At 37.1% G+C, this 144,179-nt stretch overlaps 5 protein-coding genes across 42 annotated transcripts; 1 reads left to right on the forward strand and 4 right to left on the reverse strand.

Moving 5' to 3' along the window:
* Positions 1-3,766: 3,766 nt before the first annotated feature.
* LOC110605316 (protein farnesyltransferase subunit beta-like) lies at positions 3,767-37,733 on the reverse strand. 12 transcript variants are annotated; one of them, XM_043952685.1, is made up of 18 exons: positions 33,566-37,733; positions 31,993-32,077; positions 31,835-31,874; positions 31,507-31,563; positions 29,065-29,110; positions 28,872-28,956; positions 28,179-28,272; positions 21,899-21,944; positions 21,706-21,790; positions 20,895-20,988; positions 9,724-9,788; positions 5,742-5,798; positions 5,513-5,555; positions 5,359-5,445; positions 5,125-5,284; positions 4,885-4,955; positions 4,341-4,500; positions 4,035-4,194 (listed from the first exon to the last, which is right to left on the reverse strand). In XM_043952685.1, the coding sequence occupies exons 10-18, from the start codon at positions 20,940-20,942 to the stop codon at positions 4,169-4,171; spliced, it is 717 nt and encodes a 238-aa protein (XP_043808620.1). In that variant the 5' UTR covers positions 20,943-20,988; positions 21,706-21,790; positions 21,899-21,944; positions 28,179-28,272; positions 28,872-28,956; positions 29,065-29,110; positions 31,507-31,563; positions 31,835-31,874; positions 31,993-32,077; positions 33,566-37,733; the 3' UTR covers positions 4,035-4,168. The 12 variants fall into 12 exon arrangements, with proteins under 12 accessions (XP_043808619.1, XP_043808624.1, XP_043808625.1 ...); XM_043952684.1 differs by lacking the exons at positions 4,341-4,500; positions 5,513-5,555 and adding an exon at positions 5,556-5,586 and having other exon boundaries at positions 3,767-4,194; positions 33,566-35,504; XM_043952689.1 differs by lacking the exons at positions 4,341-4,500; positions 5,513-5,555; positions 9,724-9,788 and adding an exon at positions 5,556-5,586 and having other exon boundaries at positions 3,767-4,194; positions 20,917-20,988; positions 33,566-33,903.
* A 4,844-nt stretch (positions 37,734-42,577) lies between these two features.
* On the reverse strand, positions 42,578-45,382 carry LOC110602876. 2 transcript variants are annotated; one of them, XM_043952705.1, is made up of 3 exons: positions 43,034-45,382; positions 42,822-42,949; positions 42,578-42,727 (listed from the first exon to the last, which is right to left on the reverse strand). In XM_043952705.1, exons 1-3 carry the CDS (start codon positions 43,176-43,178, stop codon positions 42,716-42,718), a joined length of 285 nt encoding a protein of 94 aa, XP_043808640.1. In that variant the 5' UTR covers positions 43,179-45,382; the 3' UTR covers positions 42,578-42,715. The 2 variants fall into 2 exon arrangements, with proteins under 2 accessions (XP_043808640.1, XP_021596149.1); XM_021740457.2 differs by having other exon boundaries at positions 42,615-42,949; positions 43,034-43,497; positions 43,567-45,382.
* A 649-nt stretch (positions 45,383-46,031) lies between these two features.
* LOC110603855 (protein farnesyltransferase subunit beta) lies at positions 46,032-75,340 on the reverse strand. 23 transcript variants are annotated; one of them, XM_021741818.2, is made up of 12 exons: positions 69,268-72,861; positions 69,110-69,149; positions 68,769-68,825; positions 66,176-66,260; positions 65,366-65,459; positions 53,567-53,631; positions 48,032-48,084; positions 47,769-47,872; positions 47,518-47,604; positions 47,284-47,443; positions 47,044-47,111; positions 46,032-46,370 (listed from the first exon to the last, which is right to left on the reverse strand). In XM_021741818.2, the coding sequence occupies exons 5-12, from the start codon at positions 65,411-65,413 to the stop codon at positions 46,245-46,247; spliced, it is 711 nt and encodes a 236-aa protein (XP_021597510.1). In that variant the 5' UTR covers positions 65,414-65,459; positions 66,176-66,260; positions 68,769-68,825; positions 69,110-69,149; positions 69,268-72,861; the 3' UTR covers positions 46,032-46,244. The 23 variants fall into 23 exon arrangements, with proteins under 23 accessions (XP_021597510.1, XP_021597508.1, XP_021597503.1 ...); XM_021741816.2 differs by having other exon boundaries at positions 47,044-47,114; positions 69,268-72,857; XM_021741811.2 differs by lacking the exon at positions 46,032-46,370 and adding an exon at positions 46,384-46,676 and having other exon boundaries at positions 69,268-72,864.
* A 5,378-nt stretch (positions 75,341-80,718) lies between these two features.
* LOC110605314 (protein farnesyltransferase subunit beta) lies at positions 80,719-90,746 on the reverse strand. Of its 4 annotated transcripts, none has more exons than XM_021743802.2 (14): positions 90,492-90,745; positions 90,333-90,419; positions 89,110-89,215; positions 88,349-88,384; positions 87,703-87,785; positions 87,561-87,614; positions 87,180-87,231; positions 86,651-86,715; positions 82,804-82,860; positions 82,547-82,619; positions 82,298-82,384; positions 82,064-82,223; positions 81,824-81,891; positions 80,719-81,145 (listed from the first exon to the last, which is right to left on the reverse strand). In XM_021743802.2, the coding sequence occupies exons 1-14, from the start codon at positions 90,620-90,622 to the stop codon at positions 80,900-80,902; spliced, it is 1,305 nt and encodes a 434-aa protein (XP_021599494.1). In that variant the 5' UTR covers positions 90,623-90,745; the 3' UTR covers positions 80,719-80,899. The 4 variants fall into 4 exon arrangements, with proteins under 4 accessions (XP_021599494.1, XP_021599484.1, XP_021599492.1 ...); XM_021743792.2 differs by having other exon boundaries at positions 81,824-81,894; positions 82,547-82,650; positions 82,808-82,860; positions 90,492-90,744; XM_021743800.2 differs by having other exon boundaries at positions 81,824-81,894; positions 90,492-90,742.
* Positions 90,747-139,858: 49,112 nt separating this feature from the next.
* On the forward strand, positions 139,859-143,380 carry LOC110605475 (formate dehydrogenase, mitochondrial). The gene is made up of 6 exons (XM_021744072.2): positions 139,859-140,054; positions 141,293-141,464; positions 141,711-142,251; positions 142,500-142,624; positions 142,879-142,991; positions 143,101-143,380. Exons 1-6 carry the CDS (start codon positions 139,962-139,964, stop codon positions 143,212-143,214), a joined length of 1,158 nt encoding a protein of 385 aa, XP_021599764.1. The 5' UTR covers positions 139,859-139,961; the 3' UTR covers positions 143,215-143,380.
* The last annotated feature ends 799 nt before the right edge of the window (positions 143,381-144,179 follow it).

Below are 144,179 nucleotides of genomic sequence, written 5' to 3' on the forward strand. Positions count from 1 at the left end.
ATAATAACTAGAGAATAAAGTGTTCAATAAGAATGTAATTTTAATTAATATTTTAAATTAAAAAATAGAAAATAAAAAAATTTTAATTCATATAATAATAGCTAAAAAATAAAATAATTAATTTTTCAACAAATTGAAAATACAAGAGATTATATATTTAATTTTAAAAATATAAAGGCAAATTTTTTTAAAGGTAAAGTTTATATTAAATTAACAGAAATTTTAGGTCCGATAAAAAAATATCAAATAATCATGGTCTATACAAGTGACGCAAATTACAATTAATAGATTTAAATCCCTAATCTAATTTAAGTATTAGTAGAGGGAGAGTGATACCACAACCAGCTACCACCACCAACGTTCAAGACCTCCATTAGCCAAGATTGATGTACAGGAGACGCAGAAAAGCACAACAACTCAAGATAGATGGAGGAGGCACAGAATTATGGAGATGCAATTCAGACTCTATAGCATCGGTGAAGAGAATGCTAAAGTGATTTCTTGGCATCTCAATTGCTCTTTTAGAACTCTTTGAGTCTCACAATCTCATTGTCAATCGATATTTATCGAAGATAATGAGAAGAACGAATCTCTTATTGCATAGAACTTGCAAACATAATAAAAAGTAAACAATACAAACTAATAAGAAATAGAAAAAGTGATGTTTAAAATTGCAAACCAAAGAGAGAAAGATTTGTCTCTAGACTTCAACAGTTCAAGAAGAGTCTCCTTAACAAGTATTCAATTTCACATGCAAACTATTTAGAGATGTTTCCTCTTCAAAACAAGCTCAAGGAGTAAGAATTAATAGATCTATAATAATCTCCCACCATTTATATACGGAATCCGAAGCAAAATAAAACAAAAAATATGTACAACCCTTCGATGGAGAGAGAAAAAAATCTAAATCAGGAGGGAGGGAAAGGCCCTCTTCGGCGATTTTAACTTGAGTTTTTATAGTTGGATATAAGCTAAAACAAGCCTCCTCTATGATGTACTATCCTGGGCCCACAAACCTTGATCATCATTCACAAGCTTCCAAGCCATTTTAAGCATAAAGGCTTTGTTAATGGTACATGAATCACGAAAGCCTAAACCACCGCTGTCTTTGGGTTGGATAATGGTCGTCCAAGGGATAAGATGTAATTTATTTCTTTTTTCCAAACTTCCCCATATAATGTGCATAGCTTGCATAATATAATTTGGTATCGTAAAGAGGACCGATTGGGCTAAGATAATTTTGCCTGCCAACGAGAGTTTACTAGCTTCCGACTTGAAAGTTTTTTCTTCATCTTCTCAAGGACATACTGTAAGTTCCTTTTTGTCACTCTGGAATGCAGGAGAGCGACATCCAGATATTTGCCTAGGTCATCAGTCATTTGCACTCCATGGGTGCCACTAATATCCTTTCTGAGTTTATGATTTACATTGTTGGAGAAAAAAATTCTAATTTTTGACCGATTCATTTTCTTACCAAAACTCTTACAGAAACACTCCAAGACATTATTGAGCACAACTGCTTGATCCATTGAAGCTTACCAAAGCTCTGACAGAAACTCTCCAAGACATTATTGAGCACAACTGCTTGATCCATTGAAGCTTCCGCAAAGATGATGAGGTCATCTGCAAAAAAATAAATAAGAAATGTTAGGAGCGACTCTACTCAAACACATGGGCTTCCATTTACTTTCTTTCACAGCTTTCTCTATGCCATCTGCCAATCTCTCCATACAGAGCACAAATAAATAGGAAGATAGGGGATCTCCTTGTCTTACACCTCTATAAGGCTAGAAGACTTCAATAAGATCTCCATTGGAAGAAGTCACACAGTTCATAATGATTTGGATAAAGTTAGTTAAAAAAACATGCATTTGATAAAGTGTCTTGTAAGAAGTTCCATCTCATTAGATTATAAGCTTTTTCAAGATCCACTTTGAGAGCTAAGTACTCTGTCTTTCCTTTTTTAGTATGCATGGAGTGTAAAACCTCTTGAGTAATGACAATACTATGGACAATCTTTTGGCCCGGAATAAAGCTCGTTTGATTTGGACCAATAATATTGGGTAGAACTGGCTTAATCCTATTACTAATAATTTTAGTAATGAGCTTATATGTCACTTAGCACAGCGTAATCTGCCTAAAATTAGTAATAAAAAGGGGATTCAGCTTCTTGGGGATCAACGAAATGAGAGTGTTGTTTAAATTCTCATCCAACTGGTTACCTCTAACGCCCGTTCAACTTCCGTTATCACCTTATCTTTTACAAGGTCCCAACTTTTCTGAATACAAAAAAACCCTGCTTGGAATCCATCTTTTCCTGGAGCTTAGGTTTCATCTCAAAAGGAGCTGCATGAATCTCTTTAGCAGAGACAGGAGACAACATATCTTGAAAAAGGGCCAAATGCACTTGGGAACTTATCTCGGATCGGATAGGGTGGGATATGCCACGAGTCACTTTGATATAAGCGCTACAAGAAATTATAGGCCATTTGTCTAAGAGTGTCCTGGTCATCAACCCATTCCCCATTACCATCCTTGAGGATTTCAATGCGATTTTTCTTTCTTCTGTTGATAGTCTTGGCATGTAAAAAGGAAGTATTTCTATTACCCCACTGAATCCAGTCCACTCTAACCTTTTGGTACCAGACTAATTCTTCCCTATAAAGAATCACATCCAGTTGCTTACTAAGCTTTCTTTCAAGCCTAGCAAGAGAGCTTGAGAATTGAACCTGTAGAGATTTCTAAATCCCTTCAAGTCTCGCCAAAAGCTGTCGTTTCTCCTTAAACACATTCATAAAGATTTCTTTATTCCAGTCTCTAAGCTTCTTCCCCAGATCATCGATTTTATTAGCCAGACTCGCAGGGGCCTGTCCCCAACCAGTCTGAGTAACCTCTTGAAAATTGTTATGAGCGACCCAGGCCGCATAGAACCTAAAAGGCCTCTCCTTGCTAGGAGGAGGGCTGAACCTCTCAAGCCTGATAAGAATAGGTCTGTGATTGGAGTTCAACCTAGGAAGATTAGTAACAGCTCCTTCAGGAAAACAGACTCTCCAAGCTCCATTACAGACGGCTCTGTCAAGTCTCTCAAATAAATTTCCTCTCACCCAAGTGAACTTCGGCCCATTAAAGCCTAGGTCAATCAACTACTCTGTGGTAAAGCAGTTCAAAAAGTCTTTAGATACAGCAATTCTACGTTCAGATCCCCCTCTTTTCTCATCATTGCTAATAATGGCGTTGAAGTCCCCTGCAATACACCACGCTTCGATTTTACACACGCTGAAAGAAGAGAGCTTGTGCAATAGATTCACGCACATGCTAGTCTTTGGACTACCATAAACAACTGTAAACAAACAAAGGAGGGGAAGAACTGCCACCAAAACTAAAAAGGATAAATTGGTTATCATTATGAAGGATATTAACAATCAAATTATCATTCCACATTAACCAAATGCCTCCAGAAAAGCCTTGGGCTTCCACTATGTGGGAGCGGTGCTAGCCCAATTTTTTGATCTTAATTTTAAGATCTACTTAATGTTGAGAGTAAATTTTATGGATATATTAATAGTCCAAAAACCAAGAAGTTAAATTCCTTTTTTTTATTATTGAACTAAATTGCCGTTAAAATACACAAGCAAAATTGAGCTGTAAGCCAAATTTAAAATGCCTTCACAAATAACTATTCAGACAGTAGATATGCCACCAACCAACCCTCGTTGGCAAATGGCATGCCCTGCTTTTCCTGCAAATTTTAGGGAGAAAAAACACATGAATGGAAATATTAATTATCGATCAGAAGTGGAATTATAGAATGCACCTCATGCTGCAACCCAGAAAATGCCATAATTATGGTATACAAAGCTAAGCTTTTTCCTACAATTTATGCAATGGGTTAAACTTTCAGAGTGCTACAATCAATTTGCATCAACACCTCAACTCTAGATTACCTTACTAAGATGTGCTTTGGGAGGAAAAGAATTCATGAGCCTCGTGGTACTGCTTTAGCACCACATTGTATAGAGGATGGACGGGTTCCAAAAGATTGGAGTAGGGACCCAACACCGCCCTTGGCAGCGGTGGAGAATGCTCATCCTTCGACTGGCTATATTGACACACTGAGAGGCCACTTAAACAATAGCACGTGTGATAATAGTCCCTGGCCTTCCCAGGTTTATCTCTGAATCCGCCCTTCTGTTCCTGCAATGACAAGATTACACAAGAATCTATTATGTATACCAATTACTTAAATTACATGGATAATCAAATATCAGCAACGCAAGTAGTGACAATGGCCTTCAAGAGGAGCTGGTGCTGGTTTATGATGTCAGCAATATTTTATTCACCGTATACAGTAGCGTGGTAATGATTAGCTAATTGCAGTGCAGCCATCCTGATGATGCGACTGTCACCAGGAGTAATCATAATGTTGGCAGGAGTGGAAGTGGCAGTAGAGATCCAACAATGAATGTGCGATGGTTGAAATAGATAGTGGAACACCAGCAGCTAACATTTTCAGACCAAGAAGGCAGCATGTTACATACAAGGGGAAGTATAGAAAGAAGAACACTGAGTTGCAGGTGGGGCAGAGTTAGGGATAAGTTGACTCTCTCAACTCTCAGGTTAACTGGATGAATGAGAATTGAAGGAATATGGGAGGCTTACAGTATTAATTTATAATTGTTCCTGTTACAAGAATCCTAATTTCTTATGCCGAAAACCTATTTTAGGATATTCAAGTATCGTAACACTTCAGGCTTTTCAGAGCATTACATATAGGATTACGTTTCCCACCAGTTCCCCCAGTTCTCCCCACACCCCACACCCCACTCCCAACCCCTTTTTTTTCCTCCTTGATATCATGGAAAGTACTAATTTTTCAATCCATACCTGTGGGCACAAAATTATGTACTGCTGCAAGGCCACGCTGTGAAAAAGGGGCGCCATTTCTCCATCTCCTACTGAAAAGGCACCACAGGCACACAAACAAATAACAAAATCACTCAATCAGAAAGAAATCCCATGATTAACTATGTAAATCTAGAGAGAGCACAATATGATCAAGAGCAGAATCCCATTATAGAAGAAAACGGGAACAAGGATGCCTTTACCATTTCTAAATGAACTCACCTCCCCGTTTAATATGGCAAGTCTCATCAGTCCCCAAGGAATTTCCATCTTCTCCTTCAGAAGTGCCATCTGTAGCACTATCTCCTTCTTCAGCATCCGAAAAAGCCACATGTTCACCATTAACTGAATGTAATCCTTTTAATAATGCAAATACACCTCCCTGATTAATTCTCATTGTTAATGAACCATATATATGAAGAAACACTAATAACTGACAACAGGATATAACATCACCTGCCAGAAGGAGTAGCAACCATCAACCAACTTGTTTGTTCTCCCCTGAAATCCACACTCCACTCCTTGTCGAAAAACCACCCGGTCCTAATACAAAATCCAACAATCAAAATATATGAGCTAATGAAACTTACATGAAGTCGAAACGATTGACCTCATTGATCAAAATCATTGCTGCCAATCCACAAAATGTGTACCTGATAATCAAATCCATAGATCTCTGAGAAGCTTTTGCACGGGATGAAAGGATACAGAGGCCATACATTTAAAGTACATATTAACACAAGGCCAAGGAAACTAGCATATTTATTATCTTTTAAAGAAATACAGTCAAGGGATAGTGCGAGAGAAAGGGATTAGGGAGAAAGTAATAAAGAACATACCCACCATGAGCTTCAGAGCCAGGTTCTCCTGCAATACCACCTTCATAATTCTGACAGCTGTAGCAGCATACAAGAGAGATACTTTTAGCTGCACACAAATCAGGAAATAGATATAGAGACAAAATTCAACATCATGAATTAATTTACATGCAAAGAACGGATTCTGCTAAGGCTTCATTTGGTAGATGTAATTTGCTTTAAAAAACAAAGCAACTTCAGAAAGCTAACCAAATGGAGAATAAACCTCATAAGAACACTTACAAACACAGTTAAAGTTCACAATACAGACGAGAGCTTTAGAAAACAAATCCTATTCCACACACAGCCAACTAATTGCATGAATCCTTATCTGCATATATTATGGCCACTTGCTGATGCAGCAAAGCATCAGGCTGGCCTTCTTTTCTCTACATAGTTGCAGCCTCACAAGATTTGATTCCTATTTGCAGGTGAACTCCTATCTGCGATAACATCCTGCATGGAACATCATATGTTCCTTATGCAATCCTATCTATGATCACACCTTTTGAAATCAGAAGGTTTTGTTTATGTATAATTTCATAAGCCTATGATATCCCCTTGTATACATGGAGCCTTCACTGTAAGTTTACCATTCTACTCTATTAGCAAAAGCCCAGAAAAGAGAACAATGGGCCGTGGATCCAATTCACTGAAAGCTTATTATAGAAAGAGGTTGAGGAAGAAGGAGGAAGGTTCTTCCAGGGATTATTCTAGAGTGGACAGCTGGAGTTAGCTAGAAAGAATCTGCTACCAAATGATCCGGCAATGATTGCAAACGTTATGGATAAATATGAGAGGACATGTTTGTTTTTATCTTTTCTTCTACCTTTCGATTTGTAATACAGCTTCCTTACTGTGGGCCGGTAACGGTTGTTATTACCAATCATTCTATATTCATCATTTCTGAGGAATGGCTATGAATCAACTCCAAGTTTTTCTCATGTTTTTCCTTTTTCTTCTAATCTATATTTCAGATTCTTCACTCTATCAATATTGGTCCGACCTGCCATGCTTCTCTCCCTCATGAACAAAACAAGGATGGAAGGGCGATCAGATAGAGACGAACATGTCCACCTTGGAGGAGTTGTTAACTGCCATGAACATGTCCATCTATGTCCATCGTGTAGATCACATTCCTAAATTAATTAAGGAATTCCATTCCTCGCCAATTGGTGGCCACTCAGGAGCTTTCAAAACCTACAAAAGAATTTCTTCTAATCTATATCGGCTAGAAACAATGAGACACATCCAAAACTTTGTGGCAGAATGCTGGATTTGTCAACAACAGAAGTATGAGGCTTCATCTCCAGCCGGATTACTTCAACCATTGCCAACTCCAAATCAGGTTTGGGAAGACATTTCCCTTGATTTTATTATTGGATTACCTCGGTCCAATGGATTTGATACCATATTTGTAGTGGTGGATCGTTATACAAAGTATGCACATTCTCTATGTCTCCAAAATTGTCGTTGAGTTATTTGCTAAAGAGATCATCAGGCTACATGGCATGCGAAGTCTGTAGTCGGTGATCGAGATCCCATTTTTCTAAGTCATTTCTTATCGGAGTTATTTCGCCTTTAGGGGACGCGTTTGAAAATGAGTACAGCATATCATCTAGAAACGGATGGTCAAACAAAGATTCTTAATAGAAGCTTGTAGACCTATCTTCAATATTTCACATCCGAGCAGCCTCATCACTGAAGTAAATGGATCTCTTAGGTTGAATACTCGTGCAACTCTAGCTTTCAATCAAGCAGTGTATGGCAGATCCCTCCAACACTACAGTTTTTACCTGGCAAGACTAAAACAGAAGCAGTAGCCCAAGAATTGGTCATCCGAGATGAATTATTGAGACAATTGACTTACAATCTGAAATGGGCTCAACGACGAATGGTAAGGTTTGCTGATAAGCATGGAATAGATGTTCAATACGAGGTGGGAGATTCTATTTTTCTGAAATTTAGGCCTCACTGCCAGCCCACTCTAAAGAAAGTAATCAAAAGCTCTCTCCTCGCTATTTCGGTCCTTTCCATATGCTGCAAAAAGTTGGAAGTGTAGTGTATAAGCTACAGCTTCCTGCTTCTACAAAAATACTCCCAACATTCCATGTTTTCCAATTCAAAAAAGTAGTGGGCAAGCATCAGGTTCTATCTGAATTAGCACAAGAAATGGCCACATATCACAAGCTCTAATCAAGTAGAAGGGACAAACAGTAGATGAAGCCACCTTGATGAATTATTATGACCTTGTCAATCAATTTCCAAACTTCAGCCTTGAGGGCAAGGCTGGTCTCTTAGGAGACAGTATTGTTAGCAAAAGCGCAGAAAAGGGAACAGTGGGCCGTTGATCCAATTCACTAAAAGTTTATTATAGAAAGAGGCTGAAGAAGGAGGAAGGTTCTTCCAAGGATTATTCTAGAATGGACAGCTGGAGTTAATTATAAGGAATTTGCTGCCAAATGATCGGGCGATGATTGCAAATGCCATGGATAAATAGAGGAGAGGACATGTTTGTTTGTATCTTTTCTTCTACCTTTCGATTTGTAATACAACTTCCTTGCTGTGGACGGGTAACGGTTGTTATTGGCAATCATTCTATACTCATGACTTCTGAGGATTGGCTATAAATCACCTCTGAGTTTTTCTCCTTTCTCTTCCTTTTCCTTCTCATCTATATTTCAGATTCTTCACTCTATCAGTTTTGCTTATGCATAGTTTCATAAGCCTATAATATCCCCTTATATACATTAAGCCTTAAGCAAGCCATCCAAAATCATTTAAGTTAGATATTACTAATCCACAATGTAAATGAGCAGATTAGGAAAGATCAGTTACAAATGTTAAGTAAGCATAGCCATAAGAGCTGCCGTTGGTTTTTGTTTTCTGAAGGAACTTGTTAAATTTGGGGGCAGATGTATAAAACCTTTCAACGAGATAATGCTTTTTTAACTCTCTCAAAATGGAATCTATTCCAAACATAGTAAATTTGGTTAATTCTTTTTATGTTGTATCCATGAAAATATCATTTTTTTTTCAATGAGCCTAACTCACCCCAAAGGGTAACTCAAGCGGGAGGATTACCTATGGTACATACAAGAGGCACGTTACCCCTTTTCACAACCGATGTGGGATTCAATAGAACTCATGAATCCAACTCTATATAAATGACAAAGAAGTAATTCCATATTAAGTCGAGACCTTCCTGAATTCCCTTGTTGATATTCTAGCTCATACATATGGTCCAGTAACAAGCCAAGTGAACATTGCACCCTGGCACTCTAGCAAAACCTAGTCAATCCATGGTCATTCACATAACCTAAATTATGCCAAGCAAAAGAAACCGATAATGACACTTTCATATAATCCTCTACAGCAGGACCAAGCAATCAATTCTTGAATAACTCCTTAATCACACTCACACGTGAAAGCTAACAATTTTTGTAGGGAAGAGGATAGCAGAAACAGTAACCAATTCCAAAAATATAGAGGCTGAGTATGTTTACACAAAATAACAGCAGAGAAATTCATGAACAAATGGACAGTAACTTCAGATAGGATAAAACAGGAGAATGCGCATTACAAGGAAAGATAAACGGTAATAGAAACATACTGCCCATCAAGCAGTATAAAGTAAACCTGGTGGTAATGCACACAGACTCCAGAGAAGGACACCTAAATTCACTTCAAAATTCAAATGAAAATTTTTTTAGCACTAGGCTTGAGAGTTAATCTTATTCAGGAGCATGCTTCCTTACTAAGCAATAATTCTTATTGTAAAACAAGCCTGAAAGCTTATAGTACAATAATATGATCCTTTTATGGGTTGTAAGCACAGTTCTCCACATGCATTGACAGAGTTACTCCAGTAAGTAAACCAACAAAGCCTAAAAATCACTACACAAATGAAAGAGAATAAACAGGTATGATTCCACAACTATGACCAAGGCCAACAAAAACCAACCTCAAGATGCAATTACCAACACCCTTAATAAGCTCGTCATCCAAAATGTTGAGAATACTTGGTACCTGGTTAGAACAGATATTCCAAAGTAAAGCAACATTGAAGAATCACACAACACACTTAACACTTAAACACCCTTGCACCAGTGCACACTTCACACTTCACAACACTTCACACTTCTTAACGCTTCACACTTCATCACACTACTACACACTTCACACTTCACCAAACAATTCACCAAATAACAAGCATTGAACAAAAAATTTCAAAAACACTTTCAAGGACTTAACAAATACTAACACTTAAAAAAAACACTTAAAAATCACACTTCACACTTAACACCTAAACAAACAAACACTTAAAAAAAACACTTAAAAATCACACTTCACACTTAACACCTAAACTTCACAAACACTAACATTTAAGTATCACACTTCACATTTTCACACTACTTCACACTTCACAACACTTCACACTTCTTCACACTACTTCACACTTCATACTACTACACCCTTCACACAACACACATAACACTTAAACACCCTTGCACCACTGCAGACTTCACACTTCACACTTCTTCACATTACTTCACGCTTCACGCTTCAACACCCTTCACACTTCATGCTTCACACTACTTCACGCTTCACACTACTTCACTTCTTCACACTTCACTTCTTCACTCTTCTTCACACTACTTCACGCTTCTCCCTTCACGCTTCACGCTTCACGCTTCAACGCACTACTACACACTTCACGGCTCACCTTTCTTCACCCTTCTTCACACTTCTTCACACTTCACCCTCTACACTCCAATACTTCACCAAACATTTAATAAGCACCGAACAAATTATTTCAAAAACACTTTACAGGGACTTAACAAATATTAACACTTAAAAAAACACTTAAAAATCACACTTCACACTTAACACCTAAACACCCAAACACACAAACACTTAACCACTTCACACCACTTTACGCTTCATACTACATGCTTGACACTTAAAAACAAATACTTTAACACTTCATACTTAAATAAGCAGTTTAACAATTAACACCTAAACACAAACACACAAACACTTCACACTTCAAACTTCACAAACACTAACATTTAACAAGCACTACAACTTAAACCGCACACTTCACACTTAAAAACTTAACACAAATACCTTAACACCTAAATACACAAACACTTTAAATGTCAATAAACACCTCACAACCAACTACACTTAACAAGCACTTAACTAACACTTACAAAACACTTCACAAATATTTAACAAACACTAACACTTAAATATTACACTTCACACTTGAAAAAACACTTTAACACTTAATATCTAAACACACACTTTAATAGTTAACAATTAAGTACCCACTTTAACAAATGTTTCACGAACACTAACACTTAAATATCACACTTCACACTTTCACACTTCCAAACTTAAATACTAAACACCTTAACGCACAAACACACTTGCACACTTCACACTTAAGAAACACTAACACTTAAACATTACACTTCACACTATACACTTTCACACATAAACACTTAAATACCGAAACACTTATCACCTAAACACACTTGCACACTTCCACACTTAATTAGTTAACACCTTAACACACAAACACACTTACACACTTCACAGTTAAGAACACTAACACTTAAATATCACACTTCACACTAAACACTTTCACACATAAACACTTAAACACTTAAAAACTTAATACTAAACACTTAAACACCCTTGCATTCTACACACTTCGCACTTCGCACTTCACAACACTTCACAGTTCACACTTCATACTACTTCACATTTCACACTTCACGCTTTTTCACACTACTTCACGCTTCATGCTTCATCACACTACATCACACATCACACTTCACACTTCACACTTCATACTTCACCAAACACTTCAACACTTCGCACTCCAACCCTTCACCAAACACTTAACAAGTACCAAACAAAACATTTCAAAAACACTTTACAAGGACTTAACAAATACTAACACTTAATAAAACACTTAAAAATCACACATTACACTTAACACCTAAACACCCAAACACACAAACACTTAACCACTTCACATCACTTTACGCTTCATACTACATACTTCACACTTAAAAACAAATACTTTCACACTTCATACTTAAATAAACACTTTAACATTTAAGACTTAAACACAAACACACAAACAATTAACAAGCACTACAACTTAAACCGCACACTTCACACTTAAACACTTAACACAAACACCTTAACACCTAAATTCACAAACACTTCACACGTCAATATATACTTCACAAACAATTACACTTAACAAGCACTTAACTAACACTTACAAAACACTTCACAAATATTTAACAAATACTAACACTTGAACATCACACTTCACACTTGAAAAAACACTTTAACACTTAACTCTTAAACACACACTTTAATACTTAACACTCAACCACTTCAAATCACTTCACATCACTTTATGCTTCATACTACATACTTCACACTTAAAAACAAATACTTTAACACTTCATATTTAAATAAACACTTTAACATTTAATACTTTAGCACTTCATATTTAAATAAACACTTTAACATTTAACACCTGAACACAAACACACAAACACTTCACACTTCAAACTTCACAAACACTAACATTTAACAAGCAATACAATTTAAACTGCACACTTCACACTTAAACACTTAACACAAACATCTTAACACCTAAATACACAAACACTTCACACGTCAATAAACACTTTACACATCAATTACACTTAACAAGAACTTAACTAACACTTACAAAACACTTCATTGAACATCACACTTCACACTTGGAAAAGCACTTTAACACTTAACTCTTAAACACACACTTTAATACTTAACACTTAAGCACCCATTTTAACAAATGTTTCACAAACACTAACACTTAAGCATCACTTCACACTTTCACACTTCCAAACTTAAATACTTAACACGTTAACACACAAACACACTTGCACACTTCACACTTAAAAAATACTAATACTTAAATATCACAGTTCACACAACACACTTTCACACATAAACACTTAATTAGATAAACACTTAACACCTAAACACACTTCCACACTTAAATACTTAACATCTTAACACACAAGCACATTTACACACTTAAGAATACTAAAACTTAAACATCACACTTCACACGACACACTTTCACACAAAAACCCTTAAGAAACACTATCACTTAACACTTAACATTACACACTTTCACACATAAACACTTAATACTTAAACACCCTTGCACCCTTGCCACTGCACCCTGCACACACTTCAAACTTCAAACTTCTTCACATTACTTCACACTACACACTTCACACATAAACACCCTTGCACCACTGCATACTTCGCACTTCACAACACTTCACACTTCATACTACTTCTCGCTTCACGCTTCACACAACACACAATACGCATAACACTTAAACACCCTTGCATCACTGCACACTTCACAACACTTCACACATCTTCGCACTACATCACGCCTCACGCTTCATCACACTACTATACACTTCACATTTCACACTTCACACTTCACACTTCATTCTTCACACTAATTTACACTACTTCACACTCCAACACTTCACCAAACACTTAACAAGCACCAAACAAAACATTTCAAAAACACTTTACAAGGACTTAAAAAATACTAACACTTAAAAAACACCTAAACACCCAAACACACAAACACTTAACTATTTCAAATCACTTCAAATTACTTTATACTTCATACTACATACTTCACACTTCAAAACAAATACTATAATACTTCATACTTAAATAAACACTTTAACATTTAACACCTGAACACAAACACTTCACACTTCAAACTTCACAAACACTAAAATTTAATAAACACTACAACTTAATCCGCACACTTCACACCACTTTATACTTCATACTATATATTTCTCACTTAAAAACAAATACTTTAACACTTCATACTTAAATAAACACATTAACATTTAACACTTGAACACAAAGATACAGACACTTCACACTTCAAATTTCACAAATACTAACATTTAACAAGCACTACAATTTAAACCGCACACTTCATACTTAACACAAACACCTTAACACTTAAATACACAAACACTTCACCCATCAATAAATACTTCACAAACAATTACACTTAACAAGCACTTAACTGATACTTACAAAACAGTTCACAAATATTTAATAAATACTAACACTTGAACATTACACTTCACACTTGAAAAAACATTTTAACACTTAACTCTTAAACACACACTTTAATACTTAACACTTAAAACACACACTTTAATACTTAACACTTAAGCACCCATTTTAACAAATGTTTCACAAACACTAACACTTAATAAAACACTTAAAAATCACACATTACACTTAACACCTAAACACCCAAACACACAAACACTTAACCACTTCACATCACTTTACGCTTCATACTACATACTTCACATTTAAAACAAATACTTTCACACTTCATACTTAAATAAATACTTTAACATTTAACACTTAAACACAAACACACAAACAATTAACAAGCACTACAACTAACATTTACCACTTAACATTACAGACTTTCACATAAATACTTAAACACCTAAACACTTAACACTTAAACACCCTTGCACCCTTACCACTGCACCCTGCACACACTTCACACTTCACACTTAAACACCCTTGTACCACTAAATCACTTCACAACACTTCACACTCCACACTCCTTCACGCTTTACACAACACACAACACACTTAACACTTAAACACCCTTGCAACACTACTTCACACTTCACGCTTCACACAACACACATAATACTTAAACACCCTTGCACCACTGCACACTTCACACTTATTTACACTTCACTTCTTCACACTTCCTCAAACTGCTTCACGGTTCACGCTTCACCCTTCACACTTCATCACAGTGTTACACACTTCGCACTTCTTCACACTTCACACTACTTCACACTTCACACTACTTCACACTTCACACTTCACACTTCACTCTTTACTCTTCACACTTCACACTTTATACTTCACACTTCACACTCCAATACTTCACCAAAACTTAACAAGCACCGAATAAAACATTTCAAAAACACTTTACAGACACTTAACAAATATTAACACTTAAAAATCACACTTTACACTTAACACCTAAACACCTAAACACACAAACACTTAACCACTTCACACCACTTTATACTTCATACTACATATTTCACACTTAAAAACAAATACTTTAACACTTCATACTTAAATAAACACATTAACATTTAACACCTGAACACAAAGACACAGACACTTCACACTTCAAACTTCACAAATACTAACATTTAACAAGCACTACAATTTAAACCGCACACTTCATACTTAACACAAACACCTTAACACTTAAATACACAAACACTTCACCCATCAATAAATACTTCACAAACATTTACACTTAACAAGCACTTAACTAACACTTACAAAACACTTCACAAATATTTAATAAATACTAACACTTGAACATCACACTTCACACTTGAAAAAGCACTTTAACACTTAACTCTTAAACACACACTTTAATACTTAACACTTAAAACACACACTTTAATACTTAACACTTAAGCACCCATTTTAACAAATGTTTCACAAACACTAACGCTTAAGCATCACACTTCACACTTTCACACTTCCAAACTTAAATACTTAACACACAAACACACTTGCACACTTCACACTTAAGAAACACTAACAATTAAACATCACACTTCACACTACAGACTTTCACATATAAACACTTAAATACCTAAACACTTAAAACCTAAACACACTTGCACACTTCCACACTTAGATGCCTAAACACTTTAACAGCTAAACACACTTCCACACGTAAATACTTAACACCTTAACACACAAACACACTAACACACTTAAAAATACTAACACTTAAACATCACATTCACACTACACACTTTCACACGAACTCTTAAGAAACACTAACATTTAACACTAGACACTTTCACACATAAACACTTAAACACCTAAACACCCTTGCCACTGCACCCTGCACACTCTTCACACTTCACACTTCGCACTTCTTCATACTTTACACTTCACGCTTCACACTTCACACTTCACACTACTTCACACGACACTGCATACTTCACACTTCGCACTACTTCACACTTCGCACTTCACAACACTTCACACTTCACAACACTTCACCTCACACTTTTTCACACTACTTCACGCTTCATCACAGTACTACACACTTCAGCCTTCACACTACTTCACACTTCAAACTTCACCAAACACTTCAACACTTCACACTGCAACACTTAACCAAACACTTAACAAGCACCGAACAAAACATTTCAAAAACACTTTACAATGACTTAACAAATTTTAACACTTAAAAAAACACTTAAAAATCATATTTCACACTTAACACCTAAACACCCAAACACACAAACACTTAACCACTTCACATCACTTTACGCTTCATACTAACACTTAAAAAAACACTTAAAAATCACACTTAACACCAAAACGCACAAACACTTAACTACTTCAAACCGGTGCACATTACCTTATGCTTCATACTATATACTTCACACTTAAAAACAAATACTTTAACACTTCATACTTAAATAAACACTTTAACATTTAACACTTGAACACCTGAACACAAACACACAAACACTTCACACTTTAAACTTCACAAACACTAACATTTAACAAACACTACAACTTACACCGCACACTTCACACTTAAACACATAACACCTAAATAAACAAACACCTCACACATCAATAAACACTTCACACGTCAATTACATTTAAAAGCATTTAACAGTTACAAAACGCTTCACAAATATTTAACAATCACTAACACTTGAACATCATATTTCACACTTAGAAAAACACTTTAACACTTAACTCTAAAACACACACTTTAATACATAACACTTAAGCACCCATTTTAACAAATGTTTCACAAACACTAACACTTAAGCATCACACCTCACACTTTCACACTTCCAAACTTAAATACTTAACACACAAACACACTTGCACACTTCACACTTAAAAAACACTAACACTTACACATTACACTTAACACTTTCACAATTAAACATTTAAATACCTAAACACTTAATACTTCCACACTTAAATACCTAAATACTTAACACCTAAACACACATGCACACTTCCACACTTAAATACTTAACACCTTAACTCACAAGCACATTTACACATTTAAGAACACTAACACTTAAATGTCACACTTCACACTACACACTTTCACACATAAACCCTTAAGAAAACTAACACTTAACACTACACACTGCACACTTTCACACATAAACACTTAACACTTAAACACCCTTGCAGCCTTGCCACTGCACTCTGCACACACTTCACACTTATTCACACTACTTCACACTTTACACTTCACACTTCACACTACTTTACACTTAAACACTCTGCACACTGCATAGTTCACACTTTACATTACTTCACACTTCACATTACTTCACACTTCACAACACTTCACACTTCACATTACTTCACACTTCACAACACTTCACGCTACTTCACGCTTCACACAACACATAACACACATAACACTTAAACACCCTTGCATTGCTGTACACTTCACACTACTCCACACTTCACACATTTTCACACTACTTCACGCTTCACACTTCATCACACAACTACACACTTCACACTTCATTCTTCACATTACTTTACACTACTTCACACTTCACATTTCACACTCGTACACTTCACCAAACACCGAAAAAACATTTCAAAAACACTTTACAAGTACTTAAAAATATTAACACTTAAAAAAAGACTTAAAAATCACACTTCACACTTAATATCTAAACATCCAAGCACCCAAACACTTAACTACTTCAAACCACTTCACATTACTTTATACTTCATACTACATACTTCAGACTTAAAAACAAATACTTTAACACTTCATACTTAAATAATCAGTTTAACATTTAACACCTAAACACAAACACACTTCACACTTTAAACTTCCCGAACACTAATATTTAACAAGCACTACAACTTAAATCGCATACTTCACACTTAAACACTTAACACAAACACCTTAACACCTAAATACACAAACACTTCACACGTCAATTACAATTAACAAGCACTTAAATAACACTTATAAACCACTTCACAAATATTTAACAAACACTAACACTTAAACATCACACTTCGCACTTGAAATAACACTTTTGCACTTAACTCTTAAACACAAACTTTAATACCTAACACTTAACTACCTACTTTAACAAATGTTTCACAAACAATAACACTTAAGCATCACACTTCACACTTTCATACTTAAATACTTAACACCTTAACACAAACAAACACACTTGCACACTTCACACTTAAGAAACACTAACACTTAAACATCACACTTCACACTACACGCTTTTACACATAAACACTTAAATACCTAAACACACTTGCACATTTCCACTGTTAAATACCTAAACATTTAAAACTTAAATACACTTCCACACTTAAATACTTAGCACCTTAACACACAAACACACTTAAAAATACTAACACTTAAACATCACACTTCAAAGTATACACTTTCACGCATAACCCTTAAAAAATACTAACAATTAACACTAGACACTTTTACACATAAACACTTAAACACCTAAATACTTAACACTTAAACACCCTTGCCACTGCACCCTGTGCACACGTCACGCTTCACACTTTTTCACACTACTTCACACTTTACACTGCTTCACACTTCACACTACACACTTCTTCACACTTCACGCTTCTTCACACTCCACACTCCACACTCCACACTCTAATACTTCACCAAACACTTAACAAGCACCGAACAAACATTTCAAAAACACTTTACAAAAACTTAAAAATCACAATTCACACTTAACACCTAAACGCCCAAATACACATACACTTAACCACTTCAAACCACTTCAAATAACTTTATGCTTCGTACTACATACTTCACACTTAAAAACAAATACTTTAACACTTCATACTTAAATAAACACTTTAACATTTAACACATGAATACAAATACACAAACACTTTACATTTCAAACTTCACAAACACTAACATTTAACAAGCACTACAACTTAAACCGCACACTTCACACTTAAACACTTAACACAAACACCTTAACACCTAAATACACAAACACTTCACACGTCAATTACAGTTAAGAAGCACTTAATTAACACTTACAAAACACTTCACAAATATTTAACAAACACTAAAACTTAAACAATACTCTTCACACTTGAAAAAGCACTTTAACACTCAACTCATAAACACACTTTAATACTTAACACTTGAGCACCTACTTAACAAATATTTCACAAACACTAACGCATCACACTTCACACTTTCACACTTCCAAACTTAAATACCTAACACCTTAACACACAAACACACTTGCACACTTCACACTTAAGAAACACTAACACTTAAACATCACACTTCACACTACATACTTTAACACATAAACACTTAAACACCTAAACACCTAAACACCTAAACACACTTGCACACTTCCACACTTAAATACTTAACACCCCAACACATAAACACACTTACACACTTCACAGTTAAGAACACTAACACTTAAACATCACACTACACACTTTCACACATAAACCCTTAAAAAACACTAACACTTAACACTTAACACTACACACTTTCACATAAATACTTAAACACCTAAACTCTTAATACTTAAACACCCTTGCACCCTTGCCAATGCAGCCTGCACAGAATTCACACTACTTCACACTTTACACTTCACACACTTCACACTACTTCACACTATTTCACACTTAACACTACTTCACACTTCACATTTTACACTACTTCACATTTCACACTATTTCACACTTCACACTACACACTTAAACACCCTTATAACACTGCATCATTTCACACTACTTCACGCCTCACACAACACACAACACACTTTAACACCATTGCAACACTACTTCACACTTCACACTTCTTCATACTTCACACTTCACACTTCACACTACTTCACGCTTCACCCTTCACGCTTCATCACAGTACTACACACTTCACAGTTCACACTTCTTCACACTTCTTCACACTTCACACTTTACACTTCACACACTTCACATTACTTCACACCATTTCACACTTAACACTACTTCACACTTCACATTTTACACTACTTCACACTTCACACTATTTTACACTATTTCACACTTGACACTACACACTTAAACACCCTTATAGCACTCCATCATTTCACACTACTTCACGCTTCACACAACACACAACACACAACACACTTTTACACCCTTGCAACACTACTTCACACTTCACACTTCACACTACTTCACGCTTCACGCTGCACACTTAAACACCCTTGTACCACTGCACACTTCACACTTCACACTTCACACTACTTCACTTCTTCAAACTACTTCACGCTTCACCCTTCACGCTTCATTACAGTACTACACACTTCACAGTTCACACTTTACACTTCACACTTCACAAGAAGTTAGCTAGCTGATGATTCTTTCTGGACAGTTTTAAACATCACACTTCACACAAGAACACTTAACACCGTAACACCTAAATACACAAACACACAAACAGCTCACACTTCACACTTCAATAAACACTTCACAAACAATTATACTTAACAAGCACTTAGCTATTACTTGCAAAACACTTCACAAGCAAACAGTTAATAAACACTAACATTTAAACAAACACTTAAATATCACACTTCACGGCACTTCACAATTCACACTTCACACTTAAAAAAACACTTTAACACTTAACACTTAAACACACACTTTAATTCTTAACACTTCAACACATTAACACCTAAACACCCCAACATACCAACACTAATTGATTTTAGATGTATTATTCCTAGAGAACTCACACTTATATTATAATATAGAAAAGAGGCTTATGCAAGTCTATAATTCGTATGAATAAAACTACATATCAAAAACATGTTTAAACGCAAAACAAAATTTAAATATTTAAATATTAAAAAAATCATCTCCATGCCCCACTTAAATAATATATAGAAGAAAAAACTCTATTACTGCAATAAGAATTAGAAGGCACCCGTCAAGTTTTGGCTTCCTCTTCATCTACTGCCAATACATTGTTGCGCAGTGCCAATTGTGCTTCTTCCACCTGCATGAAGGCATAGGAATCGTGAAAAAACTACATAATAAGACGCAAAAAGAAAATGATCTTTCAATGCAACTTCTAAAAGAGTACTTGTACTCCAACCACATCTAAAACAGGTACAAGGCAGACATAAGTCGAGCAAAAGTTAGTAGGTCCTCAAACAAAAGAGTGATTTATGAGAAGACAGAGATCAACTGCAAAAATAAACTAGAGCACTCAAATTGCATCATCATATGAATTTATAAATTCATATGCTCGTACCAACTCAATATGAGAACTGTCCTAAAACCTCAATAAATGGCATGGACTCAAAATCTCCAGCAAGCATGAAAGTTTGTTGTAACAAAAAGAAAACTTTGAAAATAAATGTTCATGTCATTTATTATAAGTGTACCTATAATGCCATCTAATTCAATGACACACACATTAGTAGGTCTGGACATGCCTTCCACTGGCATCATTGCTACACGTTCAATCCATTTTTACTAGCATCTATAACATGAGGAACAACCTACAGGTTGCAAGAATACACAACGGGCATAAAGCTATTGCAAGCCACAGTGGCTGATGGGTTCAGCAGTGGATAAATACCTAGACAGTTTATTAACATGCAAAAAAGAAAAAGAAATTATTAACAAGAAGCCAGCTAGCTAACAATTCTTTCTGGTTTCTCCTAGCATCAGACACAAAAATAATCAAAAGAGTGAAAGTTAAGCTTACCTGATAAATTTCTTCAGTACTGATATCATTGTCTCTTCTCAACTTGATATCCAGAAAATTCATAATTTTCAATGTCCAAGTTCACCTTTCAAACAATAAAAAAATGTCACTTTCTTCTCAACTTTGTAAGCTGTGACGCATTCAAACCAATAATCAATAGAGATGGTTAAAAAAGATGGTAGTTGAAAATTACTCGGGTTTTAGGAATTATAAATAAAGGAAATCAGAAAGTCCTGCACCTACAGAATAAAATAAAAAAAGCACATGAAAAAAAATGAACTACAAACATGAAAAAATAATTATGATCACAAATTGCAAAATCAACCATTTATATATGGATTTCTCTATAATATCAACACAAAAAAGAATATTTACTTTTTTTTTCTTTTTCTTAAAAGAGGAAATAGGAAGGAAAAGAAAGAGACCTATTTGGTTGAAAGTAACACGAAGATCACAGGCCTTAAAAATCAACTACTAACTACTAACCACTAACCCCTAATCCTAACCGTAACCCCACACTAACCCTAACACTTCATAGACACTTAACAAACACTTAACAAACACTAACACTTGAACAAACATTTAAACATCACACGCAAACTTCACACTTAAGTGTTTGTACAAACACTTCACAAACACTTAACAAACACACAAAAAACAGTTAATAAATACTTTAACAAACACTTCACAAACACTAACACTTAAATATCACACTACAAACAGAAAATCAAAAAATCCTGCATCTATAGAATAAAATCAAAAAAGCACATGAAAAAAAAATAAATTGCAAACAGGAAAAAATAATTATGATCATAAATTGCAAAATCTACCTTTTGTATATAAATTTCTCTATAATATCAACATAAAAAATAGTGTTTACTTTTTTTTCCTTTTTCTTAAAAGAGGAAGAAGGAAGGAAGTGAAAAAGACATATCTAGATGAAAGTAACACGAAGACCAGACCTTAAAAATCAACTACTAACCACTAACCCCTAACCCTAACCGTAACACAACACTAACACTAATACTTCATAAACATTTAACAAACACTAACACTTAAACAAATATTTAAACATCACACGTAAATTTCACACTTCACTGTATGTACAAACACTTAATAAACACTCAAGAAGCACTTAATAAACACGCAAAAAACAGTTAACAAATACTTGAGCAAACACTTTACAAACACTAACAGTTAAACATCACACTTTCACATTTAAACACCTTTCACATTTGAACACCTGGAAACCTTAATACACAAACACACTCACACTTCACACTTAACAAACACTAACACTTAAACATCACACTTTCACACTTAAACACTTAACACCTTAACACATAAACGCATAATCGCACAAACACACTCACACTTCACACTTCAACATACACTTCAAAAAAAACTTACACATAACAAGCACTTAACAAAACACTTACACACTTCACAAGAACTTAACAAATACTAACACTTAACAAACACTAATTCTTAAATAAACAATTAAACATGACTGTTCACACTTAACACCTATACACCCAAACATCCAAACACTTCAACACTTCACACCACTTTACACTTCAAACTACACACTTCACACTTAACACTTAAAAACAAACACTTAACACTTTAACATTTAACACCTTAACACAAACACATCAAAGTTCATAAGCACTAACACTTAACAAACACTACGACTTAAACATCACACTTCACACATAAACACTTAACACCTTAACACTAACACCTTAAGACCTAAACACACATAACACTTCACATTTCCATAAATAGTTCACAAACAATTGCACTTAACTAACACTTACAAAACACTTCACAAACAGTTAACAAACACTAACACTTAAACATCACACTTCACACTTGAAAAAACGCTTTAACACTTAACACTTAAACACACACTTTAACAATAACACTTAAGCACCCACTTTAACACTTCACACGTAACACATAAACGCACACTTTAACACTTAACGCTTCAACTCCTTAACATCTAAACACTTAAACATCCAAACACTCCAACACACCAACACTAATTGATTTTAGATGAACTATTCCTAGATAACTCATATTTATATTATAGTATAGAAAAGAAGCTTATCCAAGTATATAATTTGTATGAATAAAATTAGATTTCAAAAACATGTTTAAATGAAAAACAAAATTTAAAAGAAAAACATCATCGTGTCCCACTCTACTAATATATAACAATAAGAAACTCTATTACTTCAATAAAAATTAGAAAGAATCAATCAAGTTTTGGCTTCCTTTTCATCTACTGCCAGTATATTATTGTGTAGTGCCAACTGTGCTTTTTTTACCTGCATGAAGGCATAGGAATCATGAAAAAGCTACATAATAAGATGGACAAAAAAAAAATAATCTTCCAATGCAACTTCTAAAAGAGTACATATACCCCAACCACATTTAAAATAGGTACGAGGCACACATGAGTCCAACAAAAGTTAGTAGATCCTCAAACAAAAAAGTCATTTATGAGAAGACAAAGATCAACGACAAAAATAAGCTAGAACACTCAAATTGCATCATCATATGAATTTATAAATGCATATGCTCTTACCAACTGAATATGAGAACTGCCCTAGAATCTCGATAAATGGCATGGACTCAAAATCTCCTGCAAATACTAACACTTAATAAAACACTTAAAAATCACACATTACACTTAACACCTAAACACCCAAACACACAAACACTTAACCACTTCACATCACTTTACGCTTCATACTACATACTTCACACTTAAAAACAAATACTTTCACACTTCATACTTAAATAAACACTTTAACATTTAACATTTAAACACAAACACACAAACAATTAACAAGCACTACAACTTAAACCGCACACTTCACACTTAAATACTTAACACAAACACCTTAACACCTAAATACACAAACACTTCACACGTCAATATATACTTCACAAACAATTACACTTAACAAGCACTTAACTAACACTTAAAAAACACTTCACAAATATTTAACAAATACTAACACTTGAACATCACACTTCACACTTGAAAAAACACTTTAACACTTAACTTTTAAACACACACTTTAGTACTTAACACTTAACCACTTCAAATCACTTCACATCACTTCACATCACTTTATGCTTCATACTACATACTTCACACTTAAAAACAAATACTTAAAAACAAATACTTTAACACTTCATATTTAAATAAACACTTTAACATTTAACACCTGAACACAAACACACAAACACTTCACACTTCAAATTTCACAAACACTAACATTTAACAAGCAATACAACTTAAACCGCACACTTCACACTTAAACACTTAACACAAACACCTTAACACCTAAATACACAAACACTTCACACGTCAATAAACACTTTACACATCAATTACACTTAACAAGCACTTAACTAACACTTACAAAACATTTCACGAATATTTAAAAAATACTAACACTTGAACATCACACTTCACACTTGGAAAAGCACTTTAACACTTAACTCTTAAACACACACTTTAATACTTAACACTTAAGCATCCATTTTAACAAATGTTTTACAAACACTAACACTTAAGCATTACACTTCACACTTTCACACTTTCACACTTCCAAACTTAAATACTTAACACGTTAACACACAAACACACTTGCACATTTCACACTTAAAAAATACTAATACTTAAACATCACACTTCACACAACACACTTTCACACATAAACAGTTAATTAGCTAAACGCTTAACAGCTAAACACACTTCCACACTTAAATACTTAACATCTTAACACAAGCACATTTACACACTTAAGAATACTAAAACTTAAACATCACACTTCACACGATACGCTTTCACACATAAACCCTTAAGAAACACTAACACTTAACACTACGCACTTTCACACATAAACACTTAATACTTAAACACCCTTGCCACTGCACCCTACACACACTTCAAACTTCAAACTTCTTCACATTACTTCACACACTACACACTTCACACATAAACATCCTTGCACCACTGCATACTTCACACTTCACAACACTTCACACTTCACACTACTTCTCGCTTCACGCTTCACACAATACACATAACACTTAAACACCTTTGCATCACTGCACACTTCACAACACTTCACACTTCACACAACTTCACACTTCACAATTCACACATCTTCGCACTACATCACGCCTCACACTTCATCACACTACTATACACTTCACATTTCACACTTCACACTTCATTCTTCACACTAATTTACACTACTTCACACTCTAACACTTCACCAAACACTTAACAAGCACCAAACAAAACATTTCAAAAACACTTCACAAGGACTTAAAAAATACTAACACTTAAAAAACACCTAAACACCCAAACACACAAACACTTAACTATTTCAAATCACTTCAAATTACTTTATACTTCATTCTACATACTTCACACTTGAAAACAAATACTATAATACTTCATACTTAAATAAACACTTCAACATTTAACACCTGAACACAAACACTTCGCACTTCACAAACACTAAAATTTAACAAACACTACAACTTAATCCGCACACTTCACAATTAAACACTTAACACAAACACATTAACACTTAAATACACAAACACTTCACACGTCAATTACACTTAACAAGTACTTAAATAACACTTACAAAACACTTCACAAATATTTAACAAACACTAACACTTAAACATTACATTTTACACTTGAAAAAACACTTTTAACACACACTTTAATATCTAACACTAAACCACCCACTTTAATAAATGTTTCACAAACAATAACACTTAAGCATCACACTTCAAACTTTCACACTTAAATACTTAACACCTTAACACACAAACACACTTCACACTTAAGAAACACTAACACTTAAGCGTCACAGTTCACACTAGACACTTTCACACATAAACACCTGAACACTTAACACCTTAACATCTAAACACCCAAACACTCCAACAACCCAACACTAATTTATTTTAGATGTACTATTCCTAAAGAACTCACATTTATATTATAATAGAGGAAAGAGACTTATTCAAGTATATAATTTGTATGAATAAAATTACATTTTAAAAATATGTTTAAATGCAAAAAAAAAAATTTAATTTAAGAATTACAAAAAATCATCATCTTGCCCACTCGGTAAGAAACTCTATTACTTCAATAAGAATTAGAAAGCACCCATCAAGTTTTGGCTTTCTCTTCATCCACTCAATATATTGTTATGTAGTGCCAACTGTGCTTCTTCTACCTACATGAAGGCAAAGAAATCATGAAAAAGCTACATAATTAGATGCACAAAAAAAAATAATCTTCCGATGCAACTTCTAAAAGAGTACTTTTATCCCAACTATATTTAAAACAGGTACAAGGCAGACATGAGTCAAGCAAAAGTTAGTAGATCCTCAAACAAAAGAGTGATTTATGAGAAGACAGAGATCAATTGCAAAAATAAATCTAGAGCACTCAAATTGCAATATCATATGAATATATAAATCTATATGCTCTTACCAATATGAGAATTGCCCAGAACCTCGATAAATGGCATGGACTCAAAATCTACTGCAAACATAAAAGTTGGGTGTAACAAAAAGAAAACTTTGAAAAGAGTGCCATCCAATTCAATGACACACATCAGCAGGTCCAGACATTCGTTCCATTGGTATCATTGTTACGCGTTCAATCCATTTTTTAATAGTATCTATAACATGAGGAATAATCTACAGATTGCAACAGTACAAAATGGGGATGCACAAAGCTATTGCAAGCCACAATGCTTGATGGGTTCAACAGTTATTAAATACCTGGACAGTTTTTTCAGATGATCTCCATTTCTTTCCTTATTTATAACATGCAAAAAGGAAAAAAAAAATTATTAACAAGAAGTTAGCTAGTTGATGATTCTTTCTAGATAGTTTTAAACATCACACTTCACACAAGAACACTTAACACCGTAACACCTAAATACACAAACACACAAACAGCTCACACTTCACACTTCAATAAACACTTCACAAACAATTACACTTAACAAGCACTTAACTATTACTTGCAAAACACTTCACAAGCAAACAGTTAATAAACACTAACATTTAAACACACTTAAATATCACACTTCACAGCACTTCACAATTCACACTTCACACTTAAAAAAACACTTTAACACTTAAACACACACGTTAATTCTTAACACTTCAACACATTAACACCTAAACACCCCAACATACCAACACTAATTGATTTTAGATGTATTATTCCTAGAGAACTCACACTTATATTATAATATAGAAAAGAGGCTTATGCAAGTCTATAATTTGTATGAATAAAACTACATTTCAAAAACATGTTTAAACGCAAAACAAAATTTAAAAATTTAAATATTAAAAAAATCATCTCCATACCCCACTTAAATAATATATAGAAGAAAAAACTCTATTACTTCAATAAGAATTAGAAGGCACCCGTCAAGTTTTGGCTTCCTCTTCATCTACTGCCAATATAATGTTGCGCAGTGCCAATTGTGCTTCTTCCACCTGCATGAAGGCATAGGAACCGTGAAAAGTTAGTAGATCCTCAAACAAAAGAGTGATTTATGAGAAGACAGAAATCAACTGCAAAAATAAACTAGAGCACTCAAATTGCATCATCATATGAATTTATAAATTCATATGCTCGTACCAACTCAATATGAGAACTGTCCTAAAACCTCAATAAATGGCATGGACTCAAAATCTCCAGCAAGCATGAAAGTTGGTTGTAACAAAAAGAAAACTTTGAAAATAAATTTTCATGTCATTTATTATAAGTGTACCTATAATGCCATCTAATTCAATGACACACACATCAGCAGGTCCAGACATGCCTTCCACTGGCATCATTGATACACGTTCAATCCATTTTTACTAGCATCTATAACATGAGGAACAACCTACAGGTTGCAAGAATACACAAAGGGGAGCTATTGCAAGCCGCAGTGGTTGATGGGTTCAGCAGTGGATAAATACCTAGACAGTTTATTAACACGCAAAAAAGAAAAAGAAATTATTAACAAGAAGCCAGCTAGCTAACAATTCTTTCTGGTTTCTCCTAGCATCAGACACAAAAATAATCAAAAGAGTGAAATTAAGCTTACTTGATAAATTTCTTCAGTACTGATATCATTGTCTCTTCTCAACTTGATATCCAGAAAATTCATAATTTCCAATGTCCAAGTTCACCTTTCAAACAATAAAAAAATGTTATTTTCTTCTCAACTTTGTAAGCTGTGATGCATTCAAACCGATAATCAATAGAGATGGTTAAAAAAAATGGTAGTTGAAAATTACTCAGGTTTTAGGAATTATAAATAAAGGAAATCAGAAAGTCCTGCACCTACAAAATAAAATAAAAAAAGCACATGGAAAAAAATGAATTACAAACATGAAAAAATAATTATGAGCACAAATTGCAAAATCAACCATTTATATATGGATTTCTCTATAATATCAACACAAAAAAGAATATTTACTTTTTTTTTCTTTTTCTTAAAAGAGGAAATAGGAAGGAAAAGAAAGAGACCTATTTGGATGAAAGTAACACGAAGATCACAGGCCTTAAGAATCAACTACTAACTACTAACCACTAACCCCTAACCCTAACCCTAACCCTAACCCTAACCCCACACTAACCCTAACACTTCATAGACACTTAACAAACACTTAACAAACACTAACACTTGAACAAACATTTAAACATCACACGCAAACTTCACACTTAAGTGTTTGTACAAACACTTCACAAACACTTAACAAACACACAAAAAACAGTTAATAAATACTTTAACAAACACTTCACAAACACTAACACTTAAACATCACACTACAAACAGAAAATCAAAAAATCCTGCATCTATAGAATAAAATCAAAAAAGCACATGAAAAAAAAAAATAAATTGCAAACAGGAAAAAATAATTATGATCATAAATTGCAAAATCTACCTTTTGTATATAAATTTCTCTATAATATCAACATAAAAAATAGTGTTTACTTTTTTTTCCTTTTCCTTAAAAGAGGAAGAAGGAAGGAAGAGAAAAAGACATATCTAGATGAAAGTAACACGAAGACCAGGCCTTAAAAATCAACTACTAACCACTAACCCCTAACCCTAACCGTAACACAACACTAACACTAATACTTCATAAACACTTAACAAACACTAACACTTAAACAAACATTTAAACATCACACGTAAATTTCACACTTTAGTGTATGTACAAACACTTAATAAACACTCAAGAAGCACTTAATAAACACGCAAAAAACAGTTAACAAATATTTAAGCAAACACTTTACAAACACTAACAGTTAAACATCACACTTTCACATTTAAACGCCTTTCACATTTGAACACCTGGAAACCTTAACACACAAACACACTCACACACACTTCACACTTAACAAACACTAACACTTAAACATCACACTTCACACTTTCATACTTAAACACTTAACACCTTAACACATAAACGCACAAACACACTCACACACTTCACACTTCAACATACACTTCACAAAAAACTTACACATAACAAGCACTTAACAAAACACTTACACACTTCACAAGAACTTAACAAATACTAGCACTTAACAAGCACTAACACTTAAATAAACAATTAAACATGACTCTTCACACTTAACACCTATACACCCAAACGTCCAAACACTTCAACACTTCACACTTCACACCACTTTACACTTCAAACTACACACTTCACACTTAACACTTAAAAACAAACACTTTAACACTTAAACAAACACTTAACATTTAACACCTTAACACAAACACATCACAGTTCACAAGCACTAACACTTAACAAACACCACAACTTAAACATCACATTTCACACATAAACACTTAACACCTTAACACTAACACCTTAAGACCTAAACACACATAACACTTCACACTTCCATAAACACTTCACAAACAATTGCACTTAACTAACACTTACAAAACACTTCACAAACAGTTAACAAACACTAACACTTAAACATCACACTTCACACTTGAAAAAACGCTTTAACACTTAACACTTAAACACACACTTTAACACTTACTTAAGCACCCACTTTAACACTTCACACGTAACACATAAACGCACACTTTAACACTTAACACTTCAACTCCTTAACATCTAAACACTTAAACATCCAAACACTCCAACACACCAACACTAATTGATTTTAGATGAACTATTCCTAGATAACTCATATTTATATAATAGTATAGAAAAGAAGCTTATCCAAGTATATAATTTGTATGAATAAAATTAGATTTCAAAAACATGTTTAAATGAAAAACAAAATTTAAAAATTTAAAAAAAAATCATCATCCTGTCCCACTCTGCTAATATATAACAATAAGAAACTCTATTACTTCAATAAAAATTAGAAAGAATCAATCAAGTTTTGGCTTCCTTTTCATCTACTGCCAATGTATTATTGTGTAGTGCCAACTGTGCTTTTTTTACCTGCATGAAGGCATAGAAATCATGAAAAAGCTACATAATAAGATGGACAAAAAAAATAATCTTCCAATGCAACTTCTAAAAGAGTACATGTACCCCAACCACATTTAAAATAGGTACAAGGCACACATGAGTCCAGCAAAAGTTAGTAGATCCTCAAACAAAAAAGTCATTTATGAGAAGACAGAGATCAACTACAAAAATAAGCTAGAGCACTCAAATTGCATCATCATATGAATTTATAAATGCATATGCTCTTACCAACTGAATATGAGAACTGCCCTAGAATCTCGATAAATGGCATGGACTCAAAATCTCCTGCAAGCATGAAAGCTGGTTGTAACAAATAGAAAACTTTTAAAATATATGTTCCTGTATTGTAAGTGTACTTGTAGTGCCACCCAATTCAATGACACACACATCAGTAGGTCCAGACATGCCTTCCACTGGTTTCATTGCTACGCATTCAATCCATTTATGAATAGCATCTATAACATGAGGAACAACCTACAGGTTGCAACAATACAAAAAGGGGATGGATAGCTATTGCAAGCCACAGTGGCTGATTGGTTCAGCATTAAACAAATACCTTGACAGTTTTTTCAAATAATCTCCCCTTCTTTCCTTATCTATAACATGAAAAAAGAAAAAACAATTATTAACAAGTCAGCTAGCTGATGATTCTATCTGGTTTCTCCAAGCAGAAGACACAAAAATAATCAAAAGGGATGTGCAAGTTAACCTTACCTGGTAAATTATTCCAGCAATGATAACATTGTCTCTTGTAAACTTGATATCCAGAAAATTCAAAATTTCCAATGTCCAAATTCACCTTTCAAACAACAGAAAAAATGGTCATTTTCTTCCCAACCTTTTAAGTCGTCATGCTTTCTAAACAATAATCAATAGAGATAGTAAAAGAATTATAGTTGAAAATTACTCGATTTTTAGAAATTATATAAAAAAGAAATCAAAAAGTTCCACATCTATAGAATAAAATAAAAAAAGCACATGAAAAAAAATGAAATGCAAACAGAAAAAAATAATTATGATCATATATTGCAAAATCCACATTTTTTATATGGATTTATCAACATAAAAAACAATATTTACTCTTTTTCCTTTTTCTTAAAAGAGGAAGAAGGAAGAGGAAGAGACTTATCTGAATGAAAGTAACACGAAGACTGCAGGCCTTAAGAATCAACCACTAATCCTAACCCTAACCATAACACTTCATAAACACTTAACAAACACCTCAAAAACACTTAACATACAGTAAACACTTGAAGTCACACGTAAACTTCACACTTAAGTGTTTGTACAATCACTTAGTAGGCACTTAAAAAAAAGTTAACAAGTACTTTAACAAACACTTCACAAACACTTAACAAACACTAGCGCTTAAGCATCACACTTCACACTTTTACACTTAAACACTTAACACACTTAACACACAAACACATTTCAAAATTACCAAACACTAACACTTAAACATCACACTTCTACACTTAAACAATTAAGCACTTAACACCTTAACACCTAAACACACAAACACACTTGCACACTTATACACTTCAACAAACACTTACACGTAACAAGAACTTAACAAAACACTTCAAACACACTGCACAAGGACTTAACGAATACTAACATTTAACAAACAGCAACACTTAAACATCACACTTCACACTTAACACCTAAACACCCAAACACATAAGCACTTTAACACTTCGCACTTAAGTATTTGTACAATCACTTAACAAGCACTCAAAAAATAGTTAATAAGTACTTTAACAAACACTAACACTTAAGCATCACATTTCACACTTTCAAACTTAAACACTTAACATCTTAACACACAAACACACTCACACACTTCAAACTTACCAAACACTAACACTTAAACATCACACTTCCACACTTCCACACTTAAACAATAAGCACATCGCACCACTTTACACTTCACACTACACACTTCACACTGAGACAAACACATTAACATTTAACACCTTAACACTTCACACGCTTCACACTTCACACGCTTCATACTTAAACAAACACTAACATTTAACACTTAAACACACACTTTAACACCTTAACACCCAAACAACACACTAACACCCCAACACCCAACACTAACACTAATTGATTTTAGATGTACTATTCCTATAGAACTCACATTTCTATTATAATATAAAAATGAGGCTTATCCAAGTATATAGTATAGAAATGAGGCTTATACATAATATAAACGCAAATGAACATAATATGAGTTTTGACAAACAAAAACCAAGCATAAAACAGAAATTTGAGACTATACCCAACACTCAGACAGATTTCTCAGCCAAACGGGAGGAGCTGCTGGATTCGCGAAGATGAGGACGAGGCCAAGTGTGGAGCGGTAGGGTTGTTCATAAGCTGATTTGGATAAAATTTATATCCAAACCAACTTGATCCAAACATAGATTAAATTTGGCAATTTTTTCAAGTGAACCGACCCAACCCGACAGCAACCATTTGATGGATTCGGTGGGTAAGGTTGAATTTTATTCGCTGATTGCAAGGCTCGCTGTCAACACAGCATTCCATTTTTTGAGGGAATTTAAATGTTGATAACACTAAATTACATTTTTTTTAGAATAACATAAAATACATTAAACTAATATAAAAAAATTAATTTGCCACATATTATCATATTTAAAATATATAATAGGGAGATTTACTATTTAATCCCTAGATATTGCCATTATTTACAAGTCAGTCCCTATATTTTCAAAACCCTATTAAAATGTCTCTCTCTTTTATTTCCATTACAAAAAGAGTCCTTCCAAGCCATTTTTTCTCCTACCGTTAAAATCATAATAAGAAGAGAGAAAACTTATAAAATCCTAAATTGCCCTTCTAGCCAAAGAGAATCGAATCGCCACCTCCTCCTCAACCACTCGCGCCACTCAAATCGCCGACCTCAGACCACCCTTGAAGGTGTAGGGCAAAGCAAGAGGTGTCTTTCTATTGAGAAGAGGAGGTAAGAAGCGCAGCGAGAAAAGGAGGATGCAGACGAGGCAATTGAGAAGAGGAGATGACTCCGCATGGTGGGACTCGAGCTTAAATCTCCGATAGTGGTGGCGCGTTCAACGGAAGATGGCTTAGGTGGATGCAAATGAGGGAACAAATGGAAAAGCGTCCAAGCTTTCGTGGGTCACTTGAGAAACAGAAGAATTTTCGAGCTGCGATGGAGAGGAGCTTAGTTTTATTGGTGGTGGTGAGAGGAAGAAGAGTAAGGAGTCACTTCGAAAGCGAGTTGGCTCACAGATTCATTTGCCTGCTCGAGCAGGGAATTTGAGTAGAGTTAAGGGGATTCTTCAGAACTGTGATGGTAATGATGCCTGTCCGCAAAAGAAAAATCGAGGAATGCCCTTCTCTTGTTTGCCGTCACCATTTTCCTTTCTCTCTCCACCACTTCGTCACACTCACACCACTACTATACCTTAGTTCTCAACCCTCTCCCTATCCAGCCCATCCTCTCCGATTACCAAGCAGAAACTCTCACCGCCACCGAAATAAACCCAACGGAGTCCACCTTCTCCGTTCAGTTGCATCACATTGACGCATTATCCTTGAACAAAACCCCACACAAACTCTTCAGCCTGAGGCTCAATCGCGATTCTTCGCGAGTCAATTTTCTGTCCTCTCTTGCCACCTCTGCCGCAGCAGCTAGTGGACGGGCCGCAGGTGGGTTTAGCAGCTCCGCAATTTTTGGTCCGGCTCAAGGTAGCATGAATACTTGACGAGCACAGGCGTGGGTTCCCCACCCAAGTACGTGGCCACAACAATGAAGGGTTGCTCGTTGGTGCTGCCGGCTTCTTGTGATTTGGCCGGGGAAGATTGCCATTTCCCTCTCAAAGTGGTCGCCGGATGTTTTAATAGGGGTGAGAATTAATTTAGAAGTTAAGGGTAATTTACTCTTTTCTCAATGAAAAGGCGGCGAAAATGGATAAAGGACTACATGGTTAACCGAGGTAAAATTGAGAGATGTTTTAGTAGATTTCTTAAAATGCAGGGACTGCCTCGATAATAATGACAAAATCCAGGAACTAAATAGTAAATCTCCCTATATAATAATATGATAATTATGTTTTAAAATACTAAAAGAAATAGACGTTTTAAATATTACAGTCTCAAATAGTCTTCTCGTGCCAAATAATGAAAAAAGCAACAAAACTACAAATTATATAAACTAAATGTTTCTAAATTCTTCATGCTGCTACTTTCTGACTATTGTTGACATAACTCTGGAGATTTTGAAAATAAAAAATATGGAAAATACACATTATATAAATGTAAGTGCAATACTTAAAAAAAGAATATAAATTACTGCTACCAGCAAAAAAAAAAGTATAAGAAAATTATTGACAATAGATAGGTAAAACAAGAGTAAAAAGTAGACTTCCACCAAAAAAATCATTCAATCTATAAAACAGCATTTGTTTTTTTATAAACTCTCCATATGATTGCGCTATTCAGGATACGTATATTACAAAAAGTTGACTGAGATTACAAACTAGGGGCAACATCTATCAAAATTTTACTGGGCGTATTCTCTCCTTTTCAATATTTCAAACTATTAGTTTAAGTATCTTAATTAGCCTATCATTGAAAATTTTGATCTTCATTCTCTCATTTTCACAGGAGTACTTGATTTTCACCTTTGATTACTTAAAAGGCACAAATTGTGGTGTGCCCATGCTTCGAGTTGTTGAATAGTTTTTCAGCTTTCAAGATCCAAAACTCGGACAAGCATGAGTGATGATTCTAATTATTACATATTAATGGGTCTACACTCTATAAGGACGGTACTCAAAACAATATTTTGATCAGCACCAAAACCTTGCCCTCCTAAAGAGGATGATGGGAAAATCTTTATGGGTAATTATCATGAAAATTTTATAGAAATAGTTGCACCAAATGTTAAAATATGATCTAAAACAGACTCTAGGAAGAGCAAACAGTAAGCCAATGACCCACTTATGAAAAAAATAAATAAATAAGGAATGGACTGTATACCTTCAACAATTCAGTGTTCTCAAGGTCTCATGCTCCATCACTAGTTAAAACATTTGAAGCTCATAAATTCAGTAACACAAAGACACAAAATACAGTGGTAACTAGAAAGATATAATCCACTGAAACTTCAGGAATATGAGTAGGTCTCACAGTGACATTGCTAGATTACTTTATCATATAATTTTTCAAATGAAATAGTTTACAAATACTTACTGAGTGAGGGAATCAATTCAATAATCCATTACAAATGTGACAATCAGCTAATATGACCTAGAAACAGACTTCTTAGAAAACTAAGATTATTGAAATATTGCGCCAGCCAACCAACCAAGATTTATTCTAGTGTGCTAAATTAAATAGAAACTTACTCTGAAGAGAACAATAAATTTGACATGCAAATGCAAAATATGTAAGAAAATGAAACTACAGTAACAGAAACAATGAGAGAAAAGGAGCAAATTGCCTGTAAGGCGATCGGCGTACACTAGTATCTAGAGGCTTTATTGGCGATCGCAGGAAGTCTTTAGAGTGGAGCGTCCGCCATAATGAGTCGTTTTCCAAGATTGGAAGATCGCAGATATGAGATGACAAAGATGTTCGGGTTAGAAGCTCTCTAATCAGGTTTTAACTGGATAATTCCCAACCAACCAAGAAAATGGAAGACTTTGAGTAAAATAGTTCAATCCGAACCAATTCTACATTGAAACCAAAATTATCGGATTGGTTTTGGTTGGATTAGTGGGATTGGTCGGGTTGGACCAAATTTCGAACAGCTCTAAGACAGTGGTTCAGGGAGATGAAGGGGAGGTCGCCGGCAGGGTTTGTGGCTAAGAGGCTGCCGGCGGGTGTTCTTGGTTGGTGCGAGCGGGAGATAGAAATGGTGGAAATACACACAGCAGAGTAACATGGGTTTGTCGGGGAGAGCTGGGCATTGGATTATGGAGAGGGAGCTGTAGAAGGAGATGGGAAATGGGGATTTCGCTATGAAGGGGAAGGTGGGTCTATTGGGAGAGTCGGTGGAGAGGATGCAATGGAAGGGGCTGTGTTGGACTGAGGATGGATTCTGATGATGGGTTGCCGACTTAGAAGAAGGAAGGAGAGGGACTGGGAACGATAGGGATCTGTGTGGCGTGAAACTTCATGGATCGAAGCTCCTGGTTGAAAGAGAGGGAGGCTGTGCCGAGGGAAGAAGAAGAGAGCGGAGGGAATGAGAGGAAGAGAGCGGAGGGAATGACAACAAGGACGCTATATATAGAGAAATTAAAATCTTCCTAAAGAACTTCCTCATCAACGGTAAAATTGAGGGGTTTTAAAATCCGAAGCAACTGCTGTGAGATGAAGAAACTGACGGTGAGAGAGAGGGATGCAAGAGGATGAGTTATAAGTGAGAAGAAGAAACTGACGGTGAGAGAAGGACTCGTTGAGAAAGGAGAGTGAAAGGGGGTGTTAATTCTTCAATTAGAGAATAATCATGAAATTATGAAATATTAACTAGCAAAATTTTAAATGGATGTATGCTTTAATTAAAAATATATGGATATATTTTAATTAATTAAATAAAACTATAATAATTATCTGAATTTATTTAATTATTCATAAAAATAGTTAAGATTATTAAAATTATTTTGTTTAAAAAATTTATATCTCAAGTTCAAACTAATAAGAGATTGCACCTCATTTTAAATTTTCATCAATAAAAAAAAATATTTATCGATCAAAGAAAATATCAGTATAAAATTATATTTTTTAACTTTTATTTAATAAGAAAATCATTAAATTATTTTTTCATAACCATATTACTAAATAGAATTTAGTTTAACTCAGACTGTCCACTAGATACAGTAGCTTTTATAGAGAAAGCAAGATAAAAATATTCAAATTTCAAAATCGCATAACTAAAGTTTCTATAAATACAGGTTAATTTTTACCACTTATAAATATGAAGTCAATTCTCCTTTTATTTTCTTTCTTTTCACATCTCCGTATAGTTGTGTTAATCTTCCGTTAGAAACTCGTGGTGAAAGACATTCGAAATGCTATGCATTACATTTCTATTTAATAATTGACTATATTAAAGGATAGTTATAGTAGTATATTAGATTCAAAAGAGAACAAAAAATAAAATGATCGAGAAAAAAATTTCTTTTTAAACTATAATAAAATAATAAACTAATTTTTAATTCCGTGATAATATTATTGTTAGTTAAATTTTATAGAAATTAATATACTATTTTAATAATATATGCATTCATGATCAAAATTAAAAAATAAAATTTTAAATAAATATCAACTTTAATTAAAATATAAATAAATTTTAATTAATTAAATAAAATTATAAAATACACTGATAAAAATTCTTAAATTTCCATTTCAAAAAACAAAAAAATTCTTAAATTTATTTAATCATCAATGAAAATACTCGAGCCTCGATTTCCTTTAAAAAATAGGATAGGTGATCCCTGCGATTGAAAGTTTCCGTTTGTGTTTTAACTCAATAACCCGCTAAACAATTCAAAACCAGCGAGAGAGCTCTCGCCCTCCATCGGCGGGATTGTCTTGGGCTTTCTCAGTTAACTTCTGACCAGCTCCACTGTTTATCTCTAAGCTGCAACTTCGTCCGTCCCTTACTTCAACCCCAATGCTTTCTCCCTTTTTCCTGCATCCTCAAACCATAAGCTGATGCCTATCCCCGGACATTGACATTTTTGCATTGCTTTGCTTTCATTTCAGCGTTTTTACAATATCGTTACCTGTAAATCCCAATTTTTTGCTCGTTTCTTTATTTCATTACTGTATCGTCTTCACTGCTTCATGGCCATTACGGTCATCACTGTCACAGTCTTTCTTGCTTGTATCCTATCCAACTGCCAGCAAAGGAGTAAATACACGATTGGGAACCCCTAAAAGTATAGATTGAGAGAGCTTTGCTGTCAATTTCAAATCTTCATATTTGTTTCAGGTGTCAAACTGAAAAAGAGGCAAGATGAGGATTATGATAAAGGGTGGTGTGTGGAAGAACACTGAGATGGGATCCTCAAAGTAGCTGTTATTAAATATCTGAAGAATCAATGAGCTCGAATCTCTTCGCTTCTTGTTCATAAATTTGCTAAATAGTGTAATTGCTGGTATGAGTGGCTTGAACCCTCCATCCAAAAGGTACTCTCTGCGTCTTTATTCTTCAATTTGTTTTTAGATACACACACCCCTTCATTTGCACTTGTATATTCATATGTTTGTGTTTAACTTCATTTTCAATATTTTAGAAATGTTCAGTAAAAAGTGCTTCAAAGATGGGCATCTAGTTGTTCTAGTTAAGAATTTATTAATTTAGCATAACCGTTATAGGATTTTGAACCACCACAGTATACAAATTTGGTGCTGTTAAAAAAATAAATTGAATCTTTTTTTTTTTTTTTTTTTTTTTGTTATTTAGTAAGAATTTTGGTTCTTGCCTTTACAAAATTATTATGTGCATATCAAATACCGCATCTTCTTTGGGAAATGGTGGATAGAGCATGGAGTTGACTCTATGTTTTTGAAATGTTATGGGGAACTGAAAATTAGTTGTTGCAGGATACTTCTTTTTGGAGAGGGTGATTCTTATTCTATGCATGAAGTGCCTTTTTGGGTTTTTGAGGATGCTGGGGGAGATGATGATCCTTCACAGTTTTGGATTTTTATGTTTGATGGACCCCATTGGTTATTATCTATTTTCAACCCAATTAAGAAAACTAGATAAGTTCCGATTAGCTAAGAAAGCCCCATGTTCTCAACTCTGGTCTCGTGCAGTATGTTTAGTGAAGAGAGTTTTTTTTTCCTTTTCAGCCCAAATATGGAAAATTATATGCCAAATTCTCTCCCTTTCACATTGTCAAGTCACAACTTGGGATCCAACTTTCTGATCATGAGCATTATATTTAATGTTATTGTTATACATAAAGGATAGATTAAATCCATAACAAACGAATAACGTTTATCTATTATTTTATTTTTATTATCTTATCTTATTTATTTATTATTAAATTTCCGTTATTTGCATTAGGAAGGTTCGTTTTTATTCAATAAAATAAGTGGAAGAATTACAAACAATTTGAGATCTAAGACTCTCTCGTTAAATCTCGTGACTGTGATCCACAATCTGGGACGTAATAATTATGTTCTAGAAATGATTGACGCTTTTATGCAGAGAGATTGATGCTTTTGTTCCATGATATTTGTAGACCGAGTGGATCAGAGAAAAAAGATGAGAAGTTGCTTCATCTTGCTAAGCTCATGCCAGCACAATGGAGAACAATTGCCTCAATTATTGGCCGTACACCATCTCAATGCCTTGAACGCTATGAGAAACTTCTTAATGCAGCTTGTGTTAAGGGTGAGAACTATGAACCTGGTGATGACCCACAGAAATTGCGTCCTGGAGGGATTGATCCAAGTCCAGAGTCAAAGCCTGCACGTCCTGATCCTGTTGATATGGATGAAAATGAAAATGAAAATGAAATGCTTTCTGAAGCACGAGCTCTGTTAGCCAACACTAGAGGCAAAAAAGCAAAAACTCAATGGAGAACAATTGCCCAATTGTTGGCCGTACGCCATCTCAATGCCTTGAACGCTATGAGAAATTTCTTGACGCAGCCTGTGTTAAGGATGAGAACTATGAACCTGGTGATGACCCATGGAAATTGCATCCCAGAGAGATTGATCCATATCCAGAGTCAATGCCTGGTCGAGCTTTTATCGAGCCGATCCTCCAGTAACTCCCCAATAACTTGGTTCATTTAAACTCCTAAGACTCAATGAAAGAATTCATTCAGCAAAATTATCACTGGACTCGTCTCAGTTCTACTCTTTAACTCGCAAGATGGGACTTTTAGATTTTTGCCCGTCTCCATCTTGAAAGGGGAGTGGTTAGATTATGCAAACGGTGCGCAGTAAATAAACGGCAAATGGTTTCAAGCCTAGGCCCTTATTTCCACAGCCCATCAGCCCGTCTATCTCTAATCCAAGCCCATCAAAGATTTTATCAAAACGGTGCGTGTTGAACAGGCTTCTCATGTTCTCCGGCATCAGAGAAAATGTCTCCCTTGTACAGCTTGATTTGTTGTTGTAACCTGTAGAATATTTCAGAAATTCTTTGTATTTTTATTCTCTAGAGCATTCCATGTCTATGTATAAATACATGATGCTATGAATAACAAATTAATTTGTTTTTTGCTCATCAAAATCTCTATATACAAATTAATTTCTTGTTGCTCTTTTATTCTATCCATCCTCTCAAGCTGCAGATTTCTGTGTTGCAAAACTAAAAGGTGCCAGCAATCCTTCAGGATACGCCTGCAGGAACCCTGCAATTGTCACAGTTGATGATTTTGTATTTAAGAGTCTAGGTGTTGCTGGTAATACTACAAATATTATCAGTGCTGCTGTGGCCCCAGCTTCCGTGCAGCAATTTCCGGGCGTAAATGGTCTTTGCCTATCCACTGCACGTCTAGACCTTGCACCAGGGGGTGTCATCCCCATGCACACTCAACTGCTGCCTCTGAAATTCTCTTTGTGGTCACTGGAAAAATTACTGCTGGATTCATTTCATCATCTGCAAATATGGTTTATGTAAAAACTCTAAATAAAGTTGATGTTATGATTTTTCCACAAGGGCTGCTTCATTTTCAGATAAATGCCGGTGGGACAGCAGCAGTTGCTGTTGTTAGCTTCAATAGTCTTGAACTTGGTCTACAAATTACTGATTTTGCATTGTTCGGCAATAGATTGCCTTCAAAATTGGTGGAGAAAACAACTTTTCTAGATGATGCTCAAGTGAAGAAGCTCAAGGGTGTCCTTGGTGGTACTGGCTAGTCTTGTTAAAATTGTTTCTTGCTCATATCTCTTCTTTGGTGTGTTGTAGTTGGACTAGTTAATGTGATTTTATTCTTTAGTCTGTGAATGTTGCTGAACGTAAGCTGAGCAGCTATGCGCCGAGGATTTGAGGTTTATCTTTAGCACTCAAAGATGATCGTATTTTGTTGTATCTTGTTATCTTGGAATTATTTATGCCTGTCAAAGTTCATCGTGAATGCTCTTCATGTATAGAATGTTGTTCTGATGAAGTAAGATCGTTAATGTATTAGTCTTTCTAATTAATATACCTGTTTAAAATGCTTTCTAATTAATATAAAAAATACAAATAACTCATTTCAAATGGCAGAGGTCGCTTATCTCTATGTCAAACACAGAGATAAGCGACCTCTGCCATTTGCAACACAAGAGTAGTCTCTCCAGTGCCTGAAATCCTGGAATTTAATGCACCAGGATCATCTCGTCCAATAGCCAAATTTCTTTAATTCTTTTTGGGATGCTTCTGAAACATCAACTCTATTTTCCAAATCTCCACCTCGATGGACAGCATGTAAATCTATAGAAACAACTGCAATGACAAATACGGAGATGACTCTTGTGAGTACTGAGGTTGCATGACGCAGCTTCCACACGAAAATTTTAAGTAAAATTGAGAAACAAACATCGATATAATAAGCATTCACAAAACCCAAGCTTGCTTCCACTTGGGAATTCTCTAACGCAGTTTTCTCTTGATCATCTCGTCCAATAGCCAAATTGGGGTATCTCCGTAGCAGATCAAAAGCCATATCTGCAGATGTTGAGATCATTGGAAAAAGAAAAATGGTTCTGCTGTAAATATTTGGATGAAAAGTGAGTTGCTAGAGATACCCACCATAGAATTCAGCAATTATGAGAAGATTCACAAGTCTGAAGTCATTTGGGCCTGATAATGCACTTAGATCTGTCACATGACAAAAGAAGGGAAACTGCTTCCTTGTGGCAACACTGGGCAGCAAAATGAAGTGGGGCAAGGCCATGGAAGTTTGCTATCTGCAGCAGTGCTGGATTCTTTTTCAGTAATAAACTTATTGCTTGAATATTACCAGCAATAGCAGCATAATGAAGAGGTGTTTCTCCATGAATATTTGTCGTTTCCAAGGAATGTTCAGGCATTGACTCAACAAGCATCTGTATGAATCTCAAGGATGAGCGACCTCTGCTTCTTGCAACATGAAGAGTTATCTCTTCAATGCCTGAAATTTTAACAGTTACTGCAGCAGGGTCATCATAAAAAATTCTCTTTGCAGTTATCCAATCACCTCTCAGTGCTGCTTGGCAAGTAACGTCTTTCTTTCTCTGTCAAGAGTTAATACATATTAAAAGGGAATTCAAAGCGAGTATGTTTGGAGATTACACAAAACTTACCCTCTTCAGCCTCTTGGGATTGTTCATTCGGATCACTGTCACCGGAAAATGAGGCTTGTTCCATTGTCTGTGGTATTGTTTTGTGGTTTTCAGCCAATATTATTATGAAAATCCTAAAATGTTACCTCTCATTTATAGAAAAAAGGTTGAAGTAGTGAAGGAAAATAATTATTGACAAGGAGGGAATTTATTGTGGATGCAATCTATGCAGGAATAATTAATATCCTTTGAGTAAAATTGAAGAAAATTCAACTTCACGCTTATATATTCTAACTCCTTTTGTCTCATATACAAATTAAACTTTTAGCAAAGAGAATAAACTTTTAAGAGTTCATAAATATATTTTTTATGGCTGCAAACTTTCATAATTCAATGATATATAGTTAAAACAAAGTAAATAATAATATTAAGGGGAAAAAATGTGATAACTGCCGAGCCTCAGGCCCCCTTGGGCAGAGATAGAAGCCCACTTAAGACAGAACTAGCCCCGAATTCAGGAAGCCCCTTAGCAGGCCGGCTTGGCAGCACCAGTCCGGCTACCCTCACGAATGGAGGGTCGGGTCGGCCCGAAGCTAAAGTGGAGGTTAGGCTCGATGATTTGACAAGAAGAGAAAGGGCTTAGTCACTTCGCAATCTTGCCCGTTTATACGCCCAAAAATATTAAATGGCCGCCTGACAAGGAGTGGGCCTCAAAAATATTAAATGACCGCCTAACAAGGAGTGAGCCTATGACATATCAGTACGCATGGGCTAATATGACGTGATAGATAGTTATAGTACTGTACCAGAGGGGGCTGTCACACGCTCAGGAAAAGGAGAGGAAAAGGATAAAAAGGGGAGAGGACCGTATTTCTAGGGCAGATTTTACTGATACACTGATAATCGAAACCACTTTCTGGATCTCAGACCCTCAAACACTATCAAAATGTATATAACCTTAAACCATACCATGTCAGAGTACTCTTAAAGATTCTGTAGCTCTAGTGCTTGATTGTGCTATTCTTTTTTAGGCAGCATGATGATGTGGGAGACTCATCATATTTGGTTTCTTGATTCAGCACTACAGGATTCTTTGTCACCAATATCTTGGGATTGCTCTGTTGAATCATTGACACTGGAAATTAGGGGTGGGTTTCGCTCCATTGGTGACTTCATTCTCCATGTAATATATGTAGGAATAATTATTATCCTTTGAGTATAATTGAGATGGATGTATATCTCAATTTATTTCACATTACTTCGATTTAGATACGGTGCAGAGATGGATGTATATCTTTATTTAACTTGTCAATTTTCTAAATAAAAATTATAGGTTATGTACTAAGTTCAGACGTGGTGTTTGAATATCTAATATTATATAAAATTAACTAAAATAAAAAATATAAAAATATATAGCTATTTTTATCTAAATAGAGAAAAAAATGTTCGATTAACTATACATAAATGGATTATTCAAGCAGTGTTCGAGTGTACAAGTATTCGAATGCACAAATATGTGTCAAATATAAAATATCATGTCGACACGAGTAGAACATATGAGAAAATGAAAAGTCGGAGTATCAGAATATTTATATATTCTAATTTCATTTATCCATCACATTCTATGAAATGTCAATGTGTAGAACAAATGAGAAAATGAAGAGTCGTAGTACCAAAATCTTTAAAAACTCTAGTTTCATTTATTCTTCTTTACATTTATTTTCTAATACATCTGTTAAATAATGAAAATAATATTTAATTCATTTAATGAAAGTTAGAAATCTCGATTAAGATAAATAAGGAACTTTGACTTATTTCCATTAAACTAAGGAAGCTGATTAATGTATTCGAAGCCCGTGTGTTGATAATTCAATGTGTTGCAATATTCCAACTACAAAAAGAAGGTTCAAATATTTGCTTTAAAAAATGAGATTATTAATTTTATATGAGAATAAATGTATTCAAACTAAGTGCATTAATTAAGGAGTGCATTTAAAAATAAAGTATTATAATAAAGAAACATAAAATAATTAAAGAGACCTTTTTAAACATTTCTTTATTTATAAATTACTTGTCTTCGTTACAATTAACTTTTAGAACTATAATTAGAGCGTGATAAGATAATAATTGAATTTATACGAAATGAAAAATATTTATGCATATATAATTTTTATATTTATAATGAATAAATGTTTGAATTTTAAGTATAAGACTTATATTAGGACAACACCATTATATTATATACTATTTTTTTTCTTTTAACAAAGATGAGTGTTTTCCATTGACACTTAGTTACTTAAATTCAATATACTGGATCAATCTAAGACTTCCATGCACATCACATATAGTAATTAGGTGATGTATTAAATTTGCATTAATCAATTTTTTTATATAAAAAGATAATTTTATTATATAACATCAAACCAATTAAATGAGTATATTTATTTCTTTGAAAAAAAAAATAAATTTTTGCTTATCGGAGAGTGTAAAGAAAATAATAAATACGATATGTTGATTCATGCATCCATCAACTTATTACTTTGAACATTCTCAAGAATAAATTTATGCGGTAGCAAGATTGATAGACTTAGACATTTTTTATGATAGAGATCGTTATGCCGAAATCGAAAGCCGATGATAATATAGGTGATAGACTTGTTAATTTTTGTGACACAAGCACCAAATAGGTGATAGACTTGTTAATTTTTGTGACACAAGCACCAAAATCGAACGCCGATGGTAGCAGAGAGGCCGCTTAAACAATAGCGTGTGTGATAGTAGTCCCTGGCCTTCCCAGGTTTGTCTCTGAATCCGCCCTCCTGTTCCTGCAATGACAAGATTACACAAGAATCTATTATGTATACCAATTACTTAAATTACATGGATAATCAAATATCAGCAACGCAAGTAGTGACAATGGCCTTCAAGAGGGGCTGGTGCTGGTTTATGATGTCAGCAATATTTTATTCACCGTATACAGTAGCGTGGTAATGATTAGCTAATTGCAGTGCAGCCATCCTGATGATGCTACTGTCACCAGGAGTAATCATAATGTTGGCAGGAGTGGAAGTGGCAGTAGAGATCCAACAATGAATGTGCGATGGTTGAAATAGATAGTGGAACACCAGCAGTTAACATTTTCAGACCAAGAAGGCAGCATGTTACATACAAGAGGAAGTATAGAAAGAAGAACAGTGAGTTGCAGGTGGGGCAGAGTTAGGGATAAGTTGACTCTCTCAACTCTCAGGTTAACTGGATGAATGAGAATTGAAGGAATATGGGAGGCTTACAGTATTAATTTATAATTGTTCCTGTAACAAGAATCCTAATTTCTTATGCCGAAAAACTATTTTAGGATCTTCAGGCTTTTCAGAGCATTACATATAGGATTACGTTTCCCACCAGTTCCCCCAGTTCTCCCCACACTCCACACCCCACTCCCAACCCCTTTTTTTTCCTCCTTGATATCATGGATAGTATTAATTTTTCAATCCATACCTGTGGGCACAAAATTATGTACTGCTGCAAGGCCACGCTGTGAAAAAGGGGCGCCATTTCTCCATCTCCTACTGAAAAGGCACCACAGGTACACAAACAAATAACAAAATTACTCAATCAGAAAGAAATCCCATGATTAACTATGTAAATCTAGAGAGAGCACAATATGATCAAGAGCAGAATCCCATTATAGAAGAAAACGGGAACAAGGATGCCTTTACCATTTCTAAATGAACTCACCTCCCCGTTTAATATGGCAAGTCTCATCAGTCCCCAAGGAATTTCCATCTTCTCCTTCAGAAGTGCCATCTGTAGCACTATCTCCTTCTTCAGGATCCGAAAAAGCCACATGTTCACCATTAACTGAATGTAATCCTTTTAATAATGCAAATACACCTCCCTGATTAATTCTCATTGTTAATGAACCATAAATATGAAGAAACACTAATAACTGACAACAGGATATAACATCACCTGCCAGAAGGAGTAGCAACCATCAACCAACTTGTTTGTTCTCCCCTGAAATCCACACTCCACTCCTTGTCGAAAAACCACCCGGTCCTAATGCAAAATCCATCAATCAAAATATATGAGCTAATGAAACTTACATGCAAATCTTCATCTTCAAGGTTACATTCGACAAACAAAAGCAAAATGCACAGTAATTTAAAAAACAGAAATATAACAGCTACAAGCTGTCAATGAAGAAGGCAACATGATCTTACAAGTAAACCAGCCAAGTCCAAACGATTGGCCTCATTGATCAAAATCATTGCTGCCAATCCACAAAATGTGTACCTGATGATCAAATCCATAGATCTCTGAGAAGCTTTTGCACGGGATGAAAGGAAACAGAGGCCATACATTTAAAGTACATATTAACACAAGGCCAAGGAAGCTAGCATATTTATTATCTTTTAAAGAAATACAGTCAAGGGATAGTGCGAGAGAAAGGGATTAGGGAGAAAATAATAAAGAACATACCCACCATGAGCTTCAGAGCCAGGTTCTCCTGCAATACCACCTTCATAATTCTGACAGCTGTAGCAGCATACAAGAGAGATACTTTTAGCTGCACACAAATCAGGAAATAGATATAGAGACAAAATGCAACATCATGAAATTAATTTATATGCAAAGAACGGATTCTGCTAAGGCTTCATTTGGTAGATGTAATTTGCTTTAAAAAACAAAGCAACTTCAGAAAGCTAACCAAATGGAGAACAAACCTCATAAGAACATTTACAAACACAGTTAAAGTTCACAATACAGACGAGAGCTTTAGAAAACAAATCCTATTCCACACACAGCCAACTAATTGCATGAATCCTTATCTGCATATATTATGGCCACTTGCTGATGCAGCAAAGCATCAGGCTGGCCTTCTTTTCTCTACATAGTTGCAGCCTCACAAGGTTTGATTCCTATTTGCAGGTGAACTCCTATCTGCGATAACATCTTGCATGGAACATCATATGTTCCTTATGCAATCCTATCTATGATCACACCTTTTGAAATCAGAAGGTTTTGTTTATGTATAATTTCATAAGCCTATGATATCCCCTTGTATACATGGAGCCTCCACTGTAAGTTTACCATTCTACAGATTATAGGAAGTAAATATGTTAATATAGAAAATAAATATTGATAAATGAGTTAGTTGCTTAATCTTAGGAATTGTATAATCATAGACTTGATTTTCCTTCCTATTTAGATACCATCTCTCATGTATAAATAAGTTTGTAATCCCTATTGTGAAATACAACAACAAATATTATTCTTCTACATGGTATCAGAGCCATTCTCATAGGGATTTATTTTTTTCTCTCTCGTCAAGTTTTTATAACATTTGAAGACTTAGAACTCTGTTCATTTGGGTTACCCATAAAGGGTAACATTTGGAGACTTAGGGCTCTGTTTATTTGGGTTACCCATAAAGGGTAACATTTGGAGACTTAAGACTCTGTTCATTTGGGTTACTCATAAAGGGTAACATTTGAAAACTTAGGGCTCGGTTCATTTGGGTTACCCATAAAGGGTAACATTTGGAAAGGTTTTTGTTCATTTGGGTTACCTAGAAAGAGTAACATTTGGAGACTTAGGGCTCTGTTCATTTGGGTTACTCAGAAAGGGTAACATTTGAAGACTTAGGGCTCTGTTCATTTGGGTTACCCACAAAGGGTAACATTTGGAGACTTAGGCTCTGTTCATTTAGGTTACCCATAAAGGGTAACATTTGGAGACTTAGGACTCTATTCATTTGGATTACCCATAAAGGGTAACATTTTGAGACTTAGGACTCTGTTCATTTGGGTTACCCATAAAGGGTAACATTTAGAGACTTAGGGCTCTGTTCATTTGGGTTACCCAGAAAGGGTAACATTTGGAGACTTAGGACTCTTGTTCATTTGGGTTACTCATAAAGGGTAACATTTGAAGACTCAGGGCTCTGTTCATTTGGGTTACCCACAAAGGTAACATTTGGAGACTTAGGGTTTTATTCATTTGGGTTACTCATAAAGGGTAACATTTAGAGACTTAGGCTCTGTTCATTTGGGTTACCCATAAAGGGTAACATTTGAAGACTTATGGCACTGCTCATCGGGCATTGTTCACGGAAATTGTTCATCGGGTATTGTTCACGCGTACTGTTCATACTGTTCACGAGTATTGTTCATCGGGTACTGTTCTGTTCACGAGTACTGTTCACGGATTGGAAATTCTATTTATAGTGAGGCGTTTTACTAAGTTGAGAAAATGTGGTCTTCCGTTTTAGTACTGAACCTGAATGTCGAGTCACGACAAAAGCCGTTTGTGAAGTTTTCTGGGTATGTCAACTATTGGAAGAAGTTCGGTTCACAAATTCGATGTCTGCTAAGTTGTATGGGACGAGTTGATTATATATGTAACAAGTTGGGCATAATTAACATTTATACTCCAACTTGAGGGGGAGTGTTATAGATTATAGGAAGTAAATATGTTAATATAGGAAATAAATATTGATAAATGAGTTAGTTGCTTAATCTTAGGGATTGTATAATCATAGACTTGATTTTCCTTCCTATTTAGATACCATCTCTCATGTATAAATAGGTTTGTAATCTCTATTGTGAAATACAACAACAAATATTATTCTTCTACACTACTGTATTAGCAAAAGCCCAGAAAAGAGAACAATGGGCCGTGGATCCAATTCACTGAAAGCTTATTATAGAAAGAGGTTGAGGAAGAAGGAGGAAGGTTCTCCCAGGGATTATTTTAGAGTGGACAGCTGGAGTTAGCTAGAAAGAATCTGCTACCAAATGATCCGGCAATGATTGCAAACGTTATGGATAAATATGAGAGGACATGTTTGTTTTTATCTTTTCTTCTACCTTTCGATTTGTAATACAGCTTCCTTACTGTGGGCCGGTAACGGTTGTTATTACCAATCATTCTATATTCATCATTTCTGAGGAATGGCTATGAATCACCTCCAAGTTTTTCTCATGTTTTTCCTTTTTCTTCTAATCTATATTTCAGATTCTTCACTCTATCAATATTGGTCCGACCTGCCATGCTTCTCTCCCTCATGAACAAAACAAGGATGGAAGGGCGATCAGATAGAGACGAACATGTCCACCTTGGAGGAGTTGTTAACTGCCATGAACATGTCCATCTATGTCCATCGTGTAGATCACATTCCTAAATTAATTAAGGAATTCCATTCCTCGCCAATTGGTGGCCACTCAGGAGCTTTCAAAACCTACAAAAGAATTTCTTCTAATCTATATCGGCTAGAAACAATGAGACACATCCAAAACTTTGTGGCAGAATGCTGGATTTGTCAACAACAGAAGTATGAGGCTTCATCTCCAGCCGGATTACTTCAACCATTGCCAACTCCAAATCAGGTTTGGGAAGACATTTCCCTTGATTTTATTATTGGATTACCTTGGTCCAATGGATTACCTCGGTCCAATGGATTTGATACCATATTTGTAGTGGTGGATCGTTATACAAAGTATGCACATTCTCTATGTCTCCAAAATTGTCGTTGAGTTATTTGCTAAAGAGATCATCAGGCTACATGGCATGCGAAGTCTGTAGTCGGTGATCGAGATCCCATTTTTCTAAGTCATTTCTTATCGGAGTTATTTCGCCTTTAGGGGACGCGTTTGAAAATGAGTACAGCATATCATCTAGAAACGGATGGTCAAACAAAGATTCTTAATAGAAGCTTGTAGACCTATCTTCAATATTTCACATCCGAGCAGCCTCATAACTGAAGTAAATGGATCTCTTAGGTTGAATACTCGTGCAACTCTAGCTTTCAATCAAGCAGTGTATGGCAGATCCCTCCAACACTACAGTTTTTACCTGGCAAGACTAAAACAGAAGCAGTAGCCCAAGAATTGGTCATCCGAGATGAATTATTGAGACAATTGACTTACAATCTGAAATGGGCTCAACGACGAATGGTAAGGTTTGCTGATAAGCATGGAATAGATGTTCAATACGAGGTGGGAGATTCTATTTTTCTGAAATTTAGGCCTCACTGCCAGCCCACTCTAAAGAAAGTAATCAAAAGCTCTCTCCTTGCTATTTCGGTCCTTTCCATATGCTGCAAAAAGTTGGAAGTGTAGTGTATAAGCTACAGCTTCCTGCTTCTACAAAAATACTCCCAACATTCCATGTTTTCCAATTCAAAAAAGTAGTGGGCAAGCATCAGGTTCTATCTGAATTAGCACAAGAAATGGCCACATATCACAAGCTCTAATCAAGTAGAAGGGACAAACAGTAGATGAAGCCACCTTGATGAATTATTATGACCTTGTCAATCAATTTCCAAACTTCAGCCTTGAGGGCAAGGCTGGTCTCTTGGGAGACAGTATTGTTAGCAAAAGCGCAGAAAAGGGAACAGTGGGCCGTTGATCCAATTCACTAAAAGTTTATTATAGAAATAGGCTGAAGAAGGAGGAAGGTTCTTCCAAGGATTATTCTAGAATGGACAGCTGGAGTTAGTTACAAGGAATTTGCTGCCAAATGATCGGGCGATGATTGCAAATGCCATGGATAAATAGAGGAGAGGACATGTTTGTTTGTATCTTTTCTTCTACCTTTCGATTTGTAATACAACTTCCTTGCTGTGGACGGGTAACGGTTGTTATTAGCAATCATTCTATACTCATGACTTCTGAGGATTGGCTATAAATCACCTCTGAGTTTTTCTCCTTTCTCTTCCTTTTCCTTCTCATCTATATTTCAGATTCTTCACTCTATCAGTTTTGCTTATGCATAGTTTCATAAGCCTATAATATCCCCTTATATACATTAAGCCTTAAGCAAGCCATCCAAAATCATTTAAGTTAGATATTACTAATCCACAATGTAAATGAGCAGATTAGGAAAGATCAGTTACAAATGTTAAGTAAGCATAGCCATAAGAGCTGCCGTTGGTTTTTGTTTTCTGAAGGAACTTGTTAAATTTGGGGGCAGATGTATAAAACCTTTCAACGAGATAATGCTTTTTTAACTCTCTCAAAATGGAATCTATTCCAAACATAGTAAATTTGGTTAATTCTTTTTATGTTGTATCCGTGAAAATATCTTTTTTTTTTCGATGAGCCTAACTCACCCCAAAGGGTAGCTCAAGGGGGAGGATTACCTATGGTACATACAAGGGGCACGTTACCCCTTTTCACAACCGATGTGGGATTCAATAGAACTCATGAATCCAACTCTATATAAATGACAAAGAAGTAATTCCATATTAAGTCGAGACCTTCCTGAATTCCCTTGTTGATATTCTAGCTCATACATATGGTCCAGTAACAAGCCAAGTGAACATTGCACCCTGGCACTCTAGCAAAACCTAGTCAATCCATGGTCATTCACATAACCTAAATTATGCCAAGCAAAAGGGATAATGACACTTTCATATAATCCTCTACAGCAGGACCAAGCAATCAATTCTTGAATAACTCCTTAATCACACTCACACGTGAAAGCTAACAATTTTTGTAGGGAAGAGGATAGCAGAAACAGTAACCAATTCCAAAAATATAGAGGCTGAGTATGTTTACACAAAATAACAGCAGAGAAATTCATGAACAAATGGACGGTAACTTCAGATAGGATAAAACAGGAGAATGCGCATTACAAGGAAAGATAAACGGTAATAGAAACATACTGCCCATCAAGCAGTATAAAGTAAACCTGGTGGTAATGCACACAGACTCCAGAGAAGGACACCTAAATTCACTTCAAAATTCAAATGAAAATTTTTTTAGCACTAGGCTTGAGAGTTAATCTTATTCAGGAGCATGCTTCCTTACTAAGCAATAATTCTTATTGTAAAACAAGCCTGAAAGCTTATAGGACAATAATATGATCCTTTTATGGGTTGTAAGCACAGTTCTCTACATGCATTGACAGAGTTACTCCAGTAAGTAAACCAACAAAGCCTAAAAATCACTACACAAATGAAAGAGAATAAACATGTATGATTCCACAACTATGACCAAGGCCAACAAAAACCAACCTCAAGATGCAATTACCAACACCCTTAATAAGCTCGTCATCCAAAATGTTGAGAATACTTGGTACCTGGTTAGAACAGATATTCCAAAGTAAAGCAACATTGAAGAATCACACAATACACTTAACACTTAAACACCCTTGCACCAGTGCACACTTCACACTTCACACTTCACAACACTTCACACTTCTTAACGCTTCACACTTCATCACACTACTACACACTTCACACTTCACCAAACAATTCACCAAATAACAAGCATTGAACAAAAAATTTCAAAAACACTTTCAAAGACTTAACAAATACTAACACTTAAAAAAATATTTAAAAATCACACTTCACACTTAACACCTAAACAAACAAACACTTAAAAAAAACACTTAAAAATCACACTTCACACTTAACACCTAAACAAACAAACACTTAACCATTTCAAACCCCTTCACACCACTTTATGCTTCACACTATATACTTCACACTTAAAAACAAATACTTTAACACTTCATACTTAAATAAACACTTTAATATTTAACACCTGAACACAAACATACAAACACTTCACACTTCAAACTTCACAAGCACTAACATTTAAGTATCACACTTCACACTTTCACACTACTTCACACTTCACAATACTTCACACTTCTTCACACTACTTCACACTTCATACTACTACACCCTTCACACAACACACATAACACTTAAACACCCTTGCACCACTGCACACTTCACAACACTTCACACTACTTCACACTTCACACTTCTTCACATTACTTCACGCTTCAACACCCTTCACACTTCATGCTTCACACTACTTCACGCTTCACACTACTTCACTTCTTCACTCTTCTTCACACTATTTCACGCTTCTCCCTTCACGCTTCATGCTTCACGCTTCAACGCACTACTACACACTTCACGGTTCACCTTTCTTCACCCTTCTTCACACTTCTTCATACTTCACCCTCTACACTCCAATACTTCACCAAACATTTAATAAGCACCGAACAAATTATTTTAAAAACACTTTACAAGGACTTAACAAATATTAACACTTAAAAAAACACTTAAAAATCACACTTCACACTTAACACCTAAACACCCAAACACACAAACACTTAACCACTTCACACCACTTTACGCTTCATACTACATACTTGACACTTAAAAACAAATACTTTAACACTTCATACTTAAATAAGCAGTTTAACAATTAACACCTAAAAACTTCACACTTCACACTTCAAACTTCACAAACACTAACATTTAACAAGCACTACAACTTAAACCGCACACTTCACACTTAAAAACTTAACACAAATACCTTAACACCTAAATACACAAACACTTTAAATGTCAATAAACACCTCACAACAAACTACACTTAACTAACACTTACAAAACACTTCACAAATATTTAACAAACACTAACACTTAAATATTACACTTCACACTTGAAAAAACACTTTAACACTTAATATCTAAACACACACTTTAATAGTTTACAATTAAGTACCCACTTTAACAAATGTTTCACGAACACTAACACTTAAATATCACACTTCACACTTTCACACTTTCAAACTTAAATACTAAACACCTTAACGCACAAACACACTTGCACACTTCACACTTAAGAAACACTAACACTTAAACATTACACTTCACACTATACACTTTCACACATAAACACTTAAATACCGAAACACTTATCACCTAAACACACTTGCACACTTCCACACTTAATTAGTTAACACCTTAACACACAAACACACTTACACACTTCACAGTTAAGAACACTAACACTTAAATATCACACTTCACACTAAACACTAAACACATAAACACTTAAACACTTAAAAACTTAATACTAAACACTTAAACACTTAAAAACTTAATACTAAACACTTAAACACCCTTGCATTCTACACACTTCGCACTTCGCACTTCACAACACTTCACAGTTCACACTTCATACTACTTCACATTTCACACTTCACGCTTTTTCACACTACTTCACGCTTCATGCTTCATCACACTACATCACACATCACACTTCACACTTCACACTTCATACTTCACCAAACACTTCAACACTTCGCACTCCAACCCTTCACCAAACACTTAACAAGTACCAAACAAAACATTTCAAAAACACTTTACAAGGACTTAACAAATACTAACACTTAATAAAACACTTAAAAATCACACATTACACTTAACACCTAAACACCCAAACACACAAACACTTAACCACTTCACATCACTTTACGCTTCATACTACATACTTCACACTTAAAAACAAATACTTTCACACTTCATACTTAAATAAACACTTTAACATTTAAGACTTAAACACAAACACACAAACAATTAACAAGCACTACAACTTAAACCGCACACTTCACACTTAAACACTTAACACAAACACCTTAACACCTAAATTCACAAACACTTCACACGTCAATATATACTTCACAAACAATTACACTTAACAAGCACTTAACTAACACTTACAAAACACTTCACAAATATTTAACAAATACTAACACTTGAACATCACACTTCACACTTGAAAAAACACTTTAACACTTAACTCTTAAACACACACTTTAATACTTAACACTCAACCACTTCAAATCACTTCACATCACTTTATGCTTCATACTACATACTTCACACTTAAAAACAAATACTTTAACACTTCATATTTAAATAAACACTTTAACATTTAATATTTTAGCACTTCATATTTAAATAAACACTTTAACATTTAACACCTGAACACAAACACACAAACACTTCACACTTCAAACTTCACAAACACTAACATTTAACAAGCAATACAATTTAAACTGCACACTTCACACTTAAACACTTAACACAAACATCTTAACACCTAAATACACAAACACTTCACACGTCAATAAACACTTTACACATCAATTACACTTAACAAGAACTTAACTAACACTTACAAAACACTTCATTGAACATCACACTTCACACTTGGAAAAGCACTTTAACACTTAACTCTTAAACACACACTTTAATACTTAACACTTAAGCACCCATTTTAACAAATGTTTCACAAACACTAACACTTAAGCATCACTTCACACTTTCACACTTCCAAACTTAAATACTTAACACGTTAACACACAAACACACTTGCACACTTCACACTTAAAAAATACTAATACTTAAATATCACAGTTCACACAACACACTTTCACACATAAACACTTAATTAGCTAAACACTTAACACCTAAACACACTTCCACACTTAAATACTTAACATCTTAACACACAAGCACATTTACACACTTAAGAATACTAAAACTTAAACATCACACTTCGCACGACACATTTTCACACATAAACCCTTAAGAAACACTAACACTTAACACTTAACACTTAACACTTTCACATATAAACACTTAATACTTAAACACCCTTGCACCCTTGCCACTGCACCCTGCACACACTTCAAACTTCTTCACATTACTTCACACTACACACTTCACACATAAACACCCTTGCACCACTGCATACTTCGCACTTCACAACACTTCACACTTCATACTACTTCTCGCTTCACGCTTCACGCTTCACACAACACACAATACGCATACACTTAAACACCCTTGCATCACTGCACACCTCACAACACTTCACACTTCACAATTCACACATCTTCGCACTACATCACGCCTCACGCTTCATCACACTACTATACACTTCACATTTCACACTTCACACTTCACACTTCATTCTTCACACTAATTTACACTACTTCACACTCCAACACTTCACCAAACACTTAACAAGCACCAAACAAAACATTTCAAAAACACTTTACAAGGACTTAAAAAACACCTAAACACCCAAACACACAAACACTTAATTATTTCAAATCACTTCAAATTACTTTATGCTTCATACTACATACTTCACACTTCAAAACAAATACTATAATACTTCATACTTAAATAAACACTTTAACATTTAACACCTGAACACAAACACTTCACACTTCAAACTTCACAACCACTAAAATTTAACAAACACTACAACTTAATCCGCACACTTCACACCACTTTATACTTCATACTACATATTTCACACTTAAAAACAAATACTTTAACACTTCATACTTAAATAAACACATTAACATTTAACACTTGAACACAAAGATACAGACACTTCACACTTCAAACTTCACAAATACTAACATTTAACAAGCACTACAATTTAAACCGCACACTTCATACTTAACACAAACACCTTAACACTTAAATACACAAACACTTCACCCATCAATAAATACTTCACAAACAATTACACTTAACAAGCACTTAACTAATACTTACAAAACACTTCACAAATATTTAATAAATACTAACACTTGAACATTACACTTCACACTTGAAAAAACATTTTCACACTTAACTCTTAAACACACACTTTAATACTTAACACTTAAAACACACACTTTAATACTTAACACTTAAGCACCCATTTTAACAAATGTTTCACAAACACTAACACTTAATAAAACACTTAAAAATCACACATTACACTTAACACCTAAACACCCAAACACACAAACACTTAACCACTTCACACCACTTTATACTTCATACTACATATTTCACACTTAAAAACAAATACTTTAACACTTCATACTTAAATAAACACATTTACATTTAACACCTGAACACAAAGACACAGACACTTCACACTTCAAACTTCACAAATACTAACATTTAACAAGCACTACAATTTAAACCGCACACTTCATACTTCACACAACACCTTAACACTTCACCCATCAATAAATACTTCACAAACAATTACACTTAACAAGCACTTAACTAATACTTACAAAACACTTCACAAATATTTAATAAATACTAACACTTGAACATTACACTTCACACTTGAAAAAACATTTTCACACTTAACTCTTAAACACACACTTTAATACTTAACACTTAAAACACACACTTTAATACTTAACACTTAAGCACCCATTTTAACAAATGTTTCACAAACACTAACACTTAATAAAACACTTAAAAATCACACATTACACTTAACACCTAAACACCCAAACACACAAACACTTAACCACTTCACATCACTTTACGCTTCATACTACATACTTCACACTTAAAACAAATACTTTCACACTTCATACTTAAATAAATACTTTAACATTTAACACTTAAACACAAACACACAAACAATTAACAAGCACTACAACTAACATTTACCACTTAACATTACAGACTTTCACATAAATACTTAAACACCTAAACACTTAACACTTAAACACCCTTGCACCCTTACCACTGCACCCTGCACACACTTCACACTTCACACTTAAACACCCTTGTACCACTAAATCACTTCACAACACTTCACACTCCACACTCCTTCACGCTTTACACAACACACAACGCACTTAACACTTAAACACCCTTGCAACACTACTTCACACTTCACGCTTCACACAACACAAATAATACTTAAACACCCTTGCACCACTGCACACTTCACACTTATTTACACTTCACTTCTTCACACTTCCTCAAACTACTTCACGGTTCACGCTTCACCCTTCACACTTCATCACAGTGTTACACACTTCACACTTTTTCGCACTTCTTCACACTTCGCACTTCTTCACACTTCACACTTCACACTTCACTCTTTACTCTTCACACTTCACACTTTATACTTCACACTTCACACTCCAATACTTCACCAAACACTTAACAAGCACCGAATAAAACATTTCAAAAACACTTTACAGACACTTAACAAATATTAACACTTAAAAATCACACTTTACACTTAACACCTAAACACCCAAACACACAAACACTTAACCACTTCACACCACTTTATACTTCATACTACATATTTCACACTTAAAAACAAATACTTTAACACTTCATACTTAAATAAACACATTAACATTTAACACCTGAACACAAAGACACAGATACTTCACACTTCAAACTTCACAAATACTAACATTTAACAAGCACTACAATTTAAACCGCACATTTCATACTTAACACAAACACCTTAACACTTAAATACACAAACACTTCACCCATCAATAAATACTTCACAAACATTTACACTTAACAAGCACTTAACTAACACTTACAAAACACTTCACAAATATTAAATAAATACTAACACTTGAACATCACACTTCACACTTGAAAAAGCACTTTAACACTTAACTCTTAAACACACACTTTAATACTTAACACTTAAAACACACACTTTAATACTTAACACTTAAGCACCCATTTTAACAAATGTTTCACAAACACTAACGCTTAAGCATCACACTTCACACTTTCACACTTCCAAACTTAAATACTTAACACACAAACACACTTGCACACTTCACACTTAAGAAACACTAACAATTAAACATCACACTTCACACTACAGACTTTCACATATAAACACTTAAATACCTAAACACTTAAAACCTAAACACACTTGCACACTTCCACACTTAGATACCTAAACACTTTAACAGCTAAACACACTTCCACACTTCCACACGTAAATACTTAACACCTTAACACACAAACACACTTAAAAATACTAACACTTAAACATCACATTCACACTACACACTTTCACATGAACTCTTAAGAAACACTAACATTTAACACTAGACACTTTCACACATAAACACCTAAACACCTAAACACCCTTGCACCCTTGCCACTGCACCCTGCACACTCTTCACACTTCACACTTCGCACTTCTTCATACTTTACACTTCACGCTTCACACTTCACACTACTTCACACGACACTGCATACTTCACACTTCACACTTCACAACACTTCACACTTCACACTACTTCACGCTTCACACTACTTCACGCTTCACACAACACACATAACACTTAAACATCACTGCACACTTCACACCTCACACTTTTTCACACCACTTCACGCTTCATCACACTACTACACACTTCAGCCTTCACACTACTTCACACTTCAAACTTCACCAAACACTTCAACACTACACACTGCAACACTTAACCAAACACTTAACAAGCACCGAACAAAACATTTCAAAAACACTTTACAAGGACTTAACAAATTTTAACACTTAAAAAAACACTTAAAAATCACATTTCACACTTAACACCTAAACACCCAAACACACAAACACTTAACCACTTCACATCACTTTACGCTTCATACTAACACTTAAAAAAACACTTAAAAATCACACTTAACACCAAAACGCACAAACACTTAACTACTTCAAACCAGTTCACATTACCTTATGCTTCATACTATATACTTCACACTTAAAAACAAATACTTTAACACTTCATACTTAAATAAACACTTTAACATTTAACACCTGAACACTTGAACACAAACACACAAACACTTCACACTTCAAACTTCACAAACACTAACATTTAACAAACACTACAACTTACACCGCACACTTCACACTTAAACACATAACACAAACACCTTAACACCTAAATAAACAAACACCTCACACATCAATAAACACTTCACACGTCAATTACATTTAAAAGCATTTAACAGTTACAAAACGCTTCACAAATATTTAACAATCACTAACACTTGAACATCATATTTCACACTTAAAAAAGCACTTTAACACTTAACTCTAAAACACACACTTTAATACATAACACTTAAGCACCCATTTTAACAAATGTTTCACAAACACTAACACTTAAGCATCACACCTCACACTTTCACACTTCCAAACTTAAATACTTAACACACAAACACACTTGCACACTTCACACTTAAAAAACACTAACACTTACACATTACACTTCACACTTTCACAATTAAACATTTAAATACCTAAACACTTAATACTTCCACACTTAAATACCTAAATACTTAACACCTAAACACACATGCACACTTCCACACTTAAATACTTAACACCTTAACTCACAAGCACATTTACACATTTAAGAACACTAACACTTAAATGTCACACTTCACACTACACACTTTCACACATAAAACCTTAAGAAACACTAACACTTAACACTACACACTGCACACTTTCACACATAAACACTTAACACTTAAACACCCTTGCAGCCTTGCCACTGCACCCTGCACACACTTCACACTTATTCACACTACTTCACACTTTACACTTCACACTTCACACTACTTTACACTTAAACACTCTGCACACTGCATAGTTCACACTTTACATTACTTCACACTTTACATTACTTCACACTTCACATTACTTCACACTTCACAACACTTCACGCTACTTCACGCTTCACACAACACATAACACACATAACACTTAAACACCCTTGCACTGCTGCACACTTCACACTACTCCACACTTCACAATTCACACATTTTCACATTACTTCACGCTTCACACTTTATCGCACAACTACACACTTCACACTTCATTCTTCATTACTTTGCACTACTTCACACTTCACATTTCACACTTGTACACTTCACCAAACACCGAAAAAACATTTCAAAAACACTTTACAAGTACTTAAAAATATTAACACTTAAAAAAAGACTTAAAAATCACACTTCACACTTAATATCTAAACATCCAAGCACCCAAACACTTAACTACTTCAAACCACTTCACATTACTTTATACTTCATACTACATACTTCAAACTTAAAAACAAATACTTTAACACTTCATACTTAAATAATCAGTTTAACATTTAACACCTAAACACAAACACACTTCACACTTTAAACTTCCCGAACACTAATATTTAACAAGCACTACAACTTAAATCGCACACTTCACACTTAAACACTTAACACAAACACCTTAACACCTAAATACACAAACACTTCACACGTCAATTACAATTAACAAGCACTTAAATAACACTTACAAACCACTTCACAAATATTTAACAAGCACTAACACTTAAACATCACACTTCGCACTTGAAATAACACTTTTGCACTTAACTCTTAAACACAAACTTTAATACCTAACACTTAACTACCTACTTTAACAAATGTTTCACAAACAATAACACTTAAGCATCACACTTCACACTTTCATACTTAAATACTTAACACCTTAACACAAACAAACACACTTGCATACTTCACACTTAAGAAACACTAACACTTAAACATCACACTTCACACTATACGCTTTTACACATAAACACTTAAATACCTAAACACACTTGCACATTTCCACTGTTAAATACCTAAACATTTAAAACTTAAATACACTTCCACACTTAAATAATTAACACCTTAACACACAAACACACTTAAAAATACTAACACTTAAACATCACACTTCAAAGTATACACTTTCACGCATAACCCTTAAAAAACACTAACAATTAACACTAGACACTTTTACACATAAACACTTAAACACCTAAACACCTAAACACTTAAACACCCTTGCCACTGCACCCTGTGCACACTTCACGCTTCACACTTCTTCACACTACTTCACACTTTACACTGCTTCACACTTCACACTACTTCACACTACACACTTCTTCACACTTCACGCTTCTTCACACTTCACGCTTCTTCACACTCCACACTCCACACTCTAATACTTCACCAAACACTTAACAAGCACCGAACAAACATTTCAAAAACACTTTACAAAAACTTAAAAATCACAATTCACACTTAACACCTAAACGCCCAAAGACACAAACACTTAACCACTTCAAACCACTTCAAACAACTTTATGCTTCGTACTACATACTTCACACTTAAAAACAAATACTTTAACACTTCATACTTAAATAAACACTTTAACATTTAACACATGAATACAAATACACAAACACTTTACATTTCAAACTTCACAAACACTAACATTTAACAAGCACTACAACTTAAACCACACACTTCACACTTAAACACTTAACACAAACACCTTAACACCTAAATACACAAACACTTCACACGTCAATTACACTTAAGAAGCACTTAATTAACACTTACAAAACACTTTACAAATATTTAACAAACACTAAAACTTAAACAATACACTTCACACTTGAAAAAGCACTTTAACACTCAACTCTTAAACACACTTTAATACTTAACACTTAAGCACCCACTTAACAAATATTTCACAAACACTAACGCATCACACTTCACACTTTCACACTTCCAAACTTAAATACCTAACACCTTAACACACAAACACACTTGCACACTTCACACTTAAGAAACACTAACACTTAAACATCACACTTCACACTACATACTTTCACACATAAACACTTAAACACCTAAACACCTAACACCTAAACACCTAAACACACTTGCACACTTCCACACTTAAATACTTAACACCCCAACACATAAACACACTTACACACTTCACAGTTAAGAACACTAACACTTAAACATCACACTACACACTTTCATACATAACCCTTAAAAAACACTAACACTTAACACTTAACACTACACACTTTCACATAAATACTTAAACACCTAAACTCTTAATACTTAAACACCCTTGCACCCTTGCCACTGCAGCCTGCACACAATTCACACTACTTCACACATTACACTTCACACACTTCGCACTACTTCACACTATTTCACACTTAACACTACTTCACACTTCACATTTTACACTACTTCACATTTCACACTATTTCACACTTCACACTACACACTTAAACACCCTTATAACACTGCATCATTTCACACTACTTCACGCCTCACACAACACACAACACACTTTAACACCATTGCAACACTACTTCACACTTCACACTTTACACTACTTCACACTTCACACTATTTCACACTATTTCAAACTTGACACTACATACTTAAACACCCTTATAGCACTCCATCATTTCACACTACTTCACGCTTCACACAACAGACAACACACAACACACTTTTACACCCTTGCAACACTACTTCACACTTCACACTTCTTCATACTTCACACTTCACACTACTTCACGCTTCACGCTGCACACTTAAACACCCTTGTACCACTTCACACTTCACAACACTTCACACTTCACACTTCACACTTCACACTACTTCACTTCTTCAAACTACTTCACGCTTCATCCTTCACGCTTCATCACAGTACTACACACTTCACAGTTCACACTTCTTCACACTTCTTCACACTTCACACTTCACACTTCACAAGAAGTTAGCTAGCTGATGATTCTTTCTGGACAGTTTTAAACATCACACTTCACACAAGAACACTTAACACCGTAACACCTAAATACACAAACACACAAACAGCTCACACTTCACACTTCAATAAACACTTCACAAACAATTATACTTAACAAGCACTTAGCTATTACTTGCAAAACACTTCACAAGCAAACAGTTAATAAACACTAACATTTAAACAAACACTTAAATATCACACTTCACGGCACTTCACAATTCACACTTCACACTTAAAAAAACACTTTAACACTTAACACTTAAACACACACTTTAATTCTTAACACTTCAACACATTAACACCTAAACACCCCAACATACCAACACTAATTGATTTTAGATGTATTATTCCTAGAGAACTCACACTTATATTATAATATAGAAACGAGGCTTATGCAAGTCTATAATTTGTATGAATAAAACTACATTTCAAAAACATGTTTAAACGCAAAACAAAATTTAAATATTTAAATATTAAAAAAATCATCTCCATGCCCCACTTAAATAATATATAGAAGAAAAAACTCTATTACTGCAATAAGAATTAGAAGGCACCCGTCAAGTTTTGGCTTCCTCTTCATCTACTGCCAATACATTGTTGCGCAGTGCCAATTGTGCTTCTTCCACCTGCATGAAGGCATAGGAATCGTGAAAAAACTACATAATAAGACGCAAAAAGAAAATGATCTTTCAATGCAACTTCTAAAAGAGTACTTGTACTCCAACCACATCTAAAACAGGTACAAGGCAGACATAAGTCGAGCAAAAGTTAGTAGGTCCTCAAACAAAAGAGTGATTTATGAGAAGACAGAGATCAACTGCAAAAATAAACTAGAGCACTCAAATTGCATCATCATATGAATTTATAAATTCATATGCTCGTACCAACTCAATATGAGAACTGTCCTAAAACCTCAATAAATGGCATGGACTCAAAATCTCCAGCAAGCATGAAAGTTGGTTGTAACAAAAAGAAAACTTTGAAAATAAATGTTCATGTCATTTATTATAAGTGTACCTATAATGCCATCTAATTCAATGACACACACATCAGTAGGTCTGGACATGCCTTCCACTGGCATCATTGCTACACGTTCAATCCATTTTTACTAGCATCTATAACATGAGGAACAACCTACAGGTTGCAAGAATACACAAAGGGCATAAAGCTATTGCAAGCCACAGTGGCTGATGGGTTCAGCAGTGGATAAATACCTAGACAGTTATTAACATGCAAAAAAGAAAAAGAAATTATTAACAAGAAGCCAGCTAGCTAACAATTCTTTCTGGTTTCTCCTAGCATCAGACACAAAAATAATCAAAAGAGTGAAAGTTAAGCTTACCTGATAAATTTCTTCAGTACTGATATCATTGTCTCTTCTCAACTTGATATCCAGAAAATTCATAATTTTCAATGTCCAAGTTCACCTTTCAAACAATAAAAAAATGTCATTTTCTTCTCAACTTTGTAAGCTGTGATGCATTCAAACCGATAATCAATACAGATGGTTAAAAAAAATGGTAGTTGAAAATTACTCAGGTTTTAGGAATTATAAATAAAGGAAATCAGAAAGTCCTGTACCTACAGAATAAAATAAAAAAAGCACATCAAAAAAAATGAACTACAAACATGAAAAAATAATTATGATCACAAATTGCAAAATCAACCATTTATATATGGATTTCTCTATAATATCAACACAAAAAAGAATATTTACTTTTTTTTTCTTTTTCTTAAAAGAGGAAATAGGAAGGAAAAGAAAGAGACCTATTTGGATGAAAGTAACACGAAGATCACAGGCCTTAAAAATCAACTACTAACTACTAACCACTAAACCCTAATCCTAACCGTAACCCCACACTAACCCTAACACTTCATAGACACTTAACAAACACTTAACAAACACTAACACTTGAACAAACATTTAAACATCACACGCAAACTTCACACTTAAGTGTTTGTACAAACACTTCACAAACACTTAACAAACACACAAAAAACAGTTAATAAATACTTTAACAAACACTTCACAAACACTAACACTTAAACATCACACTACAAACAGAAAATCAGAAAATCCTGCATCTATAGAATAAAATCAAAAAAGCACATGAAAAAAAAATAAATTGCAAACAGGAAAAAATAATTATGATCATAAATTGCAAAATCTACCTTTTGTATATAAATTTCTCTATAATATCAACATAAAAAATAGTGTTTACTTTTTTTTCCTTTTTCTTAAAAGAGGAAGAAGGAAGGAAGTGAAAAAGACATATCTAGATGAAAGTAACACGAAGACCAGACCTTAAAAATCAACTACTAACCACTAACCCCTAACCCTAACCGTAACACAACACTAATACTAATACTTCATAAACATTTAACAAACACTAACACTTAAACAAACATTTAAACATCACACGTAAATTTCACACTTCAGTGTATGTACAAACACTTAATAAACACTCAAGAAGCACTTAATAAACACGCACTTTCACATTTAAACACCTTTCACATTTGAACACCTGGAAACCTTAATACACAAACACACTCACACACACTTCACACTTAACAAACACTAACACTTAAACATCACACTTTCACACTTAAACACTTAACACCTTAACACATAAACGCATAATCGCACAAACACACTCACACTTCACACTTCAACATACACTTCACATAACAAGCACTTAACAAAACACTTACACACTTCACAAGAATTTAACAAATACTAACACTTAACAAGCACTTAACAAAACACTTACACACTTCACAAGAACTTAACAAATACTAACACTTAACAAGCACTAATTCTTAAATAAACAATTAAACATGACTGTTCCCACTTAACACCTATACACCCAAACATCCAAACACTTCAACACTTCACACCACTTTACACTTCAAACTACACACTTCACACTTAACACTTAAAAACAAACACGTAACACTTAAATAAACACTTTAACATTTAACACCTTAACACAAACACATCACAGTTCATAAGCACTAACACTTAACAAACACTACAACTTAAACATCACACTTCACACATAAACACTTAACACCTTAACACTAACACCTTAAGACCTAAACACACATAACACTTCACACTTCCATAAACACTTCACAAACAATTGCACTTAACTAACACTTACAAAACACTTCACAAACAGTTAACAAACACTAACCCTTAAACATCACACTTCACACTTGAAAAAACGCTTTAACACTTAACACTTAAACACACACTTTAACAATAACACTTAAGCACCCACTTTAACACTTCACACGTAACACATAAACGCACACTTTAACACTTAACGCTTCAACTCCTTAACATCTAAACACTTAAACATCCAAACACTCCAACACACCAACACTAATTGATTTTAGATGAACTATTCCTAGATAACTCATATTTATATTATAGTATAGAAAAGAAGCTTATCCAAGTATATAATTTGTATGAATAAAATTAGATTTCAAAAACATGTTTAAATGAAAAACAAAATTTAAAAGAAAAACATCATCCTGTCCCACTCTACTAATATATAACAATAAGAAACTCTATTACTTCAATAAAAATTAGAAAGAATCAATCAAGTTTTGGCTTCCTTTTCATCTACTGCCAATATATTATTGTGTAGTGCCAACTGTGCTTTTTTTACCTGCATGAAGACATAGGAATCATGAAAAAGCTACATAATAAGATGGACAAAAAAAATAATCTTCCAATGCAACTTCTAAAAGAGTACATGTACCCCAACCACATTTAAAATAGGTACGAGGCACACATGAGTCCAGCAAAAGTTAGTAGATCCTCAAACAAAAAAGTCATTTATGAGAAGACAGAGATCAACTACAAAAATAAGCTAGAACACTCAAATTGCATCATCATATGAATTTATAAATGCATATGCTCTTACCAACTGAATATGAGAACTGCCCTAGAATCTCGATAAATGGCATGGACTCAAAATCTCCTGCAAGCATGAAAGCTGGTTGTAACAAATAGAAAACTCTGAAAATATATGTTCCTGTATTGTAAGTGTACTTGTAGTGCCACCCAATTCAATGACACACACATCAGTAGGTCCAGACATGCGGTCCAGACATGCCTTCCACTGGTTTCATTGCTACGCATTCAATCCATTTATGAATAGCATCTATAACATGAGGAACAACCTACAGGTTGCAACAATACAAAAAGGGGATGGATAGCTATTGCAAGCCACAGTGGCTGATGGGTTCAGCATTAAACAAATACCTTGACAGTTTTTTCAGATAATCTCCCCTTCTTTCCTTATCTATAACATGAAAAAAGAAAAAACAATTATTAACAAGTCAGCTAGCTGATGATTCTATCTGGTTTCTCCAAGCAGAAGACACAAAAATAATCAAAAGGGATGTGCAAGTTAACCTTACCTCGTAAGTTATTCCAGCAATGATAACATTGTCTCTTGTAAACTTGATATCCAGAAAATTCAAAATTTCCAATGTCCAAATTCACCTTTCAAACAACAGAAAAAAATGGTCATTTTCTTCCCAACCTTTTAAGCCGTGATGCTTTCTAAACAATAATCAATAGAGATAGTAAAAGAATTATAGTTGAAAATTACTTGATTTTTAGAAATTATATACAAAAGAAATCAAAAAGTTCCACATCTACAGAATAAAATAAAAAAAGCACATGAAAAAAAATGAAATGCAAACAGAAAAAAATAATTATGATCATAAATTACAAAATCCACCTTTTTTATATGGATTTATCAACATAAAAAAAATATTTACTCTTTTTCCTTTTTCTTAAAAGAGGAAGAAGGAAGAGGAAGAGACTTATCTGAATGAAAGTAACACGAAGACTGCAGGCCTTAAGAATCAACCACTAATCCTAACCCTAACCATAACACTTCATAAACACTTAACAAACACCTCAAAAACACTTAACATACAGTAAACACTTGAAGTCACACGTAAACTTCACACTTAAGTGTTTGTACAATCACTTAGTAGGCACTTAAAAAAAAGTTAACAAGTACTTTAACAAACACTTCACAAACACTTAACAAACACTAGCACTTAAGCATCACACTTCACACTTTTACACTTAAACACTTAACACACAAACACACTTCAAAATTACCAAACACTAACACTTAAACATCACACTTCCACACTTAAACAATTAAGCACTTAAAACCTTAACACCTAAACACACAAACACACTTGCACACTTATACACTTCAACAAACACTTACACGTAACAAGAACTTAACAAAACACTTCAAACACACTGCACAAGGACTTAACGAATACTAACATTTAACAAACAGCAACACTTAAATATCACACTTCACACTTAACACCTAAACACCCAAACACACAAGCACTTTAACACTTCGCACTTAAGTATTTGTACAATCACTTAACAAGCACTCAAAAAATAGTTAATAAGTACTTTAACAAACACTAAAACTTAAGCATCACACTTCACACTTTCACACTTAAACACTTAACATCTTAACACACAAACACACTCACACACTTCAAACTTACCAAACACTAACACTTAAACATCACACTTCCACACTTCCACACTTAAACAATTAAACACTTCGCACCACTTTACACTTCACACTGAGACAAACACTTTAACATTTAACACCTTAACACTTCACACGCTTCACACTTCACACGCTTCATACTTAAACAAACAATAACATTTAACACTTAAACACACACTTTAACACCTTAACACCCAAACAACACACTAACACCCCAACACTAACACTAATTGATTTTAGATGTACTATTCCTAGAGAACTCACATTTCTATTATAATATAAAAATGAGGCTTATCCAAGTATGTAGTATAGAAATGAGGCTTATACATAATATAAACGCAAATGAACATAATATGAGTTTTGACAAACAAAAACCAAGCATAAAACAGAAATTTGAGACTATACCCAACACTCAGACAGATTTCTCAGCCAAACGGGAGGAGCTGCTGGATTCGCGAAGATGAGGACGAGGCCAAGTGTGGAGCGGTAGGGTTGTTCATAAGCTGATTTGGATAAAATTTATATCCAAACCAACTTGATCCAAACATAGATTAAATTTGGCAATTTTTTCAAGTGAACCGACCCAACCCAACAGCAACCATTTGATGGATTCGGTGGGTTGGTTGAATTTTATTCGCTGATTGCAAGGCTCGCTGTCAACACACCATTACATTTTTTGAGGGAATTTAAATGTTAATAACACTAAATTACATTTTTTTTAGAATAACATAAAATACATTAAACTAATATTAAAAAATTAATTTGCCACATATTATCATATTTAAAATATATATAATAGGGAGATTTACTATTTAATCCCTAGATATTGCCATTATTTACAAGTCAGTCCCTATATTTTCAAAACCCTATTAAAACGTCTCTCTCTTTTATTTCCATTAAAAAAAGAGTCCTTCCAGGCCATTTTTTACTCCGACCGTTGAAATCCTAATAAGAAGAGAGAAAAATTATAAAACCCTGAATTGCCCTTCTAGCCAAAGAGAATCGAATCGCCACCTTCTCCTCCACCACTCGTGCCACTCAAATCGCCGACCTCAGACCACCCTTGAAGGTGTAGGGCAAAACAAGAGGTGTCTTTCTATTGAGCAGAGGAGGTAAGAAGCGCAGCGAGAAAAGGAGGATGCAGATGAGGCAATTGAGAAGAGGAGATGACTCCGCATGGTGGGACTCGAGCTTAAATCTCCGATAGTGGCGGCGCGTTCAATGGAAGATGGCTTAGGTGGATGCAAATGAGGGAACAGATGGAAAAGCGTCCAAGCTTTCGTGGGGCACTTGAGAAACAGAAGAATTTTCGAGCTGCGATGGAGAGGAGCTTAGTTTTATTGGTGGTGGTGAGAGGAAGAAGAGTAAGGAGTCACTTCGAAAGCGAGTTGGCTCACAAATTCATTTGGCAGCTCGAGCAGGGAATTTGAGTAGAGTTAAGGAGATTCTTCAGAACTGTGATGGTAATGATGCCTGTCCGCGAAAGAAAAATCGAGGAATGCCCTTCTCTTGTTTGCCGTCACCATTTTCCTTTCTCTCTCCACCACTTTGTCACACTCACACCACTACTATACCTTACTTCTCAACCCTCTCCCTATCCAGCCCATCCTCTCCGATTACCAAGCAGAAACGCTCACCGCCACCGAAACAAACCCAACGGAGTCCACCTTCTCCGTTCAGTTGCATCACATTGACGCATTATCCTTGAACAAAACCCCACAGGAACTCTTCAGCCTGAGGCTCAACCGCGATTCTTCGCGAGTCAATTTTCTGTCCTCTCTTGCCACCTCAGCCGCAGCAGCTAGTGGACGGGCCGCAGGTGGGTTTAGCAGCTCCGCAATTTTTGGTCCGGCTCAAGGTAGCGTGAATACTTGACGCACATAGGCGTGGGTACCCCACCCAAGTACGTGGCAACGACAATGAAGGGTTGCCCATTGGTGCTGCTGCCGACTTCTTGTGATTTGGCCGGGGAAGATTGCCATTTCCCTCTCAAAGTGGTCGCCGGATGTTTTAATAGGGGTGAGAATTAATTTAGAAGTTAAGGGTAATTTACTCTTTTCTCAATGAAAAGGCGGCGAAAATGGATGAAAGGACTACATGGTTAACCGAGGTAAAATTGAGAGATGTTTTAGTAGATTTCTTAAAATGCAGGGACTGCCTCGATAATAATGACAAAATCCAGGGATTAAATAGTAAATCTCCCTATATAATAATATGATAATTATGTTTTAAAATACTAAAAGAAATAGACTTTTTAAATATTACATTCTCTCAAATAGTCTTCTCTTGCCAAATAATTAAAAAAGCAACAAAACTACAAATTATATAAACTAAATGTTTCTAAATTCTTCATACTGCTACTTTCTGACTATTGTTGAGATAACTCTGGAGATTTTGAAAATAAAAAATATGGAAAATACACATTAGATAAATGTAAGTGCAAAAAAATATGGACTGCCTCATTTTAAATTTTCATCAATAAAAAAAAATATTTATCGATCAAATAAAATATCAGTATAAAGTTATATTTTTTAACTTTTATTTAATAAGAAAATCACTAAATTATTTTTCATAACTATGTTACTAAATAGAGTTTAGTTTGACTCAGACTGTTCACTAGATACAGTAACTTTTATGGAGAAAGCAAGATAATAATATTCAAATTTCAAAATCGCATAATTAAAATTTCTATAAATACTGGTCAATTTTTACCACTTATAAATATGAAGTCAATTCTCTTTTAATTAGATAAATGTAAGTGCAATACTTAAAAAAAGAATATAAATTACTGCTACCAGCAAAAAAAAAAGTATAAGAAAATTATTGACAATAGATAGGTAAAACAAGAGTAAAAAGTAGACTTCCACCAAAAAAATCATTCAATCTATAAAACAGCATTTGTTTTTTTATAAACTCTCCATATGATTGCTCTATTCAGGATACGTATATTACAAAAAGTTGACTGAGATTACAAACTAGGGGCAGCATCTATCAAAATTTTACTGGGCGTATTCTCTCCTTTTCAATATTTCAAACTATTAGTTTAAGTATCTTAATTAGCCTATCATTGAAAATTTTGATCTTCATTCTCTCATTTTCATAGGAGTACTTGATTTTCACCTTTGATTACTTAAAAGGCACAAATTGTGGTGTGCCCATGCTTCGAGTTGTTGAATAGTTTTTCAGCTTTCAAGATCCAAAACTCGGACAAGCATGAGTGATGATTCTAATTATTACATATTAATGGGTCTACACTCGATAAGGAGGGTACTCAAAACAATATTTTGATCAGCACCAAAACCTTGCCCTCCTAAAGAGGATGATGGGAAAATCTTTATGGGTAATTATCATGAAAATTTTATAGAAATAGTTGCACCAAATGTTAAAATATGATCTAAAACAGACTCTAGGAAGAGCAAACAGTAAGCCAATGACCCACTTATGAAAAAAATAAATAAATAAGGAATGGACTGTAAAGGTCTCATGCTCCATCACTAGTTAAAACATTTGAAGCTCATAAATTCAGTAACACAAAGACAGAAAATACAGTGGTAACTAGAAAGATATAATCCACTGAAACTTCAGGAATATGTGTAGGTCTCACAGTGACATTGCTAGAGATTACTTTATCATATAATTTTTCAAATGAAATAGTTTACAAATACTTACTGAGTGAGGGAATCAATTCAATAATCCATTACAAATGTGACAATCAGCTAATATGACCTAGAAACAGACTTCTTAGAAAACTAAGATTATTGAAATATTGCGCCAGCCAACCAACCAAGATTTATTCTAGTGTGCTAAATTAAATAGAAACTTACTCTGAAGAGAACAATAAATTTGACATGCAAATGCAAAATATGTAAGAAAATGAAACTACAGTAACAGAAACAATGAGAGAAAAGGAGCAAATTGCCTGTAAGGCGATCGGCGTACACTAGTATCTAGAGGCTTTATTGGCGATCGCAGGAAGTCTTTAGAGTGGAGCGTCCGCCATAATGAGTCGTTTTCCAAGATTGGAAGATCGCAGATATGAGATGACAAAGATGTTCGGGTTAGAAGCTCTCTAATCAGGTTTTAACTGGATAATTCCCAACCAACCAAGAAAATGGAAGACTTTGAGTAAAATAGTTCAATCCGAACCAATTCTACATTGAAACCAAAATTATCGGATTGGTTTTGGTTGGATTAGTGGGATTGGTCGGGTTGGACCAAATTTCGAACAGCTCTAAGACAGTGGTTCAGGGAGATGAAGGGGAGGTCGCCGGCAGGGTTTGTGGCTAAGAGGCTGCCGGCGGGTGTTCTTGGTTGGTGCGAGCGGGAGATAGAAATGGTGGAAATACACACAGCAGAGTAACATGGGTTTGTCGGGGAGAGCTGGGCATTGGATTATGGAGAGGGAGCTGCAGAAGGAGATGGGAAATGGGGATTTCGCTATGAAGGGGAAGGTGGGTCTATTGGGAGAGTCGGTGGAGAGGATGCAATGGAAGGGGCTGTGTTGGACTGAGGATGGATTCTGATGATGGGTTGCCGACTTAGAAGAAGGAAGGAGAGGGACTGGGAACGATAGGGATCTGTGTGGCGTGAAACTTCATGGATCGAAGCTCCTGGTTGAAAGAGAGGGAGGCTGTGCCGAGAGAAGAAGAAGAGAGCGGAGGGAATGAGAGGGAGATTGTGCCGAGGGAAGAAGAAGAGAGCGGAGGGAATGAGAGGAAGAGAGCGGAGGGAATGACAACAAGGACGCTATATATAGAGAAATTAAAATCTTCCTAAAGAACTTCCTCATCAACGGTAAAATTGAGGGGTTTTAAAATCCGAAGCAACTGCTGTGAGATGAAGAAACTGACGGTGAGAGAGAGGGATGCAAGAGGATGAGTTATAAGTGAGAAGAAGAAACTGACGGTGAGAGAAGGACTCGTTGAGAAAGGAGAGTGAAAGGGGGTGTTAATTCTTCAATTAGAGAATAATCATGAAATTATGAAATATTAACTAGCAAAATTTTAAATGGATGTATGCTTTAATTAAAAATATATGGATATATTTTAATTAATTAAATAAAACTATAATAATTATCTGAATTTATTTAATTATTCATAAAAATAGTTAAGATTATTAAAATTATTTTCTTTAAAAAATATATATCTCAAGTTCAAAACTAATAAGAGATTGCACCTCATTTTAAATTTTCATCAATAAAAAAAAATATTTATCAGTATAAATTTATATTTTTTAACCCTTATTTAATAAGAAAATCTATAAATTATTTTTCATAACTATATTACTAAATAGAGTTTGATTTGACTCAAACTGTCCATTAAACACAGTAGCTTTTATGGAGAAAGCAATATAAGAATATTCAAATTTCAAAATCGTATAACTAAAGTTTCTATAAATATAAGTCAATTTTTACCATTTATAAATATGAAGTCAATTCTCTTTTTATTTTTTTACTTTTTACATCTCCGATTTCCTTTTCTCAATCACCCAACAATCAACGGAAATTTTATAGCAGGTATATTTGTGTTACTCTTCCATTAAAAACTTATGGTGAAGACATTCGAAATGCTATGCAGTATATTTTTATTGAATAATTGACTATATTAAAGGATAATTGAAACGGTATAATAAATTATTAAGGTGATTGATTATTATGAGTAAATAGTGATATATTCTAGTTAGATATGAAATAACTATCGATGTCTAGATTGTGAACCGTGAAAATAATGTTTATAATAGTTATTTACTGTTATAGAAATAATTATATTATATTAAATTCAAAAGAGAAAAAAAAATAAAATGATCGATAAAAAAAAATTTTTTTAACTATAATAAAATGATAAAATAATTTTTAATTCTGTGATAATATTATTATTAGTTAAATTTTATAGAAATTAATACACTATTTTACTAATATATGCATTTATGATCAAAATTAAAAAATAAAATTTTAAATAAATATCGACTTTAATTAAAATATAAATAAATTTTAATTAATTAATTAAAATTATAAAATACACTGATAAAAATTCTTAAATTTATTTAATCATCAATTAAAATACTCGAGCCTCGATTTCCTTTGAAAAATAGGATAGGTGATCCTGTGATTGAAAGTTTCCGTTTGTGTTTCAAGTTAGAAATCTCGATTAAGATAAATAAGGAACTTTGACTTATTTCCATTAAACTAAGGAAGTTGATTAATGTATTCGAAGCATGTGTGTTGATAATTCAATGTGTTGCAATATTCCAACTACAAAAAGGAGGTTCAAATATTTGCTTTAAAAAATGAGATTATTAATTTTATATGAGAATAAATGTATTCAAACTAAGTGCATTAATTAAGGAGTGCATTTAAAAATAAAATATTATAATAAAGAAACATAAAATAATTAAAGAGACCTTTTTAAACATTTCTTTATTTATAAATTACTTGTCTTCGTTACAATTAATTTTTAAAACTATAATTTGAGCGTAATAAAATAATAATTGAATTTATACACAATGAAAAATATTTATGCATATATAATTTTAATATTTATAATGAATAAACATTTGAATTTTAATTATAAGACTTATATTACGACAACACCATTATATTATATACTAATTTTTTCTTTTAACAAGATGAGTGTTTTCCATTGACACTTAGTTACTTGAATTCAATATACTGGATCAATCTAAGACTTCCATGCATATCACATATAGTAATTAAGTAATGTATTAAATTTGTATTAATCGATTTTTTTTATATAAAAATATAATTTTATTATATAATATCAAACCAATTAAATGAGCATATTTATTTCTTTATAAAAATAAATAAATAAATTTTTGCTTATAGGGGAGTGTAAAGAAAACTATAAATACAATATGTTCATTTATGGTTCCGCCAACTTATTACTTTGAACACTCTCGATGATAAATTTTTACAGTAGCAAGAGTGATAGACTTGATATTTTTTATGGCGGAAGTCGTTATGTCAAAATTGAAAGCCGATGATAATATAGATGATAGACTTATTAATTTTTGCGATACAAGCAGTTCTGCCAAAATCGGATACCGATAATAGTTGGAATAATAGACTTGACAATTTTTGCAACATAAATTGTTATGCTAAAATTGATAGTCGGTAGTAGCATGGATAATAGACCTTGCAATTTTTGTGGCATAAGTAGTTACATTGAAATCGGGAGTTAGTGGTAGGGTAGGTAATAGACTTGATAATTTCCGCGACACAAATAATTCTGCCGAAATTGAGTACGGTGGTAGTATAGATGATAAACTTGGCTATTTTTACAATGAAACAGTTATGTTAAAATCCGGCACCAAAAGTAGTATGGATAATAGACTTGATAAATTTTTGCGATGAAAATAATTATACCGAAATCGAGTATCGGCCATAACATAAGTGATAAACTTGATAATTTTTACGATAAAGCAGTTATGCCGAAACACGGAGTAACTAGCCTGTTAGTATAGGAGCAAGGTTAAGAGGCAAACCTTGGGTGTTGAAGCTATCGCCAAGCTGGGAGGTTCCCGGGTCAGGTGCCCGCGTGCCCGTGCAAAGCATAGATACCTGTCCAGCAACTAGTAGATCCGAATTTGAAGAGAAGCTTGCAACCCCGGAGGGCCCAATATTCCTTTCAATAATTCTAACCACAGAATGTTTGGTTGGGTCCAAGGATGATCCAGGATGTTCAATGTGCAAGGTTTGGTCCTCATTTTCCTTGCTTTTGGGACCTTGTCGCTCGACAGGACTGGTGACATACCTTTCTCAGCTGATTGTCTCTTTTTACCTAGCTTAGAAATGTCTTTAAACTGCTTCGTACCATTTGCAATATTTGTTCCCTTGAGAGAGTTCTCCTATTCACACAATATACTGTGTATCTGCATGACTTTGTCCACGTCAACGTTACTTTTTTCAGTATTAGGTTCCTTAATATAGTATCTATGCCTGTTACCGTTGATTCCATTAGGCCTATTTTCTTCACTGCGTTGTACCTTTTCTGGAAGATTATTGCCTAAGACAAAGGTATCCACCTTTCCTTCCTTGAGAGCCTCAAACTGTGAGCCCTGATTGATCTGCTTTCCAGAACCATCTTCTTTCCTATTCTGTGACTTCCTGCCTCTCCGAGTGACTATCATCCAATCGCCATAGGGTTCATTTTCCTGCGGTTTGCCCACCGCTACCTCCTCTACCTGAGACGGTTTATCTGCCGAGAGAAGGAAATTGCAATCTAGACTGCGATGTCCTGCCCGCCCGCAAGAAAAACAAATATGTGGCAAACTTTCATACTCATGAGCTGAACATGATTCTTAATATCCACCTTTGAGATTAGAGGCCTCCATAGATCTATTGGCACAACAATATGAGCGTATTTCCCTCTGGTTGTTTCGGAAGTGTTAGCGTTGATTTTTATAACTCTGCCATCTGAAGACCCTATTTTGTGTAACATCTTCTCATGATAAAGATGAAATGGTAAACCAGGGAGCCTGATCCAAACAGCTGCTGTGTGAATACTTTCGCAACTAACATTAAACGTGGGACTCCAAGATTGGATCAAGAGATAGCTGCCAAGGATTGTCCACGGACCTTCAAGCAGAATTTTCTCAAAACTTTCATCAGAGTTCAGGTTAACAAGAAAAAAATCAGTGGCCATGTCCAGAATCTGAACATCCATCAAATTCTACATTGCTTGAAGTCTCATCGATAATGCTTTGAACCCCATCGTCCTGCCAAGTAATTTAATTATCACAGCCCGACACCAGCAGTGTGCCAAATTATTCTCCAGTTGATCAGAAAAGAGGATTTTCGAGATAGGACCATCATAAACCACTGTTACCTCAGATTCAACAAAATCGAACGAAGAGAATTCGTTCCTGGTATCTGCCATGGTTGTATCAGAGTTTACAAGGCTATCTTTAAATGATAGGCCATCATGTAACCTACCTGCTCATGAATCCCTATGCTTTAACGTTTTTGTCGCCCTATCTTCACCTCCAGGACTTGTCGGAGCAGTGCTCCCATGAGAGAGCGTCATCAGGGAAAGCTCACATAATCGATTTTTGATAATATGAAATTCAAAAAAATATATATTATATAAATTAGTAAAATCAATTTTAATTAAAAAATATTATGTTATGATTTAATATTTATTATTTTTATTTTTTAAATTGTCAATATTTTTATTTTTTAAATTGTTAATATTTTTATTTTTTAAAGTAATAATTATAAAATATATATAATTTTTGTAAATTAAAAAAAATATATTATAGATTTTAATTTTTTTTTACAAATTTTGAAAAAAAGTTTATGTTGTAAATAATTAATTTTTTTGATTTTTGTAATATGATTTATTAAAAAATATTCATTTCATAAAAATTTATAATAAAATATAAAACTTTCGATAATTTTAACGAGTTTTTGTATTAAAGTAATTATTATTTTGCGACCGCAGAAGTCATATTATTATTATTATCATTAAACATTGTTTAGCAACCTATAAAATAATCAACTCAATTGGATTTGCAAATTCGAAAACCTTGAAAATATACTACCGAATTTTTATACATATATAAAATCAAAAGAGACGATTGATTAAAATACATAATAAAATTCATTATAATTATTTCCACCATGTGCCATAACTTTCTATATATTTTTTTTTAAATCAATTTTTTTCTTACTTTACACTATGTTTGATACACGCTAATCCAATGTGATAGAATCAAATTTTTTATTAAAATGGCTTGATAGAAAGTAGAAACCCCCAAGTGCTAACTCATCACTAGAACGTTCTCCAACCCCATGCAAAAAACCCTAGCTATTTTAATTGAATGATAATATTTTCTTTTCTATCCATATTTTTAATTAAAATTTAATATATTTATTATTCTTAATTCGGTAAAAACCTTAAGCATGAAATAAAAAAAAAAAAAAAAGGAACCCAGGGTCAGTATTTCTTTATTTCAAGCATCACAAATTTATTTGGAGCCAGATCCATTTTAACCGTCTAATTACCTCAAATTTCAATTTAAACTCAAATTAGCTCAGAAAGCAAAATTGTTTAACTAAATTTCTTAATTTTAAGCTCTATTATTGATATATTAATAATCCAAAACCAAGAATTAAATTTCTTTTTTTTATTATTGAACTAAATTGCCGTTAAAATACACAAGCAAAATTGAGCTGTAAGCCAAATTTTAAATGCCTTCACAAATAACTATTGAGACAGTAGATACGCCACCAACCTACCCTCGTTGGCAATGGCATGCCCTGCTTTTCCTGCAAATTTTAGGGAGAAAAACCACATGAATGGAAATATTAATTATCGATCAGAAGTGGAATTATAGAATGCACCTCCTGCTGCAACCTAGAAAATGCCATACTTATGGTACACAAAGCTAGGCTTTTCCTACAACTTACGCAATGGGTCAAACTTTCAGAGTGCTACAATCAATTTGCATCAATACCTCAACTCTAGATTAACTTGCTAAGATGTGCTTTGGGAGGAAAAGAATTCATGGGCCTCTTGGTACTGCTTTAGCACCACATTGTATAGAGGATGGACAGGTTCCAAAAGATTGGAGTAGGGACCCAACACCGCCCTTGGCAGCGGTGGAGAATGCTCATCCTTCGACTGGCTATATTGACACACTGAGAGGCCGCTTAAACAATAGCACGTGTGATAATAGTCCCTGGCCTTCCCAGGTTTATCTCTGAATCCGCCCTCCTGTTCCTGCAATGACAAGGTTACACAAGAATCTATTATGTACACCGATTACTTAAATTACATGGATAATCAAATATCAGCAACGCAAGTAGTGACAATTGCCTTCAAGAGGGAGGGCTGGTACTGGTTCATGATGTCAGCAATATTTTATTCACTGTATACAGTAGCGTGGTAATGATTAGCTAATTGCAGTGCAGCCATCCTGATGATGCGACTGGCACCAGGAGTAATTATAATGCTGGCAGGAGTGGAAGTGGCAGTAGAGATCCAACAATGAATGTGCGATGGTTGAAATAGATGGTGGAACACCAGCAGTTAACATTTTCAGACCAAGAAGGTTGCATGTTACATGCAAGAGGAAGTATAGAAAGAACAGTGAGTTGCAGGTGGGGCAGAGTTAGAGATAAGTTGACTCTCTCAACTCTCAGGTTAACTGGATGAATGAGAATTGAAGGAATATGGGAGGCTTACAAGGGATAGTATTAATTTATAATTAGTCCTGTAACAAGAATCCTAATTTCTTATGCCGAAAACCTATTTTATCGTAACACTTCAGGCTTTTCAGAGCATTACATATAGGATTACGTTTCCCACCAGTTCCCCCCAGTTCTCCCCACACCCCACTCCCAACCCCTTTTTTTTCCTCCTTGATATCATGGATAGTATTAATTTTTCAATCCATACCTGTGAGCACAAAATTATGTACTGCTGCAAGGCCACGCTGTGAAAAAGGGGCGCCATTTCTCCATCTCCTACTGAAAAGGCACCACAGGCACATAAACAAATAACAAAATTACTCAATGAGAAAGAAATCCCATGATTAACTATGTAAATCTAGAGAGAGCGCAATATGATCAAGAGCAGAATCCCATTATAGAAGAAAGCGGGAACAAGGATGCCTTTACCATTTCTAAATGAACTCACCTCCCTGTTTAATATGGCAAGTCTCATCAGTCTCCAAGGAATTTCCATCTTCTCCTTCAGAAGTGCCATCTGTAGCACTATCTCCTTCTTCAGCATCCGAAAGAGCCACATGTTCACCATCAACTGAATGTAATCCTTTTAATAATGCAAATACACCTCCCTGATTAATTCTCATTGTTAATGAACCATAAATATGAAGAAACACTAATAACTGACAACAGGATATAACATCACCTGCCAGAAGGAGTAGCAACCATCAACCAACTTGTTTGTTCTCCCCTGAAATCCACACTCCACTCCTTGTCGAAAAACCACCCAGTCCTAATACAAAATCCAACAATCAATATATGAGCTAATGAAACTTACATGCAAATCTTCATCTTCAAGGTTACATTCGACAAACAAAAGCAAAATGCACAGTAATTTACAATACAGAAATATAACAGCTACAAACTATCAATGAAGAAGGCAACATGATCTTACAAGTAAACCAGCCAAGTCCAAACGATTGGCCTCATTGATCAAAATCATTGCTGCCAATCCACAAAATGTGTACCTGATGATCAAATCCATAGACCTCTGAGAGGCTTTGCACGGGATGAAAGGAAACAGAAGCCATACATTTAAAGTACATATTAACACAAGGCCAAGGAAACTAGCATATTTATTATCTTTAAAGAAATACAGTCAAGGGATAGTACGAGAGGAAGCGATTAGGGAGAAAAGAATAAAGAACATACCCACCATGAGCTTCAGAGCCAGGTTCTCCTGCAATACCACCTTCATAAGTCTGACAGCTGTAGCAGCATACAAGAGAGATACTTTTAGCTGCCCACAAATCAGGAAATAGATATAGAGACAAAATGCAACATCATGAAATTAATTTATATGCAAAGAACAAATTCTGCTAAGGCTTCATTTGGTAGATATAATTTGCTTTAAAAAACAAAGCAACTTCAGAAAGCTAACCAAATGGAGAATAAACCACATAAGAACATTTACAAACACAATTAAAGTTCACAATACAGACGAGAGCTTTAGAAAACAAATCCTATTCCACATACAGCCAACTAATTGCATGAATCCTTATCTGCATATATTATGGCCACTTGATGATGCAGCAAAGCATTAGGCTGGCCTTCTTTTCTCTACATAGTTGCAGCCTCACAAGATTTGATTCCTATTTGCAGGTGAACTCCTATCTGCGATAACATCCTGCATGGAACATCATATGTTCCTTATGCAATCCTATCTATGATCATACCTTTTGAAATCAGAAGGTTTTGTTTATGTATAATTTCATAAGCCTATGATATCCCCTTGTATACATTGAGCCTTCACTGTAAGTTTACCATTCTACTCTATTAGCCAAAGCCCAGAAAAGGGAACAATGGGCTGTGGATCCAATTCACTGAAAGCTTATTATAGAAAGAGGGTTGAGGAAGAAGGAAGAAGGTTCTTCCAAGGATTATTCTAGAATGAACAGCCGGAGTTAGTTAGAAAGAATCTGCTACCAAATGATCGGGCAATAATTGCAAACGTTATGGATAAATAAGAGGAGAGGACATGTTTGTTTTTGTCTTTTCTTCTACCTTTCGTTTGTAATACAGCTTCCTTACTGTGGGCCGATAACGGTTGTCATTACCAATCATTCTATACTCATCATTTCTGAGGAATGGCTATGAATCACCTCCAAGTTTTTTTCCTTTTTCTTCCTTTTTCTTCTAATCTATATTTCAGGTTCTTCACTCTATCAATATTGGTCTGACCTGCCATGCTTATCTCCCTCATGAACAAAACCAGGATGGAAGGGCGTGTATATCAGATAGAGACGAACATGTCCACCTTGGAGGAGTTGTTAGCTGCCATGAACATGTCCATCGTGCAAATCAGATTCCTAAATTAATTAAGGAATTTCATTCCTTGCCAATTGGTGGCCACTTAGGAGCTTTTAGAACCTACAAAAGAACTTCTTCTAATCTATATCGGCTAGAAACGATGAGACACATCCAAAACTTTGTGGCAGAATGCTTGATTTGTCAACAACAAAAGTATGAGGCTTTATCTCCAGCTAGATTACTTCAACCATTGCCAACTCCAAATCAGGTTTGGGAAGACATGTCCCTTGATTTTATTATTGGATTACCTTAGTCCAATTGATTTGATGCCATATTAGTAGTGGTGGATCGTTATACAAAGTATGCACATATTCTATGTCTCCAAAATTGTCACCGAGTTATTTGCTAAAGAGATCATCAGGCTACATGGCATGCGAAGTCTGTAGTTAGTGATCGAGATCCCATTTTTCTAAGTCATTTTCTTATCGAAGTTATTTTGCCTTCAGGGAACACATTTGAAAATGCGTACAACATATCATCCAAAAACGGATGGTCAAACAAAGGTTCTTAATAGAATCTTGTAGACCTATCTTCGATGTTTCACGTCCGAACAGCCTCATCACTGGAGTAAATGGATCTCTTGGGCTGCATACTCATACAACTCTAGCTTTCAATCAGCTACTAAATTACTCCCTTTCGAGCAGTGTATGGCAGACCCCTCCAACACTATAGTTTTCACCTGGCGAGACTAAAACAGAAGTAGTGGCCCAAAATTGGTCATCCGAGATGAATTATTGAGACAATTGACTTACAATCTGAAACAGGCTTAACAACGGATGGTAAGGTCAGCTAATCAGCATAGAATAAATGTTCAATACGAGATGTTCAATACGAGGTGGGAGATTCTATTTTTCTAAAATTTAGGCCTGAATGCCAGACCACTCTCAAGAAAGTAATCAATCCGAAGCTCTCTCCTCGCTATTTCCGTCCTTTCCACATACTGCAAAAAGTTGGAAGTTTAGCATATAAGCTAAAGCTCCATGCTTCTACAAAAATACACCCAATATTCCATGTTTCCCAATTCAAAAAAGTAGTGGGCAAGCATCCGATTTTATCTGAATTACCACAAGAAATGGCCATAGATGATGAGTTAATTGAACCGGAGGAGATTCTGAAAGTTCAGGAAGTGTTCATTGAGGGGACTAGGATATCACAAACTCTGATCAAGTAGAAGGGACAAACAGTAGATGAAGCCACCTTGATGAATTATTATGACTTGTCAATCAATTTCCAAACTTCAGCCTTGAGGTCAAGGCTGGTCTCTTAGGGGGACAGTATTGTTAGCAAAAGCCCAGAAAAGGGAACAGTGGGCCGTGGATCCAATTCACTAAAAGTTTATTATAGAAAGAGGCTAAGGAAGGAGGAAGGTTCTTCCAAGGATTATTCTAGAATGGACAGCTGGAGTTAGTTACAAGGAATCTGCTGCCAAAACATCGGGCAACGATTGCAAATGCTGTGGATAAATAAGAGGAGAGGACATGTTTGTTTGTATCTTTTCTTCTACCTTTCGATTTGTAATACAACTTCCTTGTTGTGGACTGATAACGGTTGTTATTAGCAATCATTCTATACTCATGATTTTTGAGGATTGGCTATAAATCATCTCTGAGTTTTTCTCCTTTCTCTTCCTTTTCCTTCTCATCTATATTTCAGGTTCTTCACTCTATCAGTTTTGCTTATGTATAGTTTCATAAGCCTATGATATTCCCTTGTATACATTAAGCCTTAAGCAAGTCATCCAAAATCATTTAAGTTAGATATTACTAGTCCACAATGTAAATGAGCATATTAGGAAATATCAGTTACAAATGTTAGGTAAGCACAGCCATAGGTAAGAGCTGCCGTTGGTTTTTGTTTTTTGAAGGAATTCATGAATCCAACTCTATATAAATGACAAAGTAATTCCACATTAAGTCCAGACCTTTCTGAATTCCCTTGTTGATATTCTAGCTCATACATATGGTCCAGTAACAAGCCAACTGAACATTGCACCCCTGGCATTCTAGCAAAACCTAGTCAACCCATGGTCATTCACATAACCTAAATTATGCCAAGCAAAAGAAACCGATAATGAAACTTTCATATAATCCTCCCACAGCAAGACCAAGCAATCAGTTCTTGAATAACTCGTTAATCACACTCACACTCTCACACGTGAAAGCTAACAATTTTTGTAGGGAAGAGGATAGAAGAAACAGTAACCAATTCCAAAAATATAGAGGCTGAGTATGTTTACACAAAATAACAGCAGAGAAATTCATGAACAAATGGACAGTAACTTCAGATAGGATAAAACAGGAGAATGCGCATTACAAGGAAAGATAAACAGTAATAGAAACATACTGCCCGCCAGTATAAAGTAAACCTGGTGGTAATGCACACAGACTCCAGAGAAGGACACCTAAATTCACTTCAAAACTCAAATGAAAATTTTTTAGCATTAGGCTTGAGAGTTAATCTTATTCAGGAGCATGCTTCCTTACTAGGCAATAATTCTTATTGTAAAACAAGCCCGAAAGCTTATAGTACAATAATACGATCCTTTTATGGGTTGTAAGCACAGTTCTCTACATGCATTGACAGAGTTACTCCAGTAAGTAAACCAACAAACCCTCAAAATCACTACAGAAATGAAAGAGAATAAACAGGTATGATTCCACAACTATGACCAAGGCCAACAAAAACCAACCTCAAGATGTAATTACCAACACCCTTAATAAGCTCGTCATCCAAAATGTTGAGAATACTTGCCACCTGGTTAGAACAGATATTCCAAAGTATAGCAACATTGAAGAATCCAAATTAAAATAAATTCAAGTGTGTGTGTGTGTGACCGAGAGATAGAGAGAGATGCAATGAAAGAGCTTATGAATGGAACCATATGAGACGCAAGCATCAACAGAGAAAAAAAACTTTAGAATAATCAAGGAGAAACATAAAAGAATTGCAGTAGCTCTATGGCCTTGCCTCCTCTGCTTTCCCATCTCTTTTGTTTCAATCATTGCAGGTTATCTTAATAGCAGCAAATGTATTGCAATTTGCAGTAATTATATGGTTGAACTTGAACCAAATAATACCAAAGATGTAACCAAGTGCTTTCAATTCTATTGATAAATTTCTTATGACGTTCATATCACAAAGAAACATTTTTAGATTTATTGTAGTGTAACATATGTACGTGATGGATTACCAGAAAGCACTTGTTATAACTGACTTACTGAGATGGCTGTGTAGCAAGCCCGCACATCAATTTCCCCAGCATCGTGCATCCTATGAATAAAAAGATGGGTGAAATTCAGAATGTTTATGAACAAACATTTCTACATGGAAATGAATAAAAGCAACAAACTGTATGCATGAACAATTTGACATATTACAAGGACTGTAAATAGTAAATGCGGGTCTGATAGAAAAAAAGAACAAATGACGTGTAACATTGAATAGTTCAAAGGATGGACCATTTGAAACTAGAATGTCAGACACAATGTAATCCATCTCTAAACATATAAACGTGCATGCATGCATATGTAACTGTGGTACAGGTACCCATGCAAAATCAATTCTTTGTTGAAACTGCAGAAAGGAATATGAAACCACACCTGAATGCCCCACTTGGGTCTTTCATTCCCCTTAAAAAAGCATATAATTTACCTCTGAAACAAATTTAAAATCAAGTCAAAAGGGATACATCATAGTATCACAACATTGATGAATTCTTTAAAAGTAGAAAAAACTGACCACCTATTGATAGACGACAAGGCTCTACGTCCACCCAAGGTAATAAGTGAATTAACTGCGGCATAAGTTGTTGCAAGGTGAGGCATCTGAGACAGAAAAATCTAAGTTAAAATTGACTGGATAGCAATGAACAATTTGACAGGAAAATGACCAAGTCAAAAAAGGAATAGAACAGTTTAGAATTCCTTTATGTATGCACACGAGAAAAGTGCTAGTGTTCTTCCTGACAGAAGGAACTAACTGCCAATTTTTTACTAGCTAAAGCAGTCCACCTAAAGAATTATAGCCATTTATATATAACCATGACACATCAACACATTAACAGTATCCACTCGCATGTAACAAAAACAACAGTTCTGAAACACCTAATGTGACTACATTTTGTCTCCATTTCTCAAGAAACAAACCCCCAAAAGAAATGACAATGAAAGTTACATTGGGCATAACTAGTAATTTTATTAGCATACGGAAGGGGTACTTGGTCTAACATATTAATTGTCACCATTTAGAAAGCACTGACAAAGTAGAGTACGAGTAGGTTTCACGGCTAGAGGGTAATTTAGTCAACATAAACCTTATAATGAACAGATAGAAACATCAACAACGATAACTGACAAGAAGTTGCCTTTCCAAAAAGTTAAATACTTGCCTGTCCAGGACCACCACCATATCCACCATTTGGGTCCTGTCAATACCAGAAACCCAAAAATCACAATAAATACAGCTTCATAGCCCAACTAAGCCTTATCTTACAAAGCATAAATATAAAGTCCAAAGGGATAAAAGAAAGTAAAAGTAATTGGATAAAGTCATTTATTTCAACTGAATCAGAAAATTCTAACCCCACACCCTTCCCCGCAAAAGAGAAAAAGAAAAAGAGAAAAAGTTGGAATCGTAAAAACGGTTTTTGCTGCTCTTCAAAGAAGGAAATGCCCATTGATAATAAACAATGGCCTTCTGATATCTCAATGAATGCTATACTTCACAAATATTTTTTCAACCAAAGATAAATGCATGGGCTTTCTCTTGATCTTGTCCAGAAAGATACAAGCACAAAAGAAAAGCAAGAACAAAAGATTGATAATCTGAGTGTGTTGCAGCAAGGATACACTGATGCAGTGAGTTGATATTGCTTCTGTGTGCAATCATTAAACTTGCACATGTGCACAAAATACACTTGCACTTATGCACATATAGTATGGATGTCATATCAATATAGCACTTTAGTTATGTCATAATGTCAATAAACTCTGTAACTTATCTGCATTCAAACATTGTGCAAGTAAATAAACATTTACATAGGAATATAGAAATAATTTGTTGTGGCCAAATATTTGCAACTTCTGAAATTTAAGAATTCCCACAATAAAGCAAAATAAGTTTCTAAGAGATTTTATTTAAACTTCATACCTGACAATGCTTAAGAAAGTCAATCACATTATTTTCTAGTTCGTAATCAATAGACTCCCCCAATAAAGCAATTGAATGCAAAATCCAGTAGCAAAGCCAAGGTCGACTGCACCAAGCAAAATTATGCACCAAGAAATGAAATAAGAAGCAACTTTAGTACATTAGTAACTTTTCGACATAGTTAAGCATCATTTTAAAAAATAAAATAATAAGAAAAAAAAGCAGGCCTATTAGGTGTCACACTCCAATCAAAGAGAAAATACCATTTTTCATAATTAAATCTTCCTCAATTAAACTAGGCAATATAAGTCATAGATAGAAACCTTAAGACTGCTTCTCCCAACTAATAAAATGAGTCGCTCATATTAATTTGCACCATCATCTATGCTTATCATATGCAGTCACCACTCAACTTTGGCAGACAGTCTACATGATCTTCTACAAATAGAAAACAGAAAATGACAAAAGACCAAAAAAATGAAGAAATAGAAAGGGCGAACATTTTTCTTTCTCCGTGTAGCAAACAATCAAAACACTTATATTGAAATAAAAAGAAAAAAAATTTCTTGTAAATATTTTAATGAAGAAAAAGAGAAAAACGAGGAAAAAGTTTAAGATGGAAATGAGCCAACTTCATTGCAGTTTTCAAGTATTTTCCTTTCCATTCAGTTGCTGCATTCAAGATGCCATGAAGCCATACTATCTACACCATCGGGAAATGGTCTGAATCTGTCTGATAACCTCAGAAACTCAGTTCATTCAGCCAGGAAAGATTCATTGCAACTAGTAAAGCAACTGAAATGTAAACTACATGTAAATTTCCAATAATATTTGAGTAGCAAGTAATTTTACCTCAGAAAAAACTTATATCTGTGATATGTGAATACATGATCAGGGCTTTCAGACAAATAGGCCTTACCATGATACCACTGCCTCATTTCATATCAATGAACTTTCATTAAGCACAAAATGCAAGCATGTACAAATCTCATACAGATATTGCGTGCTGTGCCATCATTACCTAATCTAACACATAAGGATGGAGAGAAAAAAAAAAAAGAAACAAACAGAAAAAGAGAACTTTGCTCTACTAGTAATCAGATTTCAAAACAGTAGTTATGCAAATATCACTGAGCAAGTAACCCTTAAGAATTCAAGTTTCAGCAAAGTTTGGAAATCAATCAGATAGAAAACAATAAATTAAAGGAGATAGAGAGACGCACTTAGCATCCAATACCACAAAGGAGGAACTGAGTTGCTTGAGTCCTCTGGTTAGATACTCTATGTGATTGTCACGTTGAAGCTCTAACCTATAAAACCAAATCAAAATCGCACTTTTTACCTTAAAAAGCAAACGCCAAAGAAAAAAAGCGCATACTTACATTAGGGTTCGAGTCTTGTGAGGAATATTAGCGAAAATATCGTAGATCTGGAAAACTTGATCCTGAACCATCCATTGCTCCCGTTGGCTGACCGTCGCTCGACGTTGATCCGATGATTCCACTGAGTCCATCCGTGTGATCACTCCTAGAACTGCAGTAGAAATTTGATCTTTTTTACTGGGTCAATTACTCAGCATTCAGGAATGGCAATGGATTAGATATATTTGGTACCGATCCAACCGAATTTTAACTGGACGAGTTTTGGACAGTTAAAAAAGAAATAATATCATTTGCGGATTGGGATTGAATTCCAGTTTTACGTATAAAATACATATTATTTAAATTTATTTATATAAATAATTAATTTAATATAAAAATATATTTTATAATAATATTTACAAATTTTTTATATTTTTTATTTAAAATTTAAATATTTTTTAAAAATATTAAATTTTTTAAATAAAAATTATTAATAAAAAATATTTTTATATAATTTATTAATTAAAATATATAAATTTAAATAATTTTAAATTTTATTTAAATAATAATAATCAAATTTCTAACGAATTTAAATAATTTAAATTAATTTCTAATTAAATTTAAATTAAATTTAAATATTATTAATATAAATTAATTCAAATTCAAATAATTTAATTTTTACTGTATCTATTTACATTCTAAATCACATTATGAAATTTTCTTTTATACTTTATATTTTCCCTAATAATGCAAGGATATTGCATTTCCTGAGGCTCATTGGGAAACTTACAAAGAGCCCATAATTATAAAGAGGGCTGTGATAAACATCAAAGCCCAAAAGCCCAAAGGTACGAATCCAACAAATATCAAAACTTAAACTCAATAAATAAAAAAAATTTAAAAAAATACCAAAACAAACTCTAGGGATGGCAGGCGGGCGGATTTTCACCGGTACTCGATCTGACCAAATTTTATTAGGACAGATTTGAATTTTTACAAAATAAATTTGAATGGATTCGGATTTGACAAATTATACTCGTTTCGAATTCGAATAGGATTCGGAATTAAGTGATCGGATATTCATTACACGAACCTGATTAGATATGGTAACAAAATTAACCCTAATCCCTAATTCCTTTTTATTTTACTCGAGTCATACACTGCTTCTCTCTCTTCGTCGGCGCCTCTCTCCCCCGCTTCCCTTCCAATAATTCCCAATCGACGCCTCTCTCCCCCACTTCACTGACGACTGCCGGCAGCTCAGTCAGCACCGGCGACGTCTCCTTTCTCTCCCCAGCGACACGATAAATCTTCTCTCTCCCCAGTCAGGCATATCTCCTTCTCTCTCTCTCTCCAGTAGGCGACATCTCCCACTTCCCAGTCAACGCCTCTCTTCCCCACTTCACTGACGAGTGCCGGCAGCCCAGTCAGTACCGGCGACGTCTCCTTGCTCTCCCCAATCGACGATAAATCTTCTATCTCCCCAGTCAGCATATCTCCTTCTCTCTCTCCAGTGCGGTGACATCTCCCACTTCCCAGTCGGAGACAACTCTTCCCTCTCCCCGGTCGGCATCGGCAACATCTCCTTCTCTCTTCCCAGTCGGTGACATCTACTCTTTCCAAATGACGCTTCTCTCCCCCACTTCACTGACCACTGCCGGAGACAACCCTTGCCTCTCTCCAATCGGCGTCGGCGACATCTCCTTTGATTGGAACTTTGCAATCAAATTTTTTGATAATCAAGATCTTTTACGTGCATGTTGTTAAAGAATTTTTAGTTGTTATTAAAAATTTTTAGAATTTATGGACTATTAATCTGATTATTTGGATACTGTTAAAAAATCTAATTATTTGCTATTTGTTTTCTGTAACACTATTGATTTTTAGAATTTATGGACTATTAATCTGATTTATGAACTAAAAGTTATTATTAAAGATTTTTAGAATTTATGGACTATTAATCTGATGATCTGATTATTTGCTATTTGGTCACTCTTAATATGATAATCAAGATCTTTTTAGTTGCTCTTAAAATATATTAATACTATCAGATCCCATGGGGTTTAAGAAAAATATGTGTTAATTTACCAGAATGATATTTGATGTAGTGAAGAGATTATAAATCCTAAGTACCCTCAATATAATCCACCTTGTTCGTGTCATTGAGCATTTCTCCAATGTTTTTATTGCTGAGTTGTGCATATCCTGTAGATATTTTTTGTGAAAATTATTGCAAGTTCTCTCAGACTTGATTTACAATCTATGTTTTAACTGTTGGTAGTTTATTTGTGAGTTAAATTATTGATATTATTGTTCTCTGTGATGAGTATGAGTGTGTTGACTTAAGTAAAGGTATCTTTGAGCAAATCTTTAGAATTAACTAGGTGAACTGGAGTAGTTATTTTAGTTTGTGATTATGTATTGACTTAAATAAATTTATTTGTTGATTAAGTTACTGATGATCTGAGATCCAAAAAATAGGGTTTTACAGAGATTCTGTAAAATGGAAAAGAACTTAGAACTTAGGGGTGAGTATTTCCCCCTTTTATCCGTTTTCTTTTGCCTGCTAGTGACGTATAACGGTTTTGCCACCATTGAAACACGTCTCCCTGCCACGCTGATACGGGCGTACGAGAATATCAGATTCCTGACTCATGTGTAACAGCCTCTGATTCTCCCCGGGTGCATACGTGGACGGTCCCACAAGGCGAATGGGTTGAACTCCTTCTTGATCCGGACCTGGGCCGGAAGATAAGGTTAGAACTAAGCCCATAAAGGATCTGCTCGATGGGCCGTGGAGCTGGCCCGGCCTGATTGAAAAAATTGACAGGAGCCCTGCCCTGGGGGCTGAGGGGGCCGGTCCTAATACAAATAAGAAACTTGGGGGTCTCTGGATAATGGGCTGGTATCATGGGCCTGGCCCCATACCGAGGTGAAGAAACCCAGCGGTCATCAATTGCCCCAACTATTGAGGGAGTAAATACTAAGAATCATTATGGCCGCACCTGTTTGAATACAACTTGCCTCATTACACCCTTTCACCTTATTGTCATTTGGAGTTTTGAATCCTCTCTGTCTTTTTCCATTTCGGGCTTTCCTCTGTTCTTCGTGCGCACTGCCATTTTCACTTTCCTGCCTTTATCTTCCAAGTACGCTTTCTTTCCTTTCCCATGAATAGCTTTTAAGGATCCTGATGCCGTTGGCCTAAAGCCTAACGTCACCCTGTCTCACATTAAAACCATAGTCTCTGGATATATATTAATATCACCTCCTCTTCATCCTCAGGGCCCTTACCAAGATGAAGGGATCTTTCTTTCTGATCCTCCTCCCTCCGGTTCAATCGGTCCCCCGAAAGACGTAAGTTTAGTTTTCTTTGTTAGACAGAAGATGTATGGTTTATCCTTCCCTTATCTCCTTCCTTTAACGGGGTTTTCCAGTATTTTGGGATTGCTTCTCAAACGTTGATCTCTGGTTTCACTCTCTTCATGTCTTCTTTCGAATCTGTATGTCTGGGCAGGAGTTCTACATCCACAGGGCGTCCGTTCGATACCTTATTCAGGCCCAGCTTTTGAGATGAAGATGAATCATATTAAGCCCCCTAAGACTCTTACGTCGCCCATAGGGAGCTTGAACGTTGCCTCGGACGCCCTCTTAGTAGGGCGATTGGTGGGGGAGGTCGCTCAACAAGTTGCCGAAATCATATCATCCAGGTTGTCTAGCCGGCCCCCTCCCCCTGCTCCTGCCCGAGCTCCGAAGCCGAGCTCTCGAGGCGCCAAATTTTCAAGGCCGCCAAGCAGCGGCAGGTCGGTCTTGGCCGCTTGAGCTGTTCAAGCTCTCCGGTCCCCTCGGACTTCAAGTTCGAGCGAGGACTCCGGGTCGACGAGGACGAAGCCTGCCTCGCCTTCTGGCGATGCTTCCGGAAAAAGGCTCGAGGCCTCCATAGCTGAGATGGAGATCCTTGTAAGCAAGACTGAGATCGCCTCTGTGGGGAATGATCATGAGGCCCTTGCCGAGGTCAGCCCAGCTACCGAGGAGAAGGAACTTAGTTTTGTAGATGACGTAACGGAGAAGGTCGGGGACAAGCGTCCCGCCCCTACCGAAGTGCCTGTCCTGGTTTGCATTCCAAAGAAGTCTTAGGCTTCTAGAAGACTAGTTCCTATCTTTCTTCCTTTCGGGAAGAAGAAGGATGTTCCCGTGGTGCCCCTGATGTTTGCTCCTGACTCAAACTTATGGAATAACATGATTTCTGATATTTATTGTGGAATACAAGATGCAGTCCACACGTGTATCACGAAGCAATTCATGGTGGGTCCGTGTCAGGATTTCCTTGCTGGAAATGGCGAAGATGATCAACTTGCTGTCGATTTTGATATAGAGCGCGTGTGCTATGAGAAACAGAGATTTGCTGTACTCAATCGGGCTTCTGTTGATGCTTCCAAACATGTGTTTCGTGATATTCAAAGTTTAGCTTACAAATATGCAAGTAAGGACAATGCATTGATGACTATGTTTAAATCAGGAAGCAAGGGTAATCTGCTAAAATTAGCCCAACATAGTATGTGTCTAGGTTTGCAACATTCACTTGTTCCATTGTCCTTCAGAACGCCTCGCCTACTTTCTTGTGCTGCTTTGAATAAACAAAAAGGGTGACAAAGCTGATCTTCCTGAGACTTTAACTCAAAGACTTATGTTTTTCATGCGTGATATACACACAACATGTGATGGAACAGTGAGAAATGCTTATGGGAATCAACCTGTTCAGCTCTCCTATAATAACGAGACAGAGTTCAGCTGGATTGCGATGAGCGTTTAAGGGAGTATAAGGAGTCCTCCGAGCTAAAAAAGATCCAGCAGGCCCGCGAAGCTCGTCTTCCGAACTGTAAGGATTCTCCTGAGTTGAAAGCTGAGATAGTAGTGTAGGTGATAGTGATGTAAACATAGATGATAATGCATCTAGGCATGTAAGTCCTTTGAGGACAGCTTTTCCTTCAGTAGAGTAGGTACTTATAGCAGGCTGCAATGTACTTTTCTCTTAATGAAATTTTATTTTTATTTGCTTGAACTACTTCTTGCCTTTCATTCATACTTGAACTTATCTCTGCTTATCAAAAATGAAACACTTAAGCTATGTGCTTCGTAATTTTTCTAAGGAATTCACTATACTGTTTTTCCTTTTTGCCTTCAAGCCCGTCAGAACTGAAATTCTATCAATTGATTGAACTTTTGACCTATAGATTTATCTATTTCACTAAGGCATTTTTATCCTTAAGCTCTTTTCGAGCTGGACTAGTTGTACCCGTAAGCTCTGTTTTTAACAGTGGATTAAACTCTCGACCTGCAAGTTTTTATGATTCTTATAAGGACATCCTCACTTTTCCCTTATTACTTCGTTACTATGAGCTTGGGCACATAGCCTTTGCTTAATAACAATAAGTCAGATCATGTACCTTCTAAGGTGATAAGCAGGGCTGACCTTTTTGCTTTTAGTTCTGCTTTGGCAGGAACTGGAGCTGGGGTCTCATCTGCTCACGCCATTGGATTTCTCCTCAGGTTGCCCCTTTACCTCCTCAGCATTTATTACATGAGTGGTGAGGGGGTAAATTCCTAGCCTTCATTTGTAACTGTGTGGCTTCATTTTAGACGATTTTACCTTTCTTTCTGGTTATGAGCTCGGATATCTAGTCCCTCTTGGAGTGACCCTTTGTCAGTCGGTGCGGTCTGGGCTGTGTACTCCACTGGGATGGGGAGTTCAGCTTTTTGTCGTTTTCCTCTCCTAGGGTCATTTTTGCTAAGTGTTTGTTTACTGTGAGTTGATCCGAGCTGTGAGCAAGGTCTCTTGCTTTTGACGTGAGTCCATCCATTCAGTGGATTAAGGAGCTCGGATTTTTGCTCTTTGCTTAGGCTTTTGCGTTATCTGTGTTACGGGCTCAGGAGTCCGAAATTTCGTCTTCCTCACTGTGAAGTCAAACTTAGCTTTCTTGTCGAGTCTTATACGAGCTGTGTGTAATACCCGACTAGACTTCGGTATCGGAATTCCTACCGTCCGGTAGAATCTCGGATGTCGGAGACCTCTAGATGGGTAAAACCATGTTTTCATGAAATATTTTAATGCTTTTGATGATTTTAAGTAAAAAGGAAATGAGTTTTTGCATAAGAACAACCTTGGAGGAAAGCTCAGGTTCGGCCGCCGAAACTCAAAGCTCGGCCGCCGAACATGCATGCATTTCGGGTGAGCCTTAGGCCCCCGAAGGCATAAGTGAGGGGAGCCCAGGTTCGGCCGCCGAACCTCAAGTTCGGCCGCCGAACATGGCATGCATGCGGAGGCACATTCGGCCCCCGAACGTGGCCTGGACAGCCACTATAAAAGGGTCCCTTAGCCGAAAACGGGCGAGCTTTTCCCCATTTTCGGCCAAGGTGAGCTCTCCGCCGTCCCTCACCGATCTTTGATGTTTTTCCTCTAGATCTTTCAAGTTTTTCATTTGTTTTAACTTTGTTTTGAAGATTTGAGCTTTTGAGCAAAGTTTTGGAGCTTTGAGGTTCAAGAACTCAAATCTCTCCCAACTCCAAGTTTGGTCGCCTCTACTCTCGATCTTCAAGAGGTAAGAGTCGATCTTTAGCTTATATTATGTTTTAAGTAAGTTTTATGAAGTTCATGGGGGTAGAATGCATGTTTAGGTTATAGTTATGTTTATGGGTATAAATGTATGTTCATGAACAATGTGGCTTGTAATGTGTGTTTGATGTGTTGTAGTTGGGGTTTAAGGTAGTTTGAGACCCCTAGGAGCTTGTATGAATGTTTTGGTTGAGCTAAATGCATGTTGGTTTGAGTTTGGAGGCATTTGTGCATGTTTGAACCTAGTTTCTGCCCTTTGGGAGAAACCAGGTTCGGCAGCCGAAGGGACTTTCGGCCGCCGAACCCTCTTGTGGAGGCAGCCTTCGGCTGCCGAAGCTTGCCCCCGAAAGGAGACTTTCGTCTCTGTCTGGGAGTTTCGGCCGCCGAAGGTGCCGCCGAACATGCATGAGTTTCGTCTCTGTCTGGGAGTTTCGGCCGCCGAAGGTGCCGCCGAACCTGCCTGACTTTCGGCTCTGGAGGGACTTTCGGCCGCCGAACCTGCCGCCGAAAGTGCCCTGTCCAGCCTTCCTTTGCATGTTCTTGCATGGATATTTTGAGATGTTTTAGGGGGTTTTTGGGGGATGTTTTTAGAGTTATGTTCTAGTTGTTTGGTCCCTCATTTGAGTCCACCTGTGTAGGTTCGGACCCGAGGAACTGAGGACCCCAGCAGTGAGTCAGCTGCTTCAGTCAGTGTCAGAGCTAGCCTGAGGTGAGTGGAATGACTCTTATGCTTTTAAATAAATAAATCAGTTTTGAGCATGTTCATGCATCACGGATGCCATGTGATATGTTAGGTTGTTTGCATTAGAAATCACGAATATGTTGCATTGCATAATATGTTATTGATGTGGATGAATGTTGAATGATCCGTTAGCCCTCATATGTTATGACATGATGATATGATATGGAAGTCCAGATGTGGCCTGCACTATGCCCCTGGCACTATGTAAGAGAAAGACCGGACGTGGCCTGCACTACGCCCCCGGCACCATGGAATATGTATGTTATGTTATGTTATGTATAAGAGAAAGACCAGGTGTGGCCTGCACTATGCCCCTGGCATGATTGGAATATGTAGAGGGCTAAATGGTGACAAGTTCATCCTTGATATGATTAGTTGTGATGTGATGCATTCCATGATAGCATGTGTTTTAAATGCTTTATGATTCTGCTCACTGGGCTCTAGTAGCTCACCCCTCTCCCAAATTCCCCAGGTTTGCAGGTACGGGTTAGACAGAGAAGTCAAGAAGAGTAATGAAGTCATATGTATGTAATAGTTAGAACGTGGACATGACAGATTGTATAATGATGTATAGATATGCAATGTAACGATATTGAGGTTAGAAGTCTGCTTGACCATAGTATAATGTAATCCCTTTTTGAAACATGATCTTAATGTTATTGATGTCCATGTTTAGCCAACTCAACACTTGTTATGCCACCCATTGGGGGCATTGATGAGATCCCACAGAGGGGTCAAGTTTATGATTATGTATAAGTTCAGTGCATGCACAGGTTGAGTTTGGTGTATGATAGAATGTATGAAAGAAAAGTTTTAAATTTTTTATGTATGATTGTTGATCATGTATGGGATTAAACAAGTTTACAGGTTACATGTCAGGTGTAACGACCCGGAAACCGATACCCCTCTGTAACGGCCCGAACCATCACCGGCGCTAGGATCCAGATCGGCTTAAGGCCGCCGGGACCCGTAGCAAGCCAACATACATACTATTACCTGGTCAAATCCCATACATGATTAAAACTTAACCATAAAACATGAAAAACTGAACATCTGCTGAACCCAAACCTGACCTGTGCATGTATCCTGACATGAAACATACATCATAAAATCATAAAAACCTCCACTGGAGTCCTCATCATATACTCCAATGGGGTAACATTACATGCCTCAAGTTTGGTTCTACTCAACTCAACATATAATATAAACATAACCATGCATTAACAGGGATTAACCAATCTATAGGGCCAAGCACACTCTAATCCATAAACATTATCTCAATTTACATTACATCAACTTATATTACATGTCCACTTCTAAAACTACTCAACTGATACATAAACATACACTATTACAACATGCATATCTTAACCTTGACTTTACCCTGCAGCCTCTGGACTCTGACTTAAACCTGCAACACTGGGGTTAGGGGAAAGGGGTGAGCTAAAAAGCCCAGTGAGTAGAAACAGAGAAAATAGTTCATTAATTACATGCTTTCATGAAATGCGTCATAACACAGAGAAATCACATAATCTTGTCCGTCTTGGGGGCTTATGCAATATGTATTCCCCACGGACCCTGGTTTCTGAGAGTCTGACTTTTTGCATGCATCTTTCCTCTCAGAGGATGGACATGACATCAAAAATCCCTCTGTCGGTGCCCGGCTCCCCCATAGGAGCTCACAAAGGCCTGTAACATACATGACATGGTGTCTGGTCCACAGAGAGCTCACATGGACTTTCCTACATGTACTTGTCCGGCTCTCAAAGGACTAGACAAGACTCGTGACAGATATGGGCTATTGAAGTCGCCTCGGTCCACCCTACCTCAGCATCAACATGAAATAATGCAATGCAACATATTCGTGAACTAGTGCAATCAACCTACTATACATAATCATGATGCATGAACATGCTTTAGGCATTAGATTTTGTGCATAAAAGATTAAGTTTAGTTCTACTCACCTCCTGGCAGACGCTGACTGACTCTGCAACTGCTAACACTGATGGCCTCCTCGGTCTCTCGGGTCCGATCCTACACAGGTGGACTCGAATGAGGTGCCAAACACATTCTAACAACTCATAAACATACCCCCTAAAACCCCTCTAAACATCACTTAAACATGCATGGAAAACACCCAAGAAACGGCTGGACAGGGCACTTTCGGCGGCACCTTCGGCGGCCGAAAGTCCCTTCCAGAGACGAAACTCGGGTAGGTTCGGCGGCAGGTTCGGCGGCCGAAACCCTAGGACAGAAACGAAAGTCCCTCCTTCGGGGGCACGTTCGGCAGCCGAAAGACTGCCTCCCATGCAGGTTCGGCGGCCGAAACTCCTTTCGGCGGCCGAACCTGGTCCCCTCTGGACGACAGGTCCGATTCTGCCAAGCCAAAAACCAAACTCAAAACACCCCAAATCCTTACATACTCTCTCCCAATCATGCATACTCACTCCCACAAGCATAAAGGAGCATAAACTAACATAAACTCCTCAACACAAACATCACATAACATACATTGGGTATAAAACCCACATAAACCTAAACATACATATCTACCCATACTCAACCATCAAAAACTTCATAAAACTTCATGAAAACACTAGGGAAGCAAGGATCTACACTTACCTCTTGAAGATCGAGGGTGGTGTGACCCCTAACTCGGAGGTGTGGAGAATCCAAGTTCCAAAAGCTCCAAGCTCCCAAAACTCCTTTTAAGCTTTAAATCTTCAAGCACAAGGGTAAAAATCATGAAAAACTTGAGAGATGGGTAGAGAAAACACGAAAACGACCAAAGGAAGGCATAAACTCACCTGAGCTCGAGGATGGGGAGAAAACTCACCCATTTCCGATTTGAGGGCCCTTTATAGGTGGCCTGGTCGAAGACCTTCGGCAGCCTAACGTGCCCCCTAAACTCATGCATGTTCGGCGGCCGAACTTGACTTTCGGCGGCCGAACCTTGGCTCGTTTAAACAAGACTTTCGGAGGCCAAAAGCACTCCCGAAGCCTTCCCATGTTCGGCGGCCGAACTTCACTTTCGGCGGCCGAACCTGGCAAACGCCTCCTTGGTCTTTTCCTTTTCAAACTCAATTCATTTTCATTTAAAACCATGAAATCATGTGAAAAACATTTTAGAAAACACATTTTACCCCTTCTAGAGAGATCCAACACCCTAGATTCCGCCGGAAGGCAGGAATCCCGATGCCGGATTCTAGCCGGGTATTACATTCTACCCCCCTTACAAAAACATTCGTCCCCGAATGTTAAAACAAACAAACAGGCATCAATCATACATAAACAAGCAAGCAATCAAGCAAGCAAAACCTAAAAACCTCTCTTCTAAAAGAGAGACACAGGCACTGCTGGAGTAAGAACTCCCGACCTTTCAAACATAATAGCAATACCTCACCTTCTCCTAAACTCCACAAGCTTCTGCTGCGCTACTCTGATCCTTCTCTTCTCTTCTCTTCTTTACTAACTGGCTTCTTCTCACTACTAACCCAAAACTAACTCTAACTCTCACAGGTAGTACCCGAATTTCAGATCTATCTTGGAAAAACAAACAGCTCCTACTAGCTGTCCCAATAGATCATCCATCTTGCATGGGAATACCTGCCCTTGGTAGTGACCTTGGTCAACTGCTTACAGTTATTACAAAGTCTCAAGGATTCATCCTTCGTTTCCCACAACCATACTGGAACAATCCAGAGTGAGGTACTAGGTCGGACAAAACCCCTTGTCTACCAAGTCTCGCCTCTACTCTACTGCTACCTCTCTCTAATGACTGGCACTGAGGCTGGTTCCCCGACCTGACTGCTGAACTCTCAAACAAGAGCTAGAACCCTCTGACAATTCCTCCTACGTACCCTACGAACCTTACAGGCTGACATCAAACCTCTAGGCATCCCTACTGTGTCCCCTCAGAAGAAAAATCTTTGACCCATCCTGTCCTCTAAACCTGACTACCTTGTCTCTACGGACCAGGGTAGCACCACAAGTAGAAAAACCAGTCCAACCCTAAACTGACGTCCAGACAGTCAAGTCTAGGACCTCAATGTCGGGTGGAAGGCATCTACCCTCAGCTGTCATAGAACTGGACCGGCAGACTGACTCTGCCACAGATGAATCACACGAGAGTCTACTGACCAAAGAGAACACTCTAGCCCAGAAGCTATCAACTCAACCTCTCGACGGCTCCTAGAGTAACTAAAGAAAGAGAAAAACACTAGGGTTCACAAAACATACACATCAGAACATTCAAAAGTGAGCGTACCTGACACCACCATGTTTGATGTGTCTGCCTCCTGCTGAGCTTGGGTGAAGATCCGAGCTGAAGCTGACGGACCTTCTCCACGGGAACCTGAGGAATGAGGGACTGAACCTCTTCCTCTGCCTCGACCCCTAATCAGAAACATGGCTGAAGCTGCTGGCTGAGACGCTCTACCTGCATCTGTCCGCTGGGACTGAGCCAACCAGGGCACAGTAGGACACTCACGTGCTATGTGCCCCTCCTGTCTGCACCTGAAACATGCTGTCGTCCCCGCGAGACAGACTCCCTTGTGCGGCCTTCCGCACCTCAAGCATCTTGAACTGCCTGAGCCAGAGCTCGAACCACCAAAACCCAGACTAGCCTTCAGATTCTGCCAAAACTTCTTCTGCGACTTCCTGAGACCTCTCTTCCATTTCTTACCTCTCGTGGCAGCTGTACTCAGAGTGGAGGGATCAATCCCTCCTGAACCCGAGATTCTAGAATCCTGGGTCTGAGCATCTTCCTGGGAATCTCCCATACCTTCTCCAAACATAGCCACATCCAAACTCATATCTCTCCTCTGAACATCCTTCTCAGGCTCTCTCATACTAGCTGACATCCTCCTTAGATCCATACCTTCTCTGCTTGCATCAAAAGACCTCCTAGGGTCCCTTGATGTCCTCCATCTACTGACTCCCCACGACTGCGCTCTCGGCAGGGTAGGGGGAAAGGTGTCCAAACCTTCCCTCTCAGATGGAACTCCTGTCGATTCCACAAATCGACGAGTACCCCACATCCTGACTCCTCTGAAGCACACACACAAGCATGCAAACAACATCAGCATCATACGGTCCATGTGGAAACACATGAACCTACATCATACCTACATAGCATACATAACATGTCATACATCATAGCATTTATGCACATGCATGAAATCATGGCATATCACATCATCATAGCAAGACAGGACTCGACATCCTATCCTAGTGGACATGCTCTTACTCTTAATCTTTCTTAATGTGCTTGCCCTACTATGACCTCTAAGCCAACCTCTTTCCGATGTGCAACACACCGTACTCTCGAGGCCCAAAGCTTTGATACCAACTGTAACGACCCGGAAACCGATACCCCTCTGTAACGGCCCGAACCATCACCGGCGCTAGGATCCAGATCGGCTTAAGGCCGCCGGGACCCGTAGCAAGCCAACATACATACTATTACCTGGTCAAATCCCATACATGATTAAAACTTAACCATAAAACATGAAAAACTGAACATCTGCTGAACCCAAACCTGACCTGTGCATGTATCCTGACATGAAACATACATCATAAAATCATAAAAACCTCCACTGGAGTCCTCATCATATACTCCAATGGGGTAACATTACATGCCTCAAGTTTGGTTCTACTCAACTCAACATATAATATAAACATAACCATGCATTAACAGGGATTAACCAATCTATAGGGCCAAGCACACTCTAATCCATAAACATTATCTCAATTTACATTACATCAACTTATATTACATGTCCACTTCTAAAACTACTCAACTGATACATAAACATACACTATTACAACATGCATATCTTAACCTTGACTTTACCCTGCAGCCTCTGGACTCTGACTTAAACCTGCAACACTGGGGTTAGGGGAAAGGGGTGAGCTAAAAAGCCCAGTGAGTAGAAACAGAGAAAACAGTTCATTAATTACATGCTTTCATGAAATGCGTCATAACACAGAGAAATCACATAATCTTGTCCGTCTTGGGGGCTTATGCAATATGTATTCCCCACGGACCCTGGTTTCTGAGAGTCTGACTTTTTGCATGCATCTTTCCTATCAGAGGATGGACATGACATCAAAAATCCCTCTGTCGGTGCCCGGCTCCCCCATAGGAGCTCACAAAGGCCTGTAACATACATGACATGGTGTCTGGTCCACAGAGAGCTCACATGGACTTTCCTACATGTACTTGTCCGGCTCTCAAAGGACTAGACAAGACTCGTGACAGATATGGGCTATTGAAGTCGCCTCGGTCCACCCTACCTCAGCATCAACATGAAATAATGCAATGCAACATATTCGTGAACTAGTGCAATCAACCTACTATACATAATCATGATGCATGAACATGCTTTAGGCATTAGATTTTGTGCATAAAAGATTAAGTTTAGTTCTACTCACCTCCTGGCAGACGCTGACTGACTCTGCAACTGCTAACACTGATGGCCTCCTCGGTCTCTCGGGTCCGATCCTACACAGGTGGACTCGAATGAGGTGCCAAACACATTCTAACAACTCATAAACATACCCCCTAAAACCCCTCTAAACATCACTTAAACATGCATGGAAAACACCCAAGAAACGGCTGGACAGGGCACTTTCGGCGGCACCTTCGGCGGCCGAAAGTCCCTTCCAGAGACGAAACTCGGGTAGGTTCGGCGGCAGGTTCGGCGGCCGAAACCCTAGGACAGAAACGAAAGTCCCTCCTTCGGGGGCACGTTCGGCAGCCGAAAGACTGCCTCCCATGCAGGTTCGGCGGCCGAAACTCCTTTCGGCGGCCGAACCTGGTCCCCTCTGGACGACAGGTCCGATTCTGCCAAGCCAAAAACCAAACTCAAAACACCCCAAATCCTTACATACTCTCTCCCAATCATGCATACTCACTCCCACAAGCATAAAGGAGCATAAACTAACATAAACTCCTCAACACAAACATCACATAACATACATTGGGTATAAAACCCACATAAACCTAAACATACATATCTACCCATACTCAACCATCAAAAACTTCATAAAACTTCATGAAAACACTAGGGAAGCAAGGATCTACACTTACCTCTTGAAGATCGAGGGTGGTGTGACCCCTAACTCGGAGGTGTGGAGAATCCAAGTTCCAAAAGCTCCAAGCTCCCAAAACTCCTTTTAAGCTTTAAATCTTCAAGCACAAGGGTAAAAATCATGAAAAACTTGAGAGATGGGTAGAGAAAACACGAAAACGACCAAAGGAAGGCATAAACTCACCTGAGCTCGAGGATGGGGAGAAAACTCACCCATTTCCGATTTGAGGGCCCTTTATAGGTGGCCTGGTCGAAGACCTTCGGCAGCCTAACGTGCCCCCTAAACTCATGCATGTTCGGCGGCCGAACTTGACTTTCGGCGGCCGAACCTTGGCTCGTTTAAACAAGACTTTCGGAGGCCAAAAGCACTCCCGAAGCCTTCCCATGTTCGGCGGCCGAACTTCACTTTCGGCGGCCGAACCTGGCAAACGCCTCCTTGGTCTTTTCCTTTTCAAACTCAATTCATTTTCATTTAAAACCATGAAATCATGTGAAAAACATTTTAGAAAACACATTTTACCCCTTCTAGAGAGATCCAACACCCTAGATTCCGCCGGAAGGCAGGAATCCCGATGCCGGATTCTAGCCGGGTATTACATCAGGCTTGCTACGGGTCCCGGCGGCCTTAAGCCGATCTGGATCCTAGCGCCGGTAGCGGTCCGATTTTCGGGTCGTTACACTGTGTTTCAGGGATCATGGACGTTTTTGCTCCGGGGAGATCTTGAAAGTCTCGCCGGCCGTTTTTGCTCTGGGGAGATCTTGGAAATCTCGCCGGCCGTTTTTGCTCTAGGAGATCTTATGGGATCCTGGCCGTTTTTTCTCCGGGGAGATCTTGGAGATCCCGCCGGCCGTTTTTGCTCTAAGAGGTCTTACGGGATCCTGGCCGTTTTTGCTCCGGGGAGATCTTGGAGATCCCGCCGGCCGTTTTTGCTCCAGGAGGTCTTATGGGATCCTGGCCGTTTTTGCTCTGGGGAGATCTTGGAGATTCCACCGGCCGTTTTTGCTCCGGGGAGATCTTGGAGATCCCGCCGGCCATTTTTGCTCCAGGAGATCTTACGGGATCCTGGCCGTTTTTGCTCCGGGGAGATTTTGGAGATCCCGCCGGCCGTTTTTGCTCCAGGAGATCTTACGGGATCCTGACCGTTTTTATACCTCTTTGAGGTCTTGCACAAGATCCGGGCTCATTGGCCTTAGTGTTGCTTCATCATTTCAACCGGTTTTGTGGTGCCGGGGGCCTTTTGGGAGTTCAGCCACCTACCTCACTGAGGTCTTGAGCATTTATGCCTGATTCATTTTTCTTTTTTGTTTCTTTCATGAAAGCAATGTGAGTAGATACAAGTAATGAATAAGGACGATAATCAACGTCTATTTTATTATCATGCTTTAAAATATAATAGGTCTTTTGCATTTGATGATACTTAAGGGGAAGTACCTTTTCAAGTGCTGGATATTCCAGGCATGGGGCTCAGGGTTTCCCTGCATATCTTCAATTTGGTATACCCCTGGCTTGACCACTTTTGCTATTCTGAAGGGGCTCTCCCAGGTCGGTGCCAATTTGCCTACTGCCACTCTTTTTCCCATAGCCTTCAGGTTTCTTAGGGCCAGGTCTCCCACCTTTAGGCTTCTTTCTCTGACCTTTTGATTGTAATAACGAGCTGCCCGTTGTTGATAAGCGGCAGTTCGGACTTGAGCTTCCTCCCTAACCTTTTCGAGAGCATCCAGGTTGCTTCTTAACTTGTCATCGTTAGTGCTCTTGTTAGCAAATTGGACTCGATGTGTAATACCCGGCTAAAGTCCGGCATCGAAATTCCTTTTTCCGGTGGAAATCTCGGGTGTCGGAACCCTCTAGAAGGGTAAGAATTTTGTTTTCTAAAGGTTTTCACTATGTTTTTGACATGTTTTAATGTTTTAAGCATAAAGTAAATGAGTTTTTGAAAGAAAAGAACCAAGGGAGAAAAGCCAGGTTCGGCCGCCAAACATGCACGGCTTTCGGGATCACGTTTGGCCGCCGAAGGTGGTCTGGCCAGCCACCTATAAAAGGCCAAAGGTCGGTGGAAAAATAAGATTTTCTTTCCTTTCCCACTCACAGAGGTGAGACCATGATCTTCCTTGGGTGATCTTCATGTTTTCTTCAATCTTTCATGGTTTTGAGAGGTTTTTATGTTGTTTTGAAGGTTTTGTGCAAAAGAGCAAAGTTTTGAAGCTTGGAGACTTTGAGAGCTTGTTCCTCCATATCTCCACGTTAGGATCACTTATCCTCCAGATCTTCAAGAGGTAAGTATAGATCCTTAGCTTCTTGTATGTTTTACAAAGGTTTTATGAAGGTTTATGGGTAGATATGCATGTTTAAGTTAAGTAGGGTTTTTGTATGTTTTGTGCAAAAGCATGCTTATGTGTTGTGTTGATGTTGTTGCTTGGGGTTTTAAGTTAGTTTTGGACCCCTTTGTGCATGTACTTGAGTATATGCTTGTTGTGGAGTGTTGAGATGCATGTTTGAGTTTGGCTTAGGGGAGTTGTGCATAAGGAGGAGCAGGATTCTGCCTTACTGGGGAATCCAATTTCGACCGCCGAAGGAAGGTTCGACCGCCGAACGTGCTAAGGAGGTGGTTTCGGCTGCCTAAGCTCGCCCCCGAAAGTTTGGACTTTCGGCTCTGGAGGGGAGTTTCGGCCGTCGAAAGTTATGGACTTTCGGCTCTGGAGTGCCTTTCAGCCCCCGAACCTGCCGCCGAAGGTGCCCGAGTTTCGGCTCTGGAGAGGACTTTCGGCCGCCGAACCTGCCGCCGAAGGTGCCCTGTCCAGCCTTCTTTTGCATGCTTTATGTGATTGTTTTAGGATGTTTAGGGGGGCTTTTGGGGAGTTTTATAGAGATGTTCTTGAGCTAGTTTGGTCCCTCATTTGAGTCCACCTGTGTAGGAACGGACCAGAGGAACCGCAGAGATCAGCAGTGAGTACTGCTTCAGAGTTTACAAAGTCAGTTCAGAGTTAGCCAGAGGTGAGTAGAACTAAACTTAATCTTTTATTTTAAGAAATTAAATGCCTAAAGCATGTTCATGCATCATGATGATATGTAGTAGGTTGATTGCACTAGTTTCACGAATATGACGCATTGCATAATATGTTGATGATGGGGATGGACCAAGGCGACCCCAATAGCCCTAGAGATGTTGTAAGACCTGGCCGGGTCAGGCATATTGAAAGTCCTGTGTGAGCCCTTTGAGAGCCGGGCAACTGTATGCGAAAGACCTGTGTGAGCTCCTTTGTGGGCCGGGCACCTGTATGTGAAAGTCCTGTGTGAGCTCTCTGTGGGCCGGGCATTATGAGGGAGTTTTGGTGGTCATGTCCGTCCGTGATGTGAAATGTTTGTGCTGTGACGCATTTCATGAGAGCATGTAATTAATGAACTGTTTTCTTTGTTTCTACTCACTGGGCTTTTTAGCTCACCCCTCTCCCCTAACCCAGTTATGCAGGTTCAGTGTACAGGGGGAGTTCAGCAGGGTACAAAAAGAGAAAGAATAAAGAGATGTGTAATAGCATAGTGTGGACATGTAATGTTGTAAAGAGATGTAATGGTTTTGTATAGAGTGTTGTATAGTAATGTGCTTGACCTATATGTATTTGTAATCCCTTTGTATATACATGGTAGTTTATGTGAATGCTTCTCTGATGAGCATGGATACCAGGTTTTTGTATCTTGTGTGGACCTGTCTAGAGCTTTGATGAGTGCTCTAGTAAGGGGGTCTGTGCACATAGAGAGAGTGCATGCACAGGTTAAACCTTGGTATAGAGTAGAGCTTACAAATGTATAGTGTATGGTTATCCATGTATGGGATTTTACAGGTACACAGAGAGTATAGTAGGCTTGCTACGGGTCCCGGTGACCTTAAGTCGATCTGGATCCTAGCGCCGGTAGCGGTCCGATTTTTGGGTCGTTACAGATTGGTATCAGAGCCGTAGGTTCACATGGTCGGACCTATAGAGAGAGTGTTGGGCTCATAGAGGTTACAGTAGGTCAAGCACAATAGGGAAACATGTCCACTAGGATAGGGTGTTGAGTCCTGTCTATATGATGATGTGTAATGCTATGCTTTAATGCATGTGCATTTAATGATATGATGTGCTGATATATGTTATGTTATGTGCTGTTTTCCATAGTTTAGATGAGAGGAACTCGTCGATCAGCTCGATTGACTGGAGTCCCACCAGAGAATGAGAGCATGGATGCTCGTCCTCCTGCGTTGCCACGGGCAATGTCTCAGAGATCAAGCAGGGAGGGCACGTCAAGGGACCCTAGAATGTCTTTTGACGAGAGCAGAAGAGGATCAGACAGAGGAGGGAGATCAGAGGAAGTGAGGGAGGCTGTGGATGTTGATCAAGAAAGAGAAGATAGTCAGGATATAGGAGAATCTCAGGGAGGCGCTCAGGCTTCGGGGTTTGGTTACTCACCCTTTCCTCAGGGCCCGGGGTATCCGATGGGAGGTACGTCGGATTACCCTAGCTTTACCCCATATCCCACCTACATGCCATATATGCCTTATCCTCCTTTCTACCCACCATATCCCATGTATCCACCTACGCCTTTCTATCCAAGTTCATCACACCCTGAATCAAGAGATACAGTACCTCCACCTCCACCACCAGAACCAGTAGTCCCTGTTGTCCAAGTACCTCAGCCTAGCTCATCTGGGGGAAGCAGAGTAAAGATGACAGAGTATCTGAAGTTTGATGCTCCCAAGTTCAACACGGGAGATGATCCATTTGAGTACCTCAGATTGGTTAAGATGATAACCGACGAGTTAGGAGCTGATGATAGCAGAGCCATTGAGATGGCAGGGTTCACTCTGAGATGTAAGAAAGCTCAAGAGTGGTATAAGAATTATATGAACCCTAGGTTGGACAGCATGTCTTGGGAAGAGTTTGCCAATGAGTTTGCAAGGTGGGGTTTTCCTGACAGTTCCAGGGAAATGAAAGTAATAGAGTTCGAGCAGCTGAGACAGACTGAAGAGATGAGTGTTGATGAATACACTGATAAGTTCCTGGAATTGTTACAGTATGTGGGTCAGGCTTATGACACTGACCAGAAGAAGGTAAGGAGATATACTATGAGGCTTCATCCCAGGTATTCCTCATTGATTCTTCCAGCAGAGAAAGAGAGTTTCCACTCTATTGTGGATGCAGCCAGGAAGATGGAGGCAAGTGCCATTATACAGGGGACAGTTAAACAGAAGGTGGCACAGTCTTCGGGTTCTAAGACCCCCAGTGCAGCTGTTTCTGGCAGCAAAAAGGGAGAAAAGTTCAAGGGCAAGATGAATAAGTTCTGGAGCAAGGTCAAGTCCGGTCTGGGAATGGGTAGTGGCTCAAGCTCTGGCACAGGCAGATCAGTTTGCATGAGATGTGGGAAGCCGCACCAAGGAGTTTGTCGGATGGGATCTACAGCCTGCTACAGGTGTGGGCAGGAGGGACATTTTGCACGGGAATGTCCTACAGCGACCTTAATGGCACCATCCCAGCAGATGACCTCAAGTAGTGTGGCTCAGCCAGCAGCTTCAGCCATGCCTCAGAGTGGTGGCAGAGGTAGAGGAAGAGGGTCAGCCTCTTCATCAGTAGCAGGTTCCCGAGGTGAAGGTCCAACAGCCCCAGCATGGATCTTCACAGTAACACAGGAGGAGGCTAACACGTCGAACACAGTGGTGTTAGGTAATCTCATCATTGGGTGTTCTGATGTGTATGCTTTGATGGACCCCGGTGCTTCTCATTCCTTCATTGCTTCTAGAGCCGTTGAGAGGTTGGGTCTGATAGTCTCTGGGTTAGATTGTCCTCTCTGGGTTAGTGGACCCAAGTGCGACCCATCAGTGGCAGAGTCAGTCTGTCGTTTCAGTCCAGTGTTCATAGAGGGTAGATGCCTTCCAGCTGACCTGGTGGTTCTAGATTTGACAGATTTTGATGCCATTCTAGGGATGGATTGGCTATCTACATATGGTGCTACCTTGGACTGTAGAGACAAGGTAGTTAGTCTCAGAGATCTGGATGGGTCAGAGTGTGTCTTCAGAGGAGACAGGTGGGGGACACCTAGGGGCTTGATATCAGCCCTTCAGGCTCGTAGGTTGCTCCGGAGGGGATGTCAGGGGTTTCTAGCTCATGTGAGAGAGCTAGATAAACAGGTTAGGGAACCAGCTTTAGTATCAGTGGTCAGGACCAGATATGGGCATTATGAGTTCCTAGTAATGCCGTTCGGGTTGACTAATGCCCCTGCAGCATTCATGGATCTCATGAACAGGGTTTTCAGAGAGTATCTGGATCATTTCGTTATTGTCTTCATTGATGATATCCTAGTGTACTCCAGAGATGCAGAGGAGCATGCCCAGCATCTGAGGATAGTGTTGCAGACCTTGAGAGAACATGGCTTGTATGCTAAGTTCTCTAAGTGTGAGTTCTGGTTAAGGAGCATTTCATTCTTGGGGCATATAGTATCAGCAGAGGGTATAGAGGTAGACCCCAAGAAGATAGAGGCTGTGGCTAACTGGCCCAGACCCACTACAGTGATAGAAATTAAGAGCTTTTTGGGTTTGGCAGGTTACTACAGGAGGTTCGTTCAGGACTTCTCGAAGATTGCAGCTCCTATGACCAGGCTAACTAAGAAGAACCAGAAGTTTGTATGGTTTGAACAGTGTGAGGAGAGCTTTGAAGAGCTCAAGAAGAGGTTAACTTCTGCACCAGTGTTAGCTCTGCCGACCAGTGGAGAAGACTTCACAGTGTTCTGTGATGCGTCCCGAGTGGGACTGGGTTGTGTGTTAATGCAGAATGATAGGGTGATTGCTTATGCTTCAAGACAGCTGAAGAAGCACGAGTTGAATTACCCCACACATGACCTGGAGATGGCAGCAGTGATCTTTGCACTTAAGATGTGGAGGCATTACCTTTATGGGGTTAAATGCGAGATCTTCACAGATCATAAGAGTTTACAGTACATCTTGAGTCAGAGAGAGCTGAATTTGAGGCAGAGACGGTGGGTTGAACTGCTCAGTGACTATGATTGCAAGATCCAGTACCATCCGGGTAAGGCGAATGTTGTGGCAGACGCCCTAAGCCGGAAATCACTTGGCAGTTTGTCCCATGTAACAGCAGAGAGAAGACCAGTGGTGATGGTGTTTTATAAGCTCATCGACGAAGGGCTACAGTTGGAGTTATCTGGTACAGGTGCTTTGATAGCACAGATGAGAGTGACACCCGTGTTTCTGGAGCAGGTAGCTCAGAAATAGCATGAGGACCCTGAGTTAGTGAAGATTTCCAGGACTGTTCAGTCAGGCAACAATGTAGAGTTCAGATTTGACAGCCAAGGGATCCTCCATCTCGGGAATAGACTATGTGTACCAGATGACAGAAGTCTGAAGGAAGACATTATGAGGGAAGCTCATAATGCTAGGTACAGTGTTCACCCTGGAGCCACCAAGATGTATCAGGATCTGAAAAGAGTGTATTGGTGGCCATCTATGAAGAGAGAAGTGGCACAGTTTGTGTCCGCCTGTGAGGTTTGCCAGAGGGTGAAACTGGAACACCAGAAGCCAGCTGGAATGCTTAACCCACTACCGATTCCAGAGTGGAAATGGGAGAACGTAGCTATGGATTTCGTGGTGGGGTTACCAGCAGCATCCAACAGGATAGACTCCATATGGGTGATTGTGGATAGACTGACTAAATCTGCTCACTTCATCCCTGTCAGGAGTAACTATTCTGTGGATAAGTTAGCACAGGTCTATGTGGAAGAGATAGTCAGGTTGCATGGGGTTCCCGTGTCTTTAGTGTCAGACAGAGGGCCCCAGTTCACCTCCAGGTTTTGACGGAGTCTGCAGGATGCTATGGGCACAAGGTTGGATTTTAGCACTGCTTTCCATCCACAGACTGACGGACAGTCAGAGAGGACCATCCAGACGATAGAAGATATGCTTAGGATGTGTGTGTTAGACTTTGGCGGTTCTTGGAGGCAGCATCTACCTTTGGTGGAGTTTGCCTACAATAACAGCCATCATGCTAGCATCGGGATGGCTCCTTATGAAGTGTTGTATGGGAGGAAGTCCAGATTGCCTGTTTGCTGGGAAGAAGTAGGAGAGAAGGCTCTTGCAGGGCCCGAGCTAGTAGAGATCACCAGCAGAGTAGTGCCCCTTATCAGAGAGAGAATCGGAACTGCTGTGAGGAGACAGAAAAGCTATGCAGATATCCGCAGGAAGCATATAGAGTTTCAGGAGGGTGATATGGTATTGCTGAAGGTGTCTCCGATGAAAGGGGTGGTTCGGTTTGGGAAAAACAGTAAACTAGCTCCACGATACATCGGACCCTTTGAGATCTTGCAGAGGATCGGGAATGTGTTGTATAAGCTGGATTTACCTGCATCCATGGAGAGAATTCACCCGGTGTTCCATGTTTCTATGCTAAGGAAGTATGTGTCAGATCCAAGTAAGGTTCTTAGTGAGCCTGATATAGAGATCCTAGGAGATCTCACCTATGTGGAGCAACCAGTGCGGATCTTGGACACGCAGATCAGAAAGCTGAGGAACAAGGAAATTCCGATGGTAAAAGTCCTGTGGAACCACCACAATCTGGAAGAGTGCATCTGGGAGACACGGGAGTCTATGCTCCAGCAATATCCATATCTGTTTTGAGGTTAGTTTTTTCTCCTTTTTATGTGTTTATATATTTGAGGAACATTCGGGGACGAATGTTCTTAAGGGGGGGAGAATGTAATACCCGGCTAGAGTCCGACATCGGAATTCCTTTTTTCGGTGGAAATCTCGGGTGTCGCAACCCTCTAGAAGGGTAAGAATTATGTTTTCTAAAGGTTTTCACTATGTTTTTTACATGTTTTAATGTTTTAAGCATAAAGAAAATGAGTTTTTGAAAGAAAAGAACCAAGAGAGAAAAGCCAGGTTCGACCGCTGAAGGTGAAGTTCGGCCGCCGAACATGCATGGCTTTCGGGATCACGTTTGGCCGCCAAAGGTGGTCTGGCCAGCCACCTATAAAAGGCCAAAGGTCGGTGGAAAGATAAGATTTTCTTTCCTTTCCCACTCACAGAGGTGAGACCATGATCTTCCTTGGGTGATCTTCATGTTTTCTTCAATCTTTCATGGTTTTGAGAGGTTTTTATGTTGTTTTGAAGGTTTTGTGCAAAAGAGCAAAGTTTTGAAGCTTGGAGACTTTGAGAGCTTGTTCCTCCATATCTCCACGTTAGGATCACTTATCCTCTAGATCTTCAAGAGGTAAGTGTAGATCCTTAGCTTCTTGTATGTTTTATAAAGGTTTTATGAAGGTTTATGGGTAGATATGCATGTTTAAGTTAAGTAGGGTTTTTGTATGTTTTGTGCAAAAGCATGCTTATGTGTTGTGTTGATGTTGTTGCTTGGGGTTTTAAGTTAGTTTTGGACCCCTTTGTGCATGTACTTGAGTATATGCTTGTTGTGGAGTGTTGAGATGCATGTTTGAGTTTGGCTTGGGGGAGTTGTGCATGAGGAGGAGCAGGATTCTGCCTTACTGGGGAATCCAGTTTCAGCCGCCGAAGGAAGGTTCAGCCGCCGAACGTACTAAGGAGGTGGTTTCGGCTGCCTAAGCTCACCCCCGAAAGTTTGGACTTTCGGCTCTGGAGGGGAGTTTCGGCAGCCGAAAGTGCCGCCGAAGGTTATGGACTTTCGGCTCTGGAGTGCCTTCCAGCCCTCGAACCTGCCGCCGAAGGTGCCCGAGTTTCAGCTCTGGAGAGGACTTTCGGCCGCCGAACCTACCGCCGAAGGTGCCCTGTCCAGCCTTCTTTTGCATGCTTTATGTGATTGTTTTAGGATGTTTAGGGGGGCTTTTGGGGAGTTTTATAGAGATGTTCTTGAGCTAGTTTGGTTCCTCATTTGAGTCCACCTGTGTAGGAACGGACCAGAGGAACCGCAGAGATCAGCAGTGAGTACTGCTTCAGAGTTTACAAAGTCGGTTCAGAGTTAGCCAGAGGTGAGTAGAACTAAACTTAATCTTTTATTTTAAGAAATTAAATGCCTAAAGCATGTTCATGCATCATGATGATATGTAGTAGGTTGATTGCACTAGTTTCACGAATATGACGCATTGCATAATATGTTGATGATGGGGATGGACCAAGGCGACCCCAATAGCCTTAGATATGTTGTAAGACCTGGCCGGGCCAGGCATATTGAAAGTCCTGTGTGAGCCCTTTGAGAGCCGGGCAACTGTATGCGAAAGACCTGTGTGAGCTCCTTTGTGGGCTGAGCACCTGTATGTGAAAGTCCTATGTGAGCTTTCTGTGGGCCGGGCATTATGAGGGAGTTTTGATGGTCATGTCCATCCGTGATGTGAAATGTTTGTGCTGTGACGCATTTCATGAGAGCATGTAATTAATGAACTGTTTTCTTTGTTTCTACTCACTGGGCTTTTTAGCTCACCCCTCTCCCCTAACCCAGTTATGCAGGTTCAGTGTACAGGGGGAGTTCAGCAGGGTACAGAAAGAGAAAGAATAAAGAGATGTATAATAGCATAGTGTGGACATGTAATGTTGTAAAGAGATGTAATGGTTTTGTATAGAGTGTTGTATAGTAATGTGCTTGACCTATATGTATTTGTAATCCCTTTGTATATACATGGTAGTTTATGTGAATGCTTCTCTGATGAGCATGGATACCAGGTTTTTGTATCTTGTGTGGACCTGTCTAGAGCTTTGATGAGTGCTCTAGTAAGGGAGTCTGTGCACATAGAGAGAGTGCATGCACAGGTTAAACCTTGGTATAGAGTAGAGCTTACAGATGTATAGTGTATGGTTATCCATGTATGGGATTTTACAGGTACACAGAGAGTATAGTAGGCTTGCTACGGGTCCCGGCGACCTTAAGTCGATCTGGATCCTAGCGCCGGTAGCGGTCCGATTTTCGGATCGTTACACGATGAGTGGGGATTTGCAGCTCGACTGGGACTATGGCCTCTGTGCCAAAAGCAAGTGCAAAGGGCGTTTCTTTAGTGGACGTTCTGGGGGTAGTTCGGAGTGCCCACAGGATGTTGTTGAGCTCCTCCGCCCAGTTCGCCTTTCTCCATCCAGCCATTTCTTCAATCCTAGAAGGATAGCTCTGTTGGTGACCTCTATTTGACCGTTGGTCTGAGGATGGGCCACTGAGGAGAACTTGTGTCATATGCCCATGTTTGCCGTAAATGCTCTGAAGGCGCTGCAGTCAAATTGCCTGCCGTTGTCTGAGATGAGCACCCTTGGTATGCAAAATCTGCAGATGATGTGCCTCCATACAAAATCTATCATCTGACGGGTTGTGATTGTGGGAATTGCCTCCGCCTTTGGCCACTTTGAGAAATACTCCACAGCCATTACTACAAACTTTTCCTATCTCATGGTTTTGGGAAAGGGTCCCAAGATGTCTATTCCCCATTGTGAAAACTGCCATGGGCTGGATATGCTGGACTGGGGAGTGGCTGGGACATTGATGGCGTTGGCAAACCTTTGGCATACATCGCACTTCCGGACGAACTCTGCCGCCTCTTTTTTAATGGTGGGCCAGTAGTACCCTTGCTTGAATATTTTATTGGCCAGTGTTCCTGCTCCTTCGTGAGCTCTGCACATTCCCCTGTGTATCTCTTCCATCACCTTTATTGCCTCCTTCAGGCTCACACACCGGAGCCACGGGCTGGACTTTCCCCTTTTATATAAGGTCCCCCTTACTGTTTGGTAATTAGCAGCATGAGCTGCTATCTTTCTTGCTTCGTCCTTGTCTTCAGGGAGCTTTCCTTTTTCTAGATATTCCAAGTACGGGGTCATCCAGGTCTGGCCTTGTTCCACCTGCAACACAGTGGTTGTTTTACTAAAAGCAGGTGTACTGACATGCTGTACGTATACTTCATCAAGGAGCTGTTCTAGTTCTTCTTTAGACAACCGACTAAGCAGGTCTGCTTCTTCGTTTTCTTCTCGAGGTATTCTTTGGTATTTGATGATGACTCCCCCACCCTTGAGCCCGGCTTCTACGGCCTTTACCTTTGATAGGTATTTTTGCATGGTTGGGTCTCTGGCCTGATATACCCCAGTTATCTGATTGATCACTAGCTGGGAGTCACTATTCACTTCGAGGTCGGTTGCCCCTACTTCCATTGCCACTAGTATCCCATTTATTAGGGCTTCATACTCTGCCACGTTATTGGAGGCTTTGAATTCCAGGCGTAGGGCGTAGCAGACCTTAAATTCTCCAGGTCCTTTAAGCATTATTCCAGCGCCACTGCCTCCAGCGCCTGATGCCCCGTCGACATACAATTTCCAGTTGAACTCTTTGAAGGGCTCTCCTTCTCTCCCATTCCCCAATGCTTCTGAAGATGGCCCTCCCCGCTCTTCATTGAATGAGCACTCTGCTATGAAGTCAGCAAGGGCTTGAGATTTTATAGCTGTCCGAGGTCGATACTTCAGGCAGTAAGGGCCAATCTCAATGGACCAAGCAAGCATCCGACCTGATGTTTCTGGCCTGTGCAGAATCTTTTTCAGGGGTTGGTCTGTCATTACTACTCCTTGGTGGCTTTCCAGATAAACCCTGAACTTCCGGACTGCTAGGAGTAGAGCGTATGCCATCTTCTCAATGTTCAAATATCTGACCTCGGCATCTTTAAGCACCTTACTGACATAGAAAATAGACTTCTGCTCTCCTTCTTCTACCCTTACTAATACTGCACTGACTGCTTGCTCGGAGGCTGCCAGGTATATCAGAAGTTCTTCTCCTTCCAATGGGCTACTGAGCACGTGAGGCGAGCTGAGATAGCTTTTGAGCTCTTTGAAAGCTTCTCGGCAGTCTTATGTCCATTCGAAGTTCGGTACTTTCCTCAACTTCTTGAAGAATGGCAAGCATTTCTCTGCCGACCTTGACATAAAGCGATTTAACGCCACTACTCTTCCAGTTAGTCTCTGGACATCCCTTACACAGGTCGGCTCTGGCATATTCAGTATAGCCTCCACTTTCTCCGGATTGGGCTCGATGCCTTTCCCACTCACCATGTATCCCAGGAACTTTCCTCCCCTGATGAAGAAGGCACACTTCGCTGGGTTCAGCTTCATTATGTACTGTTCTAACACTCCGAATACCTCCCTCAGATCTGCCATGTGCTGCTGGAAAGTTGGGCTTTTGACCACCATATCATCTACATAAACTTCTACGTTTCTGCCGATCTGATTTTTGAAGATTTTGTTCATCAATCTTTGGTATGTTGCCCCAGCGTTTTTCACCCCGAAGGGCATGGCTTTGTAGCAGTATGTCCCATCTTCTGTTATGAACGAGGTCTTTTCTTCATCCGACCTGTCCATTGGGATTTGATGATAACTAGACATAGCATCCAAAGAAGACATGTAATCGAAACCGGCAGTAGAGTCGACCATTTTATTAATATCAGGGAGTGGATAACAATATTTAGGATAGGCCTGATTCAGGTCAGTAAAATCTATGCACATCCTATATTTGCCTTTGACTTTTTTGACTAATACAGGATTTGCTAACCACTACGGGTACATGACTTCCCTGATAAAGCCTGCTTCTTCTAACTTCCGTACTTCCTCCCTGGTGGCCTGTTGCTTCTCCCTTCCTACCACCCTCTTTTTCTGCTTCACCGGTCTGGCATCGTGGAGGACGTTCAGCTTATGGGTCATCACCTCAAGGTCAATCCCGGGCATGTCAAAAGGCTTCCAGGCGAAGCTCGATGCGTGACCTCAGATCAGGGCCATGACTTCAGTTTTTTGTTCTTTAGTGAGGTCGGCATTGAGACTGAAAACCTTATCTGTCTCTGCTTCTGATAAAGGAAAAGTCTTCAGCTCTCCGACTGGCTCTGTTCTGGCTTCTTTCTTCTCGTCCCTGACCTCTAGCACTTCCGAGTCGAGCTTCTCTCCGGCCGAGCGCGGTTCTGCCACTGTAGCCAAGTACACTGCTCTCGCCTCTTCCTGGCTACCCCGGACTACTTCCATCCCTGTCTCTGTTGGAAACTTCAACGCCAGATATCTGATGCTGGTGACGGCCTCGAAGTCAAACAGCGCAGGTCTCCCTAGAATTGCGTTGTAGCTTAATGGGAGTTTGACCACTAAGAACACCGCATAATGGGTGCGAGTTCTTGGCGCTTCACCTAAGGTGAGAGCCAGCTTCACCTTCCCTTCCACAGGTACTGGGACTCCTCCGATTCCCTTGACCGGTGCCTGATCCCGGACCAATTGCTCTTCAGGGATTCCCATCTGCTGGAAGACCTGGTACGGCAGCAGGTTGACCTTACTCCCATCATCCACTAGGATCTTCTTCAGCCGATAGTTGTGAATAACGGCTTCAATGACCAGAGCGTCGTCGTGGGGCATCTGAACACCCTGAGCATCCTCTGGGGAGAAAGTGATGGTCACTGGAGAGTGCTCGACGACCTGCATGACCTCGGCGCTGCTGCCTTCCCCCTCTCGACTCCTCTTCTTCCCCCTACGGCTCATCCGACTTCCTATTCCCCCAACAATCATGTTGATGGTCCCACTGGACCCATCAGTCACTAGTCCAGCTCCCGCTCTCCTTGGCGCTTGGGCTGCCGAATTGGGCTAAAGCCTCTGTCCCTCTGGTTTCTTCATGAAGTTCTTGAGGTGCCCTCTTTTTATCAGTCTCTCGATCTCTGTGATCAACTGGAAGCAATTATTGGTGTCGTGGTCGTGCGTACGATGGTACTGACAATATTTGTCAGGATCTCACTGGTTTGCTTCCGTTTTCATAGGCCTGGGCCATTGGAGGAACTCCTTGTCCTGGACGGCCATGAGCACTTCGGCTCTAGAGGCATTGAGTGGGGTCGGCTTCTCTGGAACCCACGGAAGGAGTGGCCTCTGCTCTGAGACCCGAGGAGGGAGAGGTCTTTGGTCCCTTCGCTCCCAAGGCTGTCTATAAGGCTCAGGCCTCTTGCCATGCTTCTTCTCATGCCTCTCTGGCCTCCTTTCATCCGGAGCTCTCCCTTTATCTGTCGCCCCCTTGGCGAACCTGCTTGTCACTAAGGCATCATCCTGCCTTATATACTTTTCAGCCCTCTTCATTAGCTCTGCTAACGTAGTAGGGGGCTTCTTACTCAATGAGCCAAAAAACTCTGCAGAGGTCGTCCCCTTCTGCATGGCTTCCACTGCCCTTCCCTCATCGAGCTCGGGAATCTGCAGGGCTTCTGTGTTGAAACGAGCGACGTATTCCCTGAGCAATTCGTCTCTCCTCTGCCTGATCGTCTCCAGGTGTAATACCCGGCTAGACTCCGGTATCGGAATTCCTACCGTCCGGTGGGATCTCGGATGTCGAAGACCTCTAGAAGGGTAAAATCATGTTTTTATAAAATGTTTTCATGTATTTTATGGTTTTAAGTAAGAAAGAAAATGAAGTTTTGCATAAAAATAATCTTGGAGGAAGACCTAAGTTCGGCTGCCGAACCTCAAGTTCGGCCGCCGAACATGCATGCACTTCGGGAGTGCTTTAGGCCCCCGAAGGCATAAGTGAGGGAAGTCCAGGTTCGGCCGCCGAACATGGCATGCATGCGGAGGCACGTTAGGCCTCCGAAAGTGGCCTGGCCAGCCACCTATAAAGGGGTCCCCATGTCCGAACGGGCGAGCTTTTCTCCCCATTTTCGGCCAAGGTGAGTCTCCGCCGCCCTCATGCCGATCTTGAGTTCTTCCTTCAAATCTTTCATGATTTTTATGAGTTTTCACCTTTGTTTTGAAGGTTTTTGAGCAAAGAGCAAGTTTTGGAACTTGGAGATTCAAGGAGCTCGATCTCTTCCATCTCCGAGCTAGGATCATCTTCCCTCTCGATTTTCAAGAGGTAAGCTTAGATCCGACCCTCCTTGCATGTTTTAAGTAAGTTTTAAGTTGATTCATGGGGTAGAATGGCATGTATAGGTTTATGTTGAGTTTTTGATTAATGTTGAACATATGGGGAATGTATGTTGTTTTTGTGATGTGTTGCATTCCATGAAAGCATGAAATTTTAATATATGTTTTCATTATTCTGCTCACTGGGCTCTAGTAGCTCACCCCTTTCCCTAATCCCCCAGGTTTGCAGGTACGGGCTAGATCAAGAAGTCAAGAAGAGTAAAGTCTTGAGTTTATGTAATAGCTAGATGTGGACATGAGAAATATGTTGATGTAATGTAAAAGTTTTGGATAGCCGTGTTATGTAATGAGGTTATTGAGGATTAGAAATTGTGCTTGACCCTATGTGTATTGTTATCCCTTTGACACATGATCTATAGAATGTTTTATGATGTTTATGTTTGTCCAAGCTTAATGTATGTTATGATACCCCATTGGAGCATTTGATGAGGGCTCTAGTGTGTGGTTTATGTTTATAGTTATGAGCATGCACAGGTTAAGCTTGGTAAGAGAAAAGAAAAAGTTTAATGTTTTATGTATATGTATGATCATGTATGGGATTAAACAGGTTTACAGGATATATGTTAGGCTTGCTACGGGTCCCGGCGGCCTTAAGCCGATCTGGATCCTAGCGCCGGTAGCGGTCCGGTTTCCGGGTCGTTACAGAGTGGTATCAGAGCCCTAGATTCATATGGTCGGACCTAGAGTGTCGGGCTCATAGATGTTATAGAAGGTCAAGAACAATAGGAAAATCATGTCCACTAGGATAGGATGTGGAGTCCTATCTTGTATGATGATGTGAAATGCCATGATGATATGCATGTGCATTAATGCTATGATATGTATGCTATGTATGTGATGCAGGTTCATGTGTTCCCACATGAACCATATGATGCTAATGTTTGTACGATGTGTGCTGTTTTTCAGAAAACAGGATGAGAGGAACTCGTCGATCTGCACGATTGACTGGAGTACCACCTCAGGACGAGGGCACGGATGCCCGTCCTCCTGCATTGCCTAGGGCAATGTCAAGTAGGTCCAGCAGAGAAAGAGCAGTAAGAGACCCTAGAAGGTCTTTGGATCTGGGTAGAAGCAGATCAGTGAGGGGAACAGTTCAGGGAGGAATGTCAGAGGATGTGGGGGAAGATATGGATGTGGATCAGAGGAGGGATGGCAGTCTGGGAATGAGTATGTCAGAAGAGGGCATGGGAGAGTCACAGGGAGGCACTCAAGCTTCGGGGTTTGCTCAGCCACCCCAATACCCACCCTTTTCACAGAATCCCGGGTATTCGATGGGAGGTACATCGAATTACCCTAGCTTTAACCCTTATCCTTCTCACATGCCATACCCACCTTTCTACCCACCTTACTCACAGTACTCCATGTACCCACCTCCACCTTACTATCCAGGTATAGCAAACCCTAACCCAGGGAATGTTGCACCTCCTCCACCACCAGCAGAACCCACAATTCCAGAAGCCCATATACCTAAGCCTAGCTCATTTGGAGGGAGCAAGGTCAAGATGACCGATTACATGAAGTTGGGTGCTCCCCAGTATGAAACAGGCGATGACCCGTTTGAGTACCTTGGGAGGGTCAAGATTATTACAGATGAGATAGGAGCTGATGATAGTAGAGCCATTCAGATGGCTGGGTTCACACTGAAGTGCAAGAAGGCTCGTGAGTGGTTTAAAAACTATGTGAACCCGATGGTGGATAGTATGTCCTGGGAAGAGTTTGCAAATGAGTTTGCAGGATGGGCTTTTCCTGAAAGCTCTAAGGAGATGAAGATGGTGGAGTTTGAGCAGTTAAGGCAGACAGAAGAGATGAGTGTAGATGAGTATACAGACAGATTCTTAGAGCTGTTGCTGTTTGCAGGGCAAAATCTGGACACATATCAGAAAAAGTCAAGGAGGTATATCATGAGGCTTCATTCCAGGTATTCCTCCTTGATCCAGTCAGCAGAGAGGGAGAGTTTCCATGCCATAGTGGATATGGCCCGGAGGATGGAGGCTAGTGCAATAATCGAAGGGAAAGTCAAGCAGTCAGTGGCACAGTCTTCTGGTTCCAAGACCCCAGGTGGGGGAAAGTTAGATCCCTCTTCTGTGAGTTCAGCAGCTTCAGGTAGTAAGAGGTGGAGCAGTACCACCAAAAAGCCAAAGAAGAACAAGTTCTGGAACAAGATCAAGTCAGGTCTGGGATTAGGAAGTGGCTCGAGCTCAGGTGCAGATAGTGCAGTATGTGCGAGGTGTGGTAAGCCACACAAGGGAGTATGTCGGTTTGGGACGACAGCCTGCTACAGGTGTGGGCAAGAGGGACATATGTCACGGGAGTGTCCTAGAGCAGCTCCTATGGCACAGTCCCAACAGGCAGCTTCAGGTAGTGTGGCACAGCCAGTAGCTCCAGCCGCGACACAGGCCAGTGGCAGAGGCAGAGGGAGAGGGGCAGCCTCTTCTTCAGCAGGGTACAGAGGTGAAGGTCCATCAGCTCCAGCACGGATCTTCACTATGACACAGCAGGAGGCTAATACATCCAACACCGTGGTGTCAGGTAATCTCATTATTGGTTGTTCAGATGTTTATGCCTTAATGGACCCGGGTGCATCTCATTCTTTTATTGCTCCGAGAGCCGTTGAGAGGTTGGGCTTGATGGTCTCTGGGTTAGAGTGTCCCCTATGGGTCAGTGGACCCAAGTGTGACCCGTCAGTGGCAGAGTCAGTCTGCCAGTGTAGTCCAGTTTTTGTTGAGGGAAGATGCCTTTCAGCCGACCTTGTGGTTCTAGATTTGACAGATTTTGACGTCATTCTAGGGATAGATTGGCCATCTACCCATGGTGCTACCTTGGACTGCAGGGACAAGGTAGTTAGGTTCAGAGATCAGAACGGTTCAGAGATCAGAACGGGTCAGAGGTCGTCTTCAGAGGAGACAAGAGGGGTACACCTAGAGGTCTGATATCAGCTCTTCAGGCTCGTAGGTTGCTCAGGAGGGGATGTCAGGGGTTTTTAGCTCATGTGAGAGAGCTTAACAGTCATGTCAGAGATCCCGCCTCAATGCTTGTGGTTAGGGAGTTTTTAGATGTTTTTCCAGACGAGCTGCCAGGTTTACCACCTGCTAGGGAGATAGAGTTCGAGATAGAATTGATGCCTGGAACCAGACCGATCTCTATTCCTCCCTACAGGATGGCACCAGCTGAGTTGAAAGAGTTGAAAGAGCAGTTGCAAGAGTTGGTAGATAAGGGCTTCATCCGACCGAGTACCTCACCTTGGGGCGCTCCAGTGCTTTTTGTAAGAAAGAAGGATGGATCCCTCAGACTTTGTATCTACTACAGGCAGTTGAACAAGGTCACTACCAAGAACAAGTACCCGTTGCCTAGGATCAACGATCTATTCGACCAGCTAGCAGGAGCGAGTTGTTTCTCCAAAATAGATCTGAGATCGGGGTACCATCAGCTGAGAATAAGAGAAGAAGATGTGTCGAAAACGGCGTTCAGGACCCGGTATGGGCACTATGAGTTTCTTGTGATGCCGTTCGGGTTAACCAATGCCCCTACAGCATTCATGGATCTCATGAACAGAGTTTTCAGTCAGTACCTGGATCACTTTGTTATTGTCTTCATAGATGATATCCTAGTGTATTCCAGAAATGCAGAGGAGCATGCCCATCACCTGAGGGCAGTTTTACAGACCTTGAGGGAACATGGCTTGTATGCCAAGTTCTCTAAGTGTGAGTTCTGGTTAAGGAGCATTTCGTTCTTGGGGCATGTTGTGTCAGAACAAGGAATAGAAGTGGACCCCAAGAAGGTAGAAGCTGTGGCTAACTGGCCTAGACCCACTATAGTGACAGAGATCAAGAGCTTCTTGGGTTTGGCAGGTTACTATAGGAGGTTCGTTCAGGACTTTTCTAAGATTGCCGCTCCTATGACCAGGTTGACTAAGAAGAGTCAGAGGTTCGTATGGACAGACCAGTGTGAAGAGAGTTTCGAAGAGCTAAAGAAGAGGTTGACTTCAGCACCGGTGTTAGCTCTGCCTAACAGTGAGGAGGATTTCACAGTGTTTTGTGATGTGTCCCGTGTGGGACTGGGTTGTGTGTTGATGCAAAATGAAAGGGTGATTGCTTATGCTTCTAGACAGCTGAAGAAGCATGAGTTGAATTACCCTACACATGACCTAGAGATGGCAGCTGTGATCTTTGCACTCAAGATGTGGAGGCATTACCTTTATGGGGTTAAATGTGAGATCTTCACAGATCATAAAAGCCTGCAATACATCCTGAGTCAAAGAGAGTTGAACTTGAGACAGAGACGATGGGTAGAACTGCTGAGTGACTATGATTGCAAGATCCAGTACCATCCGGGTAAGGCGAATGTTGTGGCAGACGCCCTAAGCCGGAAATCACTTGGCAGTTTGTCCCACATAACAGTAGGGAGGAGGCCGGTGCTGAGGGAGTTCTACAAGCTCATTGATGAAGGTCTACAGTTAGAGTTGTCTGGTACAGGTGCTTTGATAGCCCAGATGAGAGTGGCATCTGTGTTTCTGGAGCAGGTGGTTCAGAAACAGCACGAGGACCCAGAGTTAGTGAAGATTGCCAGGACGGTTCAGTCGGGCAAGGATGGTGAATTCAGGTTTGACAGCAAAGGGATCCTCCGCTATGGGAATAGATTATGTGTACCAGATGACGTAAGCCTGAAGGAAGACATTATGAGAGAGGCTCATAATGCTAGGTACAGTGTTCACCCTGGAGCCACCAAAATGTACCAGGATCTGAAGAGAGTTTATTGGTGGCCAGCTATAAAAAGAGAAGTGGCACAGTTCGTGTCAGCCTGCGAAGTATGTCAGAGGGTGAAGCTGGAACATCAGAAGCCGGCTGGAATGCTGAACCCACTGCCGATTCCAGAGTGGAAATGGGAGAATATAGCTATGGATTTCGTGGTGGGGTTACCGGCAACGTCCAACAGATTAGACTCCATATGGGTGATTGTGGACAGACTCACCAAATCTGCTCACTTCATCCCTGTCAGGAGTGGCTATTCTGTAGATAAGTTGGCGCAGGTGTATGTTGATGAGGTTGTCAGGTTGCATGGAGTTCCTGTTTCGATAGTGTCTGATAGAGGGTCCCAGTTCACCTCCAGGTTTTGGCGGAGTCTGTAGGATGCTATGGGTACCAGGCTAGACTTCAGCACTGCTTTCCATCCCCAGACTAATGGACAGTTAGAGAGGACCATCCAGACTATAGAAGATATGCTCAGAATGTGTGTGCTAGATTTTGGCAGTTCTTGGAGGCAGCATCTACCCTTGGTGGAGTTTGCCTACAATAACAGCTATCATGCTAGCATAGGGATGGCTCCATATGAAGCTTTGTATGGGAGAAAGTGCAGGTCACCTGTCTGTTGGGAAGAAGTTAGAGAGAGGTCCTTAGCAGGGCCAGAGTTAGTAGAGATCACCAGCAGGGTGGTGCCCATTATCAGAAAAAGAATCAGAACTGTTGTGAGCAGGCAGAAAAGCTATGCAAACATCCGCAGAAGACAAGTAGAGTTTCAGGAGGGGGATTTGGTATTGCTCAGGGTGTCTCCTATGAAAGGGGTGGTTCGGTTTGGGAAGAAAGGTAAGCTAGCTCCACGGTACATTGGACCCTTTGAGATCTTGCAAAAGATTGGGAGTGTATCGTACAAGTTGGACTTACCTGCTTCTATGGAGAGAATCCATCCGGTTTTCCATGTTTCCATGTTACGAAAGTTCGTGTCAGATCCGAGCAAGGTTCTTAGTGAACCTGATGTAGAGATCCTAGGAGATCTCACCTATGTAGAGCAACCAGTACGGATTCTTGACACACAGGTCAGAAAGCTAAGAAACAAGGAAATCCCGATGGTGAAAGTCCTTTGGAATCACCACAACATAGAGGAATGTACCTGGGAGACACGGGAGTCCATGCTCCAGCAATATCCTCATCTCTTTTAAGGTTAGTATCTATGTGTTTTATGTGTTTTTATGTATGTTATGCGGTATGCTATGCATGTGCTAGTTGAGAAACATTCGGGGATGAATGTTCTTAAGGGAGGGAGAATGTAATACCCAGATAGACTCCGGTATCAGAATTCCTACCGTCCGGTGGGATCTCGGATGTCGGAGACCTCTAGAAGGGTAAAATCATGTTTTTATAAAATGTTTTCATGTATTTTATGGTTTTAAGTAAGAAAGAAAATGAAGTTTTGCATAAAAATAATCTTGGAGGAAGACCCAGGTTCGGCCGCCAAACATGCATGCACTTCGGGAGTGCTTTAGGCCCCCGAAGGCATAAGTGAGGGAAGTCCAGGTTTGGCCGCTGAACCTTATGTTCGGCCGCCGAACATGGCATGCATGCGGAGGCACGTTAGGCCCCCGAAAGTGGCCTGGCCAGCCATCTATAAAGGGGTCCCCATGTCCGAACGGGCGAGCTTTTCTCCCCATTTTCGGCCAAGGTGAGTCTCCGCCGCCCTCATGCCGAACTTGAGTTCTTTCTTCAAATCTTTCATGGTTTTTATGAGTTTTCACCTTTGTTTTGAAGGTTTTTGAGCAAATAGCAAGTTTTGGAACTTGGAGATTCAAGGAGCTCGATCTCTTCCATCTCCGAGCTAGGATCATCTTCCCTCTCGATTTTCAAGAGATAAGCTTAGATCCGACCCTCCTTGCATGTTTTAAGTAAGTTTTAAGTTGATTCATGGGGTAGAATGACATGTATAGGTTTATGTTGAGTTTTTTATTAATGTTGAACATATGGGGAATGTATGTTGTTTTTGTGATGTGTTGCATTCCATGAAAGCATGAAATTTTAATATATGTTTTCATTATTCTGCTCACTGGACTCTAGTAGCTCACCCCTTTCCCTAATCTCCCAGGTTTGCAGGTACAAACTAGATCAAGAAGTCAAGAAGAGTAAAGTCTTGAGTTTATGTAATAGCTAGATGTGGACATGAGAAATATGTTGATGTAATGTAAAAGTTTTGGATAGCCATGTTATGTAATGAGGTTATTGAGGATTAGAAATTGTGCTTGACACTATGTGTATTGTTATCCCTTTGACACATGATCTATAGAATGTTTTATGATGTTTATGTTTGTCCAAGCTTAATGTATGTTATGATACCCCATTGGAGCATTTGATGAGGGCTCTAGTGTGTGGTTTATGTTTATAGTTATGAGCATGCACAGGTTAAGCTTGGTAAGAGAAAAGAAAAAGTTTAATGTTTTATGTATATGTATGATCATGTATGGGATTAAACAGGTTTACAGGATATATGTTAGGCTTGCTATGGGTCCCGGCGGCCTTAAGCCGATCTGGATCCTAGCGCCGGTAGCGGTCCGGTTTCCGGGTCGTTACACCAGGTAACTCGTCTTCCTATCCGCGGGCACCCCGGCGACAAACCGGCTGATGAAGCGAGTGGCCAGATCTCCAAGGCTGCTGATACTTTCGGCCTCAAGACTGTTAAACCACGCCCGTGCTGGCCCCGAGAGCGTCGTAGGGAATACCTTGCACATCAAGGCATCTGAAAGGGTCTGCAGCTCCATGAAGGTCTTGTAGTTCAAGACGTGCTCCCGGGGGTTCCCAGCTCCGTCGTATACGGCCATGGGAGGTATCATAAACTTCTTGGGAACAGTCTCCTGTTGCACCCACTTCGAAAAGGGTGAAGAGGTGGACAGGAGAGTTTGGTTATGATCCTTCGTTCGCAGCTTGGCCAGGAGCTGCTCTCTCAGCTTCTGCAACTTTTGATCTACACTCTCTTCCTCTTGTCTGGGCCGCTTCTCCAGGCGGCACTCCTCCTCCCATGTCTCGCTCTCCGTTTTCGTGGTTGTTCTGGCAGAGTAACTGTCAACCTCGTCGTTTTCAATCAGCTCTCTCACCCTCCTTCCATGAACTCTGGCCTCTGGCTCTACTTCTTCGCCAGCTTTCCCCCTTCTCTCTCCTGTTTCTTGGCTGGTTGTTTGAGAGGGGTTGAGGGTAGGTTGTCGAGGGTCGTTAGTTCTGGGTTCTTCTACTACCGGCAACACATTCACCGGGGTGTTAAGGCCCCTTTGTTGCATCATCTGCCCCAACCAGTGAGCGGTATTTTGTAGCTGAAGGGTCATGGCTTGAAGGTCCTGGTTGGATAAGGCGGCTCCAGGTACATTCCCTGCCAAGCTTGACGAGGGGTTGAAAAGGATTGGTGTTTGGTTGTTCGGAGTTGTAGGACTAGAAAAAGAGAACTGCTGCCCCTCCTGGCAGAGCTCAGGTCATTGGGAGTGTTAAGATTGTTGTTTTCATTGTGGTTAGCTATTGTGGATCTCAGTGGGTATTGTAAGAGTGGAACTCCGGCGATGAAAAGATCTCTTTCGTTTCCCACAGACGGCGCCAATTGATGATCTGAGATCCAGAAAATAGGGTTTTACAGAGGTTCTGTAAAATGGAAAAGAACTTAGAACTTAGGGGTAAGTATTTCTCCCTTTTATCCGTTTTCTTTTGCCTGCTAGTGACGTATAACGGTTTTGCCGCCATTGGAACACGTGTCCCTGCCGCGCTGATACGGGCGTACGAGGATATCAGATTCCTGACTCATGTGTAACAGCCTCTGATTCTCCCCGGATGCATACGTGGACGGTCCCACAAGGCGAATGGGTTGAACTCCTTCTTGATCCGGAGCTGGGCCGGAAGATAAGGTTAGAACTAAGTCCAGAAAGGATCTGCTCGATGGGCTGTGGAGCTGGCCCGGCCTGATTGAAAAAATTGACAGGAGCCCTGCCCTGGGGGCTGAGGGGGCCGAACCTAATACAAATAAGAGACTTGGGGGTCTCTGGATAATGGGCTGGTATCATGGGCCTGGCCCCATACCGAGGTGAAGAAACCCAACTGTCATCAGTTACTATATGTTATTTGTTCTATATATTATCTTTCTATATTACTATATAGCTGGTTGTTCAAATGAGAGTATATCTTGTTTATGGGATGCTGAGAATGATGTGAATTAAATCATGCATTTCACAACAAGTACAATTTGATATTGGAGATTGAAATGGCCAATTGAATATATTTTATGTTCAATCAATGTAGTTTAATGAACTTTTGGAACATTTCATTTGTTCAAAATTTTGTGTTGGATAGATAATTGATTAATGGTTGTGTTATGTTGAATTTGTAATATATTTATTTTGTTTTAGTATATTTAAATTTCCTAATTCAGATTTGTTATTTGGGTTATAATATTTAAATTTTTAAATTTTTTGTCATTTAATTGAATTATAAAAATTGAGTTTGTTATTTGGGTTATAATATTTAAATTTTTAAACTTTTTATCATTTAATTAAATTATAAAAATCGAATTCGGTCGGGTTCGTATATTATGCGGGTATTGTTAAATGGATTTGGAACGAGTACGGATAGGAAAATTAAAATACTAAACGGGTTTAGGATAGTTCGAAAATTTTACATAGTACTCTTAATTTTACAGGTATTCTACCCATTGCCGTTCGGGTTTGGTTACTCTTAATTTTGCTGGTATTTTACTCGTTGCCATTCCTAATTTTATGTTCAATCAAGTTAATTTAATTAACTTTTGGAATATTTCATTTATTCAAAATTTTATGTACAAAATTTTATGTTGAAATAGATAATTGATTAATGGTTGTGTAAGGATTAATTTGTAATATATTTATTTTGTTTTAGTATATAAATTTTCTAATATATTTATTTTGTTTTAGCATTTAAATTTTTTAATTTAAATTTATTATTTAAGTTATAATATTCAAATCTTTAAATTTTTAATTTTTTTATCATGAATTTATAAAAATTAGATTCGATCGGATTTAGGTATTACGGGAATATTGATAAAAGAATTTGAAATCCTTATGAATAATAAAATTAAAATATTACACGAATTTAGGATAAATTTGAAAATTTACTGATATCAGATAGGATTTAAGTTTGAATTCTCAATTTTACGGATACTTTGCACAATGTCATTCCTGTATGCTGTATATATGAAACTGGTTTTTCGTTCCTAGCTTGTAGCTGCTGGTAGCTAGACTAGAATCTATTTGCAGGGATATAAAAGAGGAAATGAAAGTAATGCGTGCAGCTGATCAATTGCAAGGGCTAAGCTGGCAGGAGACCACACAAGGATATAAAAGAGGAAATGAAAGTAATGTGTGCAGCTGATCAATTGCAAGGGCTAATCTGACAGGAGACGACAGCTAGCTGCACCTAGCTTTAACCTAGCTGTACCTTGCTTTCCTGCATTTTAGCTGCACCTAGCTTTCACCATTTTAGCTGCACCTAGCTTTCACCTAGCTCTACTTAGCTTCCCTGCCAAAGAAAGTGCTAATAAATTTTATAGTCTTAAAATTATTAAAAAATATTAAATTTATTGATAATTTATCTAAAAAATTATTAATAAATTTAAAAATTTATTATTAGATTTTATTATTAAATTAATTAATAAAAAATTATTAAATTTATAAAAATACTATTCAATAATAAATTTATTAGCAAATTTAGAATAAAATCTCATATAAAATTTTTATGTATTTTTTTATAATTTATATTTTAAATTATTAACATATTTTAAATTCATTAATTATTTTTAAAAGAAAAAATATTATTTTTTTAAATTTAATAATAAATTATGAGTCTATTAATAATTTATATTTATAAATATAACATTATATCATCTCTATTTTTATTGTTCATTTATTTTATTATTATTTTTTCTTTATATTTTTCCTTTCTCTTATTTTTTTTACTTTTTTATTCACTTTTTTATTTCATAATTTTTTTTATTTTTTTTATCATTTTCCTTTTTATCTTTTTTTTTTCTCTTTCCTCTTTTATTATTTTTTTAATTCTTCATAATTTTCTTTTCATTTTCTCCGATTTTCTTTTCCTTTATTTCCTTCCATTTTCTTCCTTTTTTTTCTATAATTTTCATTGATATTAATTTTTTTAATATTATTTTCTTTCTATCTATATTTTTTTATTATTATCTCTTTACTTATTTTTTCTCTAATAATTTATTCACATTTTTTGCATCTCTAATCACCTCTTTACTCTACTCTCATTCTTCCTTCTTTTTCATAGTTTTTATTTTTTTATCATTTTTTCTCCTTTTTCTTTCTTTTTTATTATTTTCTTCCATTTTATACCATTTATTTTTATTTTATTCTCATTTTCTATGTATTTTTAATAAATATTAAATATAAATTAAAAATTTAATAGCAATAATAATACTTTTAATTCTTATTAAATCATTCTTATTCGGCTTCTGTTATTAAATTATTTTTTTTTTAAATATTAAATATAAATTAAAAATTTAATAACAATAATAATACCTTTAATTCTTGCTAAATCATTCTTATTCTGCTTTTTTCATTAAATTATTTTTCTCTCAATATACTAATAAATTTAAAATTTATTAATAATAATAACGAAAATTCTATTAATAAATTTATTAATATTTCTAACAAATTTAAAAATTATTAGTAAAAATTTATCATCAAATTTTTTAATAATAGATTATAATTTATTAGTAATTCATTTATCAATAAATTTATATTGATCGTTAAATTCATTACTAATTCATAAATTTTTTATAGTATTTAAAAAAATAAAAAAATAAAATTACTATTTTAAATTTAGATTTTAATAATTTTTCGTTGAATAAATGAAAATTTTTAACCTGTTACGAGTATAATATTATCCATATTAATGAATTAGCTAATTTTTTTTTCATTTAATTTATTTACTAAAAAGGTATAGATAATATATTATATCAGAATATATAAAAAATATATATATATATATATATATATATATATATTATTAATGTACATTTTAATCAAATTTATTTTGAGAATTTTAGTGTAATACTAAATATTGATTTATAATTTCAATTTTAGTCCCATTATTCCACTCCCATTTTATTTCTAAAATTTTAATTTCATTCTAAATTCTATAAATTAATCATGCTTTAATTTAACCTTTTATATTTTTATTAAAAATTTCTCTAATATTTATTTAATTTTAATTAAACTTATTTTTAAATATAAATTTTAATAAAAAATAAATTTTATAAAAAGGAAACATAACCTCCTTTAACCACCGAAACTTTCTTCAGCAACCATCTCCAGTATTCCTCCTGGCTCACCCCAGACAAGCAGCTCCTTATCTTCTTTGATGAGATACAACCATATGGGAGCCCTGAGGTAGCGTAGGTGGTTAGCAACCGAACACAAGATTCGAGGAGCTGAAGCCCCATTGAGTAGTTTCGCCGCTTGCATTGCAATTCTCGCATTTAGAGCGGATAAGAGGTTCTTTTCAGCATAAGAGCACGGTAGTCACGCCTCCCATCTCATTCTCTGGTCATGTATTCGTCCTCTCAGTTCCAGTTCTCACCCATGGATGCTTCTGCTCGCGCTTAGCTTCTTTTGACTCTTCTCACACCATCGGAACTGAAAAAGGTAGATCGGAACCGAAAGCTACAGATTCTGAAAGTGGTACACCTACCCCATGAAGCAGAACCTCCTCTCCGCCTCTTGCAACGCGTCGGACCACCAGGGAACCTCAGTGACACCGTCGACCATTTCAGAGCTGCTATGTGGCCAATCTATTCAACAAGCGAGGAATTCATAGCCAAGGCTCCCATTCTTGAGCCGAAGACACAAAATCGCACTTGCTCCTCACCTAAGATTTGCATTGTTTGTAACCTCCCCCTCTGTTCCAGATTTTTCACAGGTATACGTATAAATTTTGGTTTATTGGGTTTGATCCTTGATGAAATTTCTATTCCTCTAGGTTGCTTAGATGTATATAATCTTGCATTAGATACTTCTATTGATTGATTCAGTTGAGATCTGAGATCCTTGTGTTTGGATGTTACATAGTTTGAACCCATTCTTGACCTCCTCAAGACCTTTAAGCTTGTATATAAATTGGAAGTTGGCACACTCTCAAGCTCCACTATTGCAAGCTTTATTATCCTTCTTTCAAGTTTCATCCCTTTAGAATCTCACCGGAATTACTTAGCATTTAGTCAATCTGCATTTTATATGTATTTTTAGCTGATTACTAATATCCCAAATTGGCTTCTTGAATGGTTATGGGCATGCTTCAAAGTTGCTTACTACTCATTTGATCACTGAACCAATTTTATCATTACAACTTGGTTTTTGAAAATTGCATTTGATTTAGCTAATATTCAGTTGAAAGTTTGTATGATCTAAAATTTATTAGAATTTATTTGTATATCATTACTATCCCCTAGGAATGGTGAATGGAGCTTAAACTAATTTTCAAACACTCATTTTTTTTAAATTATTTTTTATAACTCTAGTTGCACAAATAAATTTAGTGAATTCAACTTTCTGCTTAGAAATAGAGTTCTTTAACATTGTGTAATTCAATCAACCAAATGTGAAATTTTGCACTTATTCATGTTGTTGAGGAAACAGTTGATATGGTAATAACTAGTGACTTTGATAAGTTTGAAATTTTGAATGATGTTCAATTATGTAAATAAACTGTGTAAGTATACGATAAAGATTATTCTGAAATAAAACAGCGTTGAATTTATTCTAAATAAAAGAATGCCTACATATCGTTAGAATTGAAATGGACTTAGACATCAAAACATTATATCATTCGATGATAGTTTCTTTAAATTTTCTTTGAGTTGATGAGAGGTTGGTTAAACAACTATATAAACTTATAAGCTTCTTGAGCTACTAGGACTTAGCCATTTCAAATTTGTTGGTGTTTGATCCGTAGCATTTGTTGTTTTTGAAAATTTACTAGTGTTTGATTTGTAATATTTGAACAGCTAATTGGGAGGGAGTTGCCTCAGGTGGTTTTGTTGGTAAGGAATGCTAGAAATCAATTGTTTTATTTTTTGAAATTGATTATTTCAAGCATCCCATATTTAACTCAGGCTTTTCTTAATTTCCAAGTCCTCAGTGCTATGTCAGCGAACCTAAGGAATCCAACTCCAATATATTGGAGTGTTCAAACTTCTAATGTAACCTTCAGTACAGCTACTAACTGAACAACAATGATTATTTTAAATTGTTATTTGAGTTGGGTAACACTTTTGGAGTAGGTAAAGGTTAGATATGATTAACTGGGCAAACAATATAGATACACACATATACATTTGGGCATAAATGAATTTTGCTGTTATATCACTATTGATTTCAATATCCTATCTTTAATAGATCGCATGTATCAAGTGGTCCTCAAGCTTTTATAGTATTGAAGTTATTGATTTTCATGCTTAGCTGTGACTTGAATTCCATTCCTACATAAGGAATGATATCACTTTTATTGCATGCTTATGGATTATATATATATATATATACACACACACTTCTATACTTGTTGAGATCTGAGATGGTTTTTAGGATTATCACTTTTATTTATCAATGAACTTTTATTTATTTCCTCCATGTTTGAGTAGGTTAATTTTGTCTTAACCCATCTCAAGCTATTTCTTTGAGAAAATTGTCTAGGTCTTAAGGCCATATTGTAAATATATAAAGGGAAAATTGCTTTTTAGTTCCTGAAATATAGTGTAATTAATGAATTCATCCATCTATTTTTAAAACCCAACACTTTCATCTCTGAGGTTTAATTAGAAGTACCTCTAATTTTCCCTTTTATTGCATGCTTATGGATTATATACACACACACACTTCTATACTTGTTGTTGAGACCTGAGATGGTTTTTAGGATTATCACTTTTATTTATCAATGAACTTTTATTTATTTCCTCCATGTTTGAGTAGGGTAATTTTGTCTTAACCCATCTCAAGCTATTTCTTTGAGAAAATTGTTAGGTCTTAGGGCCATATTGTAAATATATATAGGGAAAATTACTTTTTAGTTTTTGAAGTATAGCGTAATTAATGAATTCGTCCCTCTATTTTTAAAACCCAACACTTATGTCCCTGAGGTTTAATTAGAGGTACCTCTAATTTTGACGGAATTAAAAATAGAGGGACGAATGGAATTCAAGTCACTGCTAAGCATGAAAATCAATAAATTCAATACTATAAAAGCTTGAGGACCACTTGATGCATGCGATCTATTAAAGATAGGATATTGAAGTCAATAGTGATATAATAGCAAAATCCATTTATGCCCAAATGTATATGTGTGTATCTATATTGTTTGCCCAATTAACTATATCTAACCTTTACCTACTCTAAAATTGTTACCCAACTCAAATAGCAATTTAAAATAATCATTGTTGTTCGGTTAGTAGCTGTACTGAAGGTTACATTAGAAGTTTGAACACTTCAATATATTGCAATTGGATTCCTTAGGTTCGTTAACATAGCATTAGGACTTGGAAATTAAGAAAAGCCTGAGTTAAATATGGGGATGCTTGAAATAATCAATTTCAAAAATAAAACAATTGATTTTTAGCATTCCTTACCAACAAAATCATCTGAGTCAACTCCCAATTAGCTGTTCAAATATTACAAATCAAACACTAGTAAATTTTCAAAAACAACGAATGCTACAGATCAAACACCAACAAATTTGAAATGACAAGTCCTAGTAGCTTAAAAAGCTTATAAGTTTATATAGTTGTTTAACCAACCTCTCATCAACTCAAAGAAAATTTAAAGAAGCTATCATCGAATGATATAATGTTTTGATGTCTAAGTCCATTTCAATTCTAACAATATGTAGGCATTCTTTCATTTAGAAGAAATTCAACCTTGTTTTATTTCAGAATAATCTTTATCATATACTTACACAGTTTATTTACATAATTGAACATCACTCAGAATTTCAAACTTATCAAGTTACTAGTTATTACTATATCAACGGTTTCCTCAACAATAGGAATAAGTGCAAAATTTCATATTTGGTTGTTTGAATTACACAATGTTAAAGAACCCTATTCCTAAGCAGAAAGTTGAATTCACCAAATTTATTTGTGCAACTAGAGTTATATAAAAAAAAATGAGTGTTTAGGGGATAGTAATGGTATACAAGTAAATTCTAATAAATAAGAGAGTAGCACCTACTCCATAGAATTAGATCATACAAACTTTCAACTGAATCTCAGCTAAATCAAATGCAATTTTCAAAAATCAAGTTGTAACAGTTTTAATAATAATTATAAGTAATCAAATGAGTAATAAGCAACTTTGACGCAAGCCCATAACCATTCAAGAAGCCAATTTGGCATATATACAGTTCTTAGTAAACAGCTAAAAACACATAAAATGCAGATTAACAAAATACTAAGTAATTTAGGTGAGATTCTAAAGGGATGAATCTTGAAAGAAGGATAATAAAGCTTGCGATCGTGGAGCTGCTTGAGAGTGTCGCCAACTTCCCATTTGTATACAAGCTTAGAGGTCTTGAGGAGGTCATAAGAATTGGTTCAAACTATGTAACATCCAAACACAAGCATCTCAACTGAATTAATCAGTAGAAGTATCTAATGCATGATTATATACATCTAAGCAACCTAGAGGAATAGAAATTTCATCAAGGATCAAACCCTACCCGAATCCGAAATGAGTAAAATTTTTTAAATCTGAGTTCGTCTAAATTCGTTTTGTAAAAACCTAAATCTGTTCTAATAGAATTTGGACGGATCGAATACTCGTGAAAATCCGCCCGCTTGCCATCTCTAACAAACTGGAATCATATTTAAACAGACCAATACGAACTAAAATTAACAAAACAGTCCTAATCAAACCAGCAATTGTCAAACAGACAAAAGAATAAAACCAGCAATAGCCAAACTGACAAAAGAATAAAACAAGAGCCAAACAGGCAAAAAGAGAAAATAATAACCAAACGGATAATAACAAAACCGCCACAGCACCGCACCGTAGGAGTATGGACACTCGCCATAGTCACCGACAGAACCAGATCAAGCATGTGAGAGCAACTATAATGGTACAGTAGAAGAAAATAATAAAAATCAAAACACTACAAATAACATGCAAGAAAACAGCGGCAAGAGAAACAACCATCGACAAAAGAGATTTGAGAGAATCACTAGAAATGTAAATAGATGGAGTACTTATGAAATTAAGGGTACTAAATTCAAACTCAATTACATGTAAAATTTTTAAATTCATTCAAAATCTATTTAATATTTTAATTTTACTATTTATATAGTTTCAAATTCATTTAATAATATTTACATAATATTCAAATTCTACCGAATAAATAAAGTACTACTAACGGATTGAGTGGTCAAAGAAAATTAAGAAATAATAATAACTTTACAATTTGCTAAAATTTCAAAATTATTAAACATTAAAATTTAAATATTTTAAATATGAAAATTAATTACATGTGTTAGCAAACAATATATAAATACGATAACAAATAACATACAGTAATTTAATTAATAAATAAATTTATTTAAATTCATATATAATCACAAATTAAAATAATCACACCAATCATCTAGTTAATTTTAAACTATGTTAAAATTATAATTCAACAAATATCAAAAATAAAAATTTTATTAAAAAACTAATAAATATGAACTAAAGCACGGGGAAGGACATAAACAATTTTCAATGTAACCTAATCTATAGCAGCATTTTCTACATTGAAGGTGCATGGTACTATTTTCTTCTATTCTTATAAGGTTGTACTATTAAACAATACAATTGGTGCCTAAGCTTGTTATTGGTAAAACAGACCATCCATGGAAGGAATGCCTCCATTTATCGATAAGGCATCAGAAACAAAATTTAATGATTCAGGTAAATATTCCAATACTTTTAGTGAGGTGACAGAGACCGGATATAATAATATTTTTTATTTCTTTTATTTTCAAATAAAAATAAAATGATAATCTCAATTTATTTTTTTATGTTTTTTTTTTTTTATCAAGCAAAGCATGAGAATGCGAATAAATATAAGGCCAAAAAGGTCCCCACGTCATGGATACTGGAATTTGAGGGTTTTATTATTAAAATAAAATAGAAAAAATATTTATCAAAATAATGTTAAATTAAGACAATTTATCAATATAAAAGGTTTCTCAAAACAAAAAATCATTTTAAGTAGCGTTTTCTTAAACAAATAAATTCACACTAGAAGTGAAAATTATAATAAAATGGTGTTTTCTTAAGAATTTGTTAATTATCACATCTGTAGATGGGATTATAGGGCCTAACATGAAAAACTAAAAATGCCATGAGTAATGACATCTTCTGAGATAAATTCCTATGCAAATATCAATAAAATAATATTTGTATAAACCATATTTGCTTTCTTATGTATTGGCACAAACCAAAAAGAAAAGTAATCAGTTAATTTGTTTTAGTATTCATCACAAAAGATTAAATAGAAAAAATATTTAAAATTATATGATTAAATAATATATAAAGTATAAATTTGCAGCACTCAGTAATATAAAAATTTAAAACAACTTAATTATTTTTTTAATAAGTATGAAAAAAAAGGCGTAAGACAATCTAGCCTACGGATGTGACAATTGCCAATTTTTCGCTTAGTGTTTAGTGAAAATGCCTTTTTTATCGGTATTTTCAATGTGAATTTAGATTTTATTTGATTTGAGTGAATAAGCGAAGAAATAGTATTTTTTAATAAATATAAATTTTTTTATTTGATTTGAATTATTAAAATAAATTTTTAAGATATATTTTATTTTCTTTATATAAAGAAAGTAATTTACTCAAATTATTCTTAATAAATTCTACTTATCTATTAAGCATAATAAAATTTATAAATTTATTATATTTTAAATATTATTATATTTTAAATATTATTATATTTTAAAATTTAATTATTTTATAAATTAAATATATTTTTCTACTACATTCTTAAAGTAAAATTCTTGAAATATAAAAAATATACTTCTCATAAAATAGATCATATTAAATCAAATAAGTCCTTAATTTTTTTTTATCATACGAATTGAACTAAATTGTTCAAGAAAATGACGAGCAAAACATGTTTTTTGGTAAATAATTTTGATTGGATATTACTTTAGTAATTTTTTTTTCACATAATTTTAATAATAACCCGAAATTTGGCCTATATAAACACTTTCAACTGGAGATATTTACACAAGAAGACACATCTATCCCTTTTCCCTGTAAAATCCCTCTCAATTTCTTCTCCTCCTTTTTCAATTCACTGTAGCTCTCGACTCTCCAGCTCAAAAATGGCGATGAAGCGTGCTGCTACCTCTGCAATTCGCGCTTTCCCCTCATCTTTTGGGATCTCTGGCTCTTCTGCTCTCGGTAGACACTTGCATGTAAGCAAATCCATCATCTCTTCTCCTTCGTCTTCTTCTTCCTTTAATTTGTAGATTATCTGCCAAGTAAAAACAAGGATCTGATATATATGGTCACTGATCAGCAAGGCAATTATCTCGCGATGATCATAAGGCAAATTTTACTTCTGCAATTCAACGGTCTGGATTAGTGTTCTATGGGTTTATTGATTACTGACTACTCGCTAATTCATTTTTTGATAACGTTGGTGACGTCAAAACAAAGGCGTTAACGGCGGTGACAATAACATCTGGCGAAGTGCGAGTGGACTGTCATTTTTCACATGACACTGCCTGTTTGCCACTCCATTCTGACTTATCACCTAATGCCTCCGTCTCGGTGTCCCTATCTAACTTTTCATCGACGGCGTTGGCAGAGTCCTAAAATTTTTAACTTATCGATACTGCCAGTTCATAACCTCTTAGCCACATTAACGCTATTTTTATTAATAATATAAAATAATTCTACAGTGATTTCTTTTATTTTTATTGGTTGTGTTTAAATTAATTATACTTGTAAATATTTTCAATTACTTTTGAAGTAACAGTTTAAGCGAAGTATTCTTTTTTTTTTTTTTAGAAAATTCTTAATAAAGAATGGGATATATATTTCTTAATAAATTATTTAAATTAATTTTATTAATTTTTAATAATTAATAGCGTATATAATAGCTTATATTTTGTTGGTTCATTTAGCCTCTGAAACTTTTTAATTCTAAAATGATATAACGAGGTGTGGAATGTGGATTCCATTAAGGGTGGCCGTTGGAGCATTCTTACTGAATCGGCAGTTCTAATTTAAAGTTTAGGGACGAGAATTAGTACCCAACAACCGAAAATTATTTTAAATTTTTTATTTTTTAAACTAGAAATTTGATTTAAACTAACTTCAATCGATCAATTTTGGTTTAAATTAATGTAAATCAATTTTGATCAAAATGACTTTAATGGATTTTGAAATCAAATTTCAGCTTTGATTTCAAACCAACTTATAACTTGGTCTAATAAATCAATGAATTATTAATTATCTATCTAATTTTATGGTATTAAATATGCTAAAAAAATAAATATAAAGTTATGTGGTGGAAAACATGTGCAAGCAACGAGGTAAGTAAACATAAGAAATTCAGAAACCAAACGGAAATGGTGAATGATTGCATGAATCTTTGTTTCGGCATATGTGTAAATCTTAATTTTACTGGTATAGCTTCTCTACACAGGCTTCTGCAGGGAGCAAAAAGATTGTGGGGGTTTTCTACAAGGCCAATGAGTACGCTGCAATGAATCCCAATTTCTTGGGGTGTGCGGAGGGAGCTTTAGGCATACGTGAGTGGTTGGAATCAAAAGGCCACCGATACATTGTTACTGATGACAAAGAAGGGCCAGACTGTGGTGAGTGTTTTAAATTATATCGCTATTAACCTTTACGCAGAGACAGAGACACATGCAAAGGGCATAAACATTCACTGGTCACTGTTCTCAAAAAGTAGCCAACTGAGCGGAGCTACAGCCTAAAACTTGTTAATGGTAGATTTTGAAAAGGTTAAAATAAGTTGAATCATTCAATCATTTATTTGATTAACTATTTTTAAGATCATATTTATTTTTCTCTTCCACTTTCTTTGTTCCTTGTCACAGAACTTGAAAAGCATATCCCTGATCTCCATGTCCTCATAACTACACCCTTCCACCCTGCCTATGTTACGGCAGAAAGGATAAAAAAGGCCAAAAATTTGCAACTGCTTCTCACAGCTGGAATTGGGTCTGACCATATAGATCTGAAGGCGGCAGCTGACGCCGGGTTAACTGTTGCAGAGGTGACAGGAAGCAATGTTGTCTCAGTTGCAGAAGACGAGCTCATGAGAATTCTTATTCTTCTCAGGAATTTCTTGCCTGGATATCATCAGGTTATTAATGGGGAATGGAATGTAGCTGGTATCGCCTACAGAGCCTATGATCTGGAAGGAAAGACAGTGGGAACTGTTGGTGCTGGACGCATTGGTAGGCTTTTGCTCCAGCGTTTGAAACCTTTTAACTGTAATCTCCTCTATCATGATCGACTTAAGATGGACCCTGAATTGGAGAATCAAACTGGGGCGAAATTTGAAGAGGATCTCGATGCAATGCTTCCCAAGTGTGACATAATTGTTATCAACACACCTCTTACGGAGAAGACAAGGTAGAATTTTGACTCCTGCAAATTCACGAGTTTTGCTTCCTCTTCCAAAATTCTATGTTTTCCTTTTCCACTTTTTGCTACTCTCCTTAAGCTAAGTTTCATATGTTTAAGATCATATTATACAACTTTGTATACAACTATTTTGTCTTCAGGTCGCTAAAATAATATTTTGTGATTGATATTTCCATATCATCTAAAACGTTGTATTAATCTTATTAGCGCACTTGCTCTTTTTCTTTGCAATTCAGGGGGTTGTTTAATAAAGATAAGATTGCAAAGATGAAGAAAGGGGTTCTCATCGTTAATAATGCTCGAGGAGCAATTATGGATACACAAGCAGTTGTTGATGCTTGCTCAAGTGGACAGATTGGAGGTAACGAAATAGTTAGCTGAAACTTGATTGTTATATTTGATATTTTGAATTGGAATAGCTAATAATGTTGAAACCTATTTTCTTCATGCACGCTACTGTATCTGAATGTTAGCTATCATTTAAGTTTTCAGGGGTTTCCTCGCACTATTCCTTCTGACGGTGAAAGGATAGGAACCTTATGATTTTTTGCTTCTTTTTATTGTGATATACATTGAGAGCTTCAATAATGATATGTTGTTTGCTGATAATTGCAGGATATAGCGGGGATGTTTGGTATCCACAACCAGCTCCAAAGGATCATGCATGGCGTTATATGCCAAATCAAGCTATGACCCCTCATATTTCTGGAACCACCATTGATGCACAAGTACATTTTCCTCCTCAAGTTTTATCCTCATCTCCTTTTTCATTGATGTTCTAGACTGCATTTCTCTCTTTTTCTTTCTTGGAACTGAAACTGAATGGAATATGTGCAGTTGCGATATGCAGCTGGAGTGAAGGACATGCTTGATAGATACTTCAAGGGAGAGGAATTTCCTCTACAGAATTACATTGTGAAGGAAGGTAAAATAGCAAGTCAATATCAGTGATCTGTTTTCAAGGTCCTAGAATAATGTAACCTTCATAGAGGTTCCAAGTTTTTCTTGAGAAAAAACAATGAGTATGCTGTATCGACTGAACTTAAGATGGTTATGATCCATCTGCAACTTCGTGCATATATCAGTATCTTGTATGTGAGATAAAAATTTCCCCTTTGATCGTGTGTGAGTGTGTGATCGGACGCGATTCCATTAATTTGAACTTTTGGGATTTCTTTAGTTATAAATGGATGCTAAATCCTCAACCAAGAATTTAGTATAATTTATTCCAATACTGTTATTTAAGGATAAAATATAAAATAATTTAATATATAATTGACTTCTGTATGAGTTTGAGAAGGGTTTACATTTGATAATAATATATATTTTCTAATAACATTTATACATTTATGAATATTATATTTTAAATAAATATAAGTTAAATATTTGTTGGATTATTAAATTTCAAAATATAAATTATTAATAAAAGATGTTTTTATATTAATTATTAATTAAAATATAACTAAATGAGCTATTGTAATATTTATAATAATAATTGGATTAAGATAAATATAAATACATTAGGATAAAATTTAATCAAATTTTAATTATCAAAATTATTAATAACGTAAGCCAATCTCTCTCCTATACTCTTGTTGTATACTATTAGAATAAGTAACAAGAGCTCTATATCATTGCCACTAGAGATCTTGAATTTCTCATCATGTAAAATTATTGCAACAACTTTCTGCATCTTTAGTATCTCATTTCTAACTGTTAGAGCCATTATCAAATTTTTACAATATTGTGAAAGACATCATCAAGCTTGAAAGATAAATTAGAAGCAAGAACTTTATTTTTCATCAAGCTTCACACAACGCTAGCTAATTGAGTAAATTATGTATTAAAAGTATTAAGATGATCTTACACATCAAAACATTTCTCCCTTCAAAGTTGTTAGTGATCGATGAGTGAAT

The sequence above is a fragment of the Manihot esculenta genome, chromosome 17 (assembly GCF_001659605.2).
Source record: "Manihot esculenta cultivar AM560-2 chromosome 17, M.esculenta_v8, whole genome shotgun sequence".
NCBI lineage: Eukaryota > Viridiplantae > Streptophyta > Magnoliopsida > Malpighiales > Euphorbiaceae > Manihot > Manihot esculenta.

What these genes read in the sequence shown, in the direction of transcription:
- LOC110605316 (XM_043952684.1), bottom strand. Translation starts at nt 20,942, where the DNA reads ATGAAGAGGAAGCCAAAACTTGACGGGTGCCTTCTAATTCTTATTGCA. An exon ending in GGCTCTGAAGCTCATGGTGG is followed by an intron (nt 5,587 to 5,741) that starts GTATGTTCTTTA and finishes CCCGTGCAAAAG; the next exon opens with CTTCTCAGAGATCTATGGAT. An exon ending in ACATAATTTTGTGCCCACAG is followed by an intron (nt 4,195 to 4,884) that starts GTATGGATTGAA and finishes TTGTCATTGCAG; the next exon opens with GAACAGAAGGGCGGATTCAG.
- LOC110602876 (XM_021740457.2), bottom strand. Translation starts at nt 43,178, where the DNA reads ATGGCCTTGCCCCACTTCATTTTGCTGCCCAGTGTTGCCACAAGGAAG. An exon ending in CATAATTGCTGAATTCTATG is followed by an intron (nt 42,950 to 43,033) that starts GTGGGTATCTCT and finishes CAACATCTGCAG; the next exon opens with ATATGGCTTTTGATCTGCTA.
- LOC110605314 (XM_021743792.2), bottom strand. Translation starts at nt 90,622, where the DNA reads ATGGACTCAGTGGAATCATCGGATCAACGTCGAGCGACGGTCAGCCAA. An exon ending in GCCTTGTCGTCTATCAATAG is followed by an intron (nt 87,615 to 87,702) that starts GTGGTCAGTTTT and finishes AATTTGTTTCAG; the next exon opens with AGGTAAATTATATGCTTTTT. An exon ending in ACATAATTTTGTGCTCACAG is followed by an intron (nt 81,146 to 81,823) that starts GTATGGATTGAA and finishes TTGTCATTGCAG; the next exon opens with GAACAGGAGGGCGGATTCAG.
- LOC110603855 (XM_043952696.1), bottom strand. Translation starts at nt 65,413, where the DNA reads ATGAAGAGGAAGCCAAAACTTGACGGGTGCCTTCTAATTCTTATTGCA. An exon ending in TGGACTTGGCTGGTTTACTT is followed by an intron (nt 47,605 to 47,768) that starts GTAAGATCATGT and finishes ATTTTGCATTAG; the next exon opens with GACCGGGTGGTTTTTCGACA. An exon ending in GTTGCTACTCCTTCTGGCAG is followed by an intron (nt 47,444 to 47,517) that starts GTGATGTTATAT and finishes AGAATTAATCAG; the next exon opens with GGAGGTGTATTTGCATTATT.
- LOC110605475 (XM_021744072.2), top strand. Translation starts at nt 139,962, where the DNA reads ATGGCGATGAAGCGTGCTGCTACCTCTGCAATTCGCGCTTTCCCCTCA. An exon ending in CTCAAGTGGACAGATTGGAG is followed by an intron (nt 142,625 to 142,878) that starts GTAACGAAATAG and finishes TGATAATTGCAG; the next exon opens with GATATAGCGGGGATGTTTGG. An exon ending in GAACCACCATTGATGCACAA is followed by an intron (nt 142,992 to 143,100) that starts GTACATTTTCCT and finishes GAATATGTGCAG; the next exon opens with TTGCGATATGCAGCTGGAGT.